Source organism: Gorilla gorilla, chromosome X (genome assembly GCF_029281585.2).
Source record: "Gorilla gorilla gorilla isolate KB3781 chromosome X, NHGRI_mGorGor1-v2.1_pri, whole genome shotgun sequence".
Classification (NCBI taxonomy): Eukaryota; Metazoa; Chordata; class Mammalia; order Primates; family Hominidae; genus Gorilla; species Gorilla gorilla.
In genome coordinates this window covers 165,320,466-165,430,647 of record NC_073247.2, presented here as the reverse complement: position 1 = coordinate 165,430,647, position 110,182 = coordinate 165,320,466, and the positions used below count along the sequence as shown (strand labels likewise).

The following is a 110,182-nucleotide window of genomic DNA, read 5'->3' as shown; positions in this document are numbered from 1 at the left end:
GGCAGCAGCACCCTGTGTGGCAGCTTAGACATCCCTTCTTTTGCCTTCGTGCTCCTCCCACAGGGACCAGCATGATCCCCTCCCCTAGTCCTATCTGGGCTCAGCCAGTATTTCTGTGCAATGTTGCAGGTTCCGCCCCACCACCGTCACAGGAATCCTAAGAGCATTGGCGTGAGGCTCGGCCGAGGGCATGCTGGACCATGTCTTCTGGTGACTTTCCCCCGCGGAGGGGCTTGGGGGTCAGGCCCACTCCTTTCCCAAACTCACTCTTTCCCCCACAGGCAACCCGTTCCCTCTCCTCCATCTCTCCCCAAGACCCGCAGCAGACACCACCAGACTCTGAGGCAGGGAGGAAGGACTGCATTTGCCAATGGAGGCTTTTACTGGGGGGACTGGGGGTGGCGCCCGGCCCGAGGGCTGAGGGCCCGGGAAAGGCACACGGTGGCGGTGGGGTCTCTCTCGGGCAGGCGCTGGCTCTGCAGACAGCTCCCCCTGGTGACCCCTCTTTGGCACTGAGCTGGGAACATGGTGTCCGCACTCCTGGCTGGCAAGCAGAGGCCCGTGTGCCCCGGTGGCGGCTGGCAGTGTAGGCTGGCGGGGTGACGGCCGCAGGGGCTGGGTTTGGCACCGGTGGGAGCCGGGGCCCCACAGGACTCAGAGGCTGGGCCGCCCCCGCTGCTGGCACGGTAGTCACATTGGCCACGGAGATGGCTACGAATAGGGAATCCAATAAATTAGGCTGTAGAAAGAGGTGGTGAGGGGCTGAGGGGGCGGGGCCTGCATTCTCGCTTGGCAGGCAGTGCTGTGCGTCCCTCTCCCCTCTCCCGTGGGATCTTTGGGGCTCTTGTGGGGGAGAGGATGCAGGTGAGGCGCTCTGTGTGACTGTGGGTCCCACTGGGCGGCTTTTATGGCATCCCACGGAACGGGAGCCTTGGCTGACCACCCTCAGGGGATGGACCATGGGGTCTTTGAGAGACTGACGAGGAGGGAATCATGGGGACTCGAGTCTCCGGAGGGAGGCCACCTGCAGTGCCAGGGGCTGTGGCCTGACGGGCTCCTGGGGCTCGGCTGCGCTGCTGTGTGGCCAGCACTGGGCCCCTTGTACCCCAGCTTCCTCCACGGAGCAAAGTAGAGGACTCACTGCCCTGGACAGGGCCCAGTCACTGTGGAACAGCGCCCCCAGGGAGTGGGAGGGACAGGGCGAGGATTACGCAGGGCGCCACCCTCCACATCTACTTTCCCGAGGGCGGGAAGGGTCTTGTAGGAGGAGGGGCCAGGCATGCAGGGGCGGGGTGCGTGCGCGGGTGGGTGCTGCTGTCTCCTTCATGTGATCCGAGCTTGGGGGCGGGGCAGGGGCCGGGGAGGGTTGTGTCAGGTGGAGGCACCCTGGAGGCCACCAGGGCCTTGCGGGCTAGGTGCCGGCACATGCGCTGGGGCCACGGCCTCGCCCAGGATCTGGCAGAGCTCCTGGAGGCGCCGCTGCATCTTGGGAATGCCCGCCAGCTGCTGCTCCAGCCGCTGCTTCTCCTCCGTCAGGCTCAGGCGGGCAGCTGAGTCCAGCTTCTCGAACTTCCAGCCGCCCTCCCCATCGAACTGTAGCAAGTGTGTGTGGTATTTCCTGGCCAGGAGAGGGACAGGGTCAGGGGCACGGCACGAGGGCTGCTGATGACAGCCGCCTGCTGCTGCCGGGCCCGCCAGGCCACCTCCCCCCCTCAGGCAGCCACTCCCACTGACCCCAGGCAGGGAGACAGGGCACCTACCACAGGGAGGGCCGGTGGGTGATGGAGAGCAGGGCAATGCCTGCGTCCTTGGCCGCCTGGAAGATCTTGCCTTCCACGTCGATGCTCACGGCACTGGTGCATTCATCCAGGAGGGCGTACTTGGGCCTGGGGGTCCGGGCCGAGAGGAGAGTCTGTGCACCCTCCAGGGCCCAACACCCCAGCCTGGCTCAGGCTCCACTGAGCCCAGGCCTCCCCACAGCTGCTACTTCTCCTTCCAGGGGACCCCAGGGAGCCTGCCGGCCCGGAGTGCTCACCTGTGGTAGAACATGCGGGCCATGCCGATTCTCTGCTTCTCGCCACCCGACAGGATGTCCTTCCAGTCACACATAGCCTCCCAACCTAGGCGGGAGCAATGGTCTTGGCTCAGTTCCACCAGCACCCAGACCCGGGGGCCAGCCGGGGAGCTGGGGGAGCTGCGGGAATGAGCTAGCTGTGACTACAGGGCCCCTGTGCCTCTGCGTCCTTGTCTGTGTGCCAGGCATTAATCACGGAGGAGTGGGGACTGGAATCGTGCCTTTCCCTAGAAAAGATATGGTGGAGTCCAAGCCCCAGCACTTCAGTGTGACCTTATTTGGAGACAGGGCCTTCGCAGAGGTGATCACACTAAGATGAGGTCATCAGAGTGGACCCTAATTCAATATGACTGTGTCCTCATAAAAAGGGGGTGTGCGGGCAGAAGACGTGCCCAGGGGAACACGAGGTGAAGATATACAGGGAGAAGTGGACCATCTGCGAGCCGAGGACAGAGGCCTGGAACACATCCTTCTGTCATGGCACCCGGAAGGAGCCCACCCTGCTGGCACCTGGATCTCGGACTGCTGGATCCAGGAGACGATCCATCCCTGCGGTTTATGGCAGCCCCAGGGCACCCATACAGTTCCTTGGCACAGAGCTCCAGAGCGGCCTGAGTGCTCTCCCCAGACCGGGGGCTTGTCACCCACAGGGGTTGGGCCTCCTGTCACTGCCCCGTGCCAGCACTTTGGCAAGGCTCGAGTGGGCTGCTTGAACGAGCAGGTGAGCCGGCTGCTCCATTAGGCCGGGGCGCTGCGGCAGAAGTGGCCCCTCCTGTCTTCTCGCCCATGCTGCCTTCCCCAGCGGCCCAGGGCTAGAAGTGGCAACAGGGTATATGGCCACCCAGAGTAGAGATTACGCTTCCCAGGTGGCCTTGTGCTGAGGTGTGAGCATGAGACTAAGTTGTGGCCAATGAGATATAACTGTAAGTATTCAATATGGAGGCTTCTGGAACCTTCCTTAAAAGAAGGCACATACCTTTTGCCCCTTCCCTTCTACTTCCTCCATCCTACAGCCTGGGACATGATGTGAGGGCTGCAGCAGCCCTCCTGGATCATGAGGTGACTTTGGGAACGGAGGCCAAACACAGCAGAGTGACCTGGTAGAAAATCCTAGAGCCCTGGGGCCTTCACAGAGCAGGGCCAGCCCTGGCAACCGTGGCCTGGCTCTCTTGGGACCTAACAGCTCAGTAGGATAAACTCACAGATGATCTTAGCCACTATTGCGGGGAGGCCCGTTCTGTTCCTCGCAGCTCAACTCCATCCTAACGGCTCATGCTGGCTGGCCACAGGCCCTGGGCATTCAGGCTGCCACAGAGGCGGGAGGGGCCACGTGCTCCCAGGCCGAGGGCAGCAGGAGCAAGAGGCAGGGCCGGGCCAGGGGCTGCTCCACTGCCATTGCCACCTGTGTCCCCGCTTCCTCCACAGGCAGGTGACAACATCCCGGCCATTTCCTGCAAGAGCCACTTCTTCTCATGTTGCCACCGAGGAAGGGCTTGGTGCCCGTGCCCTTGAACCGTGAAGGGGAGCCCCAGCAAGGCGAGGTCCTTGCCCAGGGCCATCTCACACCCAGCAGTGCAGGCTGGAAGCAGAACCCAGAGGCTCAGAATTCAAAGACAGAACTGAACACTCCATCTACTGTGTCCCCGTAGCTGCAGCCCCCTCTCCTCCTCCGCTCTCCCGGCCCGACAGACACTGTGGACAAGCAGTATTCCTTGATAAGCCCAGGACAAGACAACAGCTCAGTCTGGCCTCCTTTTCAGTGAACTCATCTCTGAATCCACCCGACTCTGCTGGCCCCAGCCCCCTCTAAGCGTCTGCACAAACCTCCTGACAGTAGCCATCACTGCACACATGTGCCTGCCTCTCCCAGGCTGCCCCTGCCCACCACCCCATGGTCCTTCCAAGAGCGTCTGATCCTGCTCAGGGAAAGCCTAGGCTCCTGCCTGGTCCGGAGGGCCCTCTGTGAGCCAGCCTCTCGCACCACCAAGCCTGCGGGCCGCACTCCGCCCTGCTGCCCCTGGCTTCCGGATGGGGTAACCACTCAGCATTCTGCAGGGCTCAGCTCAGACCTCTTTTCTCTGGGAGAGGGTATCCTGGGTCCCCCAGTGAGGTGCACATCCCTGCTAGGTGCCCCCTTCCCTAGAGCACCCATGCCACCTGGGGCCATCTGTGTGGTGTTGGTCCTCCCTGGTAGCAGCCTCTGCCCCGCCCCGTGGCACCTGGCACTTTAGACTCTGGATGTTGACGTAATCTTCACTCCCTGGAGGCCAAGGGAGAGGCCAGGGTGGGACAAAGGGTGGCTGCCAGCCCCAGGCCTCCTACCTCCCTCCCGCTGCAGGATGTGGTGCAGGTGCACGACGTCCAGGATGGCTTCCAGGTCCTGCTCCGAGTAGCCCTTCCTTTGCATGTCCTCCACTGAGTCCGGGTAGATCACCTGGTCACGCAGGGAGCCCACAGACATGTAGGGCCTGTGGGAAAGCTGGGTGTCCACGGAGGGAAGGGCCGGCCCTGCCTCCCCCAAGATACTCTGCGCCTCCCAGGCAGTGTCCACATGCCACGCTCACACGCATCCACACGCTCACATCGCCGCCCGTGCACACACTCCTCACAGATCCAAAACAGGGCAGTGGATCGGGCAGGTTTGGAGGGAGCAGGAACCACAGCCCGTCTCTGGCTCTGGGGACAGCGCCTCAGTGTCCTCTCCTGAGGTGCTGACTCTTCACCACTTCCTGGGCCTCTGCAGGAAGCCATGTGTGAGCGCACAGGCAGGAAGAGGTGGAGGAGAGGCGCACGGGCTTCCTCACCTCTGCGGGATGTAGAACATGCGCTGGGGTGGGGGCTTGTAGAGCACACCACCGTACGTGGGCCAGAGCCCACCCAGGATCCGGAACAGGGAGCTCTTGCCGCAGCCATTGGGGCCCGTGATGAGCAGATGCATGCCTTCCTCCACCTGCAGGGGCAACAGCCGCTGACGCCAGAGAGCGCAGGCCCCTTCCCGCACCCTATGGCCTCCTGACCAGCCTTGAGAGGCTCCCAACGCCCGAGGCCAACATGCAGGCCATTCTTGATCTCTTTTTTTTTTTTTTTTTTTCATTCTTGATCTCTTGATAAGGGACAGCAGGGCCTGGGGGATGGGGTCCAGCGTCCACAGCCCTAGCTAAATTTAGCTCTTGCTAAATGCCTGGCCCAGGACACAGGAATGGACAAGCCCCGGCCCGGTCCTCAGGCCCTGACATGCCTAGAGAACATGGTGCCAGCACAAGAGGAAGGGCCTATTCTGCCACAGCTGAATTAGTAGGTGTGTTCCAACACAGCCAGCGCCGTCCTCAGTCCCATCCGACTCCCACTTCACCAGGAATCCAAGTGCAGGGTCAACTGTCAGCCCCCTTTAAGGAACTGCCCTGAAAGGCACTTTGTTTTCAAGAGACGAGATCTCACTCTGTTGCCCAGGCTGGAGTACAGCGGTATGATCACAGCTCACCGCAGTCTCCAACTCCTGGGCTCAAGTGATCCTCCCACCTCAGCCTCCTGAGTAGCTGGGCCTACAGACGCCACCATGCCTGGCTAATTTTTAAATGTTTTTCTAGAGACAGGGTCTTGCTATGTTGCTCAGGCTGGTCTCAAACTCTTGGCCTCAAGCAATTCTCTCACCTTGGCCTCCTGAGTCACTGGAGACAAAAGGCAGTTTCTTTCTTTTCTTTTTGAGACGGGGCCTTGCTCTGTTGCCCAGGCTGGAGTGCAGTGGTGGGATCATGGCTCACTGCAGGCTCAACCTCCTGGGCTCAAGAGACCCTCTCACTTTAGCCTTTTTTTTCAAGTAGCTAGAACTACAGGCACCGCCACCACACTTGGCTTATTTGTGTATTTTAAAAAATTTCTGTAGAGACGGGGTTTGCCATGTTGCCCAGGCTGGTCTTGAACTCCTGGGCTTAAGCGATCTGCCCACCTCGGCCTCCCAAAGTGCTGGGATGACAGGCATGAGCGACCACGCCCAGCCCAAAAGGCACTTTCTTTATGTCTCTAGACTGACAGTACAGACCCCACTGCCTCCCCAGGTGCCAGAGTGGCCCAGAGATGCCACAGTGGCCCCTGGACTCTGCATCATGGACCTCAGGCTCCTCAATTCACTGACTCCATGGTCCTCGCTGGAGCTAGGAAATGCCTACTTTGGGAAAATGCCGGCCAGGCTGGAGGCGGGCTGTGTGCAGGGAGGAGGCCAGGGGCCTGGAGTCAGTGAAGTTCACGGTAACAACAACAATGCTACATGGGGCTCCTGGGAAGACTTGAGGCCGTGGTCTTTAGCTTACCTCAGGCAGTGTCATGGGTGGAACTCTGTCCTCTGAAATTCCTATGTGGGAACCCTAATCCCCACTACCTCAGAGTGTGAGCTTATTTGGAAACAGGGTCGTTGCGGACGTGATGAGTTAGATCTGGATGAGGTCATTCTGCAGAGGGGTGGGCCCTAATGCAGTGTGACCTGTGTCCTGACAGAAAGGGGAGACGGAGACACGGACACACCCAGAGGGAGAGCGCCGTGTGGAGACAGAGGCTGAGGCCGACCCGCCGTGGCAGAAGCCAGGGAAGCCCGCAGATGGGCAGCAGAGCAGAAGCTGGGACAGAGGCCCCAAGTGGAGGCACCTTCTCGGTCCTCGGCAGGAGCCCGCCCAGCCTGGGCCTTCCTCTCGGACTGCTGGACCCCCAGCCAGGAGAGAGGCCATCTCTGCTGGGAAAGCCACTCAAAGTTTGTAACGCTTTGTGACCGCAGCCACAGGATGCTAATGAAGCCACCTGACTGTCCCCTCCTGAAGGGTGGGGCCTGGGCCTTGCCCCATCTCGCATACCCGGCTCCCTGAGCAGCTGTGGCCCTGCGCGCAGGGGCCCCATGAGCTTGCCTGCTGCCCCTGCCTGCTTGTGCTGCCCAGGGCCAGCCTGGAAACCACCCTCCTTGGACTCACTGGTGATCGGCTCCCCCGACATCCTAGGAGGGGCCGCTGCCAGCGGTGAGGGGTAACCACCTGTGCCGGCCCCCTCCTCCTTGGCATGCCCCTCCTCTCTGCTTCCTCCTGCGTGACCTACCCCTCAGGCCCACGGCCCCTCACTCCTCTACCCTCAGCTGCCTGCCTACTCGCTCACAGCAACTCCTGGGCAAGGCTTCATCCCACCCCCACCACCCCCAGGGACTTTGACCACTCTTCTTGTGACCCCCACTGCCCCTTGAACAGCTGTCTACCTGGAGACCCTTTGTAACACTTTAGTGCCCCTAAACAGTGAAGACTCCCTGAGTGCAGGGCTCCTGATTTACCTCGGGTTTCTGGTGCCCGGCTAAGAGTTCAGGGCACATTGGTTAAATGAGTGAATAAATGAGTGATTCCTTGTCACTTCTCTACCTGTCCCTCCACCCCAGTCTCCCCCTCACTCCATTACTCCCCAGCCCTGTCCAAACCCCTGGCTGGGGACACAGGTGATCTGTGGATTCCTTGCTGTGGCCTTCCGAGGGAGGTCGAGCGGCAAGGTTTGAACCAGAGCCCCCCCCGCCCGGGTCTTGGCTTTCTTAGGAGTGTGGGGAGTTGGCATCAGATGATAGGGCCAGGAACGCCGGGGTGAACCTTGGTCAATCCTGGTATCACTAGTCTCTTTTATGAGCCCTGCCTCTGTTGCCCCAGGATGAACAGTCAGAGACACGTTGGTCTCTCACCTTGGCCTTGGCCCACCTGCCACGTACATCTAGGGACGATGGCTGTTGCCAGCATAGACAGGCGGGAAGCCAAGGGCTGAGGCTTGCATATGTGCGTGGCTGGCGCCCTCCCCGCTGGACCTACCCTGATGTTGAGGCTGGCCACCACCACCTCTCCTGAGGGCGTGACGATGGGGATGTTCTCGCAGATGATCCCCTGTTCCACATCCACCACCTGGCCTGCAGAGACAGCACAGCGGGGCTGGGGTGGAGAGGGAGTGGTGGCGACCCCTCTGCATTCTGGGGAGTCTGCGTGCCCCCGGCTGCATGCCCTCATTCCCATCCCTGGCAGCACGCCAGCTGGTTCGTGACCAGCAGCCTGTGGTCCAGGGTCCCTAGGGAACACAGCCAGGTCTTCCAACAAGCTGAACTCTTCCCCCACTGTCTAATACAGTGCCCTGGGCCGCCACCCCCTTCTGCAGCACCTGCCTCCTGTGGCAGCCAGCAGCTGGCACACTGACTGGAACTTTCTCTTGCTGTCCTGCATGGGTGAGGGGACCACATCCCCCTTGTTTTGAATGAATAATCCAGGCTGAGGCCCTCAAAGGGCGAGTCAGTAGGGTGGCCGGCAGCTACTGTCTGGGAAGGAAGGCGGGCGGACCAGCACCTCTCTGCGGGAAACCCTCCAGGGGCCCAGCTCGACCAGGCCGAAGTCCTCAAAGACCCTGCCCGGCAGCCCTCCTGTCCTGGGTGGACTGGGATGGGCCAGAAGCACATGGAGGTCCCTGAGTGAGGGAATAGGAGGAGCTGGGGCAGCAGGTCAGCACCTGCAGTAGCAGCAGGGGCGGGGTCACTCATAGGGAGGGGACAGCCTTACCTCGGATCTTCAGGGGGCCCTCCACGCGGACACCAGACCGGCCTATGGTCCCAGAGCCCGCCTGAGCGTCCTCCAGCTCCCTGGGCCTCTTGAAGTGACAGCGCTGAACATCTTCAAATACCTGGAACATCTCGTGCACCCGGGCTGTGTAGCCAGCCAGCTCCGTCACCTGAGGGAGGGTGACCCTGGCTCAGCCCCTGCCAGTTGCAGGGAGAGAAGCATGGCAAGGATGGCAAGGGTGGGGCTGGGCCGGGGTACCTCCTTGTACGACGACATGATCCGCTCAATGGCATCTGCAGCCGCTGTCAGGAGGTTGCGGGCAATAGTGAAGGCTTCTGTGCGCTCGCTCACCAGCTCCTCCTCCTTCTTTTCCAAGGCTGCCTTCTTCACGGCCTCTGCATCTGCAAAGCCCCAGAGGGGTGGGTGGCGGGGCGGGGAGGGGCAGGGCAGAGACAGCGGAAAGTCAAAAATGAGCCGCTGGAGAGAAAGGCGAGGCTCTTCTGCAAATGGTGCCGGGGCAACCAGATCTCTCTCTCTTTCTCTCTATGTGCAAGAGAGGGACCCCTCACACCATACAGACAAACCAACCCAGAGCACATCACAGGCTGATGTGTAGTGTGGCCCAAAGTATGAAACTCTCAGAAGAAAATGGGATAAAACTTCACGACCTTGGATATGGCAATAGTTCCTTCCCTAGGACACCAAAAGCATGAGCAACAAGAGAAAAACAGATCAACTGAACCTCATTCAACTCAACACTTTTGTGCACCAAAGGACAACATCGAGACAGTGAAAAAGACAACCTACAGACTGGGAGAAAACTCTGGACTGGTGAACCACACATCTGATGAGGGTGCAGTATCCAGAATATACAAAGAGCTTTTACAACTCAGCGACAGAGATAACCCGATCACACATGGGCGAAGGACGTGAACAGACATTTCTCCAAAGAAGACATACAAATGGCCACTCAACACATCAAAAGAGGCTCAGCGTCATTAGTCATCAGGGAAATCCAAATCAAAACCACCAAGAGATACTGCCTCACACCCACTAGGTGGCTAGAATACAAAGGAGATGATAACCAGTGCTAGCCACGATGAAAAGGTGGAACCCTCCAACACTGCTGGCGGGAAGGTAAAATGGGGCAGCCACTGTGGAGAACAGTCTCGCAGCTCCTCAAAAAGTGAAACGTCCAGTTACCATGTGACCTGGCAATTCTACTCCTAGCTACACACCCAGGAGAAACGAAAATATCTGCACACATAGAGACTTGTCCATGGATGTTCACAGCAGTGTTATTCACAATAGCCAAAACATGAAGAAACCCAAAATGTCCATCAAGGGATGAATGGATAAAGAAATCGTGGTCTATGCACACAATGGAATATTATTCAGCAATGAAAAGGAATGAAGGACTGATTCATCTTATGACATGGACGAATCTTGAAACCATGATGCTCAGTGAAGGAAGCTAGTCACAAAATGCCACAGAGCACATGATTCCATTTCTAGGACATGTCCAGATAGGCAAATCCACAGAGACAGGAAGCAGATGAGTGGGTGCCAGGGGCTGGAGAGAGGGAATGAGGAGGGACTGTTCATGGGTATGGGGTTTCTTTGGGGGATAAAATAAAAATAAAACATTCTGGAGTTAGTGATGATGGCTGCACAACTCTGTGAATGAATTTAAACTGTACATGGAAAAGGAGGAATTGTATAGTATGTTAATTACATCTCAATAACGTTGATTTTTAAATGCACCAGTAGGCATCTGGTTTTGTTTCTGGGTACAGCCAGCTCCTTCCACCGGCCCTCTATCCTGCACCACTGATGTCGCCCCTCCTGGGGCACATCTGAACTTTGTCATCCAACGCCCAGGGCTGTTTGGCTTTGAAACGCCAACTTTCTTTTTTTTTCTTTTCTTTTTTTTTGAGATGGAGTCTTGCTATGTTGCCCAGGCTGGAGTGCAGTGGTGTGATCTTGGCTCACTGCAACCTCTGCCTCCCCAGGTTCAAGGGATTCTTGTGCCTCAGCCTCCCGAGTAGCTGGGATTACAGGCGCCTGCCACCAAGCCCAGCTAATTTTTTTTGTATTTTTAGTAGAGACGAAGTCTCACCATGTTGGCCAGGCTGGTCTCAAACTCCTGAACTCAGGTGATCCACTTGCCTTGGCCTCCAAAGATGCTGGGATTGCAGGCGTGGGCCACCACGCCCGGCCTAATGTCCCACTTCCTGACCGCCCCCTCTAGGCCATGGTTTTTGACCTCTGGGCCAGCAGCCGTATTGTTTGGTGTCTGCTTCTCCCAGGAGCTGCTCCTGTCTTAATTTGCTTTTCTGTCACGCTCTAGGCCCCGTGGCAGCACCCCTGACCCTCATCAATGGCCTTGACTCTCAGTTTCTTGATCCTTAGGGTCCCCACAGGAGCAGAGGTGGGGAGCAAGGGCGAAGGCCGCCTCTGAGGGTGCTGGGGTGTGGCTGAAGTGGTGGGAATGTCCTGTGAAGGACCCGAGGACTGTATGGGGGGGGGGGTGTGATCCTGAGGGGGAAGCCTCAGGGATCATTGGCTGGGGGCTGGGGGAAGACACGGAACGCAGTATCCGCTCAGGGCCATGCAGGGTGGAAAGGGGCCTGGCCCAGGAAACCAGGGAACTAGATTGGGCTGGCGGGGCGGGGACGTGAATCCTAAAGGTCGAAGGCCTTGGACCTTCCCTCCCATGGTGCTCTCAAGGACACAGCCCTCCTCCCCAGGTGTTCTGAGAGCTGGACAGTCGCTGTGGACAAAGGGAAGGGTCTGCAAGTCTTTGTGCCCAAGGCATCCTGGCGTAGAACCAGCTGCCCTCTGCGGGTTCTCTTGGAGGCTTGGGTGAATAAGGCCAGGGCCCCAGAGCTGGACAGAGCAAGGCCTCAGGGCTGGAGTGGGAGCCACAGGCCCTGCCCATCTCCTGAGCCCACCTGCCTTGCACACCAGCCTAGCAAAGCTTATCTAAATCTTCCAACCGGTAAGAGCCTGCCTTCCCACCCAGTGCGCTCCACCTCCTTGAAGCACCTGGAGCCCTCACTAGCCACCCGATGCAGGGGACACAGCAGGGACAAAACAGACAAAAATCCCTGACTCCATGGAGCTTGCAGTCCATGGCAGGGAGAGAGAAAAGCGCCACTGACGGGGTGTCGAGTGCTTGGGAGAGCAGTGGGGCAGGGAAGGAGACAGGAAAGGTGGCGGTGGGCAGGCCGGACCTTGCCTAGGGGGGCTGCGCCATGGGGCAGCAGAGGAAAGAGTGCTCCTGGCACAGGCCCCAAGACAGAGCAGGCCTGGCATTTGGGGAAATAAGAAGGCCACAGGACCAGGCACAGTGGCTCACACCTATAATCGCAGCACTTTGGGAGGCCGAGGCAGGTGGATCACTTGAGGTCAGGAGTTCAAGACCAGCCTGACCAACATGGCGAAACCCCATCTCTACTAAAAATACAAAAATTAGCCAGGCATGGTGGCGTGTACCTGTAGTCCCAGCTACTTGGGAGGCTGAGGCAGGAGAATCACTTGAACCCGGGAGATGGAGGTTGCAGTGAGCCGAGATCGTGCCACTGCACTCCAGCCTGGGAGACAGAGTGAGACTCCATCTCAAAAGCTCCCCCTCCAAAAAAAAAACAGAAGGCCACAGGACAGAGCCAATCAAGCCAGGGGAAAGGGAACGCTTCACAGCCTTCAAAGGCTGCTGGCTCTGAGGACCACCAGAGCAGGGCCAGGAGCCCACAAAGCCTGGCACAGCAGAGGCTCAGAAAAGTCCTAAGCCTTCAGGGCAGGGAGCAGCCCGATGTGACCAATGGCAGCCATGGAGCGAAGCGGCTGCAGGTGCTGTCTTGCGGGCTGTCTCGGTGCCCAGGGCTAGGTGCGCTGACTGGGCTGGGCACCTACGCCGGCATCAAGGCTGCCCTTGATGTGCAGTCCCCGAATTAGATCCTTCCTCTTGGTGAGTCACCCAGAGGATGACACAGACAGTTGAGGGCATGGAAGCCCCGAGGTGGAAACAGGAACAGGGAGAGAATCAGACTTCTGTTTATAAATTGAAAACCCTCTTCCCACCAAACTGGGTAAACTATGACACTATTTCGAGCAGAGCCAAGCTTGACGGAAAGCAAGGGAAACTTCTGGGAGCAAGAGAAGCAGACAGCCAGGTGATCCTTTGATAGCCCCAGAGGCAGGCAGGGCAAAGACCAGGAAGCTTTCCTTGCTTAGCCTGGGCTCTATGCCCAATGAACAAAAAGCCTCCTCTGAAAATTTGTAACAATGTGCCTGGAGTTCAAATGAATTCAAATGAAACCACCTCTCAATTCAGGAACCATCCCCTCCGCACTAACTAACGGCCTCCAACTGCTTACCCTGGAGTGCTTGGCCAAAACAGAAGGACATTTGGACTTACACTCTCCATTGAGGCCACACCAATCCCCATAGAAGTTCTGTTGCAAAACCCACAAGGAAATGATCCACCATGAGTGAAGACCAGCAGACAGAAGACAGGTGAATGATACTCTCAAGAACTGAAGCTAACCAAACCATCAGATAGAGACGGTGGGGTAAGTATGACTAACCTGATACACAGCATAAAAGGAGCAGTCAAAAAGATGAGCAAATAAGACACAGAAACAGCCTGACATTTCTACTTGAAAAAGGAAATGTCCATTTTCAAATTTCTATTTGAAATAGAATGAAATAGAACTTACAAAACAGCCACTGAAATGTGAACAAAATTCCAATTAGACATGGCCAAAGAGAAAACTGGTAAACTGGAAAATGAGCAAACAGGAAGGCCTCAGGGCATCCCCAGAATTCAGCACAGACAGTGTGAGATGGGAAACAGTAAACAGAAACCAAAAGACACAACGAAGAGTCAGAAGTCCAGCACTGGCTGCCAGTTCTAGAAGAACAGGAAAAAAGAATGAGAGTCAGGCAATATCTGAAAAGCCAATAGCTGAGAATCTTCCAGAATGATTGAAAAACTCAAATATTCAAAGGACATATAACAAGTCTCAAGCAGAATCAACAAAAACTGACACCTAAACATGTCATAGTGAAACTGCAGAATGCCAAAAAGAAAGAAAGTGATCAAAGTACCCAGAAAAAAAAAACACAGGATACTCAGGGAGGACAATTTGTTAGCAGCTACAGATCTGTCAGCAGCTACAGAAGAAGCAGGGAGACAATGAGACATTGTGAAAGGGCTGAGAGAAAAGAACAGTCCACCTAGACTCCATTGCGCAACTCAACTTTAGCTTGGGAATAAGGGTGAAATAGAAACATTTTCAACAAAAATAATCAAGAATGACAATAGGCTGGGTGTGGTGGCTCACGTCTGTAATCCCAGCACTTTGAGAGGCTAATGTGGGAGGACCGCTTGAGCCCAGGAGTTCCACACTAGCCTGGGCAACACAGCGAGAACCTGCCTCTACAAAAAACAAACAAACAAACAAACAAAAAACTAAACAACACAAAGAATTACAATAAAATAATCAAGAATTTCCCATGACAAAACCCTTGCTGAAAGAATCTTTTTTAAAAACCAACCACAACTAGAAGCACTGATGACTGTTTGTCCTGAGTATAGTTGTGAGTTAAAAAACAAACAAACAAACAAAAAACTAAAAACATGTCTATCTGGAGGAAGATAACAGAACATAGAAGAGAAATTGAGATGTAGGAACGAAATGGTGAGCACAGAACTCAGCAAACATGTGAGTGAGTTTCAACACGTGTGGATAAGGCGACAGCAAAGAGGAAAAACTAGGTACAAATCCAACTCTTGGCTGGGCTATGATGCCATGCCCCACGGGGCTGCTTCTGTGTTCTAAGGTCCAGGAGAAGGCGGAGCTATTGATTAACCTAACAAGTATGCGTGTTGCTCTTTTATTTTTTATTTTTATTTTTATTTGAGACAAAGTCTCGTTCTTTCGCCCAGGCTGGAGTGCAGTGGCGCTATCTGGGCTCACTGCCAGCTCCGCCTCCCGGGTTCATGCCATTCTTCTGCCTCAGCCTCCCGAGTAGCTGGGACTACAGGCGTCCGCCACCGCGCCCGGCTAAATTTTTGTATTTTTAGTAGAGATGGGGTTTCACCCTGTTAGCCAGGATGGTCTCGACCTCCTGACCTCGTGATCTGCCCGCCTCGCCCTCCCAAAGTGCTGGGATTACAGGCGTGAGCCACCGTGCCCGGCTGCGTGTTGATCTTTTAAAGGGTAACCACTAATGGACTAAAAATCAAATGCAGAAGTTGCAATCCGGCAGAGGAACAAAACAGGAATGCAGGCTGGGCGCGGCAGCTCACGCCTGTAATCCCAGCACTTTGGGAGGCTGAGGCGGGAGGATCACCTGACCAGGAGTTCGAGACCAGTCTGGGCAACATGGCGAAACCCTGTCTCTACCAAAAACATGAAAATTAGCCAGGTACGGCGGCTTGTGCCTGTAGTCCCAGCGACTGGGGAGACTGAAGTGGGAGGACCACTTGAGCCTGGGAAGTCGAGGCTGCAGTGAGCCAAGGTCGCGCCACTGCACTCCAGCCTGGGCGACAGTCAGACTCCTGTTTCAAAAGCCAGAAAGAAAATAAAACAAACAAACAAAAACAACAGGAATGCAGAAACCTAAATATTTAATCTTATCACTAAAATAACAGGTAGAACAGGCTTCCCACTCCTCTAAAACACCTTAGGGTGCAAGAGCTGTTTCAGGGCGAGGAAACCAAGGCTGGAGTGATGAAGGGGCTCACTCCAGGTACTCCGCACATCCTCCCACCTCTAAGTCGCAGTTGGGTTGAGGACAGGGACAGGTGGGTGAGGGTATCTGTGCCTGGAGAAGTGACATGTAGTGTTCCTGACTTGCAGTCCTGGGCTTGTCTGAGTGGTAACAAAGGGCGTGAGGTGCGTGCAGGGCAAAAGGCAACAAGGAGGGGCAAGGCAAGCTCAACCTCTGAAAGCATCAAGGGTGGCAGCAGGGCCTCGGTGGCCCCGGCAGCAGAAGTGGGCGGCGGGCTGGCTGAGTTGGGCCCTCGTGAGCTCAGCACCCAGTGGTATGGGGGACAGGCCCCTGGCCTGGATCCTCTTAGAGCCCTGGGTCTCACCTGACTCTGAGTAGCCAGTGGCAGTGATGATGGGGACAGCCACCATGAGCAGGCCCGAGGCGCTCCACACATACTTCATGAGAAACTGCTCCAGCATAACATACCACAGGCGTTCCAGAAGGATGAGGTTGATCTGCGAGGCCAGGTCCTGGTAGGAGCGCTGTAGCAGGGCCAGCTCCACCTGTGGGGGGTGACAGACACAGAGAGGCTTCCTGGCCATGCACAGGGGCAGCTCCCGTGGGGGCGATGGTCAGGGTCTCCCAGTGCCACTCACACACGCTGTGCCATGGTGGCCATCAGAAGGCCGAGAGCCAGAGGTTACGATTGGGTGGGGCCAGGTCTCAAACTCAAGGTGTAAGGGGGTATAAGGGACTGGCTGATGTCACAGTGCGGCTCCCGTCCCCTCTCCACTCCCTCTCTAGTCACCTTGTTTCTGTCCTCTGCTGAGCCCATTTCTTTGGGCTCCCTGCCAGCCCCCTCCTCCTGGCTCGGAGAGATCATCCATCAGCTCTAATTTTTCCCCCCTAAACTAAGCAAAGAGCAGTGCAGGACAGCAAAAGGCAGTGCTCTTGGGCTGAGTGCAGTAGCTCACACCTGCAATCCCAGCACTTTGAGAGGCTGAGGTGGGAGGATTGCCTGAGCCCAGGAGTTGGAGACCAGCCTGGCCAACATGGCGAGATGCTGTCTCTACCAAAAATAATTAAAAAAAAAAAATTAGCCAGGTGTGGTGGCACACACCTGTAGTCCCAGCTACTCAGGAGGCTGAGGTGGGAGGATCGCTGGAGCCCTGGAGTTTGAAGCTGCAGTGATGGCGCCACTGCACCCCAGCCTGGGCAGCACAGTGAGACCCTGTCTCTTGGTTCTGAAAAACTCGGTTCAACAGTCTGGGCCTATTTAGGCCCTCTTTCCCCTCAACTTTCCCACAGTTCCTTTTGGTGAGAAATTTGCATGGCATTTTCCCACTGAAACCAGGAGGATGCGCTCCTGAGCTGGGCCCTACAGGACTCACCCCAGTGGATGTCCCCACTGCTGAGCCTGGACCTCGCTCCCTCAGCAGTGGGTAGGCCTCCCCTGTCCTTCTGCCCCCCTTCCTGCACTGGCCACCACTACGTCAGGACACCAGCAGGTGGGGAAAGGGACAGCCGCAGGGAAGAGGTGGCAGCAGCAGTCAGACAGGCGGGGGAGGTGGGAGGTGTTGGGAAGTGCTCCCAGCAAGGTAGCCAAGGGGTTGTGAATTTCTGGGCTCAGTCCAGGGGCACGCACCCCAGCCTTGCCTCCCCACAGCCATCTGATGACAGCTGCCTAGCCTGCCACTGTTTGCCAAGTGCTTTCACGTCTCTGCATTTGATTCTCCCCACATCCCACTGCATGTGTATTCACGTGCCCACTGTACACAGAACACTGAAGCCCAGGGAGGCAAAGTGACCTGCCCAAGCCCATACAGCCTGATGGTGGCAACCAGTGTGGGAATTTGGACCACACTGGCAGAGCTGCCAGGAGAACCACATTCTTGTAAATGATGCTTAGACTTATCAAGAGAGCTTTACTTTGTTCTCAAACAAGAGATCGTGTGCATGTGCGTTTCAATAAGCCTCCTCGCGGCAATCCCAGGAAGGACAGAATACTCTGCTATGTGCCCTCCAGCCAGTCAGCTGCTTCTGCCCTGATCTGAGCCTAGGCCAGTGTCCACGGGGACATCAGCCAGTGGGACTGCCATGGGCCACATGCTACCCGAGGGGTCCTCTCACCCCACACAGCTTTCCAGCCGAGGCCTATGCAGACAGGCCGTGAATGCACACCGGGCCCTCCTGCCCTGGCCAACAAACCCTCTTGGCCAACGTGCTACTTCCTGAAGCTAGCCCGGATGGAGTCCTTCAAAGAACCAGTAATCTCTCTACTTTCTGAAGCTAGCCCGGACGAAGGCCTTCAAAGAACCAGTGATCTCTCTTCTGCCCCCGCCACCCAGGTCGGCCTGCACAGCTGAGCTCCCTGCAAGCCCGATCTCCCATTCCTGAAGCAAGCACCCTGGCAATCCAGACTCGTGCTGGGAGCTGGCAGGGGTGCCAGCCAAGGCTGACAATGTAGCTGCGGGGAATGTGCCAAGCGCCTCGCCCAAGGCTGCAGCTGCTTGCCAAGGCCCTGCAGCCCAGCATGCGGGAGAAGAGGAGAGGGAAGCCGGGGTGGTGGCTGAAGTCCAGGGGCCTTTTCTCTGAATCTGCAGTCTGGCCCACACCCGGGATGCCCCTCTCCGTGGAATTCGGGGACAAGCCTGCTTCTCTGCTGGTGCACAGCCAGTGAGACAAGGTCCCAGGGCAAGAGGCCACCTGACCCAGGGAGCACACACAGGCCTTCGGGGGATGGATGCCATTGTGCCCCTCCTCCCAAGAAGCACTGGGGAACCGAAACTGAGTCGCAGAGAGCAGGGCCCAAGGCAGCTGCAACCCCAGGCACGAGGAAGGGGAGGGGCTGAGGCGAGATAAAGGGAGCATTGACCTGGAGTAACCTTTCCCAGCGCCTGCCTGGCCCGCCGGCCCCGGCCCACCAGGGAGCCAGGAGACAGACAGGGTGGAAGGACAGCCACGCCAGGAGCAGGAAGTGTGTCCCGCCGCAGTGGTGGCCTGGGCCCGGCATCTCTGGTCTGGGGGCCCAGGAAGGCAGCTGACCCAGTCAGTAGCCGGGCAGGCCTGTGGGCTCAGGCGGGGGTGGCCTTGACCCCAAGTCCCACTGCTGTGCTGGGCGCTGCTCATTAACCTCCGCTTGGGCTGAGTCATGCCCATAATGCCGGCCTGCCTGGCCAGCCAGCTCTGCTGGACGCCGGCCTTCAAAGGGCCCAAGGGCCCAGGAGGGGCTAGGCAGCAGGCTGCGACCCTCGGTCCCCGCTCACGAATGGCAGGCGTCTCCTCCTGGCTGGCTGCAGGAGTGGGGCGGGCAGGAGCTCTCGAGGCTCAAACCGCTAGGATCGCAGCTCTAAGGCCAGGACAACCTCCTTGAGGAGGAGAGGAAGCAGAAGTGGCCTCGAGCGTGCAGGCAACCAGCACAGGACAGTCCCCACCCAGCCCTCCTGCCTCTCCACTGCCGCGCCTGAGTCCACGGCTGCCCAAAGGCCCTGCCCACCCCAGCCCCGCTCTCCCATGGCCTGCCCACACCTTTGGCATCAGTCCTGGCCCGCCCCGGACTGTCCCCACCGCTCATGGCTGCCTGCCCCCGGGCCTCCCTGCCACACGCTTCCCTCCGTGCCCAGCACCCCAACCTGCCCCACCTCATGGCCCCCATAGAAGGCGATCTCCTCCGAGTTGGCCACCACACGCGAGTGCATGTAGCGCAGCTCCCCCTTCCGCCGCGCCTCCTCTGCCACCAGCTCCCCGAACTTGGGCGAGAAGGCCCGCAGCACGTTGGCCGTGAGGAACACCACGAGGCCGGCGATAGCAGAGGGCCAGGCTGTGCCGGCTCCACGGGAGCGGGCCGCCCGAAGCAGGGTGTAGGAAGTCACAGCCACGTCCAGGAGTGGCTTGGTCAGGTTGGAGTAGAGGTGGGCCACAGAGGCCGCAAAGGCCACCACGTCCTCCGTCAGAGACTGGTCAGGGTTGCGAAGCCGCCCGTCCATGTTGCTGACCCGGTAGTAGGTCTGCTGGGAGAAGTAGAGGCGGTAGGCGTGGGCCACCAGACGGCTGCGGAACGACAGGGCCAGCTGGCCCTCCAGGTAACGGATGGCGCTGTTGACGAAGGTAGCAGGGAGGGCGATGAGGAGCCACTGCAGCAGCTGCCAGCCAAAGGCCCGCGGGTCCTTGCGGACGATGCAGCGGGCCAGCCTTCCGTCCAGGCGGGCCACATACACCGACAGGAAGGTGCGGCTCACCAAGGCGGCCGAGTGCAGGGCCAGCAGCCCCGTCTCCCGGCACAGGACCCGGGGGAACAGCAGCCGCAGGAGCCACAGGAGCCGCTGCAGGAATACCCGGTTCATGCCAGCTTTGGCCGCCGCGACCCCGGAGGCCTCCTGCGTGGGCTCCCCGGCGGGCGCCTGAAGACCCCTGGCCGGGGCCAGGCACTGGCGCACCAAGGGGTAGACTTTGTGGGCTCCATAGGCCGCAAGGGCCAGGAGCACGGCCGTGCGCTTCAGCGTGTTCCCCCGCCAGGGCCGGGGCCTGGAGAGCACCGGCATGTCACCTGGGCTGGCTGCCGCGCAGGGACTGGGGCTGGTGCCTGGGGCAGCAGTTGAGGCAGGTGGCTGGAAGGGTTGTTGCTCTGACCCTGGGCCTGTTGTCTAGGCAACGGGAAACCTTGCGATGGCCCCTGAGACTGTCGCTTTAGGCCCCCGGGGTGGTGCTGGGGCCCCTGGTGCGGTGGGCTCAGGGCCCTCCAGGGTCGCGGCCTCTTCGGGCAGCCCAAGTGGAAGAACTTGGCTCTCCTGTCCTGTCAGTGCCCTGGCCCCTGAGGTCAGGGCCTTGAGAGGTCTCGGGCAGAGGGGGCGTCTCTTCCTCTCCACCTTCTCCTCCTCCTCCTCCCCCGGTGGCGCCCCTCCCCGGGGCACCAGGCGCGTCCGTCCGCTCCGCAGCCTGGCTGAAGCGACAGTGACTCCGCCACCGGCCCAGAATCCCCACCCACTCTTCCCCAGGGGCGAGTCGGGGGAAGGGGAGGAGGCGGAGGAGGGGCGAGGGGCGGAGTCCGGGCGCGGGAGCCCCACCCTGTTCTCGCCCCTCGGCGGGGCCCGCCCACCCCCCCAACCTCCCGTTCTCGCCCCTCGGTGGGGCCCCTCCCGCACCACAGAGACGTGGGACGGCCGCGCGGACTAGAGAAGCGGCCCTCGCCGGCCCGCCAAAGCCCCGCCCCGCCCCGCCCCGCCCCGCCCGCGTGCTCGCTCCACCCCACCCTGCGCGCCCGGAGCCCGAGGCGCCTCTTCCTCTCGCGCTCGGAGCGCCGGCCCTCCGCTCCGGGGCGGGGCGGGAAGCGGAGGTGGGCGGAGCCTCCGGGGCCTCGCGAGGGCTGGTGGGCGGTGCCCGGCGGGCGCTTCCGGTTTCCGGCCGCGGTATGAGGGGCGGGGCCGGGGCTGCTGTGGGAGAGTTCGGTTGCTGCGGCGGGGCCTGCACGCTGACTGTGGGAAACTCGGTGAGCGGGCTCCGCGCGCCGGGCTGGGCTCCGGGACCGCGGAGGCTCCCCGGCCCATCGAGGAGGGAGAGAGGCGAGCGGCGCGGGGAGGCCCGGGGGCCGGGGAATCTCGGGGCCCGCAGCCTACCTGGGTGTGAGAGGCAGGGGCGAGGGGAAACCGGGCGGCGCCTCTAGAAGCTGGTCTCGGGGGCGGGGCGGGGGGCGGTGAAGCCCCACCTGGAGGAGCGGCCGGGATGGGCCTCCGGGACGGTGTGCCAGGCCGGGGCCAAGTCGGGAGCCCCTCGCTCTGGGTGGGCGCTGGGGCCCGCGAGGGCTGCTGTAAGGACCCCTGGCTTCTGAGGATACTGCGTCTAGAACTTTCTCCGTATGGGGCCTTGAGGTGCTTGGTCGAGACCTGCCTTTGCGCTTGGTCCCGAATCCTGCCCTCTAGGAGTCGCTCTTGCGGGCCTCCAGCCCACCGGAGGCGAAGCGGCCCCGGGCGGAAGGCCGCTGGATCCTCGAGGGAGGTGCCGGATTCTCTCCGCGGACGCCGTGGGGACGGTGGGAGGCGGGGGCGTCGGCAGCGCTTGGACTAGGTGCGGCCTTGGGTCTGCCTGGTAGCGGGGATTTGGGCCCGCAGAGCGCCCGCCTCTGCGGCTGAGTTCTGCCTGGCGGGGAAGGGAGCGCCCGATGGGTGCCGAGGCGTCCTCCTCTTGGTGCCCTGGCACTGCTCTTCCCGAAGAACGCCGTTCAGTTAAACGGGCGTCGGAAATCTCGGGCTTCCTGGGGCAGGGATCGTCGGGAGAGGCCGCTCTGGACGTGTTGACACACGTGCTGGAGGGGGCAGGTAATTGACCAGCGAACGGAAGTTTGTGGGGCCTGTGAACGCTGCTGGCCAAGAGGCCCTGCCGAGTGGAGCCCTGCTTCCGCCAGCGCATCAGAGACTGAAGCAAAGTGCAGGGGGTCAGGGTGGAGAGTGGCGGCCCCAGCCTCGCAGGGTAACTGAACTGGATGTTCCTGGCTGCCCAGCGCTTACAAGTCCTGTACCTTTTGTGCCCTGCCAGGAAACAAGCTCACATCTTCCTGTGGGAAACCTTCTAGCAACAGGATGAGTCTGCAGTGGACTGCAGTTGCCACCTTCCTCTATGCGGAGGTCTTTGTTGTGTTGCTTCTCTGCATTCCCTTCATTTCTCCTAAAAGGTATGGCCTGTGGAGCAAGCAGGCGAGTTAGGCAGGAGGGTGCCTGTGCCCTAGCCCTGGGACTGGTGTGTGCAGCTGGTGGACCCTGGAATTGGGACCCGATGGAACAGGTAGAACCTGTCTGGGGTGGGGGTGGCAGGGGTTGTGTTTGTTATTGCCAACCCTTCCCAAGGTTCTGCTTCGTCATGACTTGCTCAGTTCCTTTTCCTGTGTCCCGTGTCTTCTGGTCTTCAGAATGCCCCCGAGAGGCAGGAAGATCTATGTTACAGTTCTGGAAATGATGCCCTCCCACCCACTCTTGGTCCACGGGGTGCTGGGATGGTAGCGTGGGATTCGGAAGACTTGCACCACTGGGTCACGTTGTTGCTGATTTGGTGACTCTTGTCCTCCTAACTAGTCTCACTGGTATTGCGCAGTGGCTGCATGAACATTACTCAGCCTGTGGAGGATGAAGCCATATTCCCTTTTAATGAACAGAGGACCTGTTAAAAGTGAATTGGAGATTAATTTTAATTATGTATAATACCTGAACACATCCCTATTTAAATTACGGTATTACAAATAAGGCCAAATCTCCACAGGTATTTTTAAAAGCCGTTTTTTCGTGAAAAATTATCTTTGATGTGATACCATAGAAAGTATGCAGTGCTGTCTGAGGAGGATTCTTGCAGAAAACCACACCTTCGTACAGTTGACAAGACATGCAGAGATAGAGGGCCCCGGGGAGCTTTAATCTGGGAAGCTTTAGAGGACAGACAATCTGATTTCGACACAAAGGAAACTGGAAAAGCAAATGAAAGAGGGAGAGGGAAGCGGGAGCTTCCAGAATAAGAGGGATTTAAGACGTTTATCTACCGAATGCCAAATCGGTACCTTGTTGGGTCCGGATTCAAACAAATATCATTGCCTTCAGTGATTGGCATATTCAGCTCTAGCCCTGATGATGAGGGCTTCTTGTTGATTTCAACAATATGTAAACACTTCTGAAGTCTCTTCTTAGAGCTGCATCCCAAAGCGTTTGTGGATGGAAATGATGTGAGGTCTGGGGTCCATCTCATCATAACAGGGTGGGGGGATATAGACAAACCAAGGTTTATCATGTGGAAAGACAGTTTAAAGAAATAACATGTATGGGGCAAACATTTGAATATTACAAAGGGGAGTACAATGAAAAGTAAGTTTCCCTTTTCAGAGACTACCGGTATGTTTTCTTTTTGTTGTTGTGGTTTGTTTGTTTTTGTTTTTATTTTGAGACAGAGTCTTGCTCTGTCACCCAGGCTGGAGTGCAGTGGTGTGGTCTCGGCTGACAGCAGCCTCCACCTCCCGGGTTCAAGCAATTCTCCTGCCTCAGCCTCACGAGTAGCTGGGACTACAGGTGCCTGCCAACATGCTCAGCTAATTTTTTTATATATATATATATTTTTAGTAGAGATGGGATTTCACCATGTTGGCCAGGCCAGTCTTGAACTTCTGACCTCAGGTGATCTGCCCATCTCAGCCTCCCAAAGTGCTGGGATTACAGACGTGAGCCACTGCGCCCAGCCAACTACCCATGTTTAAGATTAGTTTTCCAGGCTGGGTGCGGTGGCTTACACCTCTGCACTCCAGCCTGGGCAACAGAGCAAGACTCTGTCTCAAAAAAAAAAAAAAAAAAAAAAAAAAAGATTAGTTTTCCAGACATTTCAATCTATACGTGGACCAGCATCTTTTTTTTTTTTTTTTTTGGAGACAGGGTCTCGCTCTGTCACCACCCAGGCTGGAGTGCAGTGGTGCGATTTCGGCTCACTGCAACTTCCGCCTCCCAGGTTCAAGTGATTCTCGTGCCTCAGCCTCCTGAGTAGCTAGGATTACAGGTGCCCACCACCACGCCTGGCTAATTTTTGTACTTTTAGTAGAGACAGGGTTTCGCCATGTTGGCCAGGTTGGTCTTGCACTCTGGACCTCAAGTGATCCACCCACCTTGGTCTCCCAAAGTGCTGGGATTACAGGTGTGAGCCATTGCACCTGGCCTTTTTTCCGATAGTCTTCAACGGATGTCAAATTAGAGAATTGCAAGCCACTGAGGCTGACTTTGCATGGGCTATTCGGCCATTGGAGAAGAGTACAAAGCTGGATTTCCATTTTGCTCAGGGCCCTAGAGCTTGTGTGTGTGCTTTCTCTTCAACTCCTGTCTTTTTTGTCGTCTTCACAGATGGCAGAAGATTTTCAAGTCCCGGCTGGTGGAGTTGTTAGTGTCCTATGGCAACACCTTCTTTGTGGTTCTCATTGTCATCCTTGTGCTGTTGGTCATCGGTGAGTGAGCTATGGCTGAGGGCAGCTACCTGACCTAGACCCTGGTCTCTGCTGCAAAACCCTTTGCCACTTTTGATGTGTAGCGTCCAGTTTTGGCTGCTAGGAGACAGACCAATGAAATGCTGTGTCTTTCTCTTGAGGGAGGGAAGAGGCTCCCTTTGCCCATGCTGCTGACCGCTAGTCGGTTCTTCACTTTGAGGTCCCTCTAGGCTGTGCATGGTGGCTCATGCCTGTAATCCCAGCACTTCGGGAGGCTGAGGTCGGTGGATCACCTGAGATGAGGAGTTCGAGATCAGCCTGGCCAACGTGGTGAAACCCCATCTCTCTACGAAAAATACAAAATTAGCTGGGTGTGGTGGCGGGCACCTGTAATCCCAGCTACTTGGGAGACTGAGGCAGGAGAATTGCTTGAACCCAGGAGGCAGAGGTTGTGGTGAGCCTAAATCGCACCATTGCACTCCAGCCTGGGCAACAAGAGGGAGACTCCATCTCAAAAAAAAAAAAGAGGCCCCTCTAGCAGTGGGCGTGGGCTTATACCAAGCAGTTTGTATGCAGCCTTATGACGGCCACCTTACGTTGGTTTTTTTCAAGACCTTGGAAGAAGGGACGCCTTAGGTTTCTGAGGCTGCTCCTCAGGTCACTCTAGAACTGAAGCCAAGAGAAGCTAACTGGCCTGTGACCTTGGTCTGAGTAGTGCTGCTCACCAGTCACTTAAACAGCAGAATTGCCTGGAGCAGGGCCTCTAATGGGGGGCTGAGCAACCAAGCACACAGTGAAGTCCTGCCCTCTAGTAGTAGGAGGAGAACACAGAGATGTGTGGCAGCATATCTTGGGGAGAGATCCTAGACCTCTCTGCATCTGGGCTAGACTTGAGGTTTTCCCAGGTCGTTCCAGCTCTGTAGTTCTGTAAACTCTGACATTGAGGTGTACACTAGCAGGTGCTTGAAAGATAAACTGGTCCAAGGGCAAGCAGGCTCTGGGATAAGGCCAGGCCAGGTGGTGTTAAGATGAAAGGCAGACATTTTGCAGTGAGGTGGTAGGGTGACCATCTGGAGACAAGAATCAATAAAGCTCTTGTCTGACTGGTAGATGTTTGTTGTTTTGCTGTGGTAAGTGATCGATATGTCCCCCTGTTTGGGCTCCAAAGTATTGGCTTGGCTCTGCTGTGGACACCACTCTTGTCTCAGAGCTGTGGTGCCTGCCTAGGCGTGGAAAACTCCTCCCACCGAGTCCCAGCAGAAACACTGAGCGGGTGGGGGGCTGTGGTTCAGGGGAATGTGCAAAGCCTCACCCACCAGCTTCAGCATTAGGCATTTCTCCTTCCTGATGTCTCAGAGCCTGATAGGATATGTTCAGGCTGGACTGCCTCTGAACAGGCCAAGTGTTACCTGACAGCTTCCAACCACATAGGGTAGGTGCCAGCTGCCTGAGCACCTCAGTGTTCTTGAAATACTTGGCAAGGCCCCAAGAGGTAGTAGCTCTTTCTAACCAGGGTTCTCGCCCTGAGCAGCCTCCGAGCCAGGATTAGGTAGGTAATATATGTGTCATCCCCAGGCCACTGAGTTTTTGAACTGAGCATGTGTGTTTTGGCTTTTGGGTCTGGGGTGGGGGTAATAACTGGGGAAGGGAGGGACCATGCTGAGGATGATTCCCTCAGGGTCTTGCCCCTTCCCCAAACCAGAAGGAGTATGTTTCTTTCCTAGAGCAGCTGAGTGGGCTGGAGAGATCCTTTGCGGAATCCAGTAGTTGACAAAGCCTTCATTCTTTTTCGGGATTGGGGAACTGCTTGGAAGTTCTAGGGGGACATATGGCCATGATGACTGGCTGCTTCCTACTCCCATGTTAAGAAGCATAATCTAGAAAGATCTGCAGAGCCTTTTTCAAACAGAAGTGTTAGTCACAGGTACTAGTGAAGGGTAACGGGCATAACTAGCTAGAGCTGTGGCCTTGCTTGGGGGTGGGGAGGGTTGAGCAGATCCTTCTGGAGGATGGAGTTGCTGAGGGTGCAGGATCTTCCCACCTAGGCTGAGGCCCGAGACAGGGAGGGCTGGTTTCTACTGTGGGACTTGGGTTAGTATTGCTCAATCCCCCATCCCCACTCTTGGTCATTGGCCAAGGTGGTCCTTAGGATGGTGGGATTCCTGGATGCAGGTGACAGTGTAAGGAAACATGTTTATCTTGTTTTTCTGATTACAAAAATAATGGGTAATTATTCTTAAAAATTCAAAAATTGAATTTAGAAAGTTAAACTCCCCATAATCCCATGTCCCACAGGTAACCATCATGAGTATTTTGTTGTGCATTTCCAGAGGGGTTTTGTATGCTGACATCTTTAATAAAATGTCTACAGCGGTGGGATCATACACACAAAGTATTTATGTTTCTTTCCACATTCCTGCTGGGACATGGCAGGAGGAGCATTGCATGCCTGAGCTGGTAGCACAGCTGTGAGATAAGACTGCTGTCCATAGCAGAGCCCAGCCGATACTTTGGATTGTGCTTTTTCTACTTGCTGCACCTTCGACATCTTTTTTTTTTTTTGAGATGGAATCTCACTTTGTTGCCCAGACTGCAGTGCAGTGGCGCCATCTTGGCTCACTGCAACCTCTGCCTCCCAGGTTCAAGCGATTTCCCCTGCCTCAGCTTCTGAGTAGCTGCAGATTACAGGCGCCCGCCACCATGCCCGGCTAATTTTTTGTATTTTTAGTAGAGACGAGGTTTCACCGTGTTGGCCAGGCGGGTCTTGAACTCCTGGCCTCAAGTGATCCGCCCACCTCGGCCTCCCAAAGTGCTGGAATTACAGGCGTGAGCCACTGTGCCCGGCCAACATCTTTTTATAGCAATCTCATTCTTCTTAAAGATCATGTAGTATTCTCTCATGTGGTTGTGCCGTAATCCATTCTTTATAAGCATCTTCGAATCATTGCAAATTTATGCAAATACTTCTGTGGGATAATTTCAGAGGTGAATTGTTGAACCCGAGGGTATGAACATTTTGCATTTTATACAGGTGTGCTGTTTTTACCCCTGCTAACAGCGTTTGAGAGTACTCGCTTCGTGGTGCTGAGGGATGGGCAGATTTTTATAATGCAAGATCAACATAAAAATCAAGCAGCCTAAAACCGGAAATTAAGAACCCCATGAGGCCAGTGCCCTGACTCACGCGTGTAATCCCCACACTTTGTGAGGCTGAGGCAGTTGCTTGAGCTCAGGAGTTTGAAACTAGCCTGGGCAACATGGCGAAACCCCGTCTGTACCAAAAATAGAAAAAGAAAAAATTAACTGAGTGTGGTAGCACACACTTGTGGTCCCAGTTACTGGGGAGGCTGAGAGGTGGAGGTTGCAGTGAGCCGGGATCGTGCCACTGCACTCAAGCCTGGGTGACAGAGTGAGACCCTGTAACCCACCATACAAAAAGAACCTCGATACCCATACAGTGATACCTTGCTCCTCTCATATGGGAGTCTATTAAGAGCATTCTTTAGGTACATCTTAGTGTATTGACTTAAAACGATGTCTCAGGATGCATGGGGAAAAGCAGTAGGTTTGGCGTGGCTCAATTTCTACATTAGAGACAAATATAAATATATTTTTAACTGGAGCTCTATATGTCTAGCAGCAGCTCTTTCAGGAGCAGAGGCCGCTCACTGACTCAGCAAGTAGAGACAGTTGTAAATATATTGTTAACTGGAGCTCTATATGTCTAACAGCGGCTCTTTCAGGAGCAGAGGCTGCTCACTGACTCAGCAATTATTTCAGTGCCCACTCTGTACCCAGAGCTATCCCAGGCCCTGGGAATATAGTATAAAAGATTTCTGCTCTTATGAAGTTTGTAGTCTACTTTGGGAGAGATGGACCCAAAAAATGTGTTTAAAGATAATTTCAGAGATGGATGTCTATTACGAAGCAGGTAACAGTGTAATGTGACTAAAAATGACTTTAGATGAGGTGACCACATTTTTATTGTATATACTGCTAGATGTGATTATGTTATGGGATCCTTTCCCTTTCTGCATTTTGGGTGTGTTTGAACTTTCGATGAGTGTGAATTCCTTTCGTAATCAGAATAAAACATTATAGATAATAAAACCCATTGTAAAGCTTTGAAATGAAACCCTTGACCCCTAGCTAGTATCCTGAAGGTCTTGACTCCTATTTTTTTGTTTGTTTGCTTGTTTTGTTTTGGCTTTTTCGAGACAGAGTCTCGCTCTGTCACCCAGGCTGGAATGCAGTGGTGTGATCGTAACTCACAGCAGCCTTGACCTCTTGGGCTCAAGCGATCTTCCTGTCTCAGCCTCCCGAGTAGTTGGGACTACAGGTGTGCAGCACCATGCCCAGCTATTTAAAATTTTTGTTGTTGTTGTTGTTGAGAGAGAGTCTCCCTGTGTTGCCCAGGCTGGTCTTGAACTCTTGGCCTCAAGCAGTCTTCCTGCCTTGGCTTCCCAAAGTGTTGGGATTACAGGCGTGAGCCACCACATCTGGCCTGGGTCTTGACTCTTAAGCATCTTAGGTCCCCGGAGCAGGCATTTCCATCTCCAGGTTCAACTTATCATTGTGGGGGTTGGGGGGCTATGGGCCAACTTGAGATGAACAGAACAAGACGCGGTTGAGGGCACCATGGGAAAAGGAAGCCACCCCCATTTCTAGAAACTCTTTAGGCTTGGTTAGCATCTTGAACTGCAGAGCAAGCTTGGGGCCTGTGTAGGATGGGGCCAGGGATTGAAAAGCTGGAGGAAGGAGTGGGTCTGAGGGTGGGAGCTTCCTTTTTTTTTTTTTTCTTTTTTTTTTGAGATGGAGTTTCGCTCTTGTCCCACGGGCTGGAGTGCAGTGGCTCAATTTCGGCTCACTGCAACCTCCGCCTCCCGGGTTCAAATGATTCTTTTGCCTCAGCCTCCCGAGTAGCTGGGATTACAGGCGCCCACCACCACGCCGGGCTAAATTTTTTTTTTTTGTATTTTTAGTAGAGATGGGGTTTTGCCATGTTGGCCAGGCTTGTCTCGAACTCCTGACCTCAGGTGATCTGCCCGCCTCTGCCTCCCAAAGTGCTGAGATTATAGGCGTGAGCCACTGCGCCTGGCCTGAGGGTGGGAGCTTCTGATAACAGCATCCCATGAGGGGTGTGTGTGCGTAGAAGTGGGAAGAACTGGGGAGGCGGATTTGAGGGAAGTGAGTCTGACCTGTCTCATGCCGCCTGTCTGCCTGGTATGGCCTTATCTTGCCCTAGTGTCCGCTAAATGCCCGTGTCTCCTCTCTGCTCCACCACAGATGCCGTGCGCGAAATTCGGAAGTATGACGATGTGACGGAAAAGGTGAACCTCCAGAACAATCCTGGGGCCATGGAGCACTTCCACATGAAGCTTTTCCGTGCCCAGAGGAATCTCTACATTGCTGGCTTTTCCTTGCTGCTGTCCTTGTGAGTGGGGGTTGAGGGGGCAGGTGCTGTGAAGGGAGCCATGGGCTAGCCACGGACACGGAGCTCAGTGGGCTCAGTCTCCCCCTGTGACTTTGATTCCTCCTCAGTCTGTGGCCTGGATCCCAAAGCCCTGTCTGTGTTAGGGAAGCCACATAGTTTTCTCCTGACCTCCAGAGGCAGCGTGGAGAGTAGGAGAGGGCTGCCCGAAATATCAGAAGACCCTCACACACCACATACTCTCAGGCAAACAGATGACTATCTCACGGTCTGTTTGCATGGAGAGTGAGATGTAACGGTAAGGCCTTGCCCTCCTCTGGGAGAGGACCTTCAGAGTCCAGCTCACAAGGGAGCGATTGAATGGGGGACTCTTTGTATCCGGGGTGCTGACCTAGGGACAGCAGGTAAAAGTGGCACGAAGAGGCTGGGCCTCTCCTCACCTCAGGGCCTTCCCCACGTGAAACTCGTAATGAGGACATGTTATGTTCCATGTCAGCCAGAGTATTTCTGATGATTTTTTTGGTAAAACTAAGTACCTTAATCAAGGCTAAGGGTAACTAGTCGGGCAAAACTAGACCACTACGAAGTGCCTATTTGAGCCTGGGGCCCTGTTTGCTGCCTCCTGCTTCACATAGCCGTTCTGATCAGCAGGGCCTGGCTGGGAGGTGGATGGGAGCTCAGACCATGTATGAAGGCATTGGAAAGGCGCTTGCTTTGAGGGTGGAGCTCTCATCACTTAATCACTTCTCAAAAGACCCCACCTCTTAATGCTACGGCAGTGAGGATTAAATTCCAACACATGAAGTTTGAAGGGCACTCAGACCATAGCACCAAGTGATTCTCAGGCTCATGGACAGTTATTCCCCACTTGGTTTTGTGCCCCGAGACTCAAGAATCTCCATGCCTAGGAGATTCTTGCTCTCTAGTCACCTGGTGTGTCCTGCTTTACTAGGCGCTACGATGACTACTTGTCTTAAAGTCTGTCGTTTAGATGATCTGGTACTCTCTGCGACCAAGTTGGAAAGAGGGGTGGAGCTAGAAAAGGCAAACACATTTTTTCAAGATAATGGGTTTGATCACAGATTTGATCTACAAGCTTGCTATCTTCAAACTTAGGAAAGTCAGGAAGGCTGGGAGGAGTCAGACACATACCCTAAATTTTTCAGGAAGTTCCAAACAAGTATTATCTTGTGGTCTGAGGCTGAAAGGGAAGCAGATCTGGAAGACTGAGTCTCAAACCCAGAATTCTGAGTGTGACAGTCAGCAAAATGAGGAAAAAAGACCACATTGAGGAGGGAAAGAGAGGAAACTAGGCCATCTACCAGAAAAGCATCTAGAGCTTTAAGAATGGTATGGGGGAGGGGTGGGCTGGGTGCGGTGACTTATGCCTGTAATCCCAGCACTTTGGGAGGCCGAGGCAGGTGGATCACCTGAGGTCAGGAGTTCGAGACCAGCCTGGCCAACATGGTGACACCCAGTCTCTACTAAAAATACAAAAAAATTAGCTGGGCTTGGTGGTAGGTGCCTGTAGTGCCAGCTACTCGGGAGGCTGAGGCAGGAGAATTGCTTGAACCCGGGAGGCAGAGGTTGCAGTGAGCTGAGATCACACCACTGCACTCCAGCCTGGGCGACATCTCAGAAAAAAAAAAAAAGAATAGTATCGGGAAGGTGAAAATCTGCCGGGAGCTCTGAATCATGAAAGACATGGAGAAGTGAGGAGAAGGCAGTCCCTTTTATATGTCTGTGTAAGGAAGGAGATGGAGGGTAGGTGGTCAAGGGCAAAGGAAACACTAGGATGAGAAAATGGAAATTACAGGTGGGCAAGAGTAGCATCCCTAAAGGATGTACTTGATGAGATTATGTCCAGAAGCTGTTGAGATCATCTGCAGAAGGCATTGCCACCGATGCTTGAGGATTTGCAGAGTGGGAGAGATACTGGCAGACTGCAGCCTGGCAAACATCCCAATTTCCAAAGGGAGGAGAAGGTAGATGAGGAATTGACCTGGGGAGGGTCGACTTTGATCTCCAGCCATGCTCTAGAAAGAATAGCTTGTATGCTTTCGGAAAAGAAGAGCGGGATCATTGGTGACTGCTGTGAATTCCTGGAAAAGTTCTGTCAGCCTTCTATAGATGGAGTGTAGATGGATTTTTAGCATGATGCTTGCCAGTCTGAGTCTGTTCTTAAGGACCAGATGCCGAAGTGTGGGGAAGGTGCCGGCAGAACAGTGTAGTTAGGTGTGGTCCTAACCCACATGAGTGGCTGCCATGTGGATTGGCTCTATCCACACATACACATAGAAGCCTTAGGGGGCTCACTCTTTTTTGAGACAGAGTCTCACTCTGTCGCCCAGGCAGGAGTGCAGTGGCTCGATCTCGGCTCACTGCAAGCTCTGTCTCCCGGGTTCACGCCATTCTCCTGTCTCAGCCTCCCAAGTAGCTGGGACTACAGGCGCCCGCCACCATGCCCTGCTAATTTTTTGTATTTTTAGTAGAGACGGGGTTTCACCATGTTGGCCAGGCTGGTCTCAAACTCCTGAGCTCAGGTGATCCGCCCGCCTCAGCCTCCCAAAGTGCTGGGATCACAGGCGTGAGCCACCGCGCCTGGCCTGCTTTGTTTTTTAAGTGTTTCCTGCAAGCTGCAAATGGGCTGCGTGGCCGTAAGGCTGGACAAGAGCATCACACAGAAAGCCAAGTTCCTCTAGGGTCACAGCCACCATCTTAGATTTAACTCTTAGACTAGCAAGGAGTATATATTTCTGGCAAAATTCCGGAAATGATTAACTAGATCGCTTATGGGCAACTGGTGAATCCACACTGATTTCTGGGATCACCGTTTCCTTTTCTAAGAAGTCACGCAAGACCAACCTCATGGCTTTTTTGGATCAGGCTACTGGATGGGAACACGGGAGGGTGCGGCAGCTGAGCCACCACGCCCAGCCTCCACATGCTTTTTAAAAACATTCCCGTGTTTAAAAAAAGTTAACCATGGGGCTTTTAAGCACCACATGCTTTAAATGCCCCTTGGTGACTTGAGTGTTCTACTCAGTTTATCATGAATGTTTTTCTGGGACAACTGACCTGTTACCAGCATATTTATTTATTTATTTATTTATTTTTGAGACAAGGTCCCGCTCCATCACCCAGGCTGGAGTGCATTGGTGTGATCATGGCTCACTGCAGCCCTGCCCTTTTGCCTCAGCCTCCGGAGTAGCTGGGACTATAGGCATGTGCCACCTCGTCCTGGTAATTTTTTAATTTTTTGTAGAGACAGAGTCTTGCTCTGTTGCCCAAGCTGATCTCAAACTGCTGGGTTCAAGAAATCCTCCCACCTCATCCTCCCAAACTGCTACGATTAAAGGCATGAGCCACTGTGCCTGGCCTCTCCAGCGTTCTTGAGTGTTCCTGAGTGTCTACCCAATTCCTCATTGGTGGACGTCGAGCCTGCAGCTCTGTTTCTGATGTCATAAACAGTGGCCTCAGCTAGTCAGCTTTCTTTGGGCCTCCTGATCCTCTTGGAGCACCCGTGCCACTCCTATTATCTGTCTCTTTCTTTTTTGTTGTTGTTGATTTTTTTCTTTTTCTTTCTTTTTTTTTTTTTTTTTTGAGACAGAGTCTCTCTGTGTCGCTGAGGCTGGAGTGCAGTGGCACAATCTTGGCTTACTGCAGCCTCCTCCTCCTGGGTTCAAGCAGTTCTCATGCCTCAGCCTCCCAAGTAGCTGGGACTACAGGCACATGCCACCACGCCTGGCTAATTTTTGTATTTTTAGTAGAGACGGTTTCGCCATGTTGGCCAGGCTGGTCATCTCTGACTCCTGGCCTCATGTGATCTGCCCACCTCGGCCTCCCAAAGTGCTGGGAATACAGGCATGAGCCACCACACCCACCCCTCTTTCTTTCCATGTTCTTTATGTCCCACTGAGAGGCTCAGTTCTTGAACGCGAGCAGGTACTCATGGCCCGAGCAGGTACTCATGGCGCCAGCAGGTACTCATGGCCCGAGCAGGTTAGATGGTTAGGAGTTAAGGGTTCCAGACTTCGTATGCAACTTTTCTGAGTGGTAGAGAGCCTGCCTAGTGGGTATTCCAGTACTGCTGGGATGCAGTCACCTGTGTGGATTAACATTTTGCAAGGGTGTATGGGATGGAGTGGAGCAGGAGAGCCTGAAGTGGGGAGACCAAATTGGAGGTTGTCAGTGAGACTTGCTGGGAACTTGAACTGGGGCAGTGGTAGTAGAAGTGGGGTGGAGGGGACAGAGCTGAGAGGCCCAGGTGGAGTTGAATCAGCAGGCTTTTCCAGTCTGTGGGAGTCTGAGATGATCTTGGTTCTGCTCTGGACTTGCGGAATGCGAGGATGCAGCCCCCTGCTGGAAAGGGAGCTCTGGCTGCCCATGGAGTAACACTATCGTGCTAGGTGTGAGGGCTGGTTGCAGAGTGGGACTTCTGGCCAGGCCTGGGGACAGCAAGGAAAGGAGGGGACAGGGAGAGCAGGGTTGAGCAGGGGAGGCCTGGCAGATGAGCAGGATAGGGTGCTTCCGGGCAGTCGAGCTTGGGTTGCTGGCTTCACAGAGGCATTGAGGCCGGGGCAAAGGGAATGTGCTGGCAGGATGGATTCCAGCCTCCAGCAGAGCGATAGAAGATCGGGGAGCAGAAGGAAGAGGGAAGCAAGATCAAGAAGGAGGATGTGAGCAGGTTAGTGGCCAAGGAGGGGAGCACATTCTGGAGAAAGCCTGGTGCTTGGCACTAGTTTTCGGCGGGACTGGGCTCAGAACACATAGGAGGTTAGCCTGAGAACCCCCGAGTAGCCTTTGTAATTGGGAAAGGGGGCCTGGCCTGAAAGGAAACATCACACCTAGAAGCAAGTCTGTACCCTTGGCCCCCCATAGTCTGCTGCTGCTGCCTGGGATAGCAGTGGGAGAGTCCCAGCTTCCCAGCCAAAGCCTTCTGAGCTTTTGTCCTGCCTCTGCCACTACTATCTCAGTCCTGTCACTTGACCCAGAAGCCTGGGGCTGCTCTGCCCTTTCTTCTTGTCCCATGTGACTGCCCAACCATCGTGGCCATTTCTCAGTGGGTGGCCCAGCAGGGTGAGGCGCTTTCACGTTGTCAAGTAGCCAACCTCCAGAAGTCTTCAGCCTGCAGAGCTGGACTCCACCCACGAAACAGCCTGTAGATGTCACCTCCTAAGCCTCTCTCTCACAACCCTTGGGACCACTGCTGTGGTGGGGCCACCACCATCCCATATAGACCAAGCGGGCTCCCTGCCACCTGCCTTCCCCCCTTTGGCCTGTGCACCCCACTTCCAGTGGCTCGCTATCACATGGATCCTCCAGGACGCGGCTCCCCCACAGTCTCTGCTTCGGCCTCCCCCTGTCATGAAGCAGTCATGTGGGTCTCATGGGAGAGCCTCACGTAACACATGCTCTCCCCCAACTCGATTCTCTGAGCATTTTGGGGACCTCTGTGCGGAACACCCCCTCCAGCTGCCGGCCCAGCCGGCACCTCCTCTTCGTGAATCTCCAAGGCTTCCCTTTGGAGCCTGTTCCGAGGGGCCCACACCATGTTCCCGGCTGACCCATAGCGCTGTCCTCGGGTCCCAGGGCAGCCTGCACACGCAGCTGTGAGGCGTGGCACTTGGCAGGGTTGCCCATCGTGGAAAACCTGGGCTCTTCCCCTTTAGACTGTTCAGCTCAGTGCCAAGGGCCTGGCACATATGAAGGGCGCTGAAACCTTTGGTGACTGAATGGGCTGTCCCGGGCTGACGGCAACAGCTTTAGGTGCGTGCCTGGGTTGAACTTGTCGGGCTTTTTAGCCAAGAAGCCCAGCTTTTCAGGTCTTAGGAGCTATGACAGTTTGTGAAGACGGATGCATCGGGGCCACCTCCAGGGGACCACACTGGATGAGCCACTGGTTTCCGCTTGTGGAAGACTCCGGCGGTCGCTCCTGTTCCCTTCCTGCCAACCTTGCACTTTGGGGGCACAGCTAGCGAGAGGCCCTCTTGAGTCTTGGAGTGTGTTGGGGACGGCAGCTCCCTCTGGGCTGGGGTTTGTGTGTTCGGAGGACCTGCACTGCCTTCTCTGCCTTACTCAGCTTAAATGACAGTCAAGGTTAGGCCCAAAGTGCTGGTTAGCAGCCAGTTGCAGGAAGGCCCCTGTTTGTGTGGAAGCCCCCTGAATTTTTGCTGACCTGAACTTGATCCACAGGCATCTTTTGTTTCCTCTTTACCCCTCCAGGGTAGAATCCCATCGCTGCCATTAGCCCAGATGGAGCTGCCCATGCTTCTCTGCTGAGCTGCTTTTTCTTCTTTTTTAGGTTGAGTCATCTAATCACAGACTACCTTTGCCTAAGTTGTCTTACCTCAATCGGTTGCTCTCTACCCTCCAGCTTACCCCAAACCCCTCAGATAGCTGGTTTTAAAAAAGATACACAGCAAAACCCCAGAAACCCAGCTGGTCTATGTCACTTGTTCTCAAGAAGAAGGGAGGACAGGCCAGACCCACACCTGCCCCTTTGCCCTGCGCTTACTGCACTGTCCTCAGGATGGGCGAGCTCCATCTGGGTCGTGGGCTGGAGCTGCCACAAGTCATGTTCTCATTTGAAACAGCCTCCATTTCCCCCAGCTCTAGCCGTCCTCTTCCCGTCTTCTCCAGCGTCTGTGTGCTGGGAGGCTACAGGGAAGGCCACGCAGCTGTACCAAAATGGACTTGGGGCAGCCTTCTCGGGTCTGCGCTAGGTGACTCTCCCAGTTGTAACCTGTTTTCCTGATTCCAGACTGGTGGGTAAGAGTCGCTGAGGGCAGTGGAAGCCCTGGTGTTAGTCATTCTTCACTGAAGCCTTCCTGAGGCGTCACCTGACTTGCTTCCTTGCCTGGGCGCTGCCTCATTTTTTTCTTCCACAGCTGGGGCGTGTTCACCCAGAGTCCACTGGCCACCCTGCGGTAGGCCTGGAAAGTCAGCAGGTGGCGCTGGGACACCGGCTTTCTGCCGGCTGAGGGCAGAGGAGTGAGCTTATGTGAACACCATGTGTATGCAGGGGCTGGGGGTTGAATGACTTGACTTGCCTGAAACCCGTCAGCAGGGCGGGCCGGGGGTGGCCACAGCATGGAATCTTTTGGTCGGGACTTGCTCCTTCCCCATTTCCTATTAAGCCCGTGTCCTCTTCCCCTTGCTCATGGGGGAAGACAGGGCTGCTGAAAAGTGCTTATGAGCCATGGCTCTTTCCATTTGATATGGTTGGCCCTGTTTCTCTAGAGTCTGTGGAGAGGTTCTGTTTCTCCTGCCTTCTCTGGTTTACTCAACCTTTTATAAAAGCACGATAGCCCTGCTCAGTGTCCAACAACATTCTATCAAGAAAGCCCAGTCAGATTGAGGCATTTGGGGCTGCCATGTGTCTGCCAAGGCCACATCTGGATTCTGTTAAGTTTCGTTCACTGGCCTTTTTTTGGACCCCAGGCCATTCTGTTGGTGACCACCCTGTATCTGTAGGAGTTGCCTTTGGCTCTTAGGTTCTTTCCTGTTTTCTGGAAATGAATAGCTAAGAACAGTGATTCGGGTAAGACTACTTGGGAGATCCAGCAGAGGCAGAAGCTAAAGGCCATGTTCGTGCCCTGTCCTGGGGGCCTGGGAAGCTACAAGGGAACAGACAGAAGCGCACGTTAATGTGCCTGAGTGACCCAGTGTGAGGGAGCGGGAAAGTGTTCTAGAAGGCTGGCTCCCAGGCTGAAAAATGCCAGTGATCAGAGAGGACCCGGTCTGCATTGCTTGGGCCCTGGGTGGGGGTTGAGGGTGTGAGGATGCAGAGGCTGGAGCTCTGGGTTGTGCCTTCAGGTCGCGGCAGTGAATGTTTTTTCCCCCTGCAGCCATGAGCCTGGCTTGCCCATCAGAACCGGTCTGAGACGGCGCCTTCGCACTCCTGTCTTCTGTCTCCTCTGTTGCTAGACTGAGCAGCTCTGTGTCTGCCTCTGCCCCTCTTGGTGCCAGGCTCCCAGGTGAACACAGGTGCAGTCTAGGCCCAGGGAGATTCTGTCCAGCCTTACGTGCAGCCTCAAATCTGTCCCCTCACCTGTCAGGGAGCATTTCCTCTCCTGGGAGTGGGATCCGGTCATCTGGAAGCCCAGCCCCGCCCCCCCCCCCTTTTTTTTTTTTAGCTATACTTGCTGGAGTGGGTGGAAGACCCCTTTTCAGTGTGCCAGGTATGGGAGTGCAGAGATGAAGGCACAGTGCCCAGCCTAAAGACCTTCATAGCCTGGTAGGGCAGCCATATAAACGGATGGCAGCCACGCAGAGAACAGAGAATGAGGTAGTTACATGCGGGTGCCTTGGGGGCTGCTGCAGGAGCCCCCAGAAGGCGTCCCTCTGATGGGGTGGGAGATCCGAAAGGGTTTCTGGGGGGAGGTGAGGATTGAGCTGGGTCGAGAGGACATTCCAGCCTGGAGGACTGCCACACAGAGCTAGGCGTGTTCCAGGAATGGTGAGGGGTTAGGTGTTACTAGAGCAGGGGGCCACGTGGTTAGTGAAGGAGGAGAGCTCACTGAGGGCATGCGTGCTGGCAGCAGGTGGCTTAAGCCGAGGGCTCACGTGGTCGGATTTGCCTTGCTCTGGGAGGTAGATAGGAAAGCCATATGGCAGCAGATAGGGAGGAGGTGCCAGCAGTGGGGATGATGGCGGGCATGTTTGCAGTTGACATGGAAAGCGCTGGGTTGTGGCTTGGGCTAGGGGGCCAAGAGGGCCGAGTCTAAGGCGGTTTGCCTGCCCACCACTACAGCAGGGGCTACACGAGGTGGTCAGGTCAGGCAGGACAAGGGAAGGCCCGTTTTGGACAAGCTGAGTCTAGAACGTCTCTGGGGACATCCAGGAGCCAATGTTTAGCAGGAGGTTAGGTATGAGTCTGGGCCACAGAGAAAACCCTTTCAGGGATAAGAGTGGCTGGGAGGAAGGTATAGAGTGTCAGCTGAAGAGTGCAGACCCCAGAGGGGGCAGAATAACAGTGGGAGGAGGGTGTTGCGAGGGGACCTCAGGAGGGTAACTTTGCAGCAGAGCAAGGAGTTCAGGGTGACCGCCGGCCTGGGCGGTTAGGAGGCCACTGGTGGCCCTGCTGCTGGCTTGGAAGGGCAGGCCTTGGCCAGCCTAGGTTGGGGAATATATGTGAGGGAAAAGACCAGGGGCTTGGGCAGGGTGACTCCAGGAAGGAGGCAGTTGAAGGTGAGGTTCCTGGGGGGGAGAATGATCCCGGGTCATCCAGCAGGAAGAGAGAGGACCTAGAAGGTGTGAAAAAGAACTATCGGGCTGGGGGTGCAGTGGGAGGAGTATGCCCGGGGTGCTGTGGGGGTGGGGAGCACCTGTGAGGGTTGGCAAGAGGAAGGGGAACCGGGGCCTAGCAGAGGGGAGCCCCAGACTGTCTCAAGGCTGGGAACTGAAGGCCTGGGCTGGGGCTGAGCAGGGCCAGGCTTTCGGACAGACATGGCGTGGATCTTGCGCTGGACTTCGTGTATGCCCTGGCCTATCTTGGAAGCCCTGGTTCTCAATAGCCGGGAAAGGCCTGGGACGGTCCGAAAAGAGCTGGGCCTCTGCTGCACTGCCACGGAAGCATTTGTGTTAGCTATCTCCCTGGGTACTGGGGTGACAGCCATGGGCACTCACCAGCAGCCACTTGCCTGGCCTGGTGGCGGGGAGTATAGCCTTCAGTCTTGCTTGGTCCTCTCTCTACCACCAGGTGGCATGACCCCCACCCCTCAATTCCAGCTGGGAGGAGCGGTCCTCTTCCTCTTTCTACATCACTGGGATCCGCTCTGGGACTGGGCAGCTCCTTGCCGGGGGGCTGGGTCTTAGTCAGACTTGCCTTTCTTTCTAGGCCTCTCCATTGACTTCTGGCCATGCCGATGTGAGTCAGATGCGTTGTTTCTCTCTGGCTCCTAGGGCGCTCAGTAGCTTCCTCCACCTTCAGGCTGCAGCCCAGTGGGGGGCAGGCTGGTGGGCAGCTGGGGGCTGAGGCAGGGAAACCTGAGCCCTAGGCCATGAGGTCCTGGGCCGCTAATTTTAGAAAGCACATGTCACTGGAATCTCTCCTTCTCTGCCAGGAATCAATGGCCTGGCTCTCCTGGTGCTGCCAGGGGCCCCTGGGAGCCTCTCCCCAAACCAGGAACCTCAGGGGTGTCTCCTGGCCCGGGTGGGTACTTTCTGTCCTGAGTACATCTGGAAAGGGGCTCTGCTGAGGCCCTGGAGAGCCATGGCTTGGGCCAGGGAGGTAGCTCACCTTGTCTGCTCTCTACTTTCTCCAGCCCTTCCGGGCTGCCCCTGGCCATGAGCAGAGGCTGTGAAGTGTGAAGGCCTGGCTGGGGCAGGAGGCCACTTCGACTCTTCTGAGTAAGCTGTTGTTGAAGCACTCTGGACTAAGCAGATTTGTCTCTTCCTTCCCCCAGGCCCTGTGTGACCCTTGCCTTCTGAGGTGTGTGAGAAAGGAACCCCTGCCTTGTTTTGACTGTTTGAACGAGTCCTTCCCTCCTCTCTTCCTGCCAGCTAACATCTCGGGGCAAGGGTGAACCAAGGGAAATGAAGTGGCCATTCCAATCTCTGTTTGGGGACTAGCATCTGCCTCCAGCTGCCACCTGTTTGCCTGTCTCTCCTGGCTGCTTCAGATAGGCAGCCTGCGCCTGTGTCCTGATTCCTCTACACCCTCCAGCCCAAGAAGACCTCATTCGGGGTGCTGTTACATAACGGATGTGTTCCAGCGCAGCCTGCATGATGGGTTGGGAAGGAGGCTGGCCAGAGAAGAGAGTTCTATCTTATGTTGGGACCTGGGAGCTGTCCCCTGTTAGTTTAGAGAGTAGAGTGGTTCCGAGCTCAGGTTCTGGAGTCAGGCAGACATAATTTGGAATTCCAGCCATGTCCATTTCTGGTTTTTGGCCTTGGGTACATTGATTTACGCTGCTGAACTTCAGTTTCCTCTTCTATAAGCTGGGGCAGTGACAGTAACTTCCTCATCAGGTAGATGTGAGGATGCGACCTGGCATGTTGGAAGTGCTCGGATTGATTAGCTTCTCTCGTTACCTTACCAAGGCAAGCCCAGCCTCGCAGGGAGGAAGGTGGTGCTGTGGCTTGTCTGGCACGTCTAGGCCCCGACCCGGAAAGTGCCGCGTTCCGGGACCTCATGCTGTAGCGAGGCTCTTCCCAGCCCCCCAGGCTCCTGCTTCCAGCCCCTCCGAGAGCTGAGGGTGGCTGTTGGGCACAGCGGCAGAGGACAGCTCCTGGGCCCCACCTTTTCCCTCACGCTGCCAGCACCAGGTTGGCGGCTTCTCGCTCGGCTGCCTTGGCAAGAGGGCAGGTCCAGGCTGGAGCTAGGTGTGGAGTGGGAGCAACCAGGAGGTGCTCCTGCCAGCCCTTCATGCTCTTTTTCTCACTTCTCCCTTCTTTTTGTAAATAATTGCAGCCTGCTTAGACGCCTGGTGACTCTCATCTCGCAGCAGGCCACGCTGCTGGCCTCCAATGAAGCCTTTAAAAAGCAGGCGGAGAGTGCTAGTGAGGCGGCCAAGAAGTACATGGAGGAGAATGACCAGCTCAAGAAGGTGAGCCCAGCTTCCCGACCCACCATGGGGCGTCCTGGTGTTACACTGCGGGAGCCACATTCTTTAGGGCCTCAGTGGCCACTGCTAGCCTGTCACTCTGGGAAATGTGCCTGAAAAGCCAGAGTTGGGTGGAGGCGCAGAGGGGAAGTCCTCAGTGGGGAGAGTATGTCTGCTGGAGGCATCTGTGTGTGAGGGTCCGGGTGAGGAGGAGGGTGTTGCTGCTCTCGTTTCCATCCACTGCTTCCAGTCAGACCCTTCCCTGAGAAAAACGGCCCCTCAGTGAGCCAGGCCCTCTGCTGTGATCCGAAGGCCCTCAGCTAGGCCCTTGTTCCCTGCAAGATTGCCGCACCCCCTCTGGAACTCGGGGTCTGTGGCATCCCTCAGTGCTGGAGAGGAGGTGGGGGCAGGGTAGTTGGCCAGTCTTAGACGTCCTGTCAGGAGGTGAGCTGCAAGGCAAGCTCAGAGGGATGTGGATGCAGAGGTGGGATAGAGCTGGCCAGGCCGACTGGGGGCTCCTGACTGCAGTGAGCGGCACCGTGTGGGGAGCACGAGGCACCGCCATCCGCGGAGGGGTTGGTGAGCGCCATGGAGCTGCTGAGCCCTGCTGTTCGGGAAGGAGGCAGGGCCAGGGGCCAGGGCAGGCAAGGCATGCCCGGCGAGCTGCAGCAGGTGGCCCCGCTGGCGTTTCTCTTTCCCTCGGCAGGCAGCCACGCCCTGGCCTTTGCCTAGGAGCTGGGAGCAAGTGGTGGCTCGGTTCCGCGTTGACATTTCCGAAGGGGCGTGTGGCCAGGGCAGCTTGAGGAACCGCAGCTCGGTGGGGAGGATGGGGCTGGAACCTCTCCCTCCCTCCCTCCCGAGTAACCCTGGCCTTTGGCACTTTTCCCAGGGAGCTGCTGTTGACGGAGGCAAGTTGGATGTCGGGAATGCTGAGGTGAAGTTGGAGGAAGAGAACAGGAGCCTGAAGGCTGACCTGCAGAAGCTAAAGGACGAGCTGGCCAGCACTAAGCAAAGTGAGGCTCGACCTCGTGTCCTTCCCCGCAGGGAAGTCCAGAGGAGCCTCCTCTGCCCGCTGCTGCCCATTTTGTGCCAAAGTATTAGTAACAAGCCTTGCACACACACTCGAGGGCTGGCTGAAAACAAACCAATAGCACCCTGCGCCTCTAACCCCAATGCAGCCATGCTTAGCCGGCAGGCCGGTGAGGCTAAGTGGTTTGAATGGGGCTCAGGAGGAACCAGGCTGCAGTTGGTGGGCCTCGAGTGCCCTGCACTAGAGCAGTGCACGCTGGGGCTTTCCCGTCCAGAGTGTGGCACGGTAGCCCCAGCATGCCTGGGGGCTGAGAATGAGGGGAGTGTGGGAGTGGCGTTCAGGAGGGGAGTGGGCGGCTCCCAAGCGGCCTGCCTGTCTTTGGTCTCCCACGCATAGACTTAAGTCTGGGGCGTTTTCCCCCAATACCACAGGCCTCGCCTGCTGCTGCTGTGTGCAAGGCGTGGTTGTCATTGGGTCTCGCTTGCAGGCTGGGATCTTGCTCCCTGTCTCCCACTCTCAGCCTCCCTGGAGGTTACCCTTGCCGAGAGCCACTAGAGTTCCTCTCCATTAAAGGGACTGGGGGATGGCCTCTGTGTTTCTTTTGCTTTATCTTGAGCTTTTTTGTCAGCCCTTTCCCTCTACTTTGGGGGCCTGCAAAAGCAGAGGGGCTTTATTTTGAGAAGTAGGCTCCTGTATAACCTCGTTTGAGATAGATTTGGGCCAGTTTCTGGTGTCTGTAGCAGTCGGGTTTTTTCCCCCTAATTCCTATCTTTTCATTTCTGTTTTCTTGGTCATTTACATCATTTCAAGAACTAGAGAAAGCTGAAAACCAGGTTCTGGCCATGCGGAAGCAGTCTGAGGGCCTCACCAAGGAGTACGACCGCTTGCTGGAGGAGCACGCAAAGCTGCAGGTCAGCCCTCCCGTATTGCTGCGCCCAGGGCAGGAGAGCAGAGCAGGATGAGGCAGCCCCTGCGAGTGCGGAGGGAACCTTCCAGGGGCCCAGGGGCCGGCTGTCCTCTCCCCCACTCCCCCTGGCCACCTCTGCCCTACTGAGTGGGACCCTTCACCGGGCAGGAGGGGGGTGGCCTGGCAGCAGATGTAGGCACTTGCCGAGGCGGCCCTCAGGAGTGGCACTGGCTCACTAGGCTCTGAGCCTTCCTACCTTCGTGCTCAGGCGCAGCCATGGTTTGGGGCCCGGTCAAGAACAAAGAAGCAGGTGAAACTCTGGGACCCACTGCTGGCCTTCTTTCCTAGGGTGCTGGGGAGTGACGTAGGGCAAAGATCCCTGGGCAAGTGAGGGCACAAGGTGTCAAAAAGGCACCTTCCCTAGCAGGCGCTAGTTGTGGCCATCACCTGCTGCCCTAGGCCTGATCTGAGTCCTCAGACTAGCTTGGGTGCACCAGGCCGCATCTGGAAGCCCAGGCGGTCTTGACGTTGGGAGTGAGGGCCACATAAATACTCCTAACTTTGGACAGCTGGCCTCAGTGCTTGGTGGCCCAAGTTTGGGCACCACAGCAGGTGGGGAGGAAGGGTCCAGCCTCAAAGGGGGCACCCATGCCCTCTGTATGGGGCAGGCTTGGCAGACGGGACTTGGGCTTCGAGGGCACCTGTCAAAGGTGTGCAGAGTTGGGAAGGGTCTGATCAGGTCTTGAAGGGGACTGGATGCCTTGCTGTTCCCTGCAGCCAGGACTCAGCCCCCAGTGAGGTCCTGGCAGTCCTCCCTGGCTGGCGTTAGGTCCAGGGCTTTCCCTAGAGCGTGGGCCAGGGCTGACGCTCCCACCCTGGCAGGCCTTTGGGTGCAGCTGGGGAGGGGGTCCCTTGTTCACTTGAATAGCTGTTGTTAGGAGAGAGGGGAACCGAGGTGGACCTCTGGGGCATGGGGCTGGAGGTGGCAGGGGAGGAGTGGACCCGGCCAACCTACTGCTGTGGGATTTCTGTCCCTTTCCAGGCTGCAGTAGATGGTCCCACGGACAAGAAGGAAGAGTAAGGGCCTCCTTCCTCCCCTGCCTGCAGCTGGCTTCCACCTGGCACGTGCCTGCTGCTTCCTGAGAGCCCGGCCTCTCCCCCCAGTACTTCTGTTTGTGCCCTTCTGCTTCCCCCATTCCCTTCCACAGCTCATAGCTCGTCATCTCGGCCCTTGTCCACACTCTCCAAGCACATTACAGGGGACCTGATTGCTACACGTTCAGAATGCGTTTGCTGTCATCCTGCTTGGCCTGGCCAGGCCTGGCACAGCCTTGGCTTCCACGCCTGAGCGTGGAGGGCACGAGTTAGTTGTAGTCCGGCTTGCGGTGGGGCTGACTTCCTGTTGGTTTGAGCCCCTTTCTGTTTTGCCCTCTGGGTGTTTTCTTTGGTCCCGCAGGAGGGTGGGTGGAGCAGGTGGACTGGAGTTTCTCTTGAGGGCAATAAAAGTTGTCATGGTGTGTACGTGGTGCGGTGTGTGACTGCGGCTGTGGGGAGGGCTCTGCTCTCTCTCCTGCCTGGAGCCCCCAAGCGGCCACAGCCCTTCAACCTGTTTCCCCCACTGAAGGCCAGGCTCACACCTGTTCTCGAAGGCCGTGCCCTCTCTGTCCTCCTGCTCCCCGGGCTGGGCCAGGCCTTGCTTCAGGGCCACTCGCCGAGTGTGTGTCCTGTCTGCCTCCCTGGGTGTGGGCAGCTTGGGAGGCTCAGTAAATCGGCGGGGCTTCCGGGTAGAGGACTCGCTTGCCTTCTCTGGGTTCCTGTTCGTCACATTTGGGACAGACAGAACGTGGCAGAACGCCACTAGTCACTCCCTGCCCCACCCCCCCCCGAAGGTTTGCAGGATGACCTCTGACTAATGCCAGCTGGGAGAGGAGACTTGTCCTTGGCAGTGACCTGGAGCTGGCCCAGGGCAGAGCTAGGCAGAAAAGGGCTGGGAATGGGCTGGGGCCCTTGGCCCTGAGAACGTGCTGGGTGTGTGCCTGCCACCAGAGCGCTGTGCTGGCTCCAGGGTGTCCCTCCCGTGGCTCCCTCAGAGCTGTGTCTTCCAGGCCCACAGCAAGCCAGGCCAGAACCGGGGCTTCCTGCCTGGCGCCAGTGCCCAGGCCCCTGCACTGTGCTACTCTCCAGTAGCACATGAGGAAGGCAGCCCCCGCCCGCAGCACAGTGCTCCCACCCTGCAGGGCCTCTGCCATGCTTGGTGTCTGCATGAGGACTGGGCGGAAGGGTCAGGGGAGCAGGTTAGAGGTGTGTCTCCTGGAACTGGGGGGACCCCTGAAGGATGTTGATGCTGGCAGGGTAGCTGACGGCCTGCTGTGCATGCTCGCTTCTGCCTGCCCTGTCCGGGCCCAGGCCAGTGGTTCCCTTCTCTAGCATCCTGTCGCCCTTCCCTTGTGCTCAGAGCACAGCCGCCTCATGACGAATTCTGTCCCTTTCCAGGCGGTCTGAGAGGTGGTGTCTGAGGGAGTAGGGGACACGTGGGCGATACCCTCTGGTTGCTGTGCCAAGGCCGAAGGCTGATCCCACTTTTCCAGGAAGTGCTCTCAGCTACCTTGGACCTCCCTGAGCTCACTCTTCTCTGAGCTTTGAAAGGCTAAAGTCCAAACGGGTGCTTCCCTCACCAGCCCTGATGGCTTTTTCCGCTGTTCTGCCTAGGCCAGCAGCAGACAGAAAGCTGCACGAGGCCAGCTTCTGGAGCGCCCTTTCTAGTGGAGTGATGGAACAACAGCGGGGCGGGGGGTGTGGGCACAGGCTCTTAGAGATGAAAATTGAGGCGCTTGCCCAGCCTAGACTGGAGGGCGGCCTGCAGGCTCGCGCCTTCCTGGATCAGCTTCTGTTCCAGGGCATCTGCACCCGTGGGCGTCCTGATCTGTTTTCTTACCCATCTTCCACTAGACTGCAAGCTGCTTGAGGGCAAAGCCTGCTGCTTGTTGATCTCTGTGTCCTAACCCCTGATGCGGGAGCTAAGTCCTGAGGTAATGGTGTCTCCATTTCAGGACCCTCTTTAAATGACAGGCCTCTGTGAAGTTTCCTTTTTTCAATGTCTTTTTTCTGTGTGTTTGGTGTCATCATGGTGCATGAGGTGGCTTGGAGGGCATTTGGTCTGGAGGTGCGGAGAACAATTAGCAGAGGGTGATTGTCATCCAGGCAGAGACCTGGCCGACAGTGTATAAAGCAGTTGGCCTGAGCTCAGGGGTCCTGAGGGTGACCGTGGGCTGCAGGACAGTTGGAGTCGGTTGGGGACAGGGGCTGTGTGAGGGCCTGGGGCACCCTGGGGAGAGGTCTTGCCGATGTTGGGAAGCACCTTTGCCGCTAAGAAGGGCCAGGTCGGAGATCTGGGAGCTGCCAGCAGGCGGGGTTCTTGAAGGCGCAGGCATGGTGAGAGGACAGGCTTCTCAGGGAGAAAAAGAAAACTGGAAACAGCGGTTGCTGAAGAGATGGGGGCCAGGGACTGCAGGATAGGCTCCAGAGCCCCTGGCTGAGCTAGGGTGGGACTGCGCTGCCACTCCTTTCTCTGCTCCCTGTCTGGTCCTTGTATTTCTCACCCAGGCTCTTGGTTGGCCGTATTCCAAGCCAGGTCCCTCCCCTGGCTCCAGAAGTTTAGGGGTAAAGCCCCTCCGTAGGGGGTGCTGCCTGCTGAGGAGCAGGGCCTCTGGGGGTTCTCCCATAGCACGATAGCAGTCCTGGGCAGTACGCAAAGGGAGCAGCCCAAGCTGTCACTTTGCTCTGAGGGGCCACCTGCTCCCCCTTCACAGGCTCCAATCCCTGATGCTCTCTGTGCTTGCCTGAGCCGCCCACTGCATTGCCTGCTGTGCCCTGCCACGGTGCCCAGCCCTTTCAGGGTGGGGTGCCACATGCTCATCTTGTGCACGGGGTCCCGCCCGTTGAAGGACCTGTCTGTACTCACTGTCTCCAATTCCTCTCCGCCTCTTCTCATGGTAAAACGCATATATATCATACATATATATAGGGTCATCAGTGCAAATGTAATGAGCCATTTTCACCATCGTTAAGTGTGCAATTCAGTGGCATTAAGTGCAGTCACAGTGTTGCACAGCCACCACTTCCATCCACCTCTAGAATTTATTTTCTCAAACTGACACTCTGTCCCCACTCAACACTCCCCACCCTGTCCCCAGCCCCTGGCACCCACCCTTGCCCTCTGTCTCTGTAGATCTCCCTCCTCTCATGTAAGGCCCTGTCTCTCTCACAGGAGCAGAACCCTATAGCAAGTGTCCCTTTATGATGGCTCGTTTCACAGAAATGCCCTCCAGGGTCAGCCATGTTGTGTCGTGTGTTGGAATGCCTTCCCTTTCCAGGCCGGCTCATATTTCCTTGCCTGGGTGAACTACGTTGTTGTCTCTCCCTTCGTCTGCAGATGACACTGCGCTGCCACCACTCCTTTTCTCAATCGCACACCACCCAGCCTTTCACACGCACCCGCTCATGCAAGCCACCCTCACCAGGCCCCCGTGACCCTTGCCAGACTCAGTGAGCATTTGCAGGTCACTGTCCTTCACCAGTAGCAGCACTGGACAGATGGAGCCAGCCACTGCTCCTCCCTGACCTGTGAGGGGTCCTCACTGGCTCAGGTTGCAGGACCCCACCAGGAGCTCTCAGGTGTCCTCCCCCATCGCTGCCACGTCTTCCCTCTGCCCCTCTCATTGTGTTCCGGGGCTTGTGGCGTCCCTGTGAGCTCACTCAGGCTCAGGGCTTTCAGTGTCATCTCTGTGGTAAGAAGTTGCAAAGTTCCATCTCCAGTACTTTCTGGAACTCCTGTGTCCACCTGCCAACTAGACATCTCCACTTGGATGACACTTCCTGCATGACACACCCAAGGCTGACTCCAGACCATTCTCTCCTTGCCTCCCCGTTGCAGGACCTGGCAGCTCCATCTTTCCTCTTGCTCAGGCCAAATCTGTTGTCCTTAACTCCTCTTTGAGCCCTGCATCCTGGTCATACACAACCCCTATTGGCTCCACCTTCAAAATTGATCCGTGATGCAGAGTTATCCCCTCTGCTGCTACCAGCCTGGCCCAAGTGACACAAGGCACCTGTTCAGTGACAAACTCTTGGGGTAACATTTTGAAAATTTCAGCACCCATGGCTTTACACCCACCCTTCCCCGCGGGTGTGGCTGCTCTCCAGCTCACTCTCGTCCTGCTCTCCCCAAGTGCCTCGGCTCCAGGGGGACGAGGCTTTCCCTGGGCTGCTACCTTCCCTGCTCCCTTCCCAGTCCCCAGAAGGGTGCCGGCCGCAGAGGCCTCCAGAGCACAGCCTTGCTCACTGCATCAGCTCCAGCTGGAGGAGGATCCCCCAACCTCCTGCACCCTGACCCCTTCTTAGAGCAGCAGAGGCGGAAGCAGAGGCCTGCTTTGGAAAATGGCATGTTTTTATTGCTATGTCTGCAGTGGCTTTTTAGCACAGTAAGAATGTCCCCGCAGGCCCACCACCCTCACCCAGCCCCAGCCCTGCAGCCTCTGTCCGGGTGTCGGGGAAGCCTTTCTTGGGGTCACTCAGCCGTCTCGGGACTGGACGTGACAGACAAACGTGGGTAAAGCTGCTACACAGAAGACTGGAGGTGTGGGAAGTGCATCCACCTTAAGCCTGGACGTGGGAGCCGTGTCTGGGGTCCCTTCCCGGGGGTGTGCCCAGCCCAGGGCACACGGTGGGAAGCCTGAGCAGGCCAGGTTAGCAGCCCAGACACCCAGGACGGAGTATTGCAGCCTCTTGCCCCACAGACTTGTGGCAAAGGGACAGCGTGGGGACAGCCCCGAGGCCCCCACCATGCACTTTTCCAATCCAGTCTGGGGCTGGGGACCACACACGCACATCCACGCAACAGACTCACACACGCAACAGCTCGAAGCTTTTGTTTTGCCTATGAAAGTTAGATCTATAAATTCACACTCCTTGGCTAGGGGCAGAGGGGTAAGGTAGGGCTCACAGGGATGGGAGTGGTAAGGAGAGGATGGTTTGGGCTCCTTCCTCTTTTTAGAAATATACAAGCAGAAATCTCATTCTCTCAAGTTTTTATAAAATGTGCAAAATACAAGCCTCCTTTGCCCAGAGGCGCCATTTACATCTGGTATTCACCTTTGCTAAGAGATAGAGATCTATATATACTCTACGTACTCACGCACGCGTGCACTCGCACCCAAGCTCACACAATTGATATTGGTGGCGATTGGCGCAGGAACCAGAAGGTTCCACTGCTGGCTGGCTCTCTAAGCTTCTATAACAGGGATGGGGAGAGGGGTATAGCCCAGCTGAAATATTTGCCTTGGTTCTGCTGCCCCTCCCTTGCCTCCCTTCTCCTCTCTCTCCTCCCTCCCGTCTCCCCCTCCTTCCCTTCCTCACATTTCCCAAGCTGCTACTGCTGCTTCTGGGGTGAGGGGTCACCCAAGGGTGTGCTGCAGAGCAGAGCCTGGAGAGGTGGGCAGGGGGTGGGCGTGGCAGGGGCAGGAGGAGTGCAGCACTGCGGTTGGGGGTGGGGCACTAGGCGGGGCCTAGGACCAGCTCGGCTAGGGCTGGAGGGGTAGAGGCATCTATTTTTGGTGGGTTGTGATATTTTTGGCGTTTTATTAAAAATGGAAAAAGTTGTTTTAGTGAGCACTCATGGTGCTTTCTCCCCTCCTCCCCCAGGCAGACCCCAAAAGTGTCAGGGAAAGGCAGGCCCCCTGGAGGGGTGGGGTGGGGCTGAAGCAGGGGCTGCTATGGCTACCAGAGGTGAGCTGGTGATGTGAGCTGAGCTGTCACATGACACTCTCCACCACGACGACCTTGCTGCTCTCGGACACTGGGGTCAGGGTGGTCAGGCCCCTGACATCTGCGTCCTGAGCTCGGTACTCCAAGTGGTGGAGGCCCCAGATGGGCTGGGTCAGGTGCTGCCAGCGCTGCAGGAGAGGAGGACATGCTGAAGCCCCCAGGGTCACCTGCTCGTCCCCACGGTGACTTCCTCTGCCTCTCTCCAGTTCCCACTGCCTGCCACCCTAGTCGGGGCCACTCCCTGGCTAGGAAGCAGGCTGGGTTGAATGTTCACAGCAGGGGAGGGGAGGAGAGGGCGGGCCGGGCGGGAGCCTTACCTCAGCCATGGTGCCCTTGGCCCTGAGGAGGCAGCCCAGGAGGTGCAGCGGCACGCACAGCATGGAGGACAGCGCGAAGGCCCAGCCCATGGCCTCACCCCACCACGGGTACACGTAGGTGTTGTTGTAGACCAGCGGCTCATAGTACACAACGTTGAAGGTGAAGATGCCCTACGGACCAGAATGCTGCGGTTAATGGGGCCCCCACCCCACCCTACCTCGCCCCCTACCCTGCCCCACCTCCCCCAGCCCTTACCATGCAGACCAGCGGGGTGAAGAAGGACCAGCACCATTTCATCCAGGGGCAAGGTCGGTACCCGATCATACAGGCAATGTCGTCCATGAAGCGGTCAGCTCCTGCGGCGAGGTGAGGCGGGAGGGCCAAGCTGGAGACCTGCCTTCCCCGCCACCATCCCCCAGCCCAGCCCTCAGCCGTGACCTACCGTACACCCAGGCCACCACCACGCACTCCCAAAAGGCCTGCCAGAGCAGGGTGGTGCCGCTGGCCGAGTAGTAGTCAAACAGCTGGAAGACGTACATCCCGCCCTGGGGGACAGAGCCCAGTCAGGGAGGATGGCAGACGGCCAGCAGAGGTCACAGGCAGACCCCCCACCCCACTCACATCAGTCACCATGGAGAGATCGATGACAAAGCAGAGGGCACAACAGAGGGCCACAGAGATCTCCCTTTGGAAACGGAAGTAGTAGGAGGCCGGGAGGAGGTCGAGGAGGCCGGTGATGAAGCCCTCCACACCTACAAACTGTGGCCAGGGCAGCTCAGGCCGAGCCCCGCACCGCCCTCCACCCCTTTCCTTGCCTGCAGCCCTCACTCTGCCCCCCTCCTGGCTCCCTGTCCCAGAGCCCCATGCAAACCTGGCTGTCGAGACCAAGCAGCAACAGCATGAAGAAGAACAGGGCAGCCCAGAGTGGGGCCACTGGCATCAGTGTGACAGCCCGCGGGTAGGCGATGAAGGCCAGGCCCGGCCCTGTGGGAAAGGTGCAGGCTCTAGACCTTGTAGCCGATGTCCTGCCCTGTGCGCACCCTGAGCCCTGCCTGCAACACTCGCGCCCATGCCCACGCCTGCCTCAGAGGCGCTGTCAACCCTGGGTCGTGCAGCAGGGGCTGGGAGGTCCTTTCTCTGTCAACATTGACAAATCCCAGGACCTGCCCCCACAGGCCCACAATCTGACAAGTTCCGTTTGAATCCTCGTCACTTTTCAGCATTTCTATTGCATGTTCCTGTACATCATGCATCTGGGTGGCAGTTGCTGCTCTGGAGGCGGGGCTGGAGGTAGGGCCCTACCTGACTCTGCCACCTTGGAGATGTGCACGCCCTGCTCTGCAGCCATGAAGCCCAGGATGGAGAAGACCACGAAGCCAGCAAAGAAGCTGGTCCCGCTGTTGATGAGAGCCAGGATGATGGCGTCCCTGAGGGGTGGAGGGGCCAGAGTGGATGGGTTAGGCTGCTGGGCAGGGCGGGGCAGGGCAGGACAGGGCACGGGTGGCAGGGCGGTGGTGCTTACTTGTAGCAGTTGTTGTTGAAGCGGTTGTAGCTGCCCAGGGCTGTGAGGGCCCCCAGGCCAATGGCGTAAGAAAAGAAAATCTGGGTCCCTGCATCTATCCACACCTAGAGAAGGGCCGGAGAGCACAGGCATGAGGGGCCTGCAGGGCTCCCCCCCAGCGCCCTGCTGCAGCCTCTCCACCTCCACCTCACCTGAGGGGACCCCAGCTTTGACCAGTCAGGCTTGAGATAGTAAATGATGCCATCCAGGGCGCCAGGCAGCAGCACTCCACGCACCAGCAGCACGACCAGGACCACGTAGGGGAATGTAGCAGTGAAGTACACGATCTGGGGGGCCAGGCTGCTCAGCGGAGGCTGTGGCACCACCTCCCTCACACCCCCACTCCCAGCGCCTCCGGTCCCCCTTGCGGGCAGGTATGTTCAGAGGTCCCCATTGTCCTCCGAGCCATGGCTCCCGCCAGAGGAAGCTAGGGGCAAGGCTGGGCCCCAGCAGCCCTGGCAAGTGCAGTGGGGAAGCTCTCTGGGCGCCTCGTTTGTCTGCAGGGATGCGTGTGGGTGGGGAGCGGGCGAGCCTCTGGGAGCTCTCCTCAGTGGGGACAGGAGGTGTGGAGCACGTGGGGAGTGAGAGCTGTATGAGTGTGTGGGCAGTGCAGGTGTGGGAGGCCCAGGCAGGGAGCGGGATATTGGATCGGGATATTGGATCGGGGCCGGGTCCCCCTTCTCTTCTGGAGAGAGGTGGGGGTTGAGCAGGTGGAGAGTGGAACTGGGCCAGGCAGAGGCAGGCGAGATGCGGCTGCCACACTGTCTGCCCCCTCTTCCCACATGTTGCTCTGGGGACCTTGTCCCCCAGGGAGCTGGCCATGTCCCACAGCTCTAGACACTGTCTTCTTTGTTCAGGTGACTCCCCAGCCTGACCAGGAGCCCCCAAGGGATGTGGCCAGACTCTGCTCTGGGTCCCCAAGGCAAGATAGGCAGGTAACAGATGGCCAGACCAGGTCCACCAGACTGTCACAAGAGTCAGAGACTGGCAGGAGGGCACCAGTGGGGGTGATGGGCACAGAGAAGGGACAGTGCCTGCCGGGGCCTCTATCCCCAGGAGCAAAGGCTGCTGGGCCCTGGATTTGTAGGGTGGGGAGTGTTGCTTGGCTTTCAGTACCTCCCCCTTCCCTAGGGCTAGACTCTGTCTGGTCATCTCCTGTTGCCACAGGTGTGCCTGGCACAGACATCCGGCTCCCAGGGCTGAGCCACCCTCCCCGCTGCATGCCTCTAGTGGTACCTTTCCCGTGGATTTGACCCCCTTCCAGACACAGAAGTAGACCAGCACCCAGCAGGCCAGCAGACAAAGGGTCACCTCCCAGTTGAGGGCCCCTGGCACCTCCAGTCCCCCAGACAGCCTCAAGACTTTGTTCCTAGGGGAGGGAGGGAGGGAGGTCCCATGAGGCCTATGCCAGCAGAGGATGGAGCCACAGGGTCCACCCCCAGGAGTCGTGGCTCCCTTCTCTCCCACAGCCCAGGGTTCAGCGGGTCCCTCTTGTCCAATTGGGCTGGGCCTGGAGCCCACGAGCCCCTGGCCATTGGGAGGCCACTCCCATCCCACCCCACATGCAGCCCCAGCTCCCCCATCAGTGGGGAGTGACCAGGACAGTGATCGGCTGCCGAACCCAGAAGCGAGGCTGACCTGGCCCAGCCCCTGGGACTGGCCCCAGGACTCTCCGAGGACAGGCAAGGGCAGGCAGGGTCCAGGATGGACTGCCAGGCAACACCCTAGTGCCCCCTCAGGGCCATTCCCCTGGAGCCGGGCAACACTAGGGAGACCTGGGGGATGGGATGGGCTTGGCCCAGAGGTGCCGGACTCACTCCCAGAACTCGATGACAGGGGACCGGCGGTCAGCAAGCTGGTCACAGGTGAGGTTGGCCAGGCTGGCATTGGCACAGTCTTCATGGCGGAAGATCTCCACGCAGTCAGGAGTGTTCCAGGTGTGGCCACATGTGGCCCAGGGCAGCGTGGTGGTAAAGGACTTGACCAGGTAATAGAAGCCCCAGGCCAGCACCATGATGTAGTAGGTGTTGCAGTAGAAGACGATCACCATGGAGGCGTAGCCCAGGCCTGGGGCCGGGAAGTCCTTGCCATGTAGATTCTTTCCTGGCCACCTCCCCCTGCCACCCCTTTATGTCCCCACCCAGGCTGGCAGTGCTCCCACCGTCTGTCCTCCTGGAGCCTTGTTTGTGGTGCTCCTGACTCCCCTGGACTCCCCCTTGCGTGAGCCCCAACACTGCGCTGACTCCCCAGCCTGTCTCCTCTCCTCCAGCCGCCCCCTAGACCCAAGGCAGAGTGAGCCCCTCTCCTCCTGTCCCCATCTGACCAAGTGCTGTTGAGTCTCCAGCCTTATACACCTGGCCCCTTCTGTGGGTCCCACTGCCACCATGGCGGTTCCAGGAGGTCCAAGCCTCTGCCTGGCCACCCAGTAGCCTCCAGTCCTCAGCAGCTGGTGGTGGTGGGGGGGTGGGGGGGGTGGTTTCTAGTAGCCTGAGGTAGTGTTGGAGACAGTCGCCCCCGCAGTGGGCAACCTCAGTACGTCGCTCCACCTGTCTGTGCCCCAGCGTCCTTGGGGATAGTAACAGTAGGACCTACCTAGAGAGCCAAGCGTGCTGCTGGGCAGCTCCCGTCCCCAGCCCGGCTATGCCTGGCCTGTCCTTGCCTTGTGGAGCTGCCTATGCCCCCTCTAGTCCCCGCTTCCCCAAGTTCGCTTCGCAGCCTGAACATCTCCTCCAGGCTCCCCCCTCGAGACTGGGACGCCATCATGTGGCCCCAGGCCTGGTGCTCAGGACAGGAAAAGATTTCTCAAGTGGGAGCCAGCTGGGAAAAGGGGGCAGTCCCTGAGGCTGGCCAAGGGCTGCTCACCTTTGAACAGGGGACAGATGTTCCAGACATTGATGCTGCCGGCCTTCATGAACTGGCCCAGCGAGATCTCCAAGAAGAAAATGGGGATTCCTCCAACCAGGGCGATCAGGACGTAGGGAATAAGGAACACACCTGGGGGTGGAGGCACAGGGTGGACTCAGGGTGGCCCCCAGCCAGGCTGCCCAGGCCCAGCGGGCCAGCCCAGACTCCAAAGGCCCCATCACAACTTCCTACTGGGTGAGTCAGTGTAGGGGTGGCCACTGACTCAGGCCCCAGGTGGAGTCTTGAGGGGGTGGGTTGAGTGTGTTGAAGAGGGGCTACAGTAGCCCCTGAGCCATTGGAGCCCTATTCCCTGGGTGGCAGAGGGGCCCTAGGTCCACAGGGCTTCCACCCCCACGGTCACTTGGGGCGATGGCCATGGAGGACACACACGCTCAGACACGCAGGCTGTCCCTAGTGCTGCAATTCCCTGTTTCAGGCAGCACAGTGAGGGCACGTGCGTGTGTGCATGTGTGCCAAGGCTGGGTGATCAGGCCTGGGGGGCTCATCCAAAGGCAGGGAGTGCGACTGTCCTGCACTTGGACGCTTGCCTGCAAGTGTGAGGTCCAAGGCAGAGGGTGGGTGGGTCACAGTCCCCTGCTGGTGGGATGGCGATGTGCAAGGACAGAGGGATACAGGTGCGGAAGAGGGGCCAGGCCGGCCTTAGCAAGCCCAGGGAGTCAGCCTCTGCAGGAGATAGGCAGGGCGTGACACAGGCCTATCTCCTGAGGCCAGCGGGCTGGGGTGGGGGTGGCAGAAGGGCAGGGAGAGCTGGGTGCCACTACCCCCTTCTCCTCTCTGGGCCTCCTACCCTTGCCCTGGCTGGGCTCGCTCCACTACACAGAGGCTGAGCTTGGCTGCAACTTGCCTGACTCCAGGTCCCAGCATCCTTCTCCTGACCTTGGGCAAAGGCCTTTGCTCTGGACCTGTTTCCCACCCATCACCGGGTCACTTCGGCTTCCAGCAACCCCAGTGCTGTTTTGTAGTCACAGGACACACGCGTGCCCATCGCTGTTGCTAAGCTGGGCCCGGGCGGGCGGGCGGGCATGGGACGTGCATGCAGTGTGTCCACTGGCGGCGCCAGGCGGGCCAGGCCGCAGGCTTCCCAAGCCTGGCTCGGGCACCCAGTGTTCCAGGCCCGGGCCAGAGGGGAGGGGCGGGAGGGCCGCGAGGGGAGGGGAGGGCAGGGGGAGGGACAGAGTGGCCCATTGTGTGTGTTCGTGTGTGTGCACACGTGGGGGGCCCACACAATGTGCCGCTTGTGTGCCCGACCCGTGGGGGCAGCCAGGGCTCCTTACCTCGCGGAGACCCCAAGGCGCAGGCCTGCTTTCCCACCTCGGCGGCCAATCGCTCCTCCCAGCCCGGGAGTCTGGGGGGCAGCCTCGCGGGCATCGCCGGCCCCCTCCCCCCACCATGCCAGGCACATGACTGCGAGGGGGGTGGAGGCGCCCGGCCCGGCCACCGAGCGGCAGCGGCGGACGAGGGGCGGCCCCGACCCCCGCGTGCCCGGGGGCCACCCGTTGCCCGGACTTCACCCCTCCGCGGCGGCTCCGGGGGTCGGGCGGGGGCCGGCGGCCTGCTGGGGGAGGGGGCCGCGGCGGGCGGGGGAGCTCACCTCCGCCGTTCTTGTAGCACAGGTAGGGGAAGCGCCACACGTTGCCCAAGCCCACGGCGAAGCCCACGCACGACATGATGAAGTCCATCTGGCGCGTCCAGGTCTCGCGCGGCGGCACGGCCAGGCGGCCGCCGGGTGTCCCCAGGCCCGCGGGGCCGTCGCCCTTGGCCGGGGCCCCGTCGGGCCCGGGCGCGATGAGGGGGCCCTTCTTCTCGTCGCCGGACACGCTATAGATGCCGTTCTCGGCGCTCTTCTTCGCCATGGCCCCGGCGGGCCGCACGGCCGGGCCGGGGTCGCGGCGCCTCGCGGGGGGCGGCGGTCAGGCGGGGGGCACCGGCGGCACCGGGGAGGGCCCCGAGGGCGCGGGCCGGCCGGGGGCCGGGGGGCGGCCGGGCCGGGGGACGGGGCGGCGGGCGGGCGGCGGGGTGCGGGGCGCGGGCGGCGCAGTCAGAAGCAGTCCACGAAGCACTTGAAAGTGAGCCTGAAGAATCTCATGTGTGTCGGGGGCCCGGGGGCGCGCGGGCGGCGGCGGGGCCCGGCCGGGCGGCGGCGGCGGCGGCTCCCGAGGCTCCTGCCCGCGGCTCGGGCGGCGGCGGCGGCTGCGGCGGCTCCTCGCCCGACCCGAGGCTCAGCCTAGCGGGGCGCGGGCGACATCGGCGCCCGCGGTCTGCAAGCGGCGGCCGGAGCAGGGGCCTGTGGCCCGCGCCCCCCGCCCCGGCCGGGGCCCGCGGAGGCTGCCCGGCTCGCCCGCGACTCCGGTGGCGGTGGCGGTGGCGGCGGCGGCGGCGACGGCGGCTCGGGCGCGCCTCGCCCTCTCCTTCCCGGCGGCGGCGGCTGCAGCCGCTCTCGGGGCCGCGGCGGGCTCAGCGACTCGCCACCTCGCTCCGACTATCCCTCTCTTCCCCGTCCCCGGCCGGCCGCCGCTTAAAAACCGACTCCGGGGTGATGTCACTATCGCCCCACCCCCACGGCCGGCCGGCCCCCCTCCCCCTCCCCCTCCCGCATCCCTCCCTCCCGCCCTCCTCGTCACACTCCGCCCACCTCCTCCCTGCCCTCCTCCCGGGGAGGAGACGCCGCTCCAGCGGGAGGCAGGATGGTTGCTACCTGGGGCGGCCGCCAGCTCCTCCCGCAGGGCTCCGGGCCGCCCCTCGCTCCAGGGTCGCCGGCTCCTAGTGCAGCCCAGGCTTCCCGGCCGGCCCCTCCCAGCCCAGGGAAGACGTCCCCCGGGCCCCCTCAGCCCTCCGCCTCCCCTTCTCTCCCTTTCTCCCCGCTCCTGGCAGGCTGCAGCCGTCTCCTCCCGGTGCTCCCTCCTTCCTTGAGCTCTGTCCACCGCTGCCCACTGGGGGCTACAGCTTCCCGGCTACCCTGGAAGCTGGAGGCCGGGAGCAGCTCTTCAGGTGACAGGCCTCTGTGTCTCCACAGTGGGCAGAGGGGAGCCTGCCTGGCTGATGAGCAAGGCTCGACTTTGTCATCAAGGCAGAGAAGGGGCCCGGGTAAATGACCCCGGCGGCCCCCACCCCTGCCTGGCGTGAGAGTGGGTAGGGGCTTCGGACTTGAGGGGACTGGAGCGGGAATAAAGCAAGGCTGCCCCCTGGTGCCTGGCGGGTGCACAGACCCTTCCCCAAAGGCCTCAGCCCTGAGGTCCTGGCTGCCCGCCCCCCACCCACCCCGTGTTCCTCTCCCCAGGACCCCCCAGGCCTCCCCAGCAAGAGCCAGCTTGTTGGGCTGCCTCTCCGCCGCCAGCTGAGCAGCTTGTTTAGAATTTTCTAGGGCTAAGAGTAGCCTGGGGGTGGGGTGGGGAAGGAAGTGGTCATTGTCCTGGCCTGGGAGGTAAAGTGTGCCCCCCTCAACTTCAAGCTCCCTGATCTGATCGTGGACACTGCAGTCCCCAGATGGCTCATCCCGTTAAGCTAAGCCCGCGGCCATCCCTCCAGCTTTAGGAAGAAAAGCAGTTCCGGCCCAAGCCAGATTGAGCTTGCTGGGTGAGGGAGGGGCAGTGTCCCCACCCAGGCTTGGAGGAGGAGCCTCAAGGGGTGTGTGTGGTTGGGGGAGACAGGCGGTGTCACCTGTGCTTAGACCAGGGGCGGTGGGCGGGTACCCTTGAGGTGGCAAGGTCACACTGCTCATCAGAAGTTTCACTAGGGTCTTCTCTGGCCCAGCCTTTGACTGAAGCTGGTCTGGAGACAGGGGCATTAGAGAAGTGACTCATAGATGGCCTAAAGAAGCCGGGCCACTCAAGGACCCAGGACAGAGGGAAGAGGGCCAACCCAGCTGGACCACAGGCAAACCCCATGGCCTTTGAGAGAAGAGAGAAGAGGACCCGGTGAAGTAGGCTCGGAGGGCCTCAGCCCAGCAGGAGTGCGGGGTGGGCGCGTGATGTCATCGAAGGGAGGACGGTGACCTGGGGGAGGGCCGCTTTGAGGCCACGGCCAGACAGCTCTGGGAGCCGCGGGCAGGGGAGACTTTCAGATGTTGCTTGTCCAAGGGGTGGGGGTGGAAGGGAGAGAGAGCAGAGGCTCGAGAAGGATGTAGGAGAGCTGATGGCACTTTGGGGAAGTGACCACTGCTGCGGTTACTCCTCCGGTGGGTTCCGAGGCCAGGGACAGGATCATGAGGGAGTCGCCACCCCTGACTGCTGCTGCCTTTGTGAGATCAGAGGTGGCCGAGGCAGAGGGTGAGGTGGCCAGGCTGGAGGGTACTGGAGACAGAAGTGAAGGGTGGGGGGCTGCCCAAAATGGCTGCCACTGCTCCATGGACCCTCGGAGTGGGAGCCCCCACATCTGAGGGGAGGTCCAGTGGGCCCCCATACCTGACTCCCATGACCTCCTGGAACTGGGCTCTAACCCCTTCCCACACCCACCTTCTTCCCCGCCCTTTGCCAGCCCAGCCTGGGGTGCACCCACTACCAGCCCCTGGGCCAGACCCTGCCTCCCGCCCCCAGCTGGTCTGGACCCCATAGTGACTGTGAACTCCTCCTCACGGCCTGGGCCAGACCCCAAACTACATTCTCTGAGCAGCCAGAGGGACCCTCCTGAAGCACAAATCTGACCAGCCCCTCCTTTGTCTCATCCCTTCTTTGGGCTTTTCTGTGCCCTGGAGGTAGAGCTAAATTTTTCTCCAAGACTACGAGATGGAGTGTGATGGGGCTGTGGCCTCCCAGCCTCGGGGCGTTCCCCCTGAGTTTTCCCTCCACGCGGGGCCCACAGCCTGGGCTTCCCTTTCTCTGCTGATCTCCAGGACTCTGTCCCAGGAGGCTCCTGAGGGAAGTTCAGGAACCCTCCCCACGTCGGCCACCCTGGGAGCCGCCCCTGCCCGGCCAGGGCGAGCTGGGCCTCTTTGAGCAGTGCATGAAGTTCAGGCTGGTAAGGCTGGAGTTCCCGGCGGGGAGCTCCGGCCGGAGCTCTGGTCTCTGTCACAGGCTCTGACCCGGGCGGCCAGTGACAGGGTCTTCTGAGGCTGCTCCCACGAGCTGCTGAGCAGTTGGGGGAACAAAGGCAAAGCGATTTCCATCCCTGGCTGGGTCCTCTCCCACGTCCGAAGGCTTCAAAGTGTTCTCGGGCTTTGTCAAGGCACGTCAGGCTCGGCCCGGGGGCAGCAGCTGCTGGGGAGGGGCAGGGTGGGCTCTCCAGGCCCCCAGCTGAGGGCCGGGTAGCTGTCCCCCGCCAGCCCTTTCCAAGCCTCCGCCTGTCTTGCCAGGCCCTTGTATTCTACTCACCGAAGGGGGGTTCCGAGCATGTGCAGGAGGGGGTGGGGGTGCCCTGTGACCTGTGCCCAGCCCAGAGCTCCTATGGTGGCTCCTGGGTGAGAAGCAAACTGTTCTCTGGGGCAGAGGCGACCGGGGAGGGGCGGGGGGAGAGCTGCGCCCTCCCCCTACCGTGTCCCAGGGAGCAGGCAGCCTTTCAGGCCCCAGCTGGGGCTGGGGGGTTGGAGTAGGAGCTGGGGAGGAGGGAGAGGGGAGGAGAAGGGGAGCTGGGGGGAGGGCAGGGGAGGGGGAGCTTGGGGGAGGGCAGGGGAGGGGGGCTAGCCGGAATGCTCCTGTTTGTTGGGGGAGGCCTGAGAATTGGAGCCAGCGCCCACTCAAGCCTAGGGCAGCTGCGGACCGGGGAGGGGCTGGGTGGGGGGCCACCCGGCCCTGGGGTGACTGGTTATCCTGGGAGGATGGGCAGCTGGAGACAGGATGGGGGCGCCTCCTCTTCTGAAGGCGAGCCGGGCACAATGAGCTTTGGAATTAGAATAAGCTGGGAACAAAGGGGGAGCCAGAGTCCACCTGGAAAGGCTTTGTACTTCCAACTCCTGGGGAGGGGGCCGACGTGCGGCTGTAGCCAAGCGCAGAACAGAAAGAATGGGGCTGGGGGCGAGGGCCTGCAGCAGGGCAGGGATGGGGGGCAGCAGAACCCCCCACCCGCGCCCTTCCCACCAGCTGTGCTCGTTTACACAGACCCGCAGAAAGGAGGCTTTGGTTTGTTTTTTACATTTTATGTAAACTTTTATTAGACTGCTTTTATTTATTTGTTTTATCGATTGAGAGGGTACAGGTGCGGTTTTGTTACATGCACATATTTCGTGGTGGTGAAGTCTGAGCAAAAGCTAAAAAGCAGACCCATCACCCTAAAGCTGCCTTGCAAAAACTGTAACAGTAACAAAATTCTGCCAGTGAGAGATCTGATCCAACCAACCCTGTCTGCATTTACCCTCCAAACTGTTTTTGGTCTTTCCTGGGCATGGGCCAAGCTAACTTTGGGAGAAATTTAGTTTATAGTTTAAATGATAACAGACCTTCCCAAGATGAAACCGCCTTTGTAAAAGTAATGAAAGGCCATCAGGTGAGGAGGATGAGAGGGGCCTGAATTCTGCTAACATGGAAGCATTCATGATGACCAGCCATTGTTCAGAGCTCAAGAGATTTGTAACTTCTCCAATTACTCCTGTAGATAATGTCACTATTGTAGAACCTAAGGTTGGCTTTTTGAGACGTCTTTGCAGGTTTTTGCATTTCTCACTACCAGATGGCTCCACCCGGACCACATAGACTGTGGCCCTACCTAAAAGCAGACTCAGCTCAGCACACAAGAATCATCCCCCACCGAACCAGTCAGCAGCACCCATTCCCTAGCCCCCTGTCCGCCAAACTATCTTTAAAAAATCCTAGCTTTCAGGCTGGGTGTGGTGGCTCACACCTGTAATCCTAGCACTTTGGGAGGCCCAGGCGGGTGGGTCACTTGAGGTCAGGAGTTCAAGAGCAGCCTGGCCAACATGGTGAAACCCCTGTCTCTACTAAAAATACAAAAGTTAGCCGGAAATCGCTTGAACCCGGGAGGCGGAGGTTGCAGTGAGCCAAGATTGTGCCACTGCACTCCAGCCTGGGCAACAGAGTGAGACTCTGTCTCAAAAAAAAACCTAGCCTTCAGGGCTGGGCACGGTGGCTCATGCCGGTAATCCCAGCACTTTGGGAGGCCGACATGGGTGGATCACGAGGTCAGGAGATCAAGACCATCCAGGCTAACATGGTGAAGCCCCGTCTCTACTAAAAATACAAAAAATTAACCAGGTGTGGTGGCACGGGCCTGTAATCCCAGCTACTCTGGAGGCTGAGGCAGGAGAATCGCTTGAACCTGGGAGGCGGAGCTTGCAGTGAGCCTAGCTCATGCCACTGCACTCCAGCCTGGGCGACAGAGCGAGACTCCGTCTCAAAAAAAAAAAAAAAAAAAAAAAAATCCCAGCCTTCAAATTTTCAGGGCAGCTGATTTGAGTAATAATAAAACTCCAGTCTCCTCTACGTGTATTCAACTCTTTCTCGGCTGGGCCTGGTGACTCACACCTGTACTCCCAGCACTTTGGGAGGACCAGGTGGGCAGATTGTCTCACACGTCCGTGTGAAGAGACCATCAAACAGGCTCTGTGTGAGCAACAAGGCTGTTTATTTTACCTGGGTGCAGGCAGGCTGAGTCCGAAAAGAGAGTCAGCAAAGGGTGATGGGATTATCATTAGTTCTTATAGGTTTTGGGATAGGCGGTGGAGTTAGGAGCAATGTTTTGTGGGCAGGAGGTGGATCTCACAAAGTACATTCTCAAGGGTGGGGAGAATTACAAATTACAAAGAACCTTCTCAAGGGTGAGGGAGATTACAAAGAACTTTCTTAAGGGTGGGGGAGATTACAAAGTACATCAGTTAGGGTGGGGCAGAAACAAATCACAATGGTAGAATGTCATCAGTTAAGGCTATTTTCACTTCTTTTGTGGATCTTCAGTTGCTTCAGGCCATCTGGATGTATATGTGCAGGTCACGGGGGATATGATGGCTTAGCTTGGGCTCAGAGGCCTGACACAGATCACTTGATCCCAGGGGTTCGAGACCAGCCTGGGCAACATAGCGAAACCTTGTCTCTACAAAAAATTTAAAAATTAGCTGGGGTGGTGACACGCACCTGTGCTCCCAGCTATGGGGAGGCTGAGGCAAGAGGATCACTTGAGCTCAAGAGGTCAAGGGTGCCGTGAGCCGTGATTGTACCACTGCACTCCAGCCTGAGAGACAGTGTGACACCCTGCCTCAAAACAAAACAGGCCGGTGCGGCGGCTCACACCTGTAATCCCAGCACTTTGTGAGGCCGAGGCAGGCAGATCACCTGAGGTCAGGAGTTTGAGACCAGCCTGGCCAACATGGTGAAACCCTGTCCCTACTAAAAATATAAAAATTAGCCAGACACGGTGGTGCATGCCTGTAGTCCCAGCTGCTCGGGAGGCTGGGGCTGGAGAATTGTTTGAACCCAGGAGGCGGACGTTGCAGTGAGCTGAGATCGTGCCACTGCACTCCAGCCTGGGTGACAGAGCAAGACTCTGTCTCAAACAAACAAAACAAAACTTTATTGTAATTCCCCTGTCTTGATAAATGGGCTCTATCTATGTGGACAGTGAGCAAAATGAACCCATTGGGTGGTTACAACCTGAATAGTGAACGTTGTACCCAATAGGTAATTTTTCAACCCTCACCTTCTAGACTAGTTTTAGATGTACAGAAAAACTGTAAAGAGGGTACCAAGAATTCCCATACAGCCCACCCCCATCTCCTGCCTTATTAGCCTCTTATGTTAGGACAGCTCATTTATTGCAATTAATGAATCAACATCAGTTATTGCAAACAATGAATCAACATTGTTAGTATCTAAAGCCCATAGTTGATTCAGGTTTTCTTGGCTTTTCCCTAATGTCCTTTTTCTGTCAGGATCACATGTTGCATTTAGTCATCCTGTCTCCTGAGGCTCCTCTTGGCTGTGACAGTTTCTCAGACTCCTTGTTCTTGGTGGCCCTGACAGCTTCGAGGAGGACTGGGCAGTGTGTTGTAAAACAACCTCTGTTGGGAAACTTTTGCTGTTTCCCATGATCAGGTGGGCCTCAGGGGTGATCAGGAGGAAGACCACGGGGGTGAAGCGCCTCATCGGGGACCATGTAGACCTGGAACGACCGGCTGGGGTCCTGTTTGTCGGGTCTCTCCACTGGGAAGTGACTGTTCCCCCTTTCCCTACCGTGCTCTTGGGAAGGAAGCCGCTCCGTGAGGCCCAGTTAGGGAGCGGGGCCACCTCCTGGAGGGGGAGTTTCTACACAAGTAATGTGTTGTTCTGTGTAGGAGTGTTGTCTGTTCTCCCACATTTATTTATGTAATCATTTATTTATAACGGTATGGACTCATAGATGTGTACCTTATATTTGGTTTTAATCTAACACAACTCTTTATTTTCTTGCTTAAATTTTCCATATTGGACCATTGGACTCTCTTTCGGTTGGCTCCTGTGTCCTTTGTCCTTTTTTTTTTTTTTTTTTTTTTTTTTTGGAGACAGGTTCTCACTCTGTTGCCCAGGCGGGCGGACAGTTGTGTGATCTCTGCTCACTGCAACCTCCGCCTCCTGGGCTAAAGCAATTCTTCCACTTCAGCCTCCCAAGTAGCTGGGACTACAGGCACCCGCCACCACGCCCGGCTAATTTTTGTATTTTTTGGTAGAGACAGTTTCACCATGTTGGCCAGGCTGATCTCGAACTCTTGACCTCAGATGATCCACCCTCCTCGGCCTCCCAAAGTGCTGGGATTACAGGCATGAGCCACCGTGCCCAGGCTTGAGTTAATTTTTGTGTCATGTGTCCCCTGAATGGATTTGAAAAGCTCTTTATCTGTCATATGTGAGCCCGTTCTTGCATTGCTATAAAAAAAATACCTGAGGCTGGGTAATTTATAAAGAAAAGTGGTTTATTTTGGCTCATGGTTCTGGAGGCTATACGGGAAGTGTGGTGCCAGCATCTGCTTCTAGTGACACCCTCAGGAAGCTTCCATTCATGGTGGAAGGTGAAGAGGGAGCCGGCATATCCATGGCAAGAATGGGAGCAAGAGAGTGAGGGTGGAGGAGGTGCTAGACTCTTTAAAACAACCAGATCTTGTATGGACTCAGAGCAAGAACTCACTCATTATTGTGAGGACGGCACCAAGCCATTCATGAGGGATCCACCGCCATGACCCAAACACGTACCATTAGACGCCACCTTGAACATTGGGGATTATCGTTCAACATGAGATTTGGAGGGGACAGACATCCAAACCGTATCACATCACCACCACCCAACCAACACACATGCATTTCAAAGCTGACACGTACAGGATTTCAGCAGATGTTTACACAGTTGCAAAGGCTGTAATTTCTTTTCTCTTTTCTTTTTGAGTTGTGCTATCACTCTCTGGTTGCCAGGGTGGAGTGCAGTGGCATGATCATGGCTCGCTGCAGCCTCCAACTCCTGGACTCAAGTGATCCTGCTGCCTCAGCCTCCCAAGTAACTGAGACTATGGGTACACACCACCACACCCGGCTAATGTGTAAATTTTTTGAAGAAGATGGGGTCTTGGCAAGGTGCGGTGGCTGATGCCTGTAATCCCAGCACTTTGGGAGGCCGAGGCAGGTGGATCACCTGAGGTCAGGAGTTCGAGACCAGCCTGGCCAACATGGTGAAACTCTGCCTCTACTAAAAATACAAAAATTAGCTGGGCATGGTGACGGGTGCCTGTAATCCCAGCTACTCGGGAGGCTGAAGCAGGAGAATCGCTTGAACTCAGGAGGCAGAGGTTGCAGTGAGCTGAGATTGCACCACTGCACTCCAGCCTGGGCAACAGAATAAGACTGTGTCTCAAAAAAAAAAAAAAAAAAAAAGAAAAGAAAAATCCCAACTCAATAAGAAAACAACCCAATTTAAAAATGGGCAAAAGATCTGAACAGATGCCTCTCCAAAGAAGAAATACAAATGGCAAATAAGCATATCAGAAGATGTTTAACAGCATACGTCTTTAGGGAATTGCAAATTAAAACCACAAGGAGATACCGCTGCATACCTACTAGATAGCCAAAATCCAAAACACTGACAACTCCTAATGCTGGCGAGGACCTGGAGCAGCAAGAACTCCCATTCATTGCTGGTGAGAATGTGACAAGGTACAGCCACCCTGAAAAGCGGTTGGCAGTTCCTTCCAAAGCTAAGTATACTCTCACCATACAATTCAGCAATCACACTCCTTGGTATTTACCCAAATGATTTGAAAACTTATGTCCACACAAAAACCACCACACATATATTTATAGCAGCCTTTTTTTCCTTAAAGACCAGTGTGATCGTATTAGCAGCTTTATTCGTAATTGGCAAAAACTGGAAGCAATTAAGATGTTCCTCAGTAGGTGAATACATAAAATGTGGTATATCTGGACAATGGAATACTAGTCAGTGATAAAGAGGGGAAAGCTATGAACCCATGCAAAGAAATAAGTGAATCTTAAATACATATTGCATAGTAAAAAGCCTGACAAAGCTACCTACTCTATGACTCCATTTACCTGACATTCCGGAAAAAGCAAAATAGATTAAAAAAAAAAAAAAGACAGAAAACAGATCCATGGTTGCCAGGGGTCTGAGAGAGGGGATCGTGCTTGATAGGCGCAGCACAGGGATTCTGTAGCGCAGGGAAACTGTTCTGTATGATGCTGTAATGGTGGACACGTGACACTCTGAATATGTCAAAACCCATAGAACTTTACAGCAGACAGAGGGAACTTAAAATAGGCACCTTTTAAAATAATCTTTTAGAAGGTTGGGAGATCACAAGACGGAATGCAGACTGCGACAAAAGGCAATTAGAAATGTACGAAACAAACAAAAAAGGAACAGAAATGTACAAAACAGCCTTACTGAAGGGGGTCAGGGAGAAAGCGCCTCATCCCAGCCACTCTGGAAATGAGTGGCATCTGTCAGACTAAGAGCAAAAGGAAGCACACATAAGCGCTGCACTCTAATTGATAAGATCACCCCCCACCAGGGTAGGGGTGAATGATTCTGCAACCTCTCCACCTTTATACCGGAATTCAAGAACTATGGCAATGGATGGAAGACGGTGGGAGCCAGGTTTCTCACTTTAATTTTAATTTTTAATTTTATTTTCAGAGACAGGATCTTGCTGTGTGGCCCAGGCTGGAGTGCAGTGGCGCAATCATGGCTCACTGTAGCCTTGACCTCCTAGGCTCAAGAGATCCTCCTAACTCAGCCTCCCGAGTAGGTGGGACCACAGGCATGCACCACCATGCCTGGCTAATTTTTCATATTTTTGGTAGATTTGGGGTTTCACCACGTTGGCCATGCTTCTCTTGAACTCCAGATCTCAGATGATCCATCTGCCTCAGCCTCCCAAAGTGCTGGGGTTACAGGCATGAGCCACCGTGCCTGGCCTGGGTTTCTCACTTTTAGAGTGGGAGGTTATAGACAAGCAAGGGCAGGCAGCTAGAATGACCCAGGTGGTGATGGATTAGAGTTGGAGACATCAGTGTGCACTCCTGTTGAGTTTAATATAGATACTGCTGCGCGTGTGTATCTGTTTATAGATGTTATGTTAGTAACATAACATGGGTTGGTATATATATTAAATGGGTATTATATGGGTTTATATATCTATCTATATGTACATGGGTTAGTGTATATATATATACACTATATATACTACATATCTATCTATATGTACATGGGTTAGTGTATATATATACACTATATATATACACACTATATATACACTATATATATACATACACACTATATATACACACTATATATACACTGTATATATACACTATATATACACACTATATATACACACTATATATACACTATATATGTACTATATATATATACCCTATATATACACACTATATATATATACACTATATATATATACACACTATATATATACACTATATATATACACACTATATATATACACACTATATATATACACACTATATATATACACACTATATATACACACTATATATATACACACTATATATACACACTATATACACACTATATATACACACTATATATATACACACTATATATATATATACACTATATATATACACTATATATATACACTATATATATATACACTATATATATACATACACTATATATATACACTACATATATACACTATACATATATACACTATATATATATACACTATATATATATATATATATATGTATATACACACACACACTATAAGTTCTTGCTGTCAGCGGAGAGGGCCTAGAAGCAGCAATACTCCAGGAACAATGGGCATCACCTAGCGCCCAGATCTTCGTCTCCAACACCATTCTCTCAAAAATGGCTCCTTAGAGAAAACGGCTGCTTCTAGGACCGGTTCAGGAAATACAAGGGATGAGCACAGAGCCAGAAAGTAAGGAAGGGCTCACAGAGACAGACATGCCCACACCTACACGGGCATGCACACACACATGCAGTGATGAACGGACATCAAAAGGACACAGGTGGCTGGGCGCGGTGGCTCACGCCTGTAATCCCAGCACTTTGGGAGGCCGAGGAGGGTGGATCATCTGAGGTCAGGAGTTCGAGATCAGCCTGCCAACATGGTGAAACTGTCTCTACCTAAAAATACAAAAATTAGCCCAGCGTGGTGGCGGGTGCCTGTAGTCCCAGCTACTTGGGAGGCTGAAGTGGGAGAATCGCTTGAGCCCAGGAGGCGGAGGTCGTAGTGAGCGGAGATCACACAATTGCCTGCCAGCCTGGGTGACAAGACTGAGACTCCATGTTAGAAATGTTTGTTCCCCGGTGGCACAAAGAAATAGCACTTGAACATAAATTTAATTTTCTTTTTCTTTCTTTCTTTTTTTTTTTTTTGAGATGAAATCTCACTCTTGTGCCCCAGGCTGGGGTGCAATGGCACGATCTCGGCTCACTGCAACCTCCACCTCCCAGGTTCAAGCTATTCTCCTGCCTCAGATTCCCAAGTAGTTGGGATTACAGGCGTGAGCCACCATGCCCGGCTAATTTTTACATTTTTAGTAGAGACGGGGTTTCACCATGTTGGCCAGGCTGGTCTCGAACTCCTGACCTCAGGTGATCTGCCCGCCTTGGCCTCCCAAACTGCTAGGATTACAGGCATGAGCCACCACACCCGGCATAAGTTTAATCTCCTTAGCAAGGCCATTTTTTAACTTTCTGCGGAAAGGGTACACTCGCCAGCAGTTTTGCCACATGAGTACACCAAACAAAGGAGGGAAGCAATTTTTATTCCTTATGCAGTATGTCCTTGCTACTGTGTCCTGTTTCCATTGGCTGGAGCCAGACCTCACAATCTAACCTAAAACCCGATTGGCTAGTAGTTTAAAACTTTTGAAAATAGATAAAAGTAATGGAAGGATAAAGGAAAAGAGGAAGTTGCTTACGAAACGGCTTAGAAAAGTAATAATATTCCCCAATAGGAAAGGGACATAGGCTGCGAGCTGGGACATGCCTGTGAGCACGTCCAGCACAGATATCTTGGTTAAAGTACAAGGACATAGAATGTACTACGTGCCTGTAAGCATGTTTAACAGCTACATAGGATAGGGCTTAACAAAGAGTTATTAGCACAAAGCAAGGAGGCTTGAAGGAAGTTAGTCTTTAAAAGAAACTATTATTTCTAACACTTATGATTTATTTTTTAATAAGAAGGGAAACTTTGAAGAGGAACTTTTTACTTTCTACACTCCATCTCAAAAAAAAAAAAAAAAAAAAAAGGAAAAGAAAAGAAAAGAAAAGCTATGTTGCCCAGGCTAGGCTGGAACTCCTGGGCTCAAGTGATCCTCCAGCCTCAGCCTCCTGAAGTGCTGGGATTACAGGCATAAGCCACCTTGCCAGGCCGGAGGGTGTAATTTCTCTTGTAAACACACAATATAGGTCTGGTGCGGTGGCTCACGCCTGTAATCCCAGCACTTTGGGATGCTGAGGCAGGCAGATCACCTGAGGTCAGGAGTTCGAGACCAGCCTGGCCAACATGGTAAAACCCTGCCTCTACTAAAAATACAAAAATTAGCTTGGTGTGGTGGCGTGCACCTGTAGTCCCAGCTACTCGAGGCTGAGGCGGGAGAATTGCTTGAACCCAGGAGGCAGAGGCTGCAGTGAGCTGAGATGGCACCACTGCACTCCAGCCTGGGCGACAGTGAGACTCTGTCTCAAACAACAACAACAACAAACCAAAAAAACCCCACGATACAATGATTCAAACAAAAACTGTGCCATCAGTTTTTACATGAGGCCAGGGCCACCTGAGTCACCTCGTGGACCAATACCTGCCCGCTGGCTCGTCTTTCCCAGGCCCACTTTGGAGGTGGGTGCTTTCCTTCTGGCCTCCAGTTTCCGTCTGCTGCCCCTCAGATAGGTCTCTTTGTGCCATCTCTTTCCATGCGGGCAGTTTTTTATTACTCATACCACCATACTTTTCTGGGGCACAGAAATATGTGTATTTCTATTTCTTTTTATAACCCAGGACCATGTTGTAGAACTCTGCTAATGTTTTTCCTGGCTTGAGCAAAGCACCATTGGCGTATTAGACATTCTGGGGAATTATCTGTAGGTATCTGTAAACAAATTGCACTTCCTGCTGTCATGAGAAGGGGCTCACCATCAGTCCCATTCCTATTTTTTTCTGTTTTAGATGTCGGTCCCAGGAAACCCTTTTCACATAGATGAGCAGGTGGGACTGGAGCTTCTGAGTGCTGGGGTCCCTGGAGCCTTCTGCAGTGTCCTGGGAGGGGTGACTGGGAAAGGCCAGGGGGCAAGAGCTGCTAGGGGCCTTCTCAGATTTCCCAGTTTTTACACAGAGTATATATGGGAGTTGAGGTCTGGAAAAATGATTTTTTAAAAACTCTTCCTGCTGCGTGGACTCTCTTGAAGACGTTGTGTCATGCCAGGGCCCATGGTCACTTGACGGAACCCTTGTGATGCTGGCCTGCAGGGATGTGGAGCACAGACCCTGGGGAGGGCTACACAACCTCATGGGACTGGATGGCGGGCAGCGAGGGGGGTCCAGTAACTGTTGGATGCAGAATTGAATTCGGTCACCCGCACTTATTTCCTGGGCTCGTCTTGGCTGGGTTGGCGGAGATACACTCTCTGGGAGCGGACGCTTTGGTGAGGAAGACCAGGCGAAGAAGGTGATTTTTGCGGTTGGACGTTCTAAAGACAGGGCAGGGTTATGCGGAGAGAATTGGCAGGGGCAGGGCGGGGGAGGCCGGTTTGAGGAGGGGACATTTGAGCCGAGATCTGATGGAGCGAGGAGCCAAGCCAGGCAGATATCTGATCGAAGAACATTCCAGGCAGGGGAGCAAAGGCTAGGGCCGTCAGGAGGCCAGTGTGGCCGGGGAAGAGGTGGAGGAGGAAGGGCCAGGGCAGTCGTTAGGCCGCCCCCTAAGGACTCATGCTTTGACTTGGATTGACATAGAGAGCTGCAGGAGGGTGACATGATCTCAATAAAAGGAATGCTCTGGCTGCTGGGTAGAGAAGAAAGCGAGGGTGAGGGATTAATGGTGGAGCCAGAGGGAGCCCAGTGAGTGCCGGGAGCCCAGGGTGGCAGAGCTGTGGTGCAGGGTTGCAGGGTCCTGGAGCTAGGGATGGAGGCTGCTTTCGGGCAAGTGGCCTGGTCAGCCTGTCCTCGGAGAGGCGGTGAAGGCAGAGACTGGAAGGCAGAGGGCCTTGCCGACCTGTGGCCGAAGAGCTCTCCGTGAGACAGCCACCGGTGGTGCAAAGGCCCTGGGGCCGGCCCAGCCGGGCCGCAGCTCCGGGAGGCGGCGCGAGCGAGCAGTGGGCTGGGCGGTGGCGGCCGGCACCCGAGCCGGATCCCGGCGATTGCCTTACAAGGTGCCCTGCGGCGCCGCGGCCGCGCTGGGCCACTGCGTGCTTGGGCGGCTGGCGGGGGCGTGCGCGGAGGGGGCGGGGCCGGCGGGGCGCGGGCGGGGGGCTTGGCGCTGCGGCCACTGCGCGGAACGACGCTGCGGCACCCGCTCCAGGTCTGCACCTGCTCCGGGGCGCGGGGACGCGCGGGAAGGGGCGCACCGGATCCGGCCCGCGGCCGCTGCAGCCTTGCGCGTCCGCAGCACACCTGTCACGCCTGGCGCGCCCCCTGCCCGCACGCGCTCGGTCCACGCAGCTCGGGACGCGGGCGGCCCAGGCTGCCAGGTCCCCCTGCTCCGCGGCGCCGAGGGCTGGGCTGCGTCTGCGGCCGCGTGGGTGGCCGCGGTCTTGGCAGGTGGCTGCATGCGGGGGTCGCAGGTGCATCCCGGGCGGCTTGGTGGCTTGGGCAGCGGGTGCCTGTGGGCGCTGTGCCATGGGTGGCGGGTCTAGGCGGGGGTGGGGGCTTGGGCGCTGTAGATGTGTGGATGGGGGAGGGACGGCGTGGGTGAGCATGGAGCCTTCTGGAAAGCGGCCGGATGTGTGGAGGCAGAGAGGCAGCATCCAGGCGCTGGTCGCCTTCGGGGTGCGGGGGAGGGTGCGTGGGATAGCAGCTGTAGGCCTGGGATGTGGAGGCGTGTATGCGGTGGCCTCGCTGGGAGGCGTCCGTCTGGGGGTGTGGACCTGGACGGGGGAGGGGAGGGTCGAGCGCAGCGGCAATGGCTGAGGCCTGCCTGGCAGGGGGTGGAGGAGGAAGCTGCCCTTGCCCCGGGCGGGGCGGGGAGAGACCCCCATCACCTCTCCCCTGCCCCTGCAGACATGCTGCTGCTGAAGAAACACACGGAGGACATCAGCAGCGTCTACGAGATCCGCGAGAGGCTCGGCTCGTGAGTGTGCGCGCGCGTGTGTGATCGTGTGTGTGTGTGTGTGTGTGTGTGTGAATATGTAGGGGTGTGTGAATGTGAGTCTGTGAGATGGCATGTGTGAGTGGTGGTGGGGGGTGGCACAGGGCCAGGTAGGGCCTCCCCATCTCCTTCACAGGGGGCCCTCCCCACTCCACTCTCTCTCCCTCCTGCCTCTCCTCTCTTCCCACTTCCTTCCCACCTCCCACCGCCCCGTCTGCGGCAGGGGTGCCTTCTCCGAGGTGGTGCTGGCCCAGGAGCGGGGCTCCGCACACCTCGTGGCCCTCAAGTGCATCCCCAAGAAGGCCCTCCGGGGCAAGGAGGCCCTGGTGGAGAACGAGATCGCAGTGCTCCGTAGGTGCGCACCTCGCGGGGCCCTGGGACGGGGCATAGGTCGATGGGGGGCGCAAGCAGTCCTTGGCTCTAGTCCAGGCCTGGCCACCAACCTTTGGGAGGCCTGGGGCAGTGCTCTCTCTGGGCCTGCACATCCCTGTGGCAAAGGGAGTGAGTTGATATTGATCTGTGCTTTCCAAATGGGCTTTAGAAGGAAGGCCAGGGCTCAGGCTGGAGCTCTGCCTTCCTGGACCGGGCAGGGGTGGCATGTGGTAGGGAATGGGGAGCAGAGGTGGGAGGAAGATAAGAGGGAGGAGGCTTTCCCCAGGGCCTCAGGACAGAGCACCCCTTGACTCTGTTGGCCCACAGGCGCTTCCTTGCCATTGCAGGATCAGTCACCCCAACATTGTCGCTCTGGAGGATGTCCACGAGAGCCCTTCCCACCTCTACCTGGCCATGGAACTGTGAGGAGGGCCTGGGCAGGCTGTGGGAGCCGGGGAGGGACTGAGCAGTGAGTGGGGCTGAAGGCCAGGCTGAGTGCCTGGGTCAGCCAAACCCCTGGCACCCCCAGGGTGACGGGTGGCGAACTGTTTGACCGCATCATGGAGCGCGGCTCCTACACAGAGAAGGATGCCAGCCATCTGGTGGGTCAGGTCCTTGGCGCCGTCTCCTACCTGCACAGCCTGGGGATCGTGCACCGGGACCTCAAGGTGCCTGGCTGGGGCCTCTGCACCCCACCCTCCCACCTGCCCACCTGGCCCTGCCTTTGTTTTCCCGGGAGCACGGCTGGGGCCTTTCTTGATCTCCCGCTCCACCAAGGCTCTGGGGAACCTGAGAGTGCCTAGTCCCCATCCTGTCCCAGCACCGGCACCGCGTCAGGACTGACTGGCCCTTTTCCCGGTGTCCGTGTGTCACAGCCCGAAAACCTCCTGTATGCCACGCCCTTTGAGGACTCGAAGATCATGGTCTCTGACTTTGGACTCTCCAAAATCCAGGCTGGCAACATGCTAGGCACTGCCTGTGGGACCCCTGGATATGTGGGTGAGGGACAACACCCTGAGGCTTGCTGGGAGTGGGGTGGCCTGGGGGCCCCTAGACAGCCGGGAAGGCTGTTGTGCCCGTTGCCTTTGTGTGGGCCATTCCTGGGCTTGAGTAGGCCGAGCCAGTGACACTGAGCGGCATGGCTGCGTGTGTGCCTGTGCGTGCGTCTGTCTGTCTCTGGCCCCCAGCCCCAGAGCTCTTGGAGCAGAAACCCTACGGGAAGGCCGTAGATGTGTGGGCCCTGGGCGTCATCTCCTACATCCTGTGAGTGACCGCTGGGAAGGCTTGTCTCCTGCCTGCCTGCCCCTGCTGGGTTGGGGAGGGTGGGACAGCTGGATGATTCATCTGTGGGTGCCAGGCTGTGTGGGTACCCCCCCTTCTACGATGAGAACGACCCTGAGCTCTTCAGCCAGATCCTGAGGGCCAGCTATGAGTTTGACTCTCCTTTTTGGGATGACATCTCAGAATCAGGTGAGCTTGAGGCTGGCCCGTGCTTGGAGGTGATGCAAGGGAGTGGGGACCTGACAGGCTGACTCAGCCTCCCTGTTCCAGCCAAAGACTTCATCCGGCACCTTCTGGAGCGAGACCCCCAGAAGAGGTTCACCTGCCAACAGGCACTGCAGCACCTTTGGTGAGTGGGAGCCCTGCTGAGCTGCCCCAGGGCCAGGGGGACTGCACTTGCAGAGAGGCCCCCCCCCCCGACCTTCAGCCTTTCCCCAGGATCTCTGGGGACACAGCCTTCGACAGGGACATCTTAGGCTCTGTCAGTGAGCAGATCCGGAAGAACTTTGCTCGGACACACTGGAAGGTCAGTGTGGAGAGAGACCCAGTGTGGTCGCCCGCCGCACCCCAGCTGTAGCCTGATCGCCGTGGCTGCCCAGTGGCCACTGCAGTCCTCACAGTCTTGGGGCTGGGGCCTGGGCCCAGGCCTGGCCTGATCTCCCTCTCTTCTGGCAGCGAGCCTTCAATGCCACCTCGTTCCTGCGCCACATCCGGAAGCTGGGGCAGAGTCCAGAGGGCGAGGGGGCCTCTGAGCAGGGCATGGCCCGCCACAGCCACTCAGGCCTCCGTGCTGGCCAGCCCCCCAAGTGGTGATGCCCAGGTGTGTTTGGGTGGACCCTGCACCCCCAGGAGCTGGCTCCTTGGAGAGCTTAGAGGGTGGTGGCGCTCCATGTGGCCAAGAGCTAAGTGGGGTGGCCCCCACAGGCCAGAGGACTGAAGGCAGAGAGCAGAGGGAGGAGCCAGGGCCCCAGGAGAGGTGGAAGGACAGGGAGGGCCAGTGGGTGCCTGACATTGTGCAAGGGAGTGCAGGGGGAGAGGGCCTCTAAGAAGTCCGGGATTTGACCGAGGCAGGGGGTGGGGGCACAGGGCTGGCAGGTCGGCTCCTGACTACCCCCTTTCCCTCTGCTTCTCCCTCTCAGGCAGATGCCGAGGCCAAGTGGACTGACCCGCAGATTTCCTTCCCTTGGAAGCTTTCGGTCCCCTCCCCCAACCCCTCCCCCTGGGGCTGGCCTCTGCTGGAGTTTGAGATTTGAGGGTGTGGCGCATGGCGCTGGGGTTGGAATGGGGCACCCCCAAGTCTGTCCCCAGGCTCTGCCCTGCCTGGGGGCAGTGGCTCCCCTCCCCTGTTGCCTCTCCCGCCCCTGCCCCCCTGCCCCGCCAAAAGCCGAGGAGGTGCTGGCAGGCGGGCCTCAGGGGCTGTCTTTCCTGCACAGCTGTTGTGTGCTTCGCTGAGTGTGGGTGGTCCTGCTTGTGTCATGGTCATGGCCTTCCAGCCCCCTCCAGTTTTCCCCAAACCAATAAAGAAAGATACAGCAATGGGCCAGTGGTGAACTGGGGGTGCGGCGAGTGTGGAGGGGACCTGGTCACTTGTGGGAAGGAAACCAATGAGACCCTGCCACACGGCTTCACCCACTGCCACCTGAACCTCTGCTTCCCCAGACAAGTTTCCAACTGTCCAAAAACTTCCTGTCCCCTCCCCCCAAAGCACCAACAAGTGGCAGCGTGGCCGGGCAGCTCTGCCACCCCAGAGGTGTAACTGCCCAGCCTTGGGGTCCTGGGACAAAGTGGAGGCAGCGCACGCCTGCTGGGCTGCCAGCAGGGGGCGCAGTCAGGAGGCTGAGTGCTGGCTCCAGACCCCCAGGGATGGGCTCCAGTGCCCCTGCCATGCAGGGCCAGGCCTGGGGTGCCTCAGCCAGGTGCCTGGCACTGGGAAGGGCTCACAGGTGCATGGAGGGCGACCAGAGCCCAGGACTGTCACCTTCCATCCCTCCCTCCCTTCCCTTTCTTGATGGCCAGAGGCCATCTTGTCGAGCAGAAGAGTAGGGGACCCCAGGGTCAGGGGGTGAGAGGAGCTCCTTGTCCAGGAGAGGGCGACACGGGGCCCTCTACCCCTCTGCTGTGCGGGGGCTTTGGAACCCTCAGGCTCCAGGCTGGGGTAGACCTGGGCTGGCAGCTGGGGCTCTGGGAGCAGTGGCAGCTTGGCGGTGGCTTCTGAAGTGAAGAGCCATGGCCTGTCCTCTGGTCTGAGTGGCCCCAGCCCCACCAACCTCCATTTTGGAGGGGCCAGGGCTCCGGAGCCCTGCCTTGCTGGGTCCCAAAGCTCTGCTGGCCCCTCTAGGCCTTTCTCTTGGGCCCATCAGGGGAAGACCCCTAGAGCCACTTCTTGGCCCCAGCGAGAGTTCCAGGCAAGCTGGCCACCCCTCCCTCCCCTCTGAGACCCTTGCTCCCTGCCAGCCCTCAGAGTGTAAGCCCGATGACCCATGGCTTGACTGGCGAGAATGGTAGAGAAGATCACTCTCCTTGTTGAACTTTGGGCCCCAAAGGGAGGCGGTGAGGCTCAAACCAAGGCTGGCCTGGGTCTTGTGGGTGAAGGCTGGAGTGGGGTTCAGGGTTGGAGCCAGGGGACCTGGCTTCTACCAGGGAGAGCAGGCTGGAGGTGGGTGGGCAGCCTCCTCCTCCATCCCCACAGCCACTCCCAGGCCATCCTTCGCTCCAGGCTTTGGGCCCCACAGGGGACCTCAGTCAGCCAGTACCACGGCCTCCTCGCCTCCAAGACCTGTCCCACCTGCCCTCACCCCTACCTGGGGCCTTGTCGCCTGTGGGCACCCCTGCTGTGGGCCCCCCTTCCCATCTTCTCCGTTGTTCACACTGGACTCCCACGATACCTACTTGCTGTTGTTTTGGTCAGATGTTGACTGAGCCTCTACTGTGTGCCAGGTGCTGGGCACTGACCTGGGCCTATCAGAAGAGGTGCCTGCCCTCCAGGAGGACGCCCTCTATTGGAGGGGTGGTTTTACGGGGATGATAAAAATGATCTTTGTGGGTCTGGGAGCAATGAGCAGGAGTGCCAGAGCCTGCCTTCCAGAAGAAACCGGCACTCGCTCAGAACAGCCAGCTCTTCCAGTCCAGGCACGTGGCCAGATCGCTTCGGCTTGGAGCTTAAGCCAGCTCTGGGCTGCCTTGACACAGGGTGCAATATGGCCTCCCGTCAGCAGGGGGAGCCACGGCCCCATCTTTAGACGTCCATTAGCCTCCCCTAGTTCCTTCAGCACCTGGGCAGCCTCTCAAATCCATTCCTCTCCGCTACTGCCCCCACCCCACACCCTGCAAATCCTGCCTTGGGGAAGTCCAACCTTGGGGGAGAGGTCCTGCCCATCTGTGATAGGGGCGAGAGGGGGAACCCCCAGGTCAAGCAGAGGCGGCACCCCTCCTTCATCCCTCCGAGACCGCATATGAGGAAGGCAGTTTGGGTCACCTAGGCAGTGGCATGGCAGCCTGGGAGAGAGAAAGGACTGGTTTAGCCAAAGGCAAAAGGTGGTGTGTGTGTGTGAAGTGATGGCAAGGGAGCTGTGCTGGACACTGTGAGGGCTTCTCAGGCTCAGGGCTGGTGCTGAGGCTGGCAGCAAGAGGAACGGGCCAGACCAAGCCTGGCAGGGGAAGGAGCTGGAGCTGTAGTCTAGGAACAGTGGGGAACCATCGAAGGGGTTTGTAGCCAGAGAGCATCCTTGCCCAGTGTGGGTTAGGTGCTGAGCCGGGGCTGGCTGCTAGGAATTGGGGTGTCTGGAACCAGACCAGAATTGAGGGTCGGGGGAACCCTGGTGGGCATCACAAAAGGAAGCTGTCTCTGCTGTTCTGGGCCACACAGGGTGGGTCACGTGCTCTATCTTGAAGCAAACCTGTGGGTAGCGGAGTTTCAAGGGAAGCTCAACCTGTGGGTCCACCCTAGGGACAGGGAGACACGGAGGTGGTCCTAGGAGCTCTTTGGGAGTCACGTGGACAGGTCTTGGTGATGGGTTGCAGGTGGGGAATGAAGCGGGGGGATCCAGGTAGATCATGTTTCTGGCAGCAGAACATTCATCAAGAAGAGTTCAACGGGCATTACTTTGGGGGAGGAGTAATGAGATTGATTCTGGATGTGGTGAGTTCGAGGTGCCTGACGGGCATGAAAGTAGACTTACTTTTCACCCTTCTCTTTGCAAATATGTATCTAGCATTGTATCTGGTATTTCTGGAAGGCTTATTCCTTTTAATAAAAAGAACACTGATCCCTCGAGCCCAGGAGTTCGAGACTAGCCTGGGTAAGATGGCGAGAACCCATCTTTACAAAAAAAAAAAAAAAAAAAAAAAAAAGAATGCTAGTAACGACTCTTTATTGAAGAGCTTGCCATGTATTAACTTGAACCTCACCTGTGAGATAGCTGCTATCATGATCATCATCCCCACTTCACATATGGAGAAACTGAGGCATACAGAGGCTAAGTGAGCCAAAGCCATACAGCTTGTGGCACAGTGAGGATTTGAATCCACACTCTGCCACTGCATCCTCTTGCTTGCATCCATGCAAGCGAGGTCTTGCTTGGGACATGATTGTGTGGGGAATTGAAGAAAACAAGGCAGCATTCTTTCCCCACTTCTCTTCGTGAATGCAAACTCTGTGTGTCTGAAGGAAAGAGAACCCTGGGCTGGGGGAACCCACGCTGGATTTGAGTTTGGGTCTTGCAGATGGTTTGAGTTGCCATTTTTTTTTTTTTTTTTTTTTTTTTACGAGATGGGGTCTCACTGTGTTACCCAGGCTGGAGTGCAGTGGCTATTCACTTCACAAGTGTGATCCTACTACTGATCAGCACACGAGTTTTGACCTACTCCGTTTCCGACCTGGGCTGTTTCACCCCTCCGTAGGCAACCTAGTGGTCCTCTGCTCCCAGAATATTGATGCTGAACTTAGTACGGACACCTGATGGACATAGCACACTACAGCCCAGAACTCCTGGGCTCAAGTGATCCCCAACCTCCCGAGTAGCTAGGACTACAGGTGTGAGCCACCATGCCACCTGGCTTTTGTTGCCTTTAAGCTCCTCTGTGCCTCAATTTTATGTCCTGTTAAGTGGGAACCAGGGAGGTCTTTGCACAGTGGTTGAAATGGGGCATGGGAGCTGGGCCCTACAAAGATCCCTTTGGAGTTCGGTGTGAGCGATGGCCTGGAAGTGGGGCAGGGCAGGGCTGGTGGCTGGGAGACAAGCCTGAACCATGTGGAGAACAAGGCAAGAGATGTGGGACTACTGGAAAGATGGAGCTTGGTCATCGACTCAATGGGGGTGGTGGGGGGGTTGTGAGGGAGTTGAGGATGCTGCCAGGGAACCCGGGAGAGCAACAGGTCTGTTGAAGAGACGAAGTGACCAAGTCGGGTCCCCTGGCCAGGCGGTGGCTGAGTTGGCACTATAAGCCACATGTTTCTTCCTGCCAGGCACTGTCTGGGCATGTGGCAACCATGTTCTCCACCCCACCCCAGCTTCATCCAGGGATCCCTATCACTAGCCCCAACACCAGGTGGGCAAGATAAGAAGTATGGAATGTTTCAGAAATAACAAAGAATCCCGTCTGGTTGAGGGAGGTTGTGAGAGGAGGTGGGTAGAGATCAGCCTGGAAAGTGAACTTTCTCAAGAGGGCACTGGGAGCCACGGACGTTTTAAACAGAACAAGTGACAGGATTTGATTTTTGCTTTAAGATAATTTTTCAATATTTTTCAACCCTATTATCTGCCCCCTTTTGAGAAATAGAAAAAGCCCATGCTTACTATCATGCTGGTCTTTAAAAAACAAAAGCTCATGCCCGTCTCTCCAGAGCTCCTTCCTCACACCCCATGGAGATTTCCACAGTTTCCCTCACCCCAGGGAACCAAGTCTTTCCTCACATGATGTCCTGAGGAGAGGCTCAACTGCTTTTTGCCAGTTTCTCCTTGTAGTTCTTTCAATTATTGCTTTATGTATTTATAAGTTATGTTATTCAGTGTATTTGAGTTTAGAATTGGTATGTATTTTAGGTAAGTTGAATATTTGATCAAAATATAGTGATATATGTTAATACTAGCAATGATTTTCCCTTGTAGTCTACTTGGTCTGATATTAACATAGCAACTATAACTTTTTTTGGTTAACATTTAACTGGTATAGTTTTTTCAATCCTTTTCCATTCAAATTAAAAATTTGTTTTTATTGAGATACAATTCACATACCATAAAATTCACCCTGTAAAATGTACAATTCAGCAGTGTTTAGTATATTTACAGTGTTTTGCAGCCATCACCACCATCTAATTCCAGAACATTTTGATCACCCCAAAAGGAAACCTTGTACGCATTTGCAGTAGCTCCCCATTTACACCCCGCACCCCCCCACCAGTGCTTGGCAACCACTAATTGACTTTCTATCTTTGTGGATTTGCTTATTTCAATATTTCAAATAAATTGAATCATACCATACATGGGCTTTTGTGTCTGGCTTACTCTTACTATGATGTTTTCAGGGTTCATCCATATTGTAGCATGGATCAGTACTCCATTCCTTTTTACAGCTGAAGAATATTTTATTGTATGGATAGACCACATTTTATTAACTATCGATGGACATTTGGGTTGTTTCCACTTTTAGCTATTGTGAATAATGCTGCTATGAACAATTGTGTGCAAGTTTTTGTGTGGATGTGGATTTTCGATTGTCTTGAGTATATACCTAGGAGTAGAATTGATGGGCCATATGATAACTCCATGTTTAACTTTTGAAGGAAATGCCAAGCTGTTTTCCAAAGCAATGGCACCATTTTACATTCCCACCAGCAATGCATGAAGTTCAAATTTCTCTCCTTCCTTGTCAACACTTGTTATTGTGTGTGATTTTTAAAATAGCCATTCTAGTGTGTGTGAAATGCTATCTCATTGTGGTTTTGATTTGTATTGCTCTATTTGTATTTACAAATCAGATATATGATTTGTAAATATTTTCTCCCATTCTGTGGATTATCTTTTCACTCTTTGATAGTGTCTTTTGATGCACATGGGTTTTTTGGTTTTTTTTTTTGAGATGGAGTTTCACTGTTGTCACCCAGGCTGGAGTGCAGTGGCAAGATCTTGGCTCACTGCAACCTCTGCCTCCCGGGTTCAAATGATTCTCCTGTCTCAGTCTCCCAAGTAGCTGGGATTGCAGGTGTCTGCCACCATGCCTGGCTAATTTTTTTTGTATTTTTAGTAGAGACGGGGTTTCACCATGTAGGCCAGGCTGGTCTCGAACTTCTGACCTCAGGAGATCTGCCCATCTCAGCCTCCCAAAGTGCTGGGATTACAGGCATGAGCCCCCGCGCCCAGCCAGAGAGTGTTGCTATGTTAAAACGATGTTGTTTTCCAATCCATGAACACAGAATATCATTCCACTTATTTTGTTCTTTAATTTTTTTAATGATGTTTTACAGTTTTCAGTGTATACATCTCGCACTTCTTTTGTTAAATTTATTTGTAAATTTTATTCTTTTTATGCTCTTGTACACATAATTGTTTTCATAATTTCATTTTTGAATTGTTCGTTAAAAGTGTATAGAAGTAACCGTTGATTTTCTTCGTATATTGATCTTGTATTCTGCGGCCTTGCTAAACTTTTTATCAGCTCTCTCTCTCTCTCTCTTTTGGGGTGGACTGGGGTCTTGCTCTGTCACCCAGGCTAGAGGCTGGAGTGCAGTGGTGCAATCATAGCTCACTGCAGCCTTGAACTCTTGGGCTCAAGCAAATCCTCCCCTCTCAGCCTCCAGAGTAGCTGGGACTACAGGAGCAGGCCACCATGCTCGGTTCTAATTTATTTTATTTTATTTTATTTTATTTTATTTTATTTTATTTTTAGAGATGGAGTCTCACTATGCTGCACACGTGGGTGTTGAACTCCTGGGCTCAAGTAATCCTCCTGCCTCAGCCTCCCAAAGCACTGGGATTATAGGCATAAGCCACCATGCCTGGCCCTTTTTATTAGTTCTAGTAGGTTTTATTTGTGTGGATTCTTTGTGATTTTCTACACACAGCACGTGTCATCTGCAAGTAAAGAGAATTTTTACTTATTCCTTTCCAATTGGGATGCTTATAATTTCCTTGTTCCCTTCCTTTTCTCTTTTTTTCTTTTTGTTTCTCCCGCTTATTGCACTACCAAGAACCTCCAATACTACATTAAACACAAGTGGTAAAAGAATCCTTTCCTTGTTCCTAATCTTAGAGGGAAAACGTTTAGTCTTTCATCATCAAGTATGATGTTAGCTGTGGATTTTTCATAGATGCCCTTTATCGTGAGTAACTTCCATTCTGTTCCTAGTTTGTAGAAAGGTTTTTTTTTGGGGGGGGGGCGTTCCTGAGTTTATTTGGGGCACACCCGGGCGAGGGCCCTGCCCTTAGAAGAAGGTGTCGGGCCTCTTGGTGGTGAAGCGTGGCTTGTGCTGACGGCGCAGGACCCTGTGGGGCAGCGGGAACTTGATCTTGGAGTCGTGGAACTGCTTGACGGTCGGCCGGCGGCACTTGCTGGCTGCGATCTCCTCCACCTTCCTGATCTGGATGGAGTGGGCCCGGGCGCAGTGCCGGACGCCCATGTCTCGATAGCACTGGGTGACAGCGCTCGCGGTGGTCAGGTCCCGGTATTCCCGGTATATGTTGTGGGTGCCGCGCCGGGAGTCATAGCGCAGCCAGATGCCGAAGTTCTTCACCCGCAGGGGGCGCTTCTCAAACACCTGCCCACAGTAGACAATCTCCCCTGAAGACTTCTTCATCTTCTTTAACTGAGATACGAGGTACCAGAAGTGGGACTTAGCGACGACATGATTAGGAGCAAAGATTCGCATGCGGTAGAGGGGCGGTGTGTGGCATTTGGGGGCGGGCAGGCAGCGACCCACCACCTTGTACTCTAGTCGTGTGCCCGGGGACTTCATGGCGTCCTCCGCGCTCGCCGCCCCCCGCAAAAGGACTGTTTTAAATCATGAATGGATGTTAGATTCTGTCGAATCTTTTTATGCACCTACTGAGAGGATCATACGGGTTTTGTCCTTTTCTGTTCATGTGGTGGATGACACTGAGTTTCAGATGTCAAATCAAGCTTGTGTTCTTGGTATAAATCCCACTTGATGATGGTGCCCAATCCTTAGGTGCTGCTAGATTTAGTGTTACAGATGTTTGCATCCAGGAGTTCATGAAGGATATTGATATGTAGCTTTTTTCATTGTGATATACTTGGTGTAAGGGTAATACTGGGCTGATAGAATGAGATGGAAAGTGTTCTTACTCCTCTATTTTCTGAAAGAGTCTGTGAAGGATTGGCATTAATCATTCTTTAGTTATTTGATAGAATTCACCAGTGAAGCCATCTGGGCTTGGATTTTTTTTTGTGGGAATATTTTCAAGTACTAATTCAATTTATTTGCTTGGTATAAGTCTATTCAGATTTTTAATTTATTTTAAAGTCAGTTTTGGTCATGTGTCTTTCTAGGAATTTCTCCATTTCATCTGAGTTGTCCAGTGTTTTTGGCATAAAGTGGTCAAAGCATTCTCTTATAATCCTTTAAATTTCTATAGGTCAGTAGTAATGCCCCCCTTTTCTCTTCTTGATCTTGGTAATTTGATTCTCTTTTCTTTTTGGTCACTCTACCCAAGATCAATTTTGCTGATTTTTCAAAGAGCTGACTTTTCTTTTCATTGATTTTTCTCTATTGTTTTCCTGTTTTCAATTCCATTAGTTTCTGTGCTAATCTTTATTTCCTTCCTTCTGCTTGCTTTGGGTTTAGCATGCTCTTCTTTTTCTAATTTGTCAAGGTAGAGACGTAGGTTATTAATTTGAGATCTTTCTTTTTTTTGCTGGTGTAGGCCTTTAAAACTGTAAGTTTCCTTCTAAGTACTGCTTTAGCTGCATTCCATAAATTTTGATATGTTTTGTTTTCATTTTCATTCTCATTTCATTCTTTCTAATTTCCTTTGTTTTTTATTTGACTTGCCAGTTATTTAGAAGAGTGTTGTATAATTTCCAAGTATTTTGGACTTCCTAGGTTTCTATCTTTTTAGATTTATAATTTAATTCTGTTGCAGTCAGAGAAATATTTTATATTATTTAAATTATTTAAATTCCTTTAAATATATTGAGACTTGTTTTATGGTCTATCCTGGAGAATGTTTCATGTGCACTTGAAAAAAATGTGTATTTGGCAATTGTTGAATGGTGTGTTCTGTAGGTATCAGTTAGGTCAAATTTGTTGATAGTGTTGTTCAGATTTTATATATCCTTGCTGATCTTCTGTCTTTAGTTCCATCAACTATTGAAAATAGAGCATTGAAATGTCCATCTGTTATATTTGAATTTTCTTTTGTATTTTTAGTAGAGACAGGTTTTCCCCATGTTGGCCAGGCTGGTCTTGAACTCCTGACCTCAAGTGATCTGCCCGCCTCGGCCTCGCAAAGTGCTGGGATTACAGGCGTGAGCCAACGTGCTGGCCAATTTTCCTCTGTTGATTTTTAATTACATTGAAGCAGAAATTTAGACATAAACATGCTTCATTCACTCCAAGTTTGAGTTATTTTCTTAGGGTTTTCTCTAGCTATTACATTATGAGTCTTAACTAATCACAATCCAACTCAGATGAATACTCACTTAATTTTGGTGAAATATGGAGACTTTGCCTCAGTATGGCTACATTCTTTCCCACTTCTTTTGTGCTAGTAATGCCATGTTTATTACATTTATATAGGTTATAAACCCTGAAATACAGTGTAATACCTATTTTTTAATGCAATCTTATGTTTTTAAAAGAGAATAAATGAATAAAAATATGTTGAGAGGCTTTTATATTAGCTCACTTATTAACCATTTTTTCTGCTCTCCATTTCTTACTTTGAATTCCAGTTACTAACTGGTGTCATTTCCTTTCAGCCTGAAGGACTTCCTTGAGTATTTCTTGTAAGGAGGCATGCTAGCAATGAACTATGTTAGCCTTTGTTTATCTGGGAATGTCTTTTCTTAAACCTTCAATTTTTTTTTTTTTTTTTTGAGATGGAGTCTCTCTCTGTCACCCAGGCTGGAGTGCAGTGATGTGATCTCGGCTCATTGCAACCTCTGCCTCCCAGGTTCAAGTGATTCTCGTGCCTCAGCCTCCCAAGTAGCTGGGATTACAGGTGCATGCCACCATGTCTGGCTAATTATTGTATTTTTAGTAGAGATGGGGTTTCACCATGTTGGTCAGGTTGGTCTCGAACTCCTGACCTCAGGTGATCCGCCTGCCTTGGCCTTCCAAAGTGTTGAGATTACAGGCGTGAGCCACTGCACCCAGCTAAACCTTCAATTTTTAAAGCATAGTTTTGCTAGATATAAAATTTGGGGGCTGGGTGCAGTGGTTCACACCTGTAATCTGAGCACTTTGGGAGGCTGAGGCAGGCAGATCATCTGAGCCCAGGAGGTTGAGGCTGTGATGAGCTGAGATCACACCACTGCACTCCAGCCTGGGTGACAGATTGAGACTCTGTCTCAAAACAACTTTTTTTTGGTTGATAGTATTTTTTGTCTTTCAGTGCTTTCAGTTTGTTGTTCCACTCCCTGGTGGCCTCCATTGTTTCTGATGAGAAGTCAGATGTTAATTTTATTGCGGTTCCCTTCTATATGGGTCATTTATTTCTTCTGCTATAATACTTTCAAAATTGTCTGTCTTTGGCTTTCAATAATTTACCATGAAATGTCTATGAGTGGCTCTCTTTGTGTTTATCTTACTTGGGGTTATTTGAACTTCTTGGATCTGATGAATGCTTTTCACCAAATGCTGGTGTTTAGCCATTATTTATTCAAATATTTATTCTGCCCCTTTCTCTTTCTCCTCTTCCTCAGAGCCTCTAATTACACATATCAAAATATGTGTTCAGTTTTAAGTCTGTTCTGGTTTTACTTCTTCTTAGGAGACACTGATGACTTCCAGGCTCCTTACATGCTGGACCAGAAACTGAAATTCCTCTCTGTCACCCAGGCTGGAGTGCACTGGTGTGATCACGGCTCACTGCAACCTTCACCTCCTGAGCTCAAGCAATCCTCCTGCTGCAGCCTCCCGAGTAGCTGGGACTATAGGTGTGCACCACCACGCCTGGCTAATTTTTTGTATTTTTTGTAGAAATGGGGTTTTGCCATACTTCCCAGAGTGGTCTTGAAGTCCTGGGCTCAAGCAATCCATATGGGCCACATTTTTATGTCTCTTCTACCTGAGTCAGAAAGCCGGGATGTAGAGCTCTCCTAGTCTGTCTCCTTTCTCTCAGGGACCACAGTCCTTCACTGATTGCTGTCCCCCATCTGAAAACAATGGATTTTCATATATTTTGCCCGATTTCTAGCTGTTTATGGTGAGACAGTAATTCTGGACCCTCTTATTCCCTCATGGCCGTATTGATATTGAGAGACTTTATGTTTTATTAAGACAAATATACATGTTAAATTTTTTAGAGTAACTAGAATATAAATAGGATGTACTACTTCCAAACTAGTAGAAGAAAATAGCAAATAATGAAGGAAAATTCAGCTAATCAAAAAAAGGTCAAGTAAGGGAAATAAAGAAATGGAAACGGGGCAGGCGCGGTGGCTCACGCCTGTAATCCCAGCACTTCGGGAGGCCGAGGTGGGCGGATCACGAGGTCAGGCGATCGAGACCATCCTGGCTAACACGGTGAAACCCCATCTCTACTAAAAAATACAAAAAATTAGTCACACGTGGTGGCGGGCACCTGTAGTCCCAGCTAATTGGGAGGCTGAGGCAGGAGAATGGCATGAACCCAGGAGGCAGAGCTTGCAGTGAGCCAAGATCGTGCCACTACACTCCAGCCTGGGCCACAGAGCGAAACTCCATCTCAAAAAAAAAAAAAAAAAAAAAGAAACCAAAACGTTGGAATAAGCAGAAAGTATAACATAATATGTTAAAAATAGATCCAAAAAGCATTAAGCAAAATAAATAGATTAAATTATCCAGTTAGGATTTTAAAAAAATCCAGCTATAAGCTGTTTATAAGAGATACATCTAAAGAATAGGGCCAAAAAAGGCTGAAAGGGCAGGACTGGCTGGGCATAGTAGTGGCTCACGCCTGAAATCGCAGCACTTGGGGAGGCCAAGGCGGGAAGATCACTTGAGCCCAGGAGTTTGAGACCAGTTTAGGCAACATAGTGAGACCCCTGTCTCGACAAAAACATAAAAAAATTAGTTGGGTGTGGTGGTGTGAACCTGTGGTCCCAACTACTTGGGAGGCTGAGGCAGGAGGATCACTTGAACCGGGAGGTTGAGGCTGCAGTGAGCTGTGATTTTGCCACTGTACTCCAGCCTGGGTGACTGAGTGAGACCCTGTCTGAAAAAAAAAAAAAAGAGAAGAAAAGAAAAAGAAAGGGCAGAACCTCCAGCTATGGCCAAACGTGGATAACAGCAAACAACCTCCCCAAAAAAGTAATTATAAAGCTGGACCAAATTGACAAAAACAAGCTTTTTGATCTGGAAGTCAACGGAAGGTGACTCATAATCCAAGTGGCTGGATTTTGAATAAGAACAGCGGGAGTCTGTGGCATTCTGGCCCAGGGCTGCTCCCATCCCTCCTGGCTTGCTGGACATGGAGGCTATGCCAAGGCAGGGAAGGCCATGAAGACCAGCAGCTTCTCCCCATAGGCTTGAAGGGCGCTCGCTCATTTGGATTGGTGGGCAACACCTGTGCCCAGTGGTGTCATCGGTGGAAGTGACTTCTTGGAGGTGGGCGGGCTGGGAAGGGCAAACAGATCAGCTCTACTCAACTGAGGCTATGGATGTGCTTGCGGCAGTATATTTCTAGCTGACCAGAGACTGGAGGGGTCCCATGCTACTCACACTCTCCTGGACTGCCCTGGGACTATGCACGTGTATATAAGGGATGTGAGAGGGCCCAGTGGAAAGGAAAGCCCAGAAGACCTTAAAGCAGCCTAAACATTGAATAAGCTCCCCTACCCACATCCAGACCCAAGGACACAAGCCTTACTGGCTTGAGATGTTTGAGCACAGTTTCTGTCCAGTCATTGGCTGACCACCAAGCTAGGCAGATACAGGGTAGCTCCTAGGAAACCAGGCTTAAAAATTTTTAAGTAGAATATATATTTTTTAAATGGAAAAAATCTTCCCTGCCAGCCCACCTCCAAGAAGTCACTTCCACCGATCATGCCGCTGGGCACAGGTGTTGCCCACCAATCATCCAAATGAGCGAGCGCCTTTCAAGCCTATGGGGAGAAGCTGCTGGTCTTCATGGCCTTCCCCGCCTTGGCATAGCTTCCATGCCCAGCAAGCCAGGAGGGATGGGAGCAGCCCTGGGCCAGAATGCCACAGACTCCCGCTGTTCTTACTCAAAATCCAGCCACTTGGATTATGAGACATTTTCCGTTGACTTCCAGATCAAAAAGCTTGTTTTTTGTCAATTTTGTCCAGCTTTATATAAAGTTACTTTTTTGGGGAGGTTATTTGCTGATATCTGCATTTGGCCATAGGTGGAGGTCCTGCCCTTTTTTTTTTTTTCCAGACAGGGTCTCACTCAGTCACCCAGGCTGGAGTGCAGTGGCTGGATCTCGGCTCACTGCAACCTCCGCCTCCTGGGTTCAGGCGATTCTCCTGCCTCAGCCTCCTGAGTAGCTGGTATCACAGGCACGCACCACCGTGCCCAGCTAATTTTTGTGTTTTTAGTAGAGACCAGGTTTCACCATGTTGGTCAGGCTGGTGTCGAACTCCTAACCTCAGGTGATCTGCCCGCCTCGGCCTCCCAAAGTGCTGGGATTACAGGCGTGAGTCGCCGTGCCTGGGCCTTCTTTTTTAAAAAAAAAATTAAAAAAAAATTATTTTTGTAGAGATGGGGTCTCACTATGTTGCCCAAACTGGTCTCAAACTCCTGGGCTCAAGTGATCTTCTCACCTTGACCTCCCCAAGTGCTGGGATTGCAGGTATGAGCCACCACTGTGCCCAGCCAGTCCTGCCCTTTCAACCTTTTCTGGTTCCACCCTTTAGATGCGTCTCTGGAAAACAGCTTATAGCTGGATTTTTTAAAATCCAGTCTAACTGGAGAATTTAATCTATTTATTTTGCTTAATGCTTTTTGGATCTATTTCTTTTTTTCTTTTTTCTTTTTTTTTTTTTTTTTTGAGACAGAGTCTCACTCTGTTGCCCAGGCTGGAGTGCAGTGGCTCGATCTTGGCTCACTGCAAGCTCCACCTCCCAGGTTCATGCCATTCTCCTGCCTCAGCCTCCCAAGTAGCTGGGACTACAGGTGCCTGCCACCACGCCCGGCTAATTTTTGTATTTTTAGTAGAAACAGGGTTTCACTGTGTTAGCCAGGATGGTCTCGATTGCCTGACCTCATGATCCGCCCGCCTCGGCCTCCCAAAGTGCTGGGATTACAGGCGTGAGCCACCGTGCCTGGCCGTCTTTTGGATCTATTTCTAACATATTATACTTTCTACTTATTCCAATGTTTCTGTTTCTTTATTTCCCTTACTTGACCTTTTTTTGATTAGTTGATATTTTCCTTCATTATTTGCTATTTTCCTCTACTAGTTTGGAAGTAGTATATCCTATTTATATTCTAGTTATGCTAAAAAGTTAATATGCATATTTGTCTTAACAAAATGTAAAGTCACTCAATATCAATATGACCATGAGGGAATAGGAGGGTCCAGAATTACTGTCTCACCATAAACAGCTAGAAACTGGGCAAAATATATGAAAATCCATTGTTTTCAGATGGGGGACAGCAGTCAGTGAAGGACTGTGGTCCCTGAGAGAAAGGAGACAGACTAGGAGAGCTCTACATCCCGGCTTTCTGACTCAGGTAGAAGAAGCATAAAAATGTGAGCCATCATGAGAAGAAAAATCTGTCAATAGAAACAGACCCAGGGGAGTTTCTGTTGCTGGTCCAGTGTGTAAGGAGGCCAGAAGTCATCAGTCTGTCCTAAGAATGAGTAAAAGTGGAACACATTTAAAATCAACAACTCCTCTTAGATTTATCAGAGAATTGAAGTCACTGGGCAAAATGCTGCCCCCAAAACTGGGGAGACAGACAGGCGGGCACAGAGAATCACAACTTAGCAGAGCAGGAGGCCAGGCACAGGAACCAGTGCTGGCATAGGGACACCCGAACTGCAATTGCTGAATTGCTGGGGGCTCAGTGCGGACAAGTCTGAGAGTTAAAACTCTGGGGTGGGGCAGTCTTTTGGGGCTCCCATACTTTTGTAAGTTTTACCTTTAGGAGCTCAACCAGGTTCTCACAGTGAGAAAAATCTCATCATGCTTCTGGCAGGGGGAGGGGAAAGTGGTCATTTTGAAATATGCCCAGGGCGTTCTGTTCTTAACTAGGCCTGCCCTCAAGAGTAACCCTTACCAGGCCCAACCTATTAGGGTTTTGGCGGAGCCTAACTGACCTGAGGGAAGCGAAATACCCAACTCAGTCTTTTGTAGCCATCCTGGCCCACCTCAGCGGGGCACAATCTGAGAAGCATTGGTGAAATTCACAGTCCAGGGGCACAGGCACGCCCAAAGACAGAAACCTAATCACAGGACTGAATGCTTTTCCTCCCTCCACATTCTGCTGTATCACTACGGCCTATTCGCAGCAGGTCCTTTACCCAGTATGTGTCCAGCTTTTGACAAAAAAAAAAAAAAAAGTAAAAAAAAGACAAGTCATACTAAAGGCCAAAAAACACAGTTCAAAAAGAGCCAGTACCAGAAGCAGACTCAGCTATGACAGGGGTGTTGGAATGATCAGACCAGAAGTTTAAAATAACTATGATTAAAATGCTAAGGGCTCTAATGGAAATATGAGACAATATGCAAAAACATGGCCACAATTAGCCGCAAGGGAGGATGGGAAATAAAGTTTTTAGCTCTGAAGCCATACACGCTATTAACCTTTGGGCATTTTATTTCTAAAAAGGAGAAGCAGAGAATGGATACTGGGGGACACTCAGCAGTCTCTTCCACGGTGTCTTTCATCAGTTTTGGAAATTTCTCAGGCATTGTTTATTAAAATATTTTATATTCCCTATTCTCCTTTTTTTCTTCTAGAAATCCAACTAAATATATGTGTGACCTATCTTATTGTCTCTCTGTGCTGCATTCTGGGTAATTTCCTTAAATCCAACTTCCAGTTCACTATTTCTTTCTTCAGCTATGTTTAATATGCTGTTTAAACTTTAAATGTCCAATTTCAATTGTCATATTTTTCATTTCTAGGAGCTCTTTTTGGTTTTCTTTCAAGCGTATCTAGTCATTTTATATTCTCTTGCTTTTTTATTACAGTTTCAATATTTCCTTTTATTTCTTTAAGCATATTAATTATACTTATAGTCTTTGTCATATAATCTCAAAGGCTGCTATCTTTGCAGGACTGATACTTGAATTCACATGTTAAATGTTTCTATAACTCATGGTGGCTTGTTTCCTTGTACATTTTAGGATTTTTAAAAATTACGTATTTTGGAATTTTCTATAGCGGTGCTTTGAGGCCTGTGTTTAAAGGACATCCCTCCCTCCACAGAGGATTTGTGCTTGCTTCTGCTGGTTACTCTGGAGCAATATGACCTCTGAACCACTTCATTTAAAACTTAAATAGGCCAGGTGCGGTGGCTCATGCCTGTAATCTCAGCACTTTGGGAGGCTGAGGCACTGCACCTGGCCTATTTAAGTTCTATATTGAGACCTTGTTTCTAAAATAAAAAACCTTAAAAATGTATTTTATTTATGTTTTAAACTGCTATTTTTATTGGGCTGTCACAATCTCAGTAAACCCTGTATGTAAGATAGTCGAATGCAGCTTCAAGACAAATCCAGGAGCCTTCTCCAGCAGCCAGATCACTGTTTCTTGTTTTGTTTTGTTTTGTTTGTTTGTTTTGAGACAGGGCCTCACTCTCACTCTCTCATCACTCTGTCACTCTGTCATTCAGGCTGGAGTGCAGTGGCGCAATCCCAGCTCACTGCAACCTCCGCCTCCTGGATTCAAGTGATTCTTGTGCCTCAACCTCCCAAATAGCTGGGATTACAGGCACGTGCCACCATGCCCAGCTCAGTTTTTTTTTTTTTTTGTATTTTTAGTAGAGACAGGGTTTCCCCATGTTGGCTGGGCTGGTCTTGAACTCCTGACCTCAGGTGAGCCTCCCAAAGTACTGGGATTACAGGTGTAAGCCACCGTGCCCGGCTGAATCACTGTTTCTAAGTCCCTCCGAGAGAGATTCTGGAGTGTCCACTACTCTATGCCTAGACCACTCTAAAATAACAGTTCAGCTTATGGCTATAAGCTCTCAGGGGAGGGGGAACATTTTCCTTTTATTCCACTTCCCCCCAGATCCAAGGTCAAGATCAGCACACACCCTCTTCTTTATCTGGGATATATCTTCCTAGGTCACCTGTTCTAGTAGATTTCTGTGGCTGCTGTAATAAATTACCACAGAGTTAGTGGCTTACAGCAACACAGATTTCACATCTTCCATTTCAGTAGATCAGCCATTCAAAATAGATTTCACTGGACAGAAATCAAGGTGTTGGTGGGGCTGCGTTCCAGTGGAGGGTCCTGGCTCCTGGGCTAACCCCAGAGTGACTTACTCCGCTGGCCCAGAGGATTCGCCTCATTTCTCACTTCATCACCTTGCTCTTCCTTTCCTACCAGCTCAGCCATTCACGCATATGCCTTTAGATTGTGGGTTCTGGGCCACATTGCTCCAAAGCCTCCACAGCTTTCTCTGGCTGCACTCGCTCCCTGCCACCCTCCAGCTCCCCTTCCCCTCTACTACATGTCCATGGTGGAGAGTCACAGCTTTATAGACCCCGCCAGTTACGGTGTGGAGAAGGCATTGGCAGTGTCCCAAGATGAGGAGAGGTGCAGTTCACCTCTGTCCCTTTAGGTGGCCCGTTGGTCTCCATGTTCTCCATGGGGATCTTCTAGTCCCCAGCCTGGGCCTTTGCAGCCCAAATTCCACAGCCAAAGAACCACAACACTCACATGTGCCAGTCTGCCCACACCCCTCCCTGTCACTCTCAGGATGCCACCCAGCCGGGGCAGCCCTCAGGAGGCTCCAGGCAGGGCTCGGGGCTGACTTGGCCGGTGTCTCAGGGATCAGTTGTGAGTGCCGGCCCCTCACTTTTCTGCTCTGTCCATGGCAATGAACATCTACGGCACAACCGCAGTGCTGTGACTGTTGCATTTGTCGTTTCTTCCCCCACTAGAAAGTCTGCTCTGAGCAGGCGGAGCTCACTGCTGCAACCTAGTCCCCAGGACAGTGTGTGGCACAGACTAGGGGTTCAAATGGAGGTGAATGAATGGGCGACTCAGAGCGTGGGCCAGCGGGCAGTGTAAGCACAAGATGGGAAATGATAACATGGGGCAGGGAGTGGGGTGGCACTTGAGTCCCTGGCCAGCCTGGCACATGCCCCTTTCCACCATGGGCAGTCCAGAGAGACCAAGAGGGCCTCCTTCCCCACCTTCCCCCAAACCCTCCAAGGCGCTCAGGAGGTAGGTTCTCTCTCTACTCAGTATCTTAAATAAACTGTTTATTCAGAAGGAACAATTAAAGAAAGCAACTATGATATGGATTACAAAAACAAACAAGCATAGATCCTCTCCAGGCTCCAGGGTGAGATGGCCCCACGCCGCAAAGACTGCCAGCCCTGGGCTGGGTGCATCAGTGGGCTAGCATGTGTGTGTGAGTGCCGACACGCGCGCACACACAAGCGCACACACGCACACCCGCCACCCACAGGGGTGTGGACAGAAATGAATGACTGTGTGTGTCTGCAGCTTGGCCCCTTCCCCACCCCCCAAAGTAGCAACGGCTGTGTGGGCCCCGCAGCAGCAAAAGTGAGGCCTTCTTCTTCCCCTCCCCCTCGGCAGCTCTCGCTCCGAGACCCCATCTCCTCCGGCGGTAGTTTGGCCACCCTCACTCACAAAGAGCCCCAGTGATCCCGTCAAGACATCTGGGGGAAGAGGGAAAAAAAAAAAAAAAACAGCCCACCAGATGTGTGGCCGGGAACCTGCCCAGTAGCTCCTAGGCCATGGATGTGGGCGGCCACTGCACCTCTGGGTCCCCATCCCCTGGGAGGCCCCAGCCCCGAGAGGACCAAGCCCTTGGTGGAGAAACAGGGAGGTGACAACACCAGTGATGGCAAACGCCTCTCCCCCAAGCAGCCACTTGGGGACAGGGGCGGGACTGGGATCCAGTCCCTGTGGCAACGAGGTGGCACACACCCTTCCTGAAGGGGGAAGCGCAGGGAGGCGCAGGGCCTAGCCGAGCTGGCTGAGCACCCAGGGCCGGGGCCTGGGCCTGGACAATCACCTGGAGAGGGAACCCCCACCCCCATCCCGCAAAGAAAAAGTAACAGTCGCAGAAGAGGCAGGCTCCGAGCATGGTCCCGCCATAGGCACGTTGATTAGGACGGCAGCCCGCGTGAGGTATTGCGCTCTCCCCCCAGCACCCTGCTCAGGCTGAGCCCTCCTGCCCTCCCCTCCCTTGCCACACGAGTGGGCAGGGACACCCGTGGGTGGGGGTGGGGCAGGGGCCGGCCTGCCGGCCACGGGGCCCTAGGTGGGGGCCAGCTCGAAGGCGCCATCACTGGTGGGGGTGGTGAAGAAGGAGGGCGGGTTGGAGGCCGCAGATGCCTGCCCCCCACTGCCCTGCTCCTGCGAGTGGCGTTCCTCCAGCCGCAAGCTGCGCTCAAAGTCCAGCAACTGCCCCATGAAGTTGAAGTTGGGGGAGATGTTAGACTTCTTCCTCTTGACCAGGTCATAGGCATCGTTGAGAGAGAGGTGGAGCTTCTGCATGAGGTAGGCCACAGTGACGGTGACAGAACGGCTGACCCCCGCCAAGCAGTGGACGAGCACCCCGCAGTTCTGGGACAAGGCCTCATCTAGATGGGGCAGGACAGGGCCCGGGAGAGCCGGAGGGCAGGCGTGTGTGAGGCCGAGGCCTTCCGAAGGGCCCTCAAAGACCCCGCCCTGCCCCCTGAGCCAGATGGCCACGGCCTGGAGGTTTCGCTAGTGGCCTCTGGGGGCCACCCTAGCTCTGCCTGTCCCCTAGAACTGCCACCTAGGCTTTTGGCTCTGGGAATGGCAGCCGGGCTTGGGAGGAGTACTTACAAGGGGGAGGCCAGAGCAGGCCTTGGGGAGGACACGAGGGAAGGGTGGGTGGGGTGGACTCACCAATGAACTCAATGGCTTCCGGAAAGAACTGCGACAGGTTCTGGCTCCAGTGGTCGGAGATGGGGATCTGCTTGTAGTGAAAGTCACCATTCTTCTCGAAGAAGTTTGGGAGGTTGGGGGTGACATTGAGGATGTAGCGGATGCCCAGTTTGGCCAGGCTTTCCAAATTGGCGGAATCCCGGGCACTGCCCAGATAGAGGTTGGGCAGGATCTGGACAGGGAAGGATGCCCGCAGCCCCACTGGTGGGGGTGTGGCACCCTCCGAATCCAGGCCACAGCTCATGGAGTCGCGGTCGGCCTCGGATTCCGCATCAGAGCAGTCGGAGCCCAGGCACAGGCTGCCCAACCCCACCACAGGCACTGGACTGGGCACCGGCGCCATGCTGGAGCCGGCACGGCCACCAAGGCTGGTCTCACACAGGTGAGGGCACTCGGCCTGGAATCTGCTGAAGCCTCCTGTTGGGGAGAGGGCATGGGGCCTGCTGACCTGGCCTCCTGGGCAGCCAAGTGCCTCTGTCTGGGGCTGGGGAGATGACCCTAGACAACTCGGAGGGTTTGCAAATGTTCCCAAAGGGAACACAAAACCCAGCAGCTTGGTGTGTCCTGGTGCCCACGTGGGGCCCTAGCCACCCTCAGTCAGCTGGGGCTGCAAGAAGCTGGGCTCACACTGAGCCACCGGAAAGGATCTTACACCCCTAGGGTCAAGCTGAGGCAGGTGTGAGGGCTCAACAGAGCCGAGATGTACTGCCAGCCTTAGGGAGGACTGCGGCCATCAGCTAAAGAAAAGGAGGAACTCAGATGTCAGCTCTCTGCCTGGGCATCTCCTGACTCTCAGGGATGAAGTGGGACCCCAAGATGTGGGGGAACTTGGGGGAGAATATGGCTCAAGAAGCCAGCATCTCTATTTACAGATACTATTTCCCCGGGCTGGAAACCTGACACTTTATATGCTGTTCGGGAGGCTAAGGTGGGAGGATCGCTTGAGCCCAGGAGGCTTCAGTGAGCCGTGATTGCACCAGCACTGTCTGACCCCTGCCTCCCTTGCTCATTCCTGAGCAGGTTGGGGAGGTGGGGATACCCTTGCCGAGACCCTGGGGAGCCCGCACTTTGTAATTCGTTCTTGAGCATCCTGAGAACTAGCTCAGGTCAGGCTAATTCTCCCCATTTTCCAGGCTCAGAGATTGGGCTGCCGAGGGTGAAGAACTTGCCCACGGTCACACTCAGGCTTCCCTCCTCTCAAAGCAGCCCAGCAGGTCATCAGGGGAGGGGGGCCTCAACTCGCTTTAGAAAAAAAGAAGTGGGGCTGGCCTAAGGTCAAGTGAATCCCGAACCCCCTGGAAGGAGGGCCCCGCGGCACCTACCCTGGAGGTAGTAGGCCAGGTAGCCTTCCTCTCGCAGCTTCTGCAGCAGGGTGCCCAGCACCGACTCGGCCTCCCACTCCTCGGCCTCGGCCTCGGCCTCCCCGCGCCGGCGCCGGCCCCCGCCCTGGTCGTACAGGAGCACGGGGGCAGGCGGGGGCGGCTGCAGCGGCGGCCCAGGCAGGAGCGCGCGCACCGACAGGCTGCCCCTCCGCAGGCGGCGCAGCAGGAGCGCCGGCAGGGCCACGCTCAGCGCCCCACCGATGCGCGCCGACTCGTACAGCTCGCGGCTGCGGCAGTCCAGGAGCAGGAGCCGCGGCCGCGGGGGCGACAGCTCCCGACGCAGCCACAGGCACGAGCGGCCCAGACCCTCCATGGGCGATCGGCTCCCTACACGCTGGACCACGGGCGCTGCGAAGAGAGAGAAGGCACGGTGTGAGCTACCGGATGGCCGAGGGGGCTCAGACTTGAAGCCGGCCCCGCGTCCTGAAGGCGGGAGCTCAGGGTCCCCCACCATGAGGACTCCCAACAAGGCGCCCCAAGAAAACCCCCAGGCAGCAGCTCGGCCCGGGGAAGGGTCCTCGAGGAGGGCTGAGCGGCTAACCGCCCCTTCGAGGCTCATCTTGGGGTACCCTGAGGCCGCAGCCGCCTCCCTCCATACCCCCTTTCTGCTCCTGTCTCGGCCTTCTCGCGAACGCTCCCCAAGTTCGAGCTTCCGACTCTGGTTGGGGGTGTGCGTGTGAGGAGTGCCGTTCGAGGCCTAGATCTCCCCCAGGGCCAGGTGGGCCAGGGGAACAGAGGAGGCGCCGAGGTGCTGGGCCTCAGCGAGTCCTCTCAGAGGTGATCTGGCCCCCGGTCCCCCATCTCCCCCTACCCCTAGGAGAGAACAAAAGGAAAGAGACCTGGAGCGAGATCCGGCGGTGGACGACCGCGCGTGGACGTTCTGGCCACGGCCACTGCCACGGCGGAACGCGAGGCGCCGTCCCGGGGCAGAGAGTCCCCAGGCCTGGCCGCCAGGAGAGGGCGGGGCGGCGGTGCAGGCTCGCACGTGGAAGCCGAGCCCCGCGCAGCCCGCGCAGCCCGCGCACCGGCCGCTTCCTGGCAGCCGGACCCAGCTTCCACCTTGGAAACTGCCTTCGGACGTGGAGTTACAACTCCGAGGGGCGGGCCGGGGCGGGGCTCCGGGGGCGGGCCCGGCGGGCCGGTGAGCCAACGGGTGCTAGCCGAAGCAGTCGGGTGGGACCTGCGAGTCGGCTGAGCTGGGGCTTCCACCGAGGCGGGACGGGGTCGGGGCAGAGGCCAAGGGCAGGTCAGGGGCCCAGCAGGGGACCAGCTGCGGCTCCCCTGGCCGGCGCCAGCCTGGCCTCGGGAGGCAGGGGGAGGGGTGAGGACCGGAGCCCAGCCCCTCTGCCGCAGAAGCTGCCTCCAACCCAACTCACAGGGTGATACTGGACCATCTTCTCCCCTGCCTGGGTCTCAGTGGCCCCATCTCTGTAATGGGCTCATAGCTAGCAGCTTGGGCAAACTTGGGATGCCACCGAAATCACGGAGGGGAGGAGGAAGCAGGTCCAGAAACTTAGTGCAGCTTTGGCCCAGAGGTCTGCTGCAGGGCTAGGCAGGCAGGGGGAGCTCCTGGATACCTAGCAATACCAGCCCGCTTCACTCGCACAGGACTGGCCAAAAGCACCCAGGAACCCTGAGCTCCCAGCCCTAAACTGGGGCACTCTGCTCTTATCACATTACTGATCCTAAGAGTCACCCGTGGCTCCCCCCTCTGCCTCCTTCCCTTAACCCCCCTTCGGCTAATCAAAGTGGAAAGAACTAGTTTCTACCTAAATATCTCTCACATCCACGCCTCTCTCCCCTGTCCCTTGCCCTAGCCGAGGGCTCAAATTCATCAGCTTTAGGCCAGGTCACTGTCACATCTTGCACGACAGTCTCCCTGCCTCCGGGCCTGCAACGACCTACCCTGCCCTGCCCAGCCCTGCCCAATGTCAGAATGCCATCCACTCAACCAAGGCTGGTGGCCTCCATCCTTTCCTCCATGGGCACAACAGGCGGGACAGATCCACAGGCAGCAAGAGCACCGGACAAGGTCTCAGGTGTGGTGAGCGCTGAGGTAGGAGCCCAGGGTCAGGGGGAGGTGTCCACAGTGCTGATCTGGCTAAAAGTCCCCTCTCTGCTTAAAGCTCAACAAAAGCAAATAACAGTGTTGAAGGAAAATGTACGCCAGATAAGATAAAGCTCATACCCAACTAAAAGGTTAAGACCCCTGTAGATAAATGGGCAAAGAACCTGAAAACACTGCATACTGCAGGAAGGAGGGAATGCGGTGGCCTAACAAATATTTGGGGGAAGGTTCAACTTCAGGCGTGGAAGGAAAGCCACTCCAATAAACAAGTAACAATGACCAACGAGGTAACACTTCCCACCTACTGCATTAGAAGTGTTCTCATTTTTGAGAACACGCAGTGCTGGCAAGATTGCTGTGAAATCAGCGTGCTGTTCGACTGTTGCAGGGTTATATACTGGTACGGCCCCTTTGGAAATTAATCTGGCAATATCAAGAGCTAGGAAAATATCCCAACCCTTTGACCACTTTTGGGAATCTAAGGAACGAAAGTAAAAGAAAGCAAAGTTATGCACACGAGGATGGGCACCACAAAGCATTTTTCTAAGAAGTGGAAAATGCAAAGCAAACTACGAGTCTAAAGACTCCTCTCAGGAGCCATGGAGTTAGAGGAGAAAATGTCTGAGGTCATGGTTAGGTAAGAGGGCAGGTGACGGAAAGCTAGGTGGGTCACCTCTAAGGGGCTTCCAGTTTGCCTCTCTCCCTCCCTTTCAGGCAGCGGGCTGCTAGCCGGGGACTCCCAGGACCCCGGCACTGGGCTGCTTTCCGGCCACACCCCCCATGTCCCTGCGTCTAACATGAGTCCTAATTCCTGCATCCAAGGGCTTTGGGCAGCTGGACTGTGCCCTTCCTTCTCTCACCCAGTGGGCAAGGGCCCCAGCCCAGGCCTCCCTCCTATGCCCCCTGCCCAGATTCTGAGATTCTGCTCATTCTTCAGGCCCCCTCCTCCAGGCAGCCTTCCCAACTCGGAGCCAGTAGTCTCCCTCCTCTGTGCTCCCTAGTGTGGTCACTTTCCCCCTTTCTCAGTGTGTTCCTGGGGCAGGGACTTTGTCTTCTGTTTTCTGTCTCATAGCCTAGCTCCACAGTGGTGGAGGTGGACACCGGCACCCAGCCTGGGGGCTGCCTCCAGGCCCACTGCAGCTGTGGGTGGGAGCTCAGAGTGGGCAGGGGTTGAAGGCACCACGGAGGTTCTGCCATGTGCCAGTCTTGTTGTGGATAGTGGGGGTGGCGCAGGGCTGTGACCAGCAGGGAGCTGGACAGCCACTTCCCCCGCCCGCCCTGCCGTGGGGGCTCAGTTCGGCTAGAGAGGGAGCTGCTGAGCTGCTCAGTGGCGCTCTCTGGAGAGGGTTCCCTGGAGGTGAGAGGAGCTGGGCTGGAATGAGGACGGGGAGAGGCAACCTCCGCAATGGGGAAGGGAGGGGAAGCCTAGGATCCAAGGGTCCACGTCTCCCGACGCTTGGCGAGGGGCTCCCCTGCACCTAACTGCGGAGCCCTGCTGCCAAGTCCTCCCACCGGGAGAAAGCATTTGGGAGGAGGCCATGAGGGGCTCAATTTCCAAAGTCAGAGCTCAGTGCTCGGGGCCCACAGCGCCCGCAGCGCCAGCAACAGGACAAATGGGAACCTGTTGCCACCTCCGCACTGCAGGGCTGAGCGCAGCCAACCCCCTAATCCCCCTCTCACCTGCGACCCTCGCCGGGCCGCCCCCACTCAGGCCCCCTGTAGCGCCGGCTCTGGGCGCCGCCCCGCCGGCAGCCGCTCCCGGGTGCGCTGTGCTGGGGGAGGCCGCGCCGCGCGCCCGGGCCTCGTCTGGCCCCCTCCGGCGGGCTGAGCCAGGCCGCGCGCTCGCTGCCCGCCGCAGGGTGGGCGCTGCGCCTGCCGCCCCCGCCCCCGCCCCCGCCCCCGCCGGGCGCCCCGGGCCTCCGCCGGGCCGGGCCAGCGCCCCCTGGAGGCCGCGGGGACGCCGCCGCCTGCAGGCCTCGCGCGCGCCGCGTGCGCCCTCTGGTCCCGGGAGCCTCCCGGGAGCGGCGCCGCGCCGCCTTCCCCCACGAGATGCACCGTTCCCGCCGGGCCGAGTGACAGGATTTCGGCTGTCGCGGCCGGGTCACATGGCCAAGAGCACAAGTCCCAGCGACAGCGTGTCTGCCAAATCCAGTGTCTTTTCCACCAAATCCACTTTCTGCTGGGGATGGCTTTCTGCTTTTCCTGGTCGGTCTCCTCGCGGGACTGGGAGTTCCTCCAAGGCAGGAACGGGTGTGTGCCCGGCCCCAGGCTGGCCCCAGCCCCCAGTGCAGGGCCTGGCACGCGCCCGGCGCTCGCGGAAGAAATGCTCGTTAACAAAGAAGGCATGAATGAATGAAACCAATTGTTGCCTGAGGGAGCTGCTCCTGCTTTTCCTTCTGCCGATCACACACTCCTCCCCCACCCCGACACGCACAAGCACACGTGCACACACAGCCCTCCCCGTAACACACACGCAGGCAGGCACCCAGACAGCGCGCGCGGACGCCAGCCCCCATGGAACCCACCTACTACGTGCTTGCCGGGCAGCTGGCGCCCCTTTGGTCCCACCTGGGCCGCCTCCATTTCAGCGCCGGGCTCTCTCCGCCGCCTCCCCGCCCCTCCCCGGGGCCCCTTGCTTCCACATCTAAGTACCCTACCTTGGACCCCAAAGTGCCTTCTTTATCTCTTAGGGAAGAGGCCAAGCTAGTCGCTGGGGAGTCTCAAGGTCTGTTTAGGGAGGCACCTGGGGGGCCCAAGGCTGCTGAGCCTCTGCCGAAGGGGAGCCAGAGGTGCCTGGCAGGGATGCCACCAAATGCTGCAGCCTCTAGAGCCCGCGTGCCAGGTGTTGGGGGGGGAGGGAGGGAGGGACTCAGAGATGTGCTGGGGGGTGTCGAAGGCTATTTGTGATGGGGGCGGGGCAGGGTGCTGGAGAGCGTGAATCCAGCAGGTGTGCGCGCGTGCTGGGGTGGATGAGAGTGCGCGTTGGAGATGCTGGAGGTGTGTGCCTGGGACGTGGGGAGCGTCAGCCGCTGGGATGTGGGTTTCTGATGGGACCTCGCTCCAGGGTGGGTGGACTGCAGTGTCTCTGGGCTGGCAACGTGGGTGGGGTGTCTGTAATGGGCAGATGGGGAGTTCGAGGTGGTGGGGGCATGGTAGGGGGAGCTATGTTAGTGCAGGTATGGCAGAGATGTGTTGGAAGCGTGCGTGTGCGCCTGGGTGTGTACTGGGGCGTGGCAGGGTCTCGGGGGGGTTGGCATGAGTTGGGGACAGTGGTGAGTGGTGGGGCAGGGGCTGCTAGTGTGTGCACTACAGGCACCCGGGTCTGTGGTGCGTGGTTTGTATGCGCGCGAGTGTGCAGCCGATGTAAGTGGCAGGAGACACGGGAGGTGCACGGGCGGTGTGCGGGGGTGTGCGGAGCAGCACCGAATGGGTGTCGTAGGGGCGCGCGCGCCGGCTTCGTGGGGTGTGCGTTGTCAGGACTTTGGGGGTGCAGGGTGGAGGAGCGCACGTCGGGGCGGGGGCAGCCAGGCCGGGTGGGGTGGGGGTCCCCGGGGCGCCGCTTGCTCCACTCACCTCCGCTCTGCTCGGTTCTCCGCGCCGGTTCCCTGCGTCGCGGCCGGGAAGTTTCCGAAGCTCGGGCGGCGGGAAGCGCCACTGCTGCAGCCTAACGCCACCGGAACCCCGGGTGGTGGCCTCTCCTGGAGCCGAGGGGCAGCCGCCGCCGCCGCTGCGGAGGGAAACTCCAAATCCCGCCTCCGCCGCCGCTGCCTCCTCCGCCTCTGCCGCCGCCTCCTCCCCTCCAGTCGCCGTCTTCTCCGCCCCCTGCCCAGGAGGGGCACTGTAGCTGGCGGCTCGCGGGGAGGGAGCGGGGAGGGGCCGCGGCCTGCCCGGCGTCTCCCTCCACCTCCCACGCCCCCCCACCCCCTGCCGCCTTCCTCCCACCTGCAAGCCTCTGTTCTCTAGGCCAGTCCTGCCCGACGCGCCCTGCGCTCCCCGGTCCCCAGTGGCGCTAATGAGTGGGGGCTCCGGCGCTTGGGGCGCGGGAGTGGGGTTGGGGGCCCTGAACTAGGCTGGGCCTGGGCTAGGCGGACGGTTACAGCGCAGAATCTGCACTGGCACCCCAGCGAAGGGGCCCATTGAGGACTGGGCGCAACTTGGTCCCCCAGAGCCACCTCCTGCTCCCACAGTGGAGAGGGTATAAAGTCTGGCTGACAGCGCTGCTAATTCCATCCCCCACCCCAGGTCCCCCTGCAGTGTCTCCTCTCATTCTCATGTGTCAGATTCTGGCTAATAGTAATAGCATTTGAGCCTCAGTGCCTGGAAGGGGTGGAGCCAGGACGTTTGGGTGGGGGAGGGGCTGGAAGCGAGTAGGGAGCGGCTGTTGTCACTAGGTCCCGTTAGCTTTCTCCTTTGTGCCAAAGGTCACACGCATTGCCATCAAGGACCTCATTTTATCCTTACAGCAGTTCTGGAAGTCTGAGGAGATTGTCCCCATGCTACAGCCAGGGAAACTGAGTCCGTGGCTCCCTGGTGGTGGCACAATAGTGTAGTGGCAGAGTAGGATGTGGCTTGGGCTGGCTGAGTTCAGAAGCCTAGAGCCTGAGCGAGTGTGAGTGCGGAAGATTGCGTGGGGAGGGGAGGCAGAGGACAGCCCGTGGAGATGTGCACCTGGCCTTTCTGGGGCTCCCAGACCGGCAGTGTATGAGCCCGGCCTCGTGCCTGCAGTGGGGGATTGCCTGAGACCCGGCAGGAGGCTGTGAGCATCAAGGGCCGTCTTCTCCGCCCAGGGAGCGCAGGATAAGGTGCAGCCAGGCAGGGCTGGGATGCCAGCAGCTCCGCTGGCCGCTTGGCTGTGTCTGCGGCAGCGCTGAATTCCCCTGAGTCATTACCCCTGGAAGAGGCGAGGGCAGCAGCTTTGCCTCTGGAGCCCAGGTCCCTGTCCCATCTGGGTCTCCATTTCCTGGTCTGTACGTTTGGGGAGAGAGGTGGGACCATGTGATCTCCAAGGACCCTCCTAGCTGTGCTGCAGTTTCAAGCCATGGTGCGTGAGCTGGGAGGGTCCTGCTGTCGCCAGCCAGGCCTGCCCACCCTGCTCTGGGCCCCGACTGCTCCTCTGCACCTTTTCAGCCTTGGCGGCAGCACAGCCCCTCCTGGGAGCAGGCCTCTGGCCCTGCAACCCTCTTCCTGCTCTGGACGCTGGGCCTCATGGGACTGCACTGGGGCTCTCCCCTACAGCCTTGGGGAGTCAGGCTGCCCAGGACTTGAGCTTGCACCTACCCGAGCCATGCCACGCAGGTGAGCACATGCAGCTGCCACTGGTGCCCGTACTGCTAGACGTGCTGAAGTTACGGAACCTTTCCTAAGAAATCAATATTCCATAGAAGCTGTGCCCTACAAACAGGGGGCTGCCTTTCACACTCCCCCTCCACCGAGGGCACCTCCTGTTTGGGAAGGACGTACGGCAGCTGTGCCCATGGCCTGGGTGCCCAGCTGACCCCCGGCAAAGGCTTGGTGGGTGAGCTGACTCAGAGGAGTTTCTAGCAAGGTTTGTTAACATCCCCCCCTCCGCCACCATCCTGTGCTTTAGTGACTCAGGGCTGAGAGGCTGGCGGAGAAACATTTGGATTGAAGAATGCCACCCTCGCCCCTGCACAGCTCCCACTCCCAGCCCTCCTGGTGTCTCTGCTCTCCAGGCAACAAGACCCATCCGTTGCCGGAAGAGGAGCATGCAAAGGCCAGGCCTGCCCGGAGATGCCCGGGGAGCTCGTGAGGCACAGGCCTGTTTGGCCTCAGGAAATAGCGGTTCCCTCTTCATCCCCAGGGCTGGGGAAGAAAATGCAGAACACTCCCAAGGGGGACTTGAGTGAGTGCAAGTTTGCTTGGCAGAACCGAGGGCACAGCTGGGTCTCTGACTCCGAAGCAGCTGGGTCCATCTGCTGCTGACGGGAGTCTCAGGGTGAGGTGACGGGGCCGCCCCAGCCCTCGCCCTCCATTCCACCCGGAACCCCAAGGCCACTGCCGTCCTTCCTGTCCCTTCCTTGGGGATGGCCATTGGGAAGTGGCCATCTTGTTTCCTGTCAGACCCCACGCCCTCCCGAATCCCAAAGGTGCTCCCCAGAGACCTTGAAAGCAGACACAGGAACCGCCAGCCCCGGGCAAGGTGGAGGGGCAAGGGAGCTGCACTTTGCTGGGGGTAGAGAGGTCTTTAGCCTAGCAGTGCCTCTGGCGGCCGGCCCAACTCACACCCTCTGACATGGAGGGCTTTGGCTGAAGGCATCCATATCTGTTAAGGGACAGTTTGTTCAGGGCCCGATTCCGGGCCACTCTCCAGGCAAATGAGGTTTTGGGGAGAGACCGTGGGAAAGGTGATGGCCGTCAAAGCCTCACACCTGGCACAGGGGCAGGCACGGTCCTGCCATAAGCCAAGCGCCCTCCTCAGGGCCCCGCCCAGGGTCCCCAGGCTGCCCTGCTGTTGGCTTGTCTCAGCACACCACGGCGCCTGCTGCTGCTGCCTCCGAGTGCTGGGTCCTCCCTGCCTGTGTCCCTGCATGGAACCCGGATCACATCTGCGGGCTCCGGAGCCAGGGTGCACACACATCCAAGACTTCATTTCTGGGTAACCATTGGGTCCCACAGAGATGGCTTCTGCAGCTGAAGCCTTCTGTTCACATGACAATCCCCCCACCCCCCCGCGCCAACCCTCCAACTCCTCCCTCTGCACCCTCCCATATCTGAGGCGCTTCAGCCAGCATCTTCTAGATGTACCCCGCTACCAGTTACCATGTCTTCAGAAGCACCCTACCTGTCTGCAGCCGCTCCCAAAGGAGCCCTGCCCAGACATTTGAAACAAAATGGCTCTGAAATGTCACTTGCAGACGAGGTCAAAGGCAGGCCAGCCGGGCAGCTGAGTGCCCAGGGGTGTGAGCACCAGGGAGGGACAGGAGGTAGGTGAGAGGGAAGGGAGGGGGGCAGAGCACAGAGCGCCAGCCTGTGCAGCGATTGATTTCTGCGGGCCGGGACCTGGTGAGCCATTACCACCCCCATTTGGGGAGGGCTCAGGTTCAGGTTCAGTACAATTCCCCTCTGACCAGCTGCACTGGCTCCCTCTCCTTGTCTTGTCCTCCCGAGCAGCAGTGCATGTGCGTCTGGATATACATTACAGATGATATAATCCTTTTACCGGGACAGCCAGCCACCCACACCCCTGGGCTAGACAGGGGAAGGGAAGTGAGGGGAGACAAGGAGCCTCTGTCCAGACCCCGTGCAGGGGAAGAGGAGGAGAGAGGGCAGCAGGTGACTTTCCCGCGTGGCCCAGGGATGTCCAGGGCTAAGGGAACCAGGAGAGAGGGGAGCCACCAAGGGTGAAACAATGGGTCTGGGGAGATTGGGGGTGCCAAGGATGTTCCCAGTCCACCCGGCTCCCCTGCTGCAGATCCCCCCAACCTTTGCCCGGCCTGGCCCAGGAGGAAAGGCCCACCTGCCTTTCTGGCCACATTTCAGCATCCCCCACCCCGCCCCCCTTCCAGGAACATGCTTCTCCAGTCAGGGTGTCTCACCACAGGTAACAAGATAAGACACGAGACAGGCAGCCATGGCCAGGCCCAGGCAGGGGCTTGTGGCGAGCGCTTGCCCTGGCTCAGATGTCTATTGGGGGTGGAGAGCGGCTCCTGGAGGCTGTGGGTTTTTCTCATCTCACTCCTCGGGGGCCTCTGCCCCTGCGCGCTCGGTCACAGCACCTGTTGGCTTGTCTGGCTGCCTCCCTCCACCACTCCCCATCTCCTCCCAGCACCGAAAGGCCCAGCCTGGTGGGCCCCATTGGCTTCCTGCACCCAGACCCATCCCCACCCTCAGGCTGCTGAGCCCCTTGCTGCTCTGGCGTCTGGGAGCACCCAGCACCTCTCCTGCCCACCGCTGCCACTTGCCCAAGGCCCTGCAGCGATCAGGGGCACAGCTGGAGACAGAATCACAGCTGTGGGTGCCACGAGTCACCTTCCAGACAAGGAGTCCCAGCTGACGGAGACTTGTGGCCTCCAGGACAGGGGCTCCGCGTGGGCCACCCTCGGAAGCACAGCTGTCCTGAAGCTTCCACCTTGTGTGCAGGCCCCTTGGGTAATGGTGACAGCAGCTCCAGGGACAGATGAGGGTCTCCTCCCTCCCACCACTGGCGCCGTGACCGTGAGGACAAGCCATGCTGTTTGCTGCACTTCTTGTTTGCTTCTGGATGAGGATGCTGAAGTATGGAATGTGGGGGCGGTGACTGGGCTATGTGCTCAGGTCCACAGACTAGCAGCCAGGGCCCCATGGCCAGGGCGCCCCTCCGCAGGGAACTGCCTCTGCCCTTGAGTGGTTCTTTCTTATAGGCTGGGGGACAGGCAGGAGGGGAGCTGCTGGCTCAGGCCTCAGTCACCTGGCAAGCCACCCACCCGGCCAGAGCAAGGAAGGAGGCAGCTCCCTCCTGGTTGCAGAAGGGCGCTGGAGAGCCATGGGTGCGACCGGAATTGCAGAGAAGAGCTGGCCTGTCCTTGAATGTGGGCCGCCCCCGCCAGGGTGGAGTTCAAGGCTGTGGTCCAGAGCATGTGCACCCCAGCCCAGGTGTGGGCCTTCTCCTCTGTCACCTTCTCTTAGCCCTGCTGCCCCCCATCCCCGGGTTCTTGCTGCCCCCTCTTCATTCTCCTGCCTGAGAGCCTTGCCACAGGAAGGCTCGGGATATTTCTGCCAGCTCTCTGGGGAGTTCTCCCGTCTAAATTTAGAGAGCAGCTATTACCCCTCAGTACCTGCTTCCCACATCGGTGGCTGATTTGGGTCCCGAGAGCCCCAGAGAGGAGAGCAGTGCAGATGCGGTGCCACGTGACCTGCCCACACCTCGGGGCCGGCTCCTGGGCAGAGAGAAGGTGGAGAGGAGGGGGAAGGTGAGAAAGGTGGCAGCCACGTCCCAGGGATCAACCGCATCCACGCGGAGAGGGCCAGTGGGCCTCCGCCTGAGAGATGCCATGGATGGGAAGGGGACAGCCAAGGCTCCTTGTGTGGGGTCAGGGATGCAGCCTGGCCTTCCCGGTGGGAGGCTGTGGCAGGTCACTGAGCCCCTTCCAGGGCTTCTTACTGCCCTGCCTGCAACGACAGGGTAACCATCTCCACAGCCATCTCCCTTCCACCACTGCACACTGCATGCCCACTGCCATGTCAGTGTTACACAGAGAAAAGGAGGGTGCACACAGGCGGCTCTGGGAGTTAGTCATCAGTCCTGGCCACTGCTGTCACCACCTGGAGCAGGGCCTGAGACTCGTTCTTCACTGCCTTTTGAGCTCCAAGAAGGACAGCTGTGGCTGACATGGGCTGGGACCATGAGGGTGACCCAGGGTCCAGTCTGTCAGCCTGTAAGGCTCAGCTCTCAGGACGCGTGGTTGGAGAGCTGGCCAGAGCCATGAGGACCATGGCTGCCTGTTCTTCTCAGCCCTAAAGGGGAAAGCAGGGGAGGCTGAGGATGGGATCCCCAGGACCATGAGCCTAGGTGGACTTCCCAGTCGGCAGGGCAGCCAGCTTGAGACTGGCTTCCTGGAGGGGTGAGCGTCCCGTCTCTAGAGGATCCAAGCAGAAGCCGCAGGGCTGCTGCCTTTCTTGTGCTACCCGCTGCAGTGGTGAGCCCAGCCAGAGGGAGGTGTCACAGATGGCTGGCGCTGAGGCTGGCTCCTTGGCATCTGAGGATTGGCCTGCTCCCAGCCCTGCTCCCTGGCTGGCTGTGGTCAGAATTGCCCTATGGTGGATGGTGGGTGGTTCCTTGGAGCTCAGCACAGGCAAGGCAGGGAGATCTGCCTGGAAGCTCTTGGGCTGGGTCTCCTGGCAGGCGGCGTCTCTGGTGCATGCTCACTTCCCTCTTCTCGGCCCAGCTCAGCCAGAACCTCAAGGGCCCCAAGGGAGCCACAGTGAAGGCCCTTGCTTGGCCTCTGAAGGGTCTTTTGTGTCCTCATAGTTTGGGTCGGTGCTACCTGTCGCTTGTCACTTCTCATGTTGCCCGAAGACCTGTAGGACCAGGAGCTGGTGATTCTCAGCACACTGCCATCCTGTTTCTCTGAGCATGTCGCTTATTGATTGTTGTTTTGGGGGAGGGATGAGTGTCGGGACCTCCCAGCCCACCGCCTGGCTGACGTCACTCCAGTGCTCATACACTGGCCTGTGACACCAGGTCTCTGCCCCAGGCTCCTGGGCCCAGCTGCCCCCAGGTGGGTTCCCTTGGGTGACCTCCAGGCTTCTCAAACTCACGTGTCCCAGACACAAGCCCAGGGCTCTTATCTCAGTGACAGCCACATCGGGTCTGCCTGGGTAGGCTCTGTAGGCCGCAAGGGAGAGAAGTGTCCAGAGGCTGTCTTCAGGAAAAGGGGACGTGTAGTGCCCAGAACATCCTCTCCTCAGCCAAGCCCACCTATCCCCCAGGGCTCCTCCCATCCCCGTGTCCTCCATCCTCTGGCCCTCATCCCCTGGCCACCAGCCTTGAGCCTGCCCATCCTGACCTCCCTAAAAGGCCTGAGCATCTCAAAATTGTTCCATGCCACCCCACAGCTTCCAAGTCGAGAGCCCTCTTTGGCCTGGTTTCTCCTGAGCTGCAGCCGGTGGGTGCTGTGTGTTCTCCCACCAGCTTCCCCAGAGCCCAGGCCAGCTGGCATCGCCTTCCTTGAGAAGTGGCGGCTTCCAGACGGGACTCATCTGCCTCCTGCCAAACTCCAAGGCCTCCAAGGCTCTTCCTCCACCTGCCCCTGCTTGCTTGGGTCCCCTCCTAAGGCCTCCCTCCTCATGCCCACCCCCTCCTGGTTTTCTTTCCCCCACTCTGGCCACTTGTCCCAAGTCTCTTTCTTATGTCCCTCTTCTGGGGGACGACTGTGACATCAGTGTCTCCTGGGTTCCACGCCTGTAGCTCCATTGCTGCCTGGATGTCCCAAAGTTCTTCCCTCCACACCCCAAACTCGGGGGTGCCCTTGATTCCTCTCTCTCCATAATCACCCCTCACATTGCTGGATTTTCTCTTGACCCAGGCCCTGTCCCCTCTCGCTTGGACGACGGCCCCAGCCTCGCACCCATCCTCCACATCAAGGCCAGAGGAAGTGTCCTTGCCCAGAAGCTTGGCCACTTCTCCTCTTAGCCCCCTTCAGTGGCCCCTCGTGGCCTCAAGGACAAAGTCCAGCTCTACGGCCCTGAGCCATCTGGCTCCTGCTCGCTTCCCGGCGTCCTCTCCCCGACTTCCTCCAGGCCCACATTCCAGCCCCAACTCGCGC

At 56.1% G+C, this 110,182-nt stretch overlaps 6 protein-coding genes across 19 annotated transcripts; 2 read left to right on the top strand and 4 right to left on the bottom strand.

Annotated features, from left to right (window-relative positions):
- Window positions 1–359: 359 nt before the first annotated feature.
- Window positions 360–20,547, bottom strand: ABCD1 (ATP binding cassette subfamily D member 1). Its single transcript, XM_004065084.4, has 10 exons — window positions 18,990–20,547; window positions 15,731–15,911; window positions 8,884–9,026; window positions 8,626–8,794; window positions 7,894–7,988; window positions 4,879–5,024; window positions 4,397–4,542; window positions 2,036–2,120; window positions 1,761–1,886; window positions 360–1,618 (listed from the first exon to the last, which is right to left on the bottom strand). Exons 1-10 carry the CDS (start codon window positions 19,887–19,889, stop codon window positions 1,372–1,374), a joined length of 2,238 nt encoding a protein of 745 aa, XP_004065132.2. The 5' UTR covers window positions 19,890–20,547; the 3' UTR covers window positions 360–1,371.
- A 155-nt stretch (window positions 20,548–20,702) lies between these two features.
- Window positions 20,703–44,721, top strand: BCAP31 (B cell receptor associated protein 31). 2 transcript variants are annotated; one of them, XM_004065082.4, is made up of 8 exons: window positions 20,703–20,833; window positions 21,877–22,012; window positions 24,204–24,304; window positions 29,570–29,717; window positions 41,131–41,266; window positions 42,153–42,276; window positions 43,104–43,204; window positions 44,243–44,721. In XM_004065082.4, exons 2-8 carry the CDS (start codon window positions 21,921–21,923, stop codon window positions 44,279–44,281), a joined length of 741 nt encoding a protein of 246 aa, XP_004065130.1. In that variant the 5' UTR covers window positions 20,703–20,833; window positions 21,877–21,920; the 3' UTR covers window positions 44,282–44,721. The 2 variants fall into 2 exon arrangements, with proteins under 2 accessions (XP_004065130.1, XP_004065131.1); XM_004065083.4 differs by lacking the exon at window positions 20,703–20,833 and adding an exon at window positions 21,057–21,659.
- A 3,902-nt stretch (window positions 44,722–48,623) lies between these two features.
- On the bottom strand, window positions 48,624–57,327 carry SLC6A8 (solute carrier family 6 member 8). Of its 3 annotated transcripts, none has more exons than XM_031006131.3 (13): window positions 56,418–57,326; window positions 54,764–54,895; window positions 53,719–53,968; window positions 53,138–53,270; window positions 52,054–52,188; window positions 51,863–51,966; window positions 51,643–51,767; window positions 51,212–51,324; window positions 50,962–51,099; window positions 50,783–50,885; window positions 50,596–50,696; window positions 50,340–50,510; window positions 48,624–50,150 (listed from the first exon to the last, which is right to left on the bottom strand). In XM_031006131.3, exons 1-13 carry the CDS (start codon window positions 56,677–56,679, stop codon window positions 50,010–50,012), a joined length of 1,908 nt encoding a protein of 635 aa, XP_030861991.1. In that variant the 5' UTR covers window positions 56,680–57,326; the 3' UTR covers window positions 48,624–50,009. The 3 variants fall into 3 exon arrangements, with proteins under 3 accessions (XP_030861991.1, XP_055231831.1, XP_030861993.1); XM_055375856.2 differs by lacking the exon at window positions 56,418–57,326 and adding an exon at window positions 55,671–56,386; XM_031006133.3 differs by lacking the exon at window positions 50,962–51,099 and having other exon boundaries at window positions 56,418–57,327.
- Window positions 57,328–58,519: 1,192 nt separating this feature from the next.
- PNCK (pregnancy up-regulated nonubiquitous CaM kinase) lies at window positions 58,520–75,753 on the top strand. 9 transcript variants are annotated; one of them, XM_063703294.1, is made up of 12 exons: window positions 58,520–58,745; window positions 72,477–72,546; window positions 72,788–72,919; window positions 73,284–73,358; window positions 73,466–73,604; window positions 73,812–73,935; window positions 74,124–74,199; window positions 74,294–74,406; window positions 74,488–74,566; window positions 74,656–74,743; window positions 74,893–75,037; window positions 75,357–75,753. In XM_063703294.1, the coding sequence occupies exons 2-11, from the start codon at window positions 72,479–72,481 to the stop codon at window positions 75,028–75,030; spliced, it is 1,032 nt and encodes a 343-aa protein (XP_063559364.1). In that variant the 5' UTR covers window positions 58,520–58,745; window positions 72,477–72,478; the 3' UTR covers window positions 75,031–75,037; window positions 75,357–75,753. The 9 variants fall into 9 exon arrangements, with proteins under 9 accessions (XP_063559364.1, XP_055231828.1, XP_055231830.1 ...); XM_055375853.2 differs by lacking the exon at window positions 58,520–58,745 and adding an exon at window positions 71,486–71,629; XM_055375855.2 differs by lacking the exon at window positions 58,520–58,745 and adding an exon at window positions 71,644–72,040 and having other exon boundaries at window positions 75,361–75,753.
- Window positions 75,754–82,589: 6,836 nt separating this feature from the next.
- On the bottom strand, window positions 82,590–83,167 carry LOC109024622 (large ribosomal subunit protein eL20-like). The gene has a single exon (XM_055375852.2). It carries the CDS (start codon window positions 83,165–83,167, stop codon window positions 82,637–82,639), a length of 531 nt encoding a protein of 176 aa, XP_055231827.1. The 3' UTR covers window positions 82,590–82,636.
- A 10,596-nt stretch (window positions 83,168–93,763) lies between these two features.
- On the bottom strand, window positions 93,764–102,698 carry DUSP9 (dual specificity phosphatase 9). Of its 3 annotated transcripts, none has more exons than XM_019018803.4 (4): window positions 102,492–102,698; window positions 96,791–97,198; window positions 95,430–95,885; window positions 93,764–95,137 (listed from the first exon to the last, which is right to left on the bottom strand). In XM_019018803.4, the coding sequence occupies exons 2-4, from the start codon at window positions 97,161–97,163 to the stop codon at window positions 94,812–94,814; spliced, it is 1,155 nt and encodes a 384-aa protein (XP_018874348.1). In that variant the 5' UTR covers window positions 97,164–97,198; window positions 102,492–102,698; the 3' UTR covers window positions 93,764–94,811. The 3 variants fall into 3 exon arrangements, with proteins under 3 accessions (XP_018874348.1, XP_055231826.1, XP_055231825.1); XM_055375851.2 differs by lacking the exon at window positions 102,492–102,698 and adding an exon at window positions 97,690–98,261; XM_055375850.2 differs by lacking the exon at window positions 102,492–102,698 and having other exon boundaries at window positions 93,796–95,137; window positions 96,791–97,657.
- Between the last annotated feature and the right edge of the window lie 7,484 nt (window positions 102,699–110,182).

What these genes read in the sequence shown, in the direction of transcription:
- ABCD1 (XM_004065084.4), bottom strand. Translation starts at nt 19,889, where the DNA reads ATGCCGGTGCTCTCCAGGCCCCGGCCCTGGCGGGGGAACACGCTGAAG. An exon ending in ATGTTCTACATCCCGCAGAG is followed by an intron (nt 4,543 to 4,878) that starts GTGAGGAAGCCC and finishes GCTTTCCCACAG; the next exon opens with GCCCTACATGTCTGTGGGCT. An exon ending in GCCCGCATGTTCTACCACAG is followed by an intron (nt 1,887 to 2,035) that starts GTGAGCACTCCG and finishes CCGGACCCCCAG; the next exon opens with GCCCAAGTACGCCCTCCTGG.
- BCAP31 (XM_004065083.4), top strand. Translation starts at nt 21,503, where the DNA reads ATGGGTGCCGAGGCGTCCTCCTCTTGGTGCCCTGGCACTGCTCTTCCC. An exon ending in ACACGTGCTGGAGGGGGCAG is followed by an intron (nt 21,660 to 21,876) that starts GTAATTGACCAG and finishes GTGCCCTGCCAG; the next exon opens with GAAACAAGCTCACATCTTCC. An exon ending in CCCTTCATTTCTCCTAAAAG is followed by an intron (nt 22,013 to 24,203) that starts GTATGGCCTGTG and finishes TCGTCTTCACAG; the next exon opens with ATGGCAGAAGATTTTCAAGT.
- SLC6A8 (XM_031006131.3), bottom strand. Translation starts at nt 56,679, where the DNA reads ATGGCGAAGAAGAGCGCCGAGAACGGCATCTATAGCGTGTCCGGCGAC. An exon ending in CATCTGTCCCCTGTTCAAAG is followed by an intron (nt 53,969 to 54,763) that starts GTGAGCAGCCCT and finishes TCCCGGCCCCAG; the next exon opens with GCCTGGGCTACGCCTCCATG. An exon ending in TGCTTGGTCTCGACAGCCAG is followed by an intron (nt 51,100 to 51,211) that starts GTTTGCATGGGG and finishes CCCTGGCCACAG; the next exon opens with TTTGTAGGTGTGGAGGGCTT.
- PNCK (XM_063703294.1), top strand. Translation starts at nt 72,479, where the DNA reads ATGCTGCTGCTGAAGAAACACACGGAGGACATCAGCAGCGTCTACGAG. An exon ending in CTCTACCTGGCCATGGAACT is followed by an intron (nt 73,359 to 73,465) that starts GTGAGGAGGGCC and finishes TGGCACCCCCAG; the next exon opens with GGTGACGGGTGGCGAACTGT. An exon ending in GGCGTCATCTCCTACATCCT is followed by an intron (nt 74,200 to 74,293) that starts GTGAGTGACCGC and finishes TGTGGGTGCCAG; the next exon opens with GCTGTGTGGGTACCCCCCCT.
- LOC109024622 (XM_055375852.2), bottom strand. Translation starts at nt 83,167, where the DNA reads ATGAAGTCCCCGGGCACACGACTAGAGTACAAGGTGGTGGGTCGCTGC.
- DUSP9 (XM_055375850.2), bottom strand. Translation starts at nt 97,409, where the DNA reads ATGAGCCTCGAAGGGGCGGTTAGCCGCTCAGCCCTCCTCGAGGACCCT. An exon ending in CCTGGCCTACTACCTCCAGG is followed by an intron (nt 95,886 to 96,790) that starts GTAGGTGCCGCG and finishes TCTCCCCAACAG; the next exon opens with GAGGCTTCAGCAGATTCCAG. An exon ending in GGAAGCCATTGAGTTCATTG is followed by an intron (nt 95,138 to 95,429) that starts GTGAGTCCACCC and finishes TGCCCCATCTAG; the next exon opens with ATGAGGCCTTGTCCCAGAAC.